At 40.8% G+C, this 141185-nt stretch overlaps 13 protein-coding genes, 2 long non-coding RNA genes and 1 other non-coding gene across 19 annotated transcripts; 11 read left to right on the forward strand and 5 right to left on the reverse strand.

The window, feature by feature from the left end:
• Positions 1-3010: 3010 nt before the first annotated feature.
• Positions 3011-6955, reverse strand: LOC107305284. Its single transcript, XR_001551417.2, has 4 exons — positions 6873-6955; positions 5966-6158; positions 5713-5866; positions 3011-4730 (listed from the first exon to the last, which is right to left on the reverse strand). It is a non-coding gene; the product is annotated as an uncharacterized LOC107305284 (long non-coding RNA).
• A 175-nt stretch (positions 6956-7130) lies between these two features.
• Positions 7131-9607, forward strand: LOC102700473 (myb-related protein 308). Its single transcript, XM_015842023.2, has 3 exons — positions 7131-7444; positions 7566-7695; positions 7840-9607. The coding sequence occupies exons 1-3, from the start codon at positions 7312-7314 to the stop codon at positions 8444-8446; spliced, it is 870 nt and encodes a 289-aa protein (XP_015697509.2). The 5' UTR covers positions 7131-7311; the 3' UTR covers positions 8447-9607.
• A 1860-nt stretch (positions 9608-11467) lies between these two features.
• LOC107305278 lies at positions 11468-18684 on the reverse strand. The gene is made up of 6 exons (XR_001551409.2): positions 18545-18684; positions 16955-17106; positions 15792-15916; positions 14949-15108; positions 14715-14820; positions 11468-12089 (listed from the first exon to the last, which is right to left on the reverse strand). It is a non-coding gene; the product is annotated as an uncharacterized LOC107305278 (long non-coding RNA).
• Positions 18685-22197: 3513 nt separating this feature from the next.
• LOC102709879 (transmembrane 9 superfamily member 1) lies at positions 22198-28770 on the forward strand. Its single transcript, XM_006662718.2, has 12 exons — positions 22198-22426; positions 24445-24637; positions 24760-24864; positions 24992-25009; positions 25102-25190; positions 25262-25414; positions 25594-25728; positions 25980-26146; positions 27053-27147; positions 27290-27663; positions 27822-28095; positions 28168-28770. The coding sequence occupies exons 1-12, from the start codon at positions 22325-22327 to the stop codon at positions 28233-28235; spliced, it is 1773 nt and encodes a 590-aa protein (XP_006662781.2). The 5' UTR covers positions 22198-22324; the 3' UTR covers positions 28236-28770.
• A 3170-nt stretch (positions 28771-31940) lies between these two features.
• Positions 31941-37106, forward strand: LOC102710158 (MLO-like protein 4). Its single transcript, XM_040528876.1, has 16 exons — positions 31941-32103; positions 32247-32462; positions 32583-32640; positions 33021-33244; positions 33317-33433; positions 33527-33587; positions 33670-33761; positions 33971-34045; positions 34181-34266; positions 34554-34603; positions 34712-34752; positions 34857-35027; positions 35119-35154; positions 35543-35610; positions 36149-36209; positions 36481-37106. Exons 2-16 carry the CDS (start codon positions 32343-32345, stop codon positions 36775-36777), a joined length of 1557 nt encoding a protein of 518 aa, XP_040384810.1. The 5' UTR covers positions 31941-32103; positions 32247-32342; the 3' UTR covers positions 36778-37106.
• A 587-nt stretch (positions 37107-37693) lies between these two features.
• Positions 37694-39961, forward strand: LOC102710444 (nifU-like protein 1, chloroplastic). Its single transcript, XM_006662720.3, has 4 exons — positions 37694-37929; positions 38028-38142; positions 38723-39033; positions 39492-39961. Exons 1-4 carry the CDS (start codon positions 37843-37845, stop codon positions 39681-39683), a joined length of 705 nt encoding a protein of 234 aa, XP_006662783.1. The 5' UTR covers positions 37694-37842; the 3' UTR covers positions 39684-39961.
• Positions 39962-40575: 614 nt separating this feature from the next.
• TRNAR-UCU lies at positions 40576-40648 on the forward strand. Its single transcript has one exon. It is a non-coding gene; the product is annotated as a tRNA-Arg (tRNA).
• Positions 40649-40826: 178 nt separating this feature from the next.
• Positions 40827-42872, forward strand: LOC102710737 (short-chain dehydrogenase TIC 32, chloroplastic-like). Its single transcript, XM_006662721.2, has 8 exons — positions 40827-40981; positions 41058-41289; positions 41401-41480; positions 41573-41726; positions 41820-41898; positions 42139-42220; positions 42331-42386; positions 42501-42872. The coding sequence occupies exons 1-8, from the start codon at positions 40858-40860 to the stop codon at positions 42690-42692; spliced, it is 999 nt and encodes a 332-aa protein (XP_006662784.1). The 5' UTR covers positions 40827-40857; the 3' UTR covers positions 42693-42872.
• A 374-nt stretch (positions 42873-43246) lies between these two features.
• LOC102700752 (short-chain dehydrogenase TIC 32, chloroplastic-like) lies at positions 43247-45911 on the forward strand. Its single transcript, XM_006663197.3, has 8 exons — positions 43247-43467; positions 43933-44164; positions 44261-44340; positions 44421-44574; positions 44659-44737; positions 44879-44960; positions 45077-45132; positions 45217-45911. The coding sequence occupies exons 1-8, from the start codon at positions 43344-43346 to the stop codon at positions 45406-45408; spliced, it is 999 nt and encodes a 332-aa protein (XP_006663260.1). The 5' UTR covers positions 43247-43343; the 3' UTR covers positions 45409-45911.
• A 3200-nt stretch (positions 45912-49111) lies between these two features.
• On the reverse strand, positions 49112-50433 carry LOC102701035 (atherin-like). The gene is made up of 2 exons (XM_015842092.2): positions 50428-50433; positions 49112-50211 (listed from the first exon to the last, which is right to left on the reverse strand). Exons 1-2 carry the CDS (start codon positions 50431-50433, stop codon positions 49477-49479), a joined length of 741 nt encoding a protein of 246 aa, XP_015697578.1. The 3' UTR covers positions 49112-49476.
• Positions 50434-54756: 4323 nt separating this feature from the next.
• LOC102711022 (F-box/WD-40 repeat-containing protein At3g52030) lies at positions 54757-60757 on the reverse strand. Its single transcript, XM_006662722.3, has 9 exons — positions 60467-60757; positions 59406-59591; positions 59147-59201; positions 58569-58667; positions 57725-57828; positions 57421-57510; positions 56765-56907; positions 56070-56154; positions 54757-55425 (listed from the first exon to the last, which is right to left on the reverse strand). Exons 1-9 carry the CDS (start codon positions 60655-60657, stop codon positions 55059-55061), a joined length of 1320 nt encoding a protein of 439 aa, XP_006662785.1. The 5' UTR covers positions 60658-60757; the 3' UTR covers positions 54757-55058.
• A 13492-nt stretch (positions 60758-74249) lies between these two features.
• On the reverse strand, positions 74250-76790 carry LOC102701310 (ankyrin repeat-containing protein ITN1-like). Of its 2 annotated transcripts, none has more exons than XM_040528890.1 (4): positions 76566-76790; positions 75942-76475; positions 75340-75878; positions 74250-75062 (listed from the first exon to the last, which is right to left on the reverse strand). In XM_040528890.1, the coding sequence occupies exons 1-4, from the start codon at positions 76768-76770 to the stop codon at positions 74379-74381; spliced, it is 1962 nt and encodes a 653-aa protein (XP_040384824.1). In that variant the 5' UTR covers positions 76771-76790; the 3' UTR covers positions 74250-74378. The 2 variants fall into 2 exon arrangements, with proteins under 2 accessions (XP_040384824.1, XP_040384825.1); XM_040528891.1 differs by having other exon boundaries at positions 75942-76443; positions 76566-76636.
• Positions 76791-79442: 2652 nt separating this feature from the next.
• On the forward strand, positions 79443-86962 carry LOC102701590 (SWI/SNF complex subunit SWI3C). 3 transcript variants are annotated; one of them, XM_015842479.2, is made up of 9 exons: positions 79443-79562; positions 79652-80209; positions 80286-80842; positions 82635-82989; positions 83113-83186; positions 84523-84614; positions 85180-85253; positions 85366-85508; positions 85586-86314. In XM_015842479.2, exons 1-9 carry the CDS (start codon positions 79535-79537, stop codon positions 85595-85597), a joined length of 1893 nt encoding a protein of 630 aa, XP_015697965.1. In that variant the 5' UTR covers positions 79443-79534; the 3' UTR covers positions 85598-86314. The 3 variants fall into 3 exon arrangements, with proteins under 3 accessions (XP_015697965.1, XP_015697964.1, XP_006663263.1); XM_015842478.2 differs by lacking the exon at positions 85586-86314 and adding an exon at positions 86323-86962 and having other exon boundaries at positions 79450-79562; positions 85180-85220; XM_006663200.3 differs by lacking the exon at positions 85586-86314 and adding an exon at positions 86323-86962 and having other exon boundaries at positions 79451-79562.
• Positions 86963-87803: 841 nt separating this feature from the next.
• LOC121055710 (steroid 5-alpha-reductase DET2-like) lies at positions 87804-88976 on the forward strand. The gene is made up of 2 exons (XM_040528637.1): positions 87804-87902; positions 88058-88976. Exon 2 carries the CDS (start codon positions 88126-88128, stop codon positions 88879-88881), a length of 756 nt encoding a protein of 251 aa, XP_040384571.1. The 5' UTR covers positions 87804-87902; positions 88058-88125; the 3' UTR covers positions 88882-88976.
• A 4884-nt stretch (positions 88977-93860) lies between these two features.
• LOC102711299 (protein CELLULOSE SYNTHASE INTERACTIVE 3) lies at positions 93861-105334 on the forward strand. The gene is made up of 7 exons (XM_015842480.2): positions 93861-94450; positions 97063-97190; positions 97455-100512; positions 101043-103587; positions 103884-104338; positions 104575-104691; positions 104782-105334. Exons 2-7 carry the CDS (start codon positions 97111-97113, stop codon positions 104938-104940), a joined length of 6414 nt encoding a protein of 2137 aa, XP_015697966.2. The 5' UTR covers positions 93861-94450; positions 97063-97110; the 3' UTR covers positions 104941-105334.
• A 4268-nt stretch (positions 105335-109602) lies between these two features.
• Positions 109603-113833, forward strand: LOC102711570 (aspartic proteinase Asp1-like). The gene is made up of 8 exons (XM_006662724.2): positions 109603-109937; positions 110632-110749; positions 111309-111541; positions 111618-111854; positions 112567-112705; positions 112782-112964; positions 113055-113124; positions 113221-113833. The coding sequence occupies exons 1-8, from the start codon at positions 109762-109764 to the stop codon at positions 113331-113333; spliced, it is 1269 nt and encodes a 422-aa protein (XP_006662787.1). The 5' UTR covers positions 109603-109761; the 3' UTR covers positions 113334-113833.
• Positions 113834-141185: the final 27352 nt, after the last annotated feature.

Here is a 141185-nt window from a genome sequence, read left to right on the forward strand (position 1 = left end):
GAAAAAACGAGGAAAGAGTAATGTTTTTGTCTCTTCGTTGTGTCAGCTACGGAAAACTTTCCGGTAGACTGGGGACAGCGCTTGAAATGTTGTGCACCAACTGCTCTCCTCTCTTTGTTACTGTCGCATCATCTTGTTAATGTAACGCTGCATTGACCAAGTCGTTCTTCCTTCAGGTTACTATTATTACTACTAGTGTATTTTTTTTCTAGGCAGCTATTCAGCTCCATCTTTTCGTCCAAGTTTTTTTCAGCTTGGTATTAATATCGCTAAGAATATATATATAAAAATTTTATTCAGAAATTATTTTTTGTTTATATGTATATTGTTTGTCTTTATAAAAAAAAAAGTCAAACAATTATCCCAGTAGATCAGGGAATTCCAAATTCCCGTCCTGCTCAAGCTCAGGGCTCCTCGGAGTAACAGAGCACGGTGCAAAACATGTCGTTTTTTGGGACAATTTTTCAAAGATCCGGCATGACTATCTTGTTGAGAAGTAATTTTCACAGCATTATAGTTTACCAGGTCTTACTAATAATATATCAAGAGAAATTAATGGTTATAGTTCTGCCTAAAAGACCTTCCTGTTCCTGCTTGTTGACTGCCAATTAGTAATTGTCGCAAAAAGTTTACGGTTACTAATAAACATCCGTAGTTATTTTTCACTAAAGTACGAGACCAGTTGCTATTGGTGCCAACTTTTGAAATTGTCATATTCCATTCCTAAACCTAAACTCATGTGGTTTTTTGGTCAAGTCGCATCACATATGACACTCTAGTTTGTAATTAAAGTAGATCATATATATGATAGCGGATAGAAAGAGGAAAAATGAAATGAGGTTGACACGTAGTAACACTTCTTTGTTTTCCCTTTGTCTTGCTTTTCTTTATAGTTTGTTAGTATGTTGTCATTACCAGGCAAACAAGTGGACTCCTCATAACTAATAAGCTCCACATTTTCAATAACCATCTTGATTTAGACACTCCTATATAGTGTGTATGATCTTAAGAGTTTAGAGATCAATAGTGAATGATTTCATAGTTGTCAAAACAAAACCATAGTCAAGAACACAAATATATAATTTTCTATTGCAACTATAGTTTAGTTTTTTCTTTGTTTCCAATACTCGGTCCATTTTTTGGAATGCAAGAATATAATTACTACTACATGTCTTTGGTTTTGACCACAGGTAAAAGATATTCTCTCGGTTGCAAAATATAAGGGTCTCTTTGAAAGGCATGATTACAAAATCATATAAATAAGAAAAACGTAGGAATAAAACGTCATACATTGAATTTCTAAAGGATTTCAATACACTAGAAAATTTCAAAACTGTTCTTCGATTGGCACACAAAAAAACATAGGATTGAAGGCACAAGAAAACCAAAACATAAGGTGAGACTACGTGCTTATTTTCCTACAAAATCCCTAAAAAATACCTCATTTCATGGTAATTTTAAAGGAATGTGTAGGAATCAATACTTTGATTCATAGGGCTCTATCGGATTATTTTGTATAGGAAACAAATCCTCCATAATTTCTTTTTAAAGAGTGAGTAAGTATTTCTAGGTTGTTTAACTGTGATTAAAGTTGAGACGAAAAGACTGATGTTCCTCAATAAATTAAAAAAGAGTGAGTGTGGGAGTGAAGGCTAGGATAAATTGTGAAGAATTTTGAATTAAAAGTGATTGATAATACAACAGTGCTACGAATGACACTAGAAATACTTACATACGATACACCATTCAAATACTAGAAATATACATTTTGGGATGGTGGCAGTAACTTCCGACCAGCCTTCCATCATCGTCCAAAAGATATTTTCATGAAACAGTAGAGAAATACTTTGTGGCATGTCTGCCTTACACCATTGCTGATTGGTGAAGCTCTTGTGACTTGACAAACCAAGGAAACCAATCCCCAAAATTGAGTTAACAGTCTTGCTCTTGCACCTTCCCATTGCCTCCTACTGCACTACCACTGGAGTACTGTATTTGTAGTAGAATCATTTAGAGAAATGGAATTGGTATAACAGCAGCAGAGGCAGTAGAGGGTGCAGGTAAGCCAATTTATTGAAGCAGGCTACCTACCTCTTGTTGGATTTGGCCAAAGGAGTTGGGAGGGAGCAGTAGCTCAGCAGCATCTCATCTCATTCATTAATACACTTATTACACTACCAGCTGCAACTTGTTGCTGCTGCCTGCCTGCCTGCTACATCTCTCCTTACCTTTTCCTTCTCTTTCTCTTGGCTTCCCTTCCCTTCCCTTCCTAGGATGCCCCTAGGTAGACCTGGTCTACATCCACAGCTCCATACACATGTGATACTATTTTTCATTTGGCTAAATGGAGCTATTTTTCATTTTTCTAGGTCTAATAATATTTTGGACCTTAATCTTTACTAGAAATTCACATATTTCTTTCACTAAAAAATTCTATAAATCAATTCATATAAAGTGGTTTTTTTAAAAAAACATTTTCTAAATTTGACGAAATTTAGCAACTCAAATCATGCCTTTAGCTACCGTCCTCAAGCAGAGTATGTGGTAACCACGATTATCACGTTGGTTACCGCTGTTTCGCGAGACCTGTTAGCAAGTCTGTCACTTGAGGATTTGAGTTAAAATGTTTCAAACTATATAATCCAAGCAATATGAGATCTTGCAAATAGCAATTTGTTTAGAAAGAATTTACCTTTTGCACTAAATTAGATCCATGGTTGCATAGTCTGTATCTGTTGAACAATTGCATTAAATTGATACGAGGGACCCGGCCACCTGCAATCCAGAGGCATTAACCAAGGAGACAAGAACACATCCTAGAGCAAGTCCTGGCACCAAACATGTCGCAGTATTTTTTTTCTCTATTCTTATGCTTATAAGCCAAGATTTAAATTTAAACCTTAAATTTGATGTCGAGTTTGGGGTTTTTCACCAAAGTTTATTTTTGATAGCTAAGAATATGCATATAAAATTTGTATTCATAATTATTTTTTGTTTGCAAATATGCCGTTTGACCTTTTTTTTCCAAAAAAAACCAACAATCACCCCACATATATGCCCCCATGAAACCCATAATATAATCAGTTTCATGGCATTAAGAATAAAGGGTGAGAATTTTGCAACCACTATGTGCTCCCTCTGTTTCAAAATAACTTCATTTATCACCCATCCATACATACCAATACAAAACCAATAAAACTATAATACCCCCCATTTTATCAAATCTCAATGCAATTGTTATCCAATATATATAATTACAAATCATGTGTTCCTTACTTTCACAAATTCTAATGCAATGATTTGATAAAAAAATAAATATATTTTAGGACAAATAAAAGGAGGCGATGATGAAATTATTTTGTTCTAAGACGGAGAGAGTATTGGTTTTCTCAATAGACAAATATTGAAGCGTTGATAGTTCAATACCTACAAATAAATAATACTACTAGTATTGTGAAACTGGAGAGGATGGAATTGTTGTGCATGAGGGCCGGGTCCATGACGCAGTTCCAGGGAGGAAAAGAGGGTGACATTACTGATGAGGAGGTCCTGCCTCCTACTCCTACTCATCACTGCTCAGCTGTGTGGCCTGGTGTTTTGTAGGGGGCTGGCTGGTCTGGTCACTCATGCACTGGACTGGATTGGATGGTGTAGGTGCAAGCAAGCAGAGAAAGAGAGAGAGGCTAGCATGAGTGGTGGTTGATGGATGCATTTAAGGCTTCCTGGCCTTGACAAAGATACCAGATCTCTGTACTATGGGACTGGCCACTCAGCTGCACCCAACAAGGAGGAGAAAACTAACCTAACCTCTAGGAGTTATTTCCACCAATCAATTCCTAGCTACTCACTTTTCCATGCTCCACATGCAAGGCCAAGGCCAGGAGCCTCTCCATCTGTTCCTACTACTACTCTGTTTCCAGCATTTGTTATCTGCACCACAAATGAAGAAACATGGCTAAAATGTGACATATAGGGTGAAGTGTGTACATCAACACACATGTAGCTTTCATGTAAAATAGTTATACGCTGTTAGGAAAAATGTTTTCATGCTCCATATATATGTTGCTAGAGAGAAAATGTCAGAAATTCTGCAAACACATGTAATGTAATCAGGGTAGACGAAACCGATGGCATTTCTGTCACCGTTACCGTGACTACCGCAGAGAGAAACCATGCAAAACCGTGAAAAATCATGATGATCTTGCTTCGCCGGACGGCGGTTTTGAAGCTGTTTGCGGTAACATAAACCCTGCATATAATCTACTAGCTAGCAAAATTGCCTTTCAGGATTGTTAGTGATCACTTTGGATACCATGCTTGCAGTACTAGTTCCCTTTTTAATGGAGCACATAAGCACTTTTAACTGTAGTAGATCTGGTGGTATTATCTTTGGCCTCATGCAACAGAAAGAATGCAAGAGTGAGGTTTCATGGCACCAAAAGGGAGCAGCTGCATGGACCGGAGTACCAAAAAATATATTCTTTAGCACTGTAATCAATGTCACTACCAAACCCCGAATGAGTTTACAATTCTTAAGGATAAATCATTGGAGATTTAACCATTAAAATAATTCTTTTGTTTGAACATGAACAACCGAGCTTACTCTACTAGGATAATAGGATTACCTGTATTTTGTCCGGTCAGGACTCCAAGATGTTCTCATGGAATGGAAGTAGTCCAACCTTCCTCTTAGAAATTCAAATATTGCAGCAAGACTAGTTCGAATTGTCCTGCCATCATCATGACCATATCACTGATCAAAGTTAACCAAACAAAAAAATTAGCCATGAATTGACAAAACGAGTAACACTCCATTAGCTATTGATCTACTACTTATGTATTCAGACCCTCCATTTTATTTGAAAAATGTATGATTTTTTTAAAAAATAGTCACACATAAAGTAATATTTATATTTCTAATCTAATAACAATAAAATACTAATCATATTTTTAAAATAAATAAATGGTAAAACATGGAACATAAACCTGTAAAAAAATGCATACTTTGTGTGACGGAGGCAGTAGCTACACTGTGTTCAGCTATACCTTTTCTAACCCTAGATTCACTCTGGTTCGCGTGTATGTTTTTTGAATCGTTAAATGATATAAAAGTTTTCTATACGAAAATTGCTTTAAAATCATATTAGCATATTTTATAATTTTTATAATTAATAATTAATTAATAATATACTAATCTATTACTACGTTTTCCGCGTCCGATAACTAACTCGGCCTTAGAGCATCCCAGCAGCTCATCTAAATTTAGTCATCCATACCTTCATTTAGATGATCATCTAAAACACTTTCATCCTTCATATACCTCTGTACTCCAGCAGATCATCTATATATGACATCCTCTATATCTATTTGAAGAATTGGAGAGAGAACATCTAAATATAAAGATTCTCTCGTAATATGGATGACATCTAAAAATAGATGATGAGGTAGATGTTCTGTTAGAGCTCAACTTTTACTCTTTATCATTTATCCTCTGTTTCTTGATGAAAGATGGGAGGGATGAGACTACCAAGCTACTCTGTGGTGCAATAGCTGGGTGTGCTACTTCCGATGCAAGCGTGAGTACATGGAATACTCGGCCTACCCTTAACTTGCAGCATGTCCACCAACCAAGAATAAAGTAGGGGTTTAAACAAGTGCACAACTTGCTCCATATGAAGAGGGAGGGGAACGGGGAGGGAGGGGGTAGCTCACCAAATTGATCAGATTCTCCCCTTTCTTGCTTCACCCTTTCCCTTTCTTTGCTTTCTTTCTTGCACAATCACACACAAAGACATGCTGGGTTTTCTAGAATCTCAGAAAGGAGGTGAGCTAGCGTGGGGTGCTAGTAAAATGTCGGTGGGTGAGCCTGAAAAATAAAAAGATTACGGGATTGTAAGTAGAAATTAAAATAATATGGGAAGCAACGTAGTCTGAGTCAGAGCGAGAGAATAGACACTTTCTATACCCATTAAGCATCCGCATGTGCTGCTGATGTGTGCCCCAAAAAAATCTCTACTAACGTGGAAGTGGGTGTGGAGCCATTGAAGCTTGTTTCCAACTCAGCCTTTTTCTTTCATCAAGCAACAGCAAAGCTATTGGACCAATTGAAAACCTTGGGCTAGCTCTTGTCCCCTCCTGTCCAATAGAAGGCTTGCATCCTAGAATCAAGTTAATATCATCATCTTAAATGAAAGATTACATAAATAAAAATACAACAATTATTATAGAGCACAAGAACACAGATATATAAAAAGAGCAATTTTCCCATCGTTGAGTAGGTACCATGATGTACCACTGTTTTCTATGTAAAATTTGGTATCTTCTGGTATCTAAGGTACCAAGATATACTAAATTTTACATAGAAAACAGTGGTACATCATGGTACCTACTCAAGGATGAAAAATTGCTCTATAAAAAACAGAATCACCTAACAATCTAACCAAAACTAACATGTACACCTCATGTTTACACGTACAATTATACATCATGTCTATACATACAAATATACAATTATACATCATTGTATACATCACACCAGAAACAATTTCTAGATACTAGCACACATGTATTTCGGAAAGACTTAGGCCCCATTGGTTTGCAAAAAGTTTTTGCAAAAACATCAAGTGATGTTTTTTGAAAAGTTTTTGCGGGCCTTACAACCACGTACACTCACCAAACCTGAAGCAAAGAGAAAAAAAAAGCCCTACCTATACGCGCCAACTCACGCTTCTGGTACACTCACGGGGTACACCCAGCAATCCCCCTTCAAAAACAAATCTGATTGAAAAAAACAAAAACAAAACCAAAACCACAGAAACAGAAAAAGGAGGAGGGAATAGGACAAGGTGCACTTGGGAGTGAAGTATACCTACCTACCAAATCCAGCCCCCGGGAGAACCACTCACCCCACCTCCTCCTCCTCCTCCTCCTCCTCCTCCCCTCCCTCCTCTCCTCTCTTCTCTTCTCTTCCCCTCGCCTCATCGCACCACACACCCACACCCACCTACTCGGTCAAATGCCCCAGAGGGATCCGGGTCAATGGGGCCCTCCCCTCCCCTCCCCTCCTCTCCTCCTCCCTCGTATAAAACCAACCACCATCCCTCCCTCCTCTCTCTCCTTGCTCACAAAAAGCTCCCACAAAGCATCACCCACCTGCACAAGCCGCTCGCTCGCTCATCTTCTTCGGTTCTTCATCCTGTGTTTCTTCTTGTGCATCTGCTCTCTCTGCAACCAAATATCAAGAAGAGAGCTTTTCTTTCAATCGGTGTGTATATATAGTGATCTAGGTGAGGCTGAGCTAGATAGCCTGGCATGGGGAGGTCCCCATGCTGCGAGAAGGCGCACACCAACAAGGGAGCCTGGACGAAGGAGGAAGACCAGCGGCTCATCGCCTACATCAAGGCCAACGGTGAGGGATGCTGGAGGTCGCTCCCGAAGGCAGCAGGTACATACACACTTGTATACAAATTGACCATATGTACTCCGGCCATGGTGGCACCGGCGACGTGGAAGGCCGGCGGTGACTGACTGGACAGAGTGCGTGTTTGCATGCGTATTACCTGTAGGGTTGCTGCGGTGCGGGAAGAGCTGCCGGCTGCGGTGGATCAACTACCTGAGACCGGACCTGAAGAGAGGCAACTTCACCGAGGAGGAGGACGAGCTCATCATCAAGCTTCACGAACTGCTCGGCAACAAGTAAGCCTTCCTGCCTGCAGAATCAGCTAAGAGATCAGAAGCATGATCCGATCATGGCGGCAGTGCGTCGCCATGCATGGATGAATCAAAAAGCATGTTACTGGTTGTGACATATCTAATATCTATATATGTATATATATGCAGGTGGTCGCTGATCGCCGGGAGGCTGCCGGGGAGGACGGACAATGAGATCAAGAACTACTGGAACACGCACATCAAGCGCAAGCTCCTCGCCCGCGGCGTCGACCCGCAGACGCACCGCCCGCTCAATGCCGCCGCCGCCGACCACCACAGCCAGCTCCAGGCGCCGCGCCGGTTCGCCGCCGCGGCTGCGTCAGCAGGGCACCCGCACCACCACCCTGACCACTTCGCCGTCCTCTCCAACTCGCCCGAGGCATGCAGCCACAGCAGCGACGACGAGCCCAGCTCCGCCACTCCGCCGCCGCCGCCGCGGCACCTCGGCATCGACCTCAACCTTTCCATCAGCCTAGCTCCATACCAGCCGCAGAGCGAGCAGCTCAAACAGGAGGAGGAAGACGACGCGGCAGCGACGACGACGACGACGGCGAGCGGCGCCGGCAGCAATGCGACGGCGGTGTGCCTGTGCCTGAACCGCCTCGGGCTCCACGGCGGCGAGGTTTGCAGCTGCGGCCGCGGCGGCGCTCCCTCCATGCAGGCCAGCACGCACATGTTTAGATTCATCACACCGCTAGGAGGCGGCCACAACAGTACTAGCACAACAATGACATAATTAAGATGAGGGAAGAGATAATCATATATACACTACTTAACTAGCAATTAAAACCCAGCCACACATGCTTAGCTCTTTGTAATATTCATCAGGAAATGTGATCTCTTTTTTATTTTTTTTCCCCTTATTTGCAGCCTCGGACAGAGTGATCACCATCATGCTTCATCCATAATCTTGGTGACATGGTTCATGACTATGCTCTAGCTACTGTTTCCTTTGCCTCCCTCTAGTTTTCTTTTAACTCCATATACAGGCAAGACATAGATAGCTCATGATCTGCCATTAGATCTAAGCATGCTCTTTTGGATACCTCATAGAATGCATCACTCAACACATAGCTTTCCAAACACTTTATTTCTCCCCCATGCAGCTTGGACCTTTTGCAGCTTGTTTTTATGGCTCTTTTTATGTGGGAGATGCTCTTGATTGGCCAAAGATGAGGGATGGTAAGGACACATACTGATGAAAGGGAAGGATGAGGTGCTGTGGTTGTGGTGCTGCTGGTGGTTATGGGAAGTTAGGTTTCTTGATGAGTGTTTGCAATCACATGAGCAGCCAGTGAGAAAAGGAGGCACAAGTTTTAAAAGAGAAAAACAATAAAGAAAAAGGTGTCTTGTAGATAGAGAGGGAGGAGGAGGAGATCAGAGAAGAGATCAGGGGAGACAGTGGAGGGCATGTGAGATGCTCTCTCATTTGTTTGGGTTTGGTAGGTAGGTTGGTACAAGGGATGGGGAAGATGTTAATGAAGGGGATAAAGTGCCATCCAGGAGGGGGCATGGTTTGAGGAGCTTTTGGTTAGTTAATGACTTAACAGTCGGAGCTTGGCTTGTGGTTTGTCCTTTGGTGGATGCTGGTAGCTGGTAGGGGTAATTAGTATTTTAGTCATGTATCAGCAACTGTGGGCCAGGGAGGGTTAAGAGGTGTAAGCACAAGTAGAATGTCAGTCAGTGGCCTCCCTGACTGATCTCTCTAGTCCCATCCTGCCTATATGTTCCTTCTCGTTCCATATAGCAGACAGTAGAGGTTTGCATGTTCCTCAATGGGCATAATTTTCCTTTGGCATCTAAGTATAACTCAGGATTAGGATGTGTTTTTTTTTTCAAAAGATAAAACTCATATAAATGGGATCCTCTGTAGACTGTCTCTGCAGTACAGGCTATGAGACTCACATGTCAGTGAGCAATACCATAGGAACAGTACTATAGAGAATCTCATTTGTGTGGCTTTTATCTTTTAAAAAAACATGTCTTTTATCTTTTAAAAAAACAGTACTATAGAGGATCTAAGCTCAGTACCACGATGAGAAGCTCATAGCTTACAAAAGTAGTGTTTCCCAAGTATAAGCATTTTGACGTTTAAATCTTATCTTAAATATAAGCATTTTTAGTATTATTTATACCACTATTTATTTAATCAATCACTTCGTATTCAAGATTTTTTTTATTTTATCACTCACCTACACTCGTACTTGTATCCATTCCTCATTATTAAAGGGAATATAATATTTTTTCTCAACCTTAATTCCCGCTAAATAAATTAGAAATGCTTAGAACCTCTTTGGAATGCGGGATTCAAAAAACACATGAGTAAGATGTCGTGCCAATTTGATCCTATGAAATGTCAAAACACAAGATAGTTCAATCATGTTGTTTGGCTGCTTTACATAAAAATCATACGGAATTTGGAGAGAGTGTGACACAAAGGAGAATTTTTCAATAGGTTTAAACTCATGGTAATTTTTCTCCAAAATTCCTATGTTTTAGCTCATTTTAGGAATTCTAAGGACTCATTCCTTTGATCCAAAGAAACATATGGTGATGTTTTTTCAAAGAGTGAAGTATATGAACGGTCCTTTAACTTGTCTAGGTGTGTCATATAGGTCTCCAAACTCTTAAAACGCATTTTTAGGCCCTTCAACATGTTTCGGGTGCCATCACTAGTCCAAACAGGTCTTAACCCGCCCCCACGCGCCAACATGGCATGCCATGGTGGATTATCGGTGGTCCTACACGAGGGTAGGGACCAACTGACAAGTGAGCCCACGTGGGACCCACATGACCCCACCAACACGTATGCGCCACCGTGGCATGCCACTTCAGCGGATGGAGCGGGTCGGAGCCCGTTTGGACCTATATGACACCTCAGACAAGTTCGGGGACCCAAAGATGTATTTTGAGAGTTCAATGACCTAGATGACACATGCACATAAGTTTAGAGACCGCTGGTGTAGTTCTCTCATTTTCAAATGATTCATACCCTAGAAAATTTCTCTAAAATTCATTTGATCCGAAAGAGCCCTAATATTTTGGAATGAAGTTAGCGGTTGATACATGTGTCCACTACAGACTAGGGTGTTCGTTTGATTTTTTTTATTAAAAAAGCCACATGGCATGTTTGCAAATAAAAAATAATTTATGAATAAACTTTTATATATGTATTGTTAGATAATAAACTTTAGTGGAAAAACCTCAATCAACTTTAAATCTAAGGTTGAAAATTTAAATTTTAACTTATGCTAAGCATAAGGTTTAGTACATAGAAGTTTTAATCGCCAGAGGAAGTTCCTCGGGTGGAATGTTATACGAAAAGTTTTTCCAGAAAAAAATGCTCTGAATCAAGCTACAAGCCTACAGCAATATGATCTACAGGTGTTTCTTAATACCATAACCAAAATGAAATCCCACCACAGCATAGTAACTTCCACAAAAGCAGAAGATTGTCGATTAATTACTCTTTACGAAAAGGGTTTGCTGCATAAGGATGATGTAAAAGAGTTCCTCTTTTTGTGGGAGAGCAAGGCATAATATTGGTATTCCTTTTACAAAAGGAGTTGAAATGTGATAGTGCATCGTTCTAATCAATCATGATAAAATCATAATAGTGAAGATTTTATTCTTAAGCCCCATATTTTTGGGCAAAAGGTAGACTACCGTTATTCCTAAATTACATACGCTAGTTAAAAGTTAAAATGCCAAAGTCATTTGGTGGAATTGCCAAGCTCTCTAATATTTTTCCTCTAAGGGATGGTTCGGTTTCGATGAATTTTAAATGAATTTTAACTCATAAAAATAAAAATAGAAAAAGTAAAGGAATATAAATATATGCACATACCAAGCCATATGAACTTTTTTTCTAACAAGTTGGAGCGGAGGTAAAATTTCCTTTGTTTTCTCTCGACCATTCATAGGAAAAGAGCATTTTCTTGGTTCATATACTTCATTCCTACAAACTGAATGACACTCATATGAATTATTCCTTATAAATTCAATTCTTTTGTTTTTCCATCAAAACAAATGAGCCCTAACACTATATTCCATAATGCTTCGCTTATGTTAAAACAAAATAAAAACACCTAGTAAAGAATGTTAATAGTTCTTCGTTTGTTTTCATGTCATGTCCTACCCATGTTTTATAGGATTCACCGATCTTTTTTTCTTTTTGGTTTGCATTCAAAGTGTGTGATGGAAATACGAGCAGCTACAAACTTAATAGTATAACATAATAGTATCTACCTGCTGTAAAGACAACTCAGAAATCAGGCGACTATATGTGCTCTAGATCTTCAATATACTAACCTGAGTTTGTCAGATGCCTACCTCATTTGTCTCCATGTGTCGTGTAATCCTCTCTATACAAACGTGAGCTGAAAAAAAGTAGATATAGAAACAATAAGTCGTCATCTCGAACTAAGCTGAAAAAAAAAGAGTAAATACATTGGAGATATATAAAGTAAAGAGTAATTGCATTAAGATTTGGTACATTGAAGAATATTTTAGTTTTTTTATTGGCATGCATGCGATGAATAAAAAATAATAAAAAAAACAGGACGGGGAGAGAGTAGAAGTCAGTATCAAGTATAAAAGGCAAACACATCTGATCAGATCAGTGCAAAGTATGCATGTGACACCTGCACTCGTCGGAAAGGACCAGCACCTCACCCTACGCTGTAGCTACTTTTAAGAAAAGTGCATTTCTGCTGATTTCAACGATTTTCACCAAGGAAATTTAATCAGAAGAGGTAGCAAATATTCCCACGATCTCATGGGTTGGGTCTGTCTAATAAGTCTATAGGGGGGAAAAATAAAACATGGATGCTTGGTCGACTAGTTGTTGATGCAAGAAAGTTTTGCTCATTTTTCTTGTAGAAAAAAAATAAAAAACAGCTGATTTGAATGATCTGCCAAAGCTAAACGTTTGCTTAACCAAAGAACGTCAGTGGAAAGAGTAGTTTGTCTTTTTTTAGTCTAAGCGCGTGCGTTTATGGCCCGCAGAGAGCTGGCCCAACAGCAACCTGCGGCAATAATTAAAAAATTGTCAAAATCTTGGAGAGATTTGTCGATATAAAGCCCGTGAAAACTTTGCACCTTCCAAGTTCCAAATAGATAGGGACACCAAAATTTTGACAATGTGAGGCAGTGAGCGATTGTGAACTCAGCCAATAATACCCAGAAACTGATAGCTACTTTTCTTCTTGCTGAAAGACAAAAAAAGAACAACTAAAAAGCATGAACTTCTCCCACCCAATGCTCCTCTTTTATCCACAGGTATCTAAAATATACTGGCTATATGTTGAGTTATTTCAGAGGGCAGGGTATCTAAAATATACACAGGGAAGGAGGGTAAATGAAAATGAAAAAAAAAAGAATTAAACAGAAAGTACAACAGTGACTGCTAGAGAGTTAATTCTCATTTGACCACCTGAACATATGTTGGCACAAATCTCTTCTTCCCCCTTCAACAATCAGCAAAAGGTACCAGCAGATGACAAAACAATTCCACCCAAGTATTCCCCGCGTTTTTACCCTCCACCAGTGGTTCAAAACAATCGTGAGGCTCACATCCATATTCTTAGCAGATGATGATTCATTAGGTTCCCTCGTGGATAGAGCCGAATTTAACAGCGAGCATCCTACGGTTCCAATCATACAGAGGTATCCATGGCAATCGAATCATTCAGATTGGACAGGTATATCAAGGGGTCAACGATCATGGGCTCGCTCTCAAGATCTTGGATGATGCCCCAGGGAGCTTGTGGTTAAATTTGAGTATGCATCAGCCCTATGGACCACTCAAATTGATCGTAATCCGCACTCGCAAGAAACCCAAATCTTCCCAGTGTTAATAGTAGAAGACAAGAACCAACATAGGAGGACAGGGAGAGGATAGCAGAGGCCCTGGGGATGGCTGGATGGCTGGATGCAACACTGGGCGGTGGTAGTTGGTGGTTAGTAGCCCACGTGACATCACCCCCCAAAACACAGCAGCAGCAGGTGTCTTCTTCTTCTTTTTATAAATTCCTGCTTTTCGGACTTATCTTTTCTGTTTTGTTTCTGTTTATAAGCTAAAAAATTAAATTTTTAATCTTAAATTTAAAATTAATTTTAAGATTTTTTATCATAATTCATTTTTCAGACGTGTCTTTTAGATCGCTAAAAGCATATATATATATATATATATTACAAATATATCATTTATTTTTTTCCCTGATCACCCAAACTATCACCCCTCGTGCCAATTGCTCTAGTCTCCCACCTCATCTCATCCCTCGCACCACCCTTTCAGACGTCATTCTCAGCTTGGCTCGGGTGAGTTTTAGACGGCTTTTGGGTAAAGTGTTTGGTTTTGTGGGGGCTCACCTTCTAGAAGCCCGAGTGAGTGACCCCTCCCCACCCCTCAATGACTTCCCCACGAATGGTCAGTGGATGCAGCGTCCGTTTGCAACTATCCTTGTCAATGATCTACTAGCTCAGCTGCAATGGATGCGAAAAGGTGGCAATGGCATGCAGTCAGCCGAAATCGCGTAATTATGTTTTCTAAGAAAGAAGTGGCAGCTGCTCCTACACCCTTAAGAAAAGAATCAGAAACTGATAACAGCCAGACCTTTCCTAGTCACAGCCGGCGCAAGAATTCAACGGCTTATCAATTAACTTTAATCCAGCATAGCGGCTCCATTATACAACTTTTTTCCCCATCGAGTGGTTTGGGTTGGATCGCTCTGGCCTACCCAACATCTAACGAACGGTCAAGATCGGAGCAGGCAAACTTTGATGCACTTTGTCTAAAATCCTGTCAACCACAAATTGTCGCGTGCTAGCTAGTGAGTGGTGACTGGTGGTGAGTGTGTGCTGATATTTTTGTTAAGAGAACAAAAGTGATCTTATCCTTCTGCCTAACCATTGTAACATCGCAGTCACATGCCCATGATTATCATCCCCTTAAGATCTTGTCCCCCTAACCATGTATCTAAGTGGGAGCATTATGTGCATACCTGGAGCCTGGTTATGTAGGAGACATGTTCAGAAAATGTGAGATGCATCGTGCATGCCCGGCGTATGGAAAGGAAGTATTACCACACGCACGCAAACAGATATAACCTACAAAGATTATGCAATCCATGTGTAAGGATACTCCAAGGCTGCAAGTTACTGTACCCTTGTCCAGTCTGCATCAGTTCTTTTTCAAGGTACCTTATAGGATAATTATTTGAGAAAACATTACCTACCTTGCAGGTACATCTGAAGGTGCTTATCCAAGTACCATCTACTTTCCGAAGTCATGGTCTTTGACAAAGCTATTGAATGCCATTCCTTTAGCTTTGATGTATCTTCTTGACAAAGGAACTACAGGGACTACAAGACGCACAAAAACCCGATCGTAGTAACCTGCATATTAAGGAACGTGCAACAAAAATGCTAAAAGATGGAGGCGTCATAAACATCTTTTGTTATATTTCTCCCCAAATCAAATGAAGGAAGAAAATATGTCCACTTAATTTGTCTGTCAAGTATTGAAAACATCAATGCTTACATGGTTGTTAGAAAGCCTATTGTAAGGTTAACCAGATCATAATTTGTCAGCATGGATCTAATATCTTTGTTGTTAAAACCTTCTGTTCTAGGAGTACTAAATCATTGATCCATTGCATCCTTAGTGTTAAAACTTGTGGTTTGGGAGCTCGTAAGATCAAGATATGTAACACAAATCTTAAGTTTTAAAATGTGCAAATGGTATTTGGATGTATAATTGTATATGTAATGCATACCAAGTATGGTCATCAATAAGACTTGTCTGGCTTAGTTTCTGTCAACTCAAGCTTGTATTACAATTACAGAAAAAACCGTACATCATGGCAAAAATACAGCAATCACATTTACGCTACTTTACAGTTTCAATGTTCAACATCCCTAACCTAAAACATACAGTTTTTTTTAAAAAAGTACATTGAGACGGTAATCCTATGATGTCATCAAATTGAACAACACATTATATATTTTTTTTCTTAGAGAAGCAAGAAACGAATAGCGCATTAGGCACATGTATACAAGAAAGAAGTATTTGAGCGTACTCTGAAGGCAAGCATGTGTACTCCATTATAGAGCACTAGAACTGATGAGATTCTCTCTACCAAGAAGGCGAAATGCCCAGCTGGTTTGACTGCATGCCAAATTGCACTCACTCTTTTCCAACATGCTGCATACATGACATGAGTGGGCACATAAGTGCTCAGGTAACTTTTTCTCTTGAAAGTCACATAAACTTTTCAATAAATCTGCTTTAGAAAGCAAAAGAGAAGAAAAGAGTTAAAGATGTTTTGACATTCATATACTACATAGGATGAGTTAGGTCCAGTGAAGGTTCTGCCTATGAGAAGGACCGTGCAAAACCCAAAAACTAAAGTAGGTGGGATATTGTGGAGGCATGCGGATATGATGCAAAGCCCAGTATAGCTTTACCTAACACTACAGCTTGAGCAACTGAAAGATGGCATATATGATCTTAAGTAACATCAATGATGTAGTGTGTAATAACCCCTTCTAGAACGAGGTAGGTCAGGTCCAAAAATACTTAAGACCTTTGATATTGCATCACAACCGGCACCTAACAAGAGAAAGAAGTAAAAAAGATATTATAACCTCTAGTGCACCTACCAGGCCACTCTGGTATGATAAAGGACTAAAGATATGGTAGGCTCGATATGGATTGGAAGCTTCTATGGATCTTTGTCATTGCATCACCAACGCTACCTAACATGCAGAGAACAAGAGATAGTTTTTTCATATTTCCAGACTGACATCATGACTGTAACATTTTGTTAGCAATTAATTGCACCACTGTCCCTGTCTAACTCCTATTTCAGCTGACGGTCAAAAAAATAACAATAAAAAAACTTAGTTGTTACATTACTGTTGTTCCACTTTCAAGCAATAGCAACTAATTAATACAATGATTCATGTCCTTCTCATGATAGGAAAGAGTAAGGTAAATATAACAATATGTACGCAATGATATGACCTGCACAGCTAAAAGGTTGTAACTTGTATGACATTATCAAAAGAAGAACCTATCCAAAGGTTCAGGTTAGGCCTTTTAGATAAGTTGTTTAAAGGAATTGCCTTGTTAGAGCAAAAATGACTATGAAATAAATGTTTGTTGCAGCAAAACCCTATTTAGATATAGTTGACTTTAAATACATAGAAGCAAAAGTAAACAGCTGTGGAAAAATGATACCTTGCTAGGACAATATTTCTCAAATATTTGATGAAGATAAAGACTGCACAGCAGAAGCAAGAACCTCCTAAATTCTGGGAAAGGTTGAGAGTTCATGTTATCTGAAGAGATTGTGTACCCAAATCCAAACGATGTTAACTGCTCAAGTCGTCCTGCTAACAGACATGAGATGATGAATCTCAGGAGAGAGAATATCCATTACACAAGCTAAGCCATTTTGTGGCAGATGTTTGAACACTTGGAGCAACTGACAAAATGTATAAAATAAGAACTTCTAGATGGGCTGGCCAATTCACGAGAAGAGCATAGATATGGGGTCAAATTCTGCTCAAGCATTTAGAAGAAAAAAAAATTAAGGCCAGTGATGGGCCTTGGGCCTGAATGCCAGACCATCATTTAAACTGCACTATAAAATTTATGATGTCCCGGTTTTGGAGTAAGACAAACAAGATGGAGAAAAAGATATTGTGATTACAGATTTCCATTTTACACTTCAAATAATTGACTCCACCAAATTTGTAGGATGGCGGGTGCTTGAACATGTGTGATATATGTGATGAATAAATGGCAAACTGCAAGATGTAAATGACACTCCTTTGTTACTTGAGAACAATATGGAGTTGACCGAGGGTGCCACTGTGGAGGTGGCGCTATGGTGCACGTCAGGCGTCCTAATCTGAGGACAGTTGGCTAACTCGCAGGTCGCAGCAGCTGTTGGTAGATATTGGCTAACTCGCAGGTAGCAGGCATCCTAATATTGCGAGGTGGTGTGGCCAAAAATGTTCAGATTTGAAAATAAGTTTTAGGAGAGTATAGTTTTAAAATAAAAAAAAAGGTTCAAAGAATAATAAAAATTGGTCCCTAGGAGGGTCATGTTATTCACAACAATTCAGGTGAATGCAGCTGCTAGTATGCTCTAAGCAGAAATTTACATATTCCTATAAGAATCTGAAAGCCAATCTATCTCAGTCACATGACCACCCAACTGCAACCACTGATTTCAAAAAATAAAATAAAATGAATAACAGTTGTGCTGGCACTGCATGTATTGCTGCAGCTGATGAAAATCCCAAAGGACAACACCGGGACTATGTTTCTGCAGTTGTGGTCGTGCACATGCTCCCACACGCAGACAAGAGACAAATCAGACAACGCACCTGTGGGCGGCTGCGGCTCATGCCGAGACGGTTACTGATCAGCCAATCCACCGAGCAGGTCCCGGGCGTGGGAGGCACCAGAGCTAGCACGACGATAATCGAATCGAAGACCCCAATGGCGAATCGAATCGCCAACTGCGGCGCGATGCTCCTGCTCCGCGGAACGATGCGAAATCACCGATGCAAACTACTCCACTCCTTATCACCTCGCAATCGCCCCCCTTCCTCTCAACCCCACGGATTGCTCCGCCGATCCCACAGCCAAAAATAACCCGCAAAAAGACCTCATCTCACACGCAGAAACAAACAATCAAACCCTAGGTGGAGCGGAAACGATGGAGTAGCACTAAGCACTAGCTTAGCTGCGGCGGGCCGGTGGCTCGCCTTCCCCCACATTGGGCCAGGAGATGAGTTCGGGGAGGAGGCCACTCACCGTCACCGCTGGCGGCGCCGGTAAGTCGGATCGCCCGCCGCCGCCGGCGAGCTCGATCCGTTGCCCCCTGAGATTTTGAAATGGGAGCAAAACCAAAGATATCAAATCAAAATGCCTTCGAATTCTGTGGGTTTTTTTTTTTCCTTTTCCTTTTCGAGTTTGAGAGACGGCGTTGTGCATTACCGCGAATGCCGTGGAGGGAGGACGGCGGTTTTCGGGCTGTGCCACTGCCATGTGGGGCCCACTTGGGGAAGCTTTCGCCTATGCAAAGGAATCATTAAGAGGTCCTTCCAGGACTTTGAACTAAAAGTCGTCTGGATAAACTTGTGATTCCGTTGGGGTGTCTCCAGACCATGTACACGCATCACGTGCATTTTAGTGTTATATTTCTTTTGTTTTATAATATATGACTTTCTGGCATCGTCTAGATTTATATATGCGCTAATAAATCTAGACACATATATAAAACATATACATGGATACATGTATGAATTTAAAAAAACCCAAAAAATCTTATAATAAAACGGATGGAGTAGTAATTAGGGTCGTTATTTAGACTAGTTGTGGAGTTGTTTGGAAGTGTGGGCTGCAATGCAACTGTCATGTTAAAACGATGTAGTGAGCACTTTCGAATATTCTTATATGAATTTCATAGCATGTTTATGGATTTTGAGCTAACTGTGTTATCATTATGTATAGAACAATCATATTATCATCATGTATAGACTAAATCATAAACAAAATGGAACTAGTAATATTACTAGTTCATAAAGCTTGAATGGGACAAAGTTGCATATCATCCTCGGTAGACTGCACATATTGACATGCTAATGTTTTTTTGGATTTTCGCCCTCATACTTCTACTTTGTAGTAATAGATTATTCCTTCCTTTATTTTTAATGCACCATTACTACCAAAAGATTACACACCATGTTTTATAGGAAACTCAATCAACTTACTAAGTGTCATTAGGATCTATGATACGTGTTATGTTTGTTGGGATCAAGGCATGCCCAAAGTAGTTAAATGATATTACATTTTCATGTGTAAAGTAGGATATACATAATTAATGAATTTGTCATGTCAAATTCTATACGAACTATGCATGTTTCTATCTTAGAGCATCTCAAATAGGTTAGCCAACCCAGAACGGGGTATTACTCATACCACATCTGCATCATATCCGCTACTACTATATGTATTCATCGGATATCTAAAAACATTTAACATATCCTCACTTCGGACGGATTTGGAGCAAAGCGGAGCGAGTATTATTTGATATCCTAATACTCTTTCTTGCCCCAAAAGCAACTGCAAAGGATAGAAGAGGTAGAGAGGTTTATATACCCAAGTCTCTCAAAACTAGTCGTTATACACATAATAGAAAATCTTGTTATCTCAAACGGAACTTTCATTTTATTCAAAGCAACGCTCCAATGGCCACAACTAAAAGATCTCGATCTACGATTTTGCGCATAACGGAAATTCCGTTAAAACCTAACAATTTTTTTCTTATTTTTCACAACAGAGTCAACGTAACCAAAATAGCTTAAAAGGAACTTTCGTCAGGAATTAACTATATTTCTGTTCTCAACAGAACTTCCGATGTTACTTTACTTAGGTAAATGGGCATAACTCTTTGCTCGGAAATTCCTTTATGATGATCTTTGGCTCTATGGAATGTTCACTCAAAGGGCTACCCAACCAAACCTAAACCAAGTTCTAAAACCACTAAAAAGATATATCAAAATTTATATTTATCTCAAGGTAGCACTTGCATAGGTCAATTTGAGCACCAAGACATAAGCGAACACATCGACGTTGCATTTCTCTTAATAGTTCGATAGTACTATACTAAAAAATACATAGAAAGATATTCGTACCAATAGTGTCATCTTCCTTATTGATCTTCAGGGATGTTGATGCCAAAATTATTTCACTTTTTTATTCTTTAAATGACGGATATGTGTTACTTGTAACTTTTAATAGCCTTGCACGGGCCATCGCGACAAAACCTTCACTCACCATTCACCATTAGATTTCTGTTGGTATTTTACACGATCACAGATAAATCCACAAGTACACGGAATATTGTTGTAACACTTCACCTCATAGTATTCCAAGGGTATTGAATCCAAGAAACGAGAGCGTATAATCTAATGAACAATCACGTCCAATGACAACAACTTATGGTAGGCTTAGGTTAGAGAGGATTCATATGGTTCAATTGTATTAGATAAGGTAAAAATGTATCAAATGTTTATGGCATTGGCTCATCGTTGCTCTCCAAAGAGAGTCTAGCCAACAACTCTATGATGTACTTGAACATGGAGGGTTGCTAGGGACGAATTTTAGACTATCAACTCATCTCGCCTATCTCTTCGACACTCTATTGAGTGGCTACTCGGTGGGCGGAGTAGTAGAAGAGATTTTTTTCTTTGCATGTGGAAATGGAAAAAACAGAACCTTCCGTAGAGCACACCACTTCTATGCTATTGATTACTGCTCTAGTGTCAGCCAAGAACTTCCTTATTTATCCAAAGTCTTTGTACTACAGCACTCGATACAAATAGCAAGCGCGAACATGCAATGATGAGAATATATCTTACTTAGATAAGATAATTTAATAAACATAAGAAAATCTCGAATTCTTACTTTATTATAAGAAGCATCCGTCGAGGTATAAGTTGGAGTAAGTGTCAATAGTTCCAACATTCCTCCAGAATTTCCCCTCACTCACTACCTATTTCTAACTCTAATAAGATAGAATTGCCTTGATACGAATAAGAGAAACTACAAGAGTTGTGTTGTGAATGAACTCCTCCTTTTATAGGGCATTATGATAGAAGTAGTTGATAACTCCCACAACCGTCATTGGAAGCAATCTGGAGCATCCACATGGAAACAAATGACGAGAGGTGGCCAAGCCAGTTCAACAAAACTCGGTGTTTAGTCAACTGACAAGCCCCTCCTATTGCCATCGACTTTGTTTGGGAGACTGACGTGGGGGTCTGTAATTAGTAACGACAAAATTTGGCATTGATGGGTGTTAGGAGAATTAATGTTAGATCGGATGAAGATTAATTTTGGACAAAGCCGATTGGCGAGACAATCAGATAAGGTGAGAAAGGGGATCGACCGATTGAATCTGAATTGAATCTTTAGAATCGAACAGTAGGTAGAATCCACGCCAGAATCAACTGAGAAGAGTTCGTTTGCTAGAATGGATATCGTAAAATAGGATAGATTAGATCTATATATGTATTAGGAAAATTGAGTCCAACTATTCAAAAAATAAGGTAGGATAGAATCTTTATCCGTGTTTAATAAGTTATTTAGATGTTGGGGGTATAAATATGTACACCCTCGATCAATGTAAACATTAGATTCATAACAATACACAATTTTGGCACATCGCCATCAATTTCAACAATTGGAGCAAAATATGCTAATCTATACCATGCTGCAATATTTGGTATCTTAGGTTCCTATATATTTTGGAATGGATATAGTATAGAGAATGTTCATTTAAATATAAATCTAAAATTTGAAAAATATTAGTGCAAACTTGTGCCGTGTACGGCAAATAGACTTGGGGGAGATCACCCCCGCATACATGAAATACCGCGTTTCCCAGGCGCCTCCGCGCAAAAAGAAGAAAAAAAAAAAGCTCCCCGTATCGTATGAGGAGGCAGCTCCTGCTCGGCCGCGCCCGCGACTGAGACGAGACCAATCTCCCGCGACCGACCCGGCGCCGCCCCAGATCTCGCCGCCGACGAGATGCACCTCCTCCTCCACGCCGCGGCCGCCTTCGCCCTCGCCGTCTTCCTCGTCGTCGCCGCCGGGCTGCCCCTCGCGTCCGCCTCCGAGTCCGACCACAAGGTGCGCGCCTCCCGTCCCCCTCCCTCTCGCTCTCCTGCTCTGTTATCTCGTCCTCGTTAACCCTAGATCCGAGCCCCCGACGTGCTCCTCCGGCTGGATCCGCCGTGTCGCCGCGCCGGATCTAGGAGCGGCGCGTGGTTTGGGTACCTTTGGGGTTCCCGGGCGGCGTTTGTTTTGGGCAAGTGCTCGGAGTTGCATGCCTGGCTGGTTGGAGGTGAAAAGCTGGGCTTAGCACTGTGAGGATGGTTCGAAGGTTGTTCTACAATTTAGGCCGCTACTTGATCTTTGTTTGCTGTGAAAGTGCAGAAAAATCATTAGTGGAAGCACATTACACCCAAATAACGTTTTTCGTGCCATAAATCTTCCAATAGCGCTCATTCAAATGGAGACACCACTGCAATTATATCTCTGTTCAAATAATTTTTATTATGCTAGGCCTGGAATAATACAGCACCAGACTTTTCCTACCTTAGCTTCAAACCATCAAAATTTTAACCTTTTGGTGGTGCATCGAAATGCTGAGATGCAAAGCTTTTTCATGCTTGGGATACAACTACACTGTGGTGGGTTTGTTACAGTTGATATATTTTCCTTTGGCGCCTTGTGGGGCACCTTGGTGTGTTGAACTTTTCTATAGTTTTATCTTCCTATTTTGACAAAGCCTGACAATGTTGGGGAGCTTAATAGTTGAACATGCTATAGTGGCATGCACTGATGCAGAGGTGGACCCCGACCTGAAGCAGCCACTTTAGGTTAATGCCAATGAGTACATTGTGCTGACATAATGCCTCGAAAGCTCACTCTTGCCTGCAGCCATTGAAATAACAAAGAGAAATAATTACTAATCAGTACTGCTTTTATGGCGGTTGTTTAGCTTCACTGTTCTAGTTCCCTTGTGTTTTCTTGAGTTGAAAGTAAGTCAATAGTTGTGGAATATTTGGTCCTGCACCTTCTGAACAGGCTCTTACATGCAAACTTTATTTTTGTCTTATCTTTACTTGGAATCAAGCTTAACGTGAGATGATCCTGGAATACCTATGATAATATTTTTGTGAAGTCTTTTCCTGCGTTTTACTGCTAGAGATTAGAGAATTTTTCATGCCATTGAATATAAGGGTCTGTAGCATTGTGGTATCTGTAGAAGAACTTTTGGCACGCTAGACTTAGATAAAATATAGCATTTTTGGAATCATAATGGTAGAATTCTGTTAGATAAGGTAATTATACTCCATTTTGTAATTGCATGGTTCTGTGTTTTAACACGGAACTGTGATATAGAGGAGGAGATGATGGCTCTCTTTGATTGTGTTTGTACTTTGTTATCCTGCAGACCTGCAGTGTGTTATGAGACTAATTGTTTAGGGAATTTTTCTTCTTCTTGTAGTAAAGTATTGCGGTCGGTTACTATTTCAAAAAGTAAGCAATAACATACGAAGTCTGCATCTTGGAATCCACCCTACAGGCAAAGATAGACCCAGAATGCAGTATGACTGTATGGGAATGGTGTGGGTATAAGGCTTTATTTTCTAGGTGAAAGGCAAAATGCTGCTTTCTGTCTAGTCTATATTACATCTACATTAAGCATGTGATAATTTCTGGTATCTAATTGTTGAAATCAATTTAAAGGATGGTTTAATCGTCCCTAAAAATGAAATCATTGAGTATTTGAGTGAGAACCTAGGCTGTAGGTTGTTTTCTTTTTTAATTTCATTATGGTTGATTTTGAATGGGGTGAACAACAGCCCAAATTCTTGGGGAGCCAGGGAACAGTCTGCACAATAAACAAGTTAGCCATGAGCATTAAGTCATGTTTTACTGATTTGTTCATTCTTATTAACACTATCACAAACTGGCCTTGATATTTGTTATTTTCTATAACATAGACAATTACACTTCGTAACAGTATACATATTTAAAAGTTTTGAATGTTTCTTACTGGTTAACTTTCTTGTTGCTGCCATCTCTAAAACCTAAAACTTACTGACTTGTATTTGTCTACTTATTTTAATTATATGCAGTACAAAGCTGAAGAGGCAGTTAAACTCTGGGTAAACAAGGTTGGCCCATACAATAACCCTCAAGAAACTTACAACTATTACAGCCTTCCATTTTGTCAGCCATCTGAAAACCCTGTGCACAAATGGGGTGGTCTAGGAGAGGTCCTAGGTGGCAATGAGCTGATTGACAGTCAAATTGATATAAAGTTTTTAAGTATGTTAATCTTTTCACATCCTCCCTGATTTGTATAATTTTGGAATGTGCATCAATGCATATTCATTGCAACTAACCAATTTTCCTGACCATTATATCTTTAAACTCTCTCTCTCTCTTAGAAAACGTGGAGAAGGGTCCCATTTGCACAATTGAACTTGATGACAAAAAGGTTCAGCAATTTACTGATGCCATTGAAAGCTCATATTGGTTTGAACTTTTCATAGGTATGAAGATATATATTTAATTCTATGTTGCTGAGCATTATTTTCTTATGTTGGATGCTATTTCTCATTTCTGACATTCTTTTTCTTCAACTTCTTTTGCATTGCTTCTTATTGTCAAACCACCTAGATGATCTTCCATTATGGGGTAACAAACTCTAATCTAAATGGCATTTATTTTGCTTTAATGCTTTCTGTTCTATACTCTTTTTGAATAATATGCAAGTTGCCTCTGAGCAGGTTTTGTTGGCGAAACCGATAAAAACAATGAAAATAAGCACTATCTCTACACACACAAGAACATTGTTGTTAAATACAATGGTAACAGGGTATGTGTTCTGAGTTAGGTCCTTGAAAGATTACCTGAAAACTATTATATGTGCAAATTATTTTTTTACAGATAATTCATGTCAATCTTACACAAGAGTCACCTAAGCTTCTTGAAGCTGGCAAAAAATTGGACATGACATATTCTGTGAAGTGGGTGCAAACAAATGTTGCATTTGCACGGCGTTTTGAAGTTTACTTGGACTACCCATTCTTCGAACACCAGGTATTCCTTGCACCAGCACAACTTTTTATGTCTTTTACATGACAGTTTTTAACTTATTAAATTTACTCCTCTCTGTGTTGGTTCTGATGAAGTGGTAGACTTTGCTTTATGTGTAAACTCTTGAAGAATTGAAATTTACAACTTACAAGCCAAGTTTTTCTGCAATCTCCCATGTTCAGATCCATTGGTTCTCTATCTTCAATTCTTTCATGATGGTTATTTTCTTGACGGGATTGGTGTCAATGATATTGATGAGGACACTGAGAAATGATTATGCAAAATATGCTCGTGAAGATGATGATCTGGAGTCGCTTGTAAGTTCTGAATATGAAGCCTCACACCTACAATTACTTGCATTTTCTGATTACCCATCATTTCCATGCAAACAATCTAATAATCAACAAACATAACTAGTCAAATACGAAGTTTTTACAGTACCCTCCCGACACTGACAAGTTTTTGTGTGTATGACTGGACAAATTATTTGAATATGTGAAGCATCATTTTGCATTGTTTTCATCTAATCTCTTGATGGCTGTGTTAACTTATAATTTTATTTTACCAGGAAAGAGATGTTAGTGAGGAATCTGGGTGGAAGCTTGTCCATGGAGATGTATTCCGCCCCCCTCGTAGCCTTGTGTTTCTTTCTGCTTTTGTTGGTATCGGCTCACAGCTGGCAGCTCTTATTCTGCTTGTGATTGTATTGGCAATTGTTGGCATGTTATATGTTGGGTAAGCTCAAAATCAGCTTTCCTAGCCCCCCTTTTTTCCTGCATTGCATGTGCACATGTAGTTGGTATAGAGTATGCTGTACCCTTTGGGATTGGGAACTCAGCCTATACATTGGTCTATACAAAATATCAGCTCTTACAGGCATTCCACAGGCACAAGGAATAAAGGCTAACAAAAAAGCAAGTAAAATAGCTGTCCTCGTACCAGTAGTTGGGGTTGGGTTTGTATGTGTGCATTATTGCTCCTGGTGCTGGCCTGGTGCCTGTAGGGCAGTAGGAAATGCCCCACGTGACAATATAGTTGAAGGCAGTTTTGAGGCTATTAATATGTTTATCAATAAATGCATGTCCCTGATTTGTACAAGGGGACAAATAGATGGGTGGAATATGCACCACCTAGATAGTGTAAGCATGGTATATTTTATATTTTGAGATGCCTTTGACTTCATTATTTAGTTTGGTTTTTGGGATGGATGAGAGGTTGGACATACGTTGCTTGATAATAATATATATGGCTTATTTTGTATAGTCCAATGTCTACCTTTATTAAAGGCTAGCTCATATGTGTTGCCTTGGGGAGCAGTGGTCTCTTTTTGTCAGTGACCCAACTCTGTGCCATAAGGCATGTTGTGCAGAACAGCAGAAGTAAAGTTTGGGAAAGTTCCATTCATTAGTGACACTCAAAAGGAGACAGAAAAATGGAAGTGTATTGCTTTCAGTACTAGTCAATCAATGTTGTGTCAGCTTGTATGAGTCTTCAATAACCTTTTCTGTAACTAAAGCATTATACTCATTACTCAACTTGTGCACTACACTGCTATAATTTTTCCTTTCTGGATCGACAAACAATAATATTTATTCAGCTAGTGTGACTTTGCGACTAAGTGTGCGGTACTTTAATTGTCAGACGAGGAGCTATCATCACAACTTTCATTGTGTGCTATGCCCTTACATCTTTCATTTCTGGATATGTTAGCGGCGGCCTCTACTCAAGGAATGGTGGTATGTTGTTCTACAGTATTTTTTTTGTTCTATGGATTATTTTCACTGTTGAACCTGCACATCTTATTCCACTATCCTGAAATAGATTCTTGAATTTGAAAAGTTTCAATTTATTCTGAATGCATTTCTGATTCCATGGCAGGCAAAAACTGGATAAAATCTATGATCCTTACTGCATCCCTCTTTCCATTCTTGTGCTTTTCAATTGGATTGGTGTTAAACACCATTGCTATCTTCTACCGTTCACTAGCGGCTATACCATTTGGCACAATGGTTGTCATATTTGTCCTTTGGGCTTTCATCTCTTTTCCATTGGTCCTATTGGGAACTGTAGTCGGTAGAAACTGGAGTGGTGCTCCCAACAATCCGTGTCGTGTTAAGACGATTCCACGTCCTATTCCTGAGAAAAAGTGGTATCTTACACCCTCTGTTATCTCATTGATGGGTGGACTACTCCCCTTCGGCAGCATCTTCATCGAGATGTACTTTGTGTTCACTTCATTCTGGAACTACAAGGTAAAGAAATATATCACTAAACATTTCTATGCTTCTCAGTTCTCACTTCTCAACGTTGTTATTTTGCTAGAACAGCTCGCATTTAGAAAAGATGTGTACCGACTTAAATCTCTTTTTAGTTTGATGGAGATAGTAAAACTTTCTATGGTACTTGGCAGGTTTATTACGTATATGGTTTCATGTTGCTGGTCTTTGTTATCCTCATAATAGTCACCATATGTGTCACTATTGTGGGTACTTATTTCTTGTTGAATGCTGAGAACTATCATTGGCAATGGACATCATTCTTCTCTGCTGCGTCTACCGCCTTATATGTCTATCTATACTCGATATATTATTATCACATGAAGACAAAGATGTCGGGCTTCTTCCAGACAAGCTTCTACTTTGGCTACACCTTGATGTTCTGCCTTGGACTAGGGATACTTTGTGGTAAGCATTTAAACTCAGTTGTACTCATCCTTCAATTTTCCACAAAGTCTGTTTGACACCTCTTTTGTTTAGGTGCTGTGGGCTATCTAGGGTCAACTCTCTTTGTGAGGAGAATCTACAGAAACATCAAATGCGACTAAATTGCTACTCTGGACATGAAATGCGCCCAAAATGCTACTCCATTGCTGATAGCATCTATCAGCAAAGCATGTGTTGTGGGCGCAGGTCCATTGTGGAGTAATGCTCGTAAGATTCTGATTAACTTTTGAAAGCTATACAGGAGATCGTTCTCCCTTTGTTTACCCTTTTCTCTTTTATGTTTCTTTTTCTTTTTTACTTCATTTTCTTCATGGGATTGGCCTCATAAATGTATACCTCATTAGTTCAGGAGTTAGTCTCAGTACCGGAAGTATATTTAGATGCTCATTTTGTGGCAGCCTCCTTTGGCCAGCAGTAGTAGGATATCATTCATGAATATTGATGCAGTGTGGATCCATCCGGTGGCTAGAATTGCCCCTCTTATGAATTGCAACATCCAATTTTGGCATAGCCTTGTAGTATATCGAAACTAATACATTCAAGTTAGATATATGGCCTGAATGGGCGAAGCTCTGTGTTGCCCCTGCATCTGCAAGTACTGTTGAGACATGAATGTGATGCGATTATTGTTTGGCCTTTCCTCCTCACTTGGTTTACGACCTTGCTGGATCCACAGGTGACTGATGTCCTTTTGCTTTGGTAAGATAATTAGTGTCAAACATATCAATCTCTTGTTAGTGTGAACTACAATTAATCAGCATCGTTGAAATGCTGCACTGTGGTATGCCGTTGATACATGATACATATTGTGGCAATGTTTCTCTCCTGTAGTTACTGCATTTTTTCTCACTTGCTACAAATCATTCAAGCGTGCACTGAAAACAAATAAATGTATCGATGATACGGGGCATCGGTAATGTTCGGGTTTTAGATATTACTTCTTCCTTCGTTATAATTAAAATACATGACACCTCTTATCGTTAGGATAAGAGTGGAACTAACAAATACTCAATTGGAATAAAAATGAAATATAACTTTTATAAATTAGATTCAGACTATTGTGAAATTAAAATATTATCTCGGGTCAAATGCCTGTCCCACGAAATATAACATGCTTTATATTAGCTTTATATTTTGAAACGAAGGGATTTTGAAACGAAGGGAGTGCAAGATAAGATAAGAGATGCGTTCGTGGTACAAAATTTTAATAAAAAGTAGGTTACATCTTACCCGAGATATCTGACCATATAGCCTCACGTTTATGTTAGACACAGTGAAATGAAATGATTTATTGATAATTAAAACATAATTTGTGAGTAACTTATATATGTATGTTTTTAGTGATGCTAAAATAAATCTTAAAATTAACTTTAAATTTAAATTTTAAAATTTAAATTTAAATTTTCAGGCATAAACGAAAGAAAGAGACGATGCTATTTATCTCCGTGCCCTTGAGAATACATACCAACGTGTCATATGACATATAGCAAGATGACCGTCCGTTGTAGTAGTAGCACTTTCTAGCGATCAAGCTTAGTTTTACGTACGTGTACGAAGCACACGCACGACGACGACGCTCCAAGCCACTGAGACACCCCCACGCGCATGCACACGTGTCGCCGTCGCGCACGTGCTCGGCCCCATCCACAAGCACACGCGGCGCCGCATCACCGGCCGGCTCGCCGGCCGGTGACCTTTAAAATCCCACGGCCATGGCGTGGCAGATCGACCAGCAGTACGTGGCAACACAGCAACCCATTCCATAGCCGATTAGCTAGCTTCTTCTCACATCTAGCTAAGTGCAGGAGCGAGCGGGCGAGATGCCGTCGCTGACGACGGGCGGGTCGCCGTGGCGGAGGAGGAAGAGGGGCACGACGGCGGCGGGGACGACGAGGAGGAGGAGGACGCCGACGTCGCTCCGGGCGCTGTGGCGCCGGATCGTCCCGAGGACGTCGACGACGGCGGCGGCGGCGCCGCGCGTGCGCACGAGGAAGCCCGGGCTTCTGTCGCGCGCGTTCCGGGTGCTCTCCTGCGGCGGCGGCGGGAGGACGTCGCGCCGCGCCCGGCGGTGGTGATGAATCAATTGTAGACCATCTTTGCCGGCCGGCCGGCCGTCGACCTTCGCCGGCAAGTTATGATCGAACTGTTGTATAGTGTGTGTGTGTATACTGTGCGTTGTAACTGTAGTAACGAGTTTTAAGTTGTGTTTGCTTTTTTTTTTTGTGTAAGCACTGTGTTATCGTACCTACGTGTTATTTGATTTGTGTACATTCCATCCAGTATTTTTCATGAGTGAACAATATAACTATAGCAGTTTACTTCCAAATATGAACAGGGCCGGCTGTCCTAGGCAAAAAACATAATACAAGCCCTTTAAGTAAACTAAATATTTTTAAACTAACGTGGGGACTTCTTCAGCATGAAAAAAAAATATTATCAGATAGTAGTTGGTTCTTTTCCATTATGAACGTGCACTATCGTTTTGTGTAATCATTTTAAAACCCAATGGATTCGACTGTTTAACCTTAAGTTTTGGGGATATTTTCTTTTCACCCCATAATAATACAAGATCCACGAATTCTTTCACAACTAACTCACGTCTTATATATTTTTACCTAAAAGTATATAAAATTTCAGTCCATCCCATTGCAACAATACCGTTTAATAAAATTTCAGTCCATCCCATTGCAGCTATACCGTTTAATTTTTTAAGACAAAATCGAGAGCTTGATTTCGATCCATCCCATTACAACTAACCCCCTTTAAATTTTGTAAGGCAAAATGGAGAGCTTACTACCACCCTAGGTATACTATACAGTTTATTAGGCTGTTGAGCTGTTCAATATGTAAACGATTAATTAAGGTTAAGTTTTAAGGTAAGTAAACGATCACACACAATTAGGTATCTCATTAGTGAATATGATAAACTTAGTATTAATTATTACGAACATGAAAAATTAATAGAATTTTTAAAGCAATTTAATGATGGAATATTATTTTTTTTAAAAAAACACCATCTAAGTCTTGTTTGATTAGGAGGAATTTCAAAGGAGCAGGAATGTATTATGTATTTACATATCAGTTTATATAAATTTTTTTGAGAGATTTGATTGGACGAATAATTTCCTATATTTTCTCAGGTAGGAAATAAAAATTGCCTTTGATTTCGTATACTTCATTCCTACGGCCATTCATAAAAATTAATATTTTATTTTCCCCAAATCAAATAAACCCTTATCAGTCTAGGAAGCACGTTCAAAAAAGAGGATGGTTTTCATCCTGTCTTCCTCCTGACTAACTTCTTTTCTATTTTTTTCGTTCTAAAATAATTCATTTTTTACTTCTTCCGGCTTTTAATATTCATGGACCAGCTTATTTTCAATTTTCTCGTCCAAAAATAATTCATATTTACTTCTTCCGTTTTTTAATATAATATAAAGATACCGTTGCCTTTTAGAAATATATTTACCTCGTCTCTTATTAAAAATTATTAAATCAATAAAACTATGCATGTTTGAAATATATTTAATTATAAAATATTATATAAAAAATAAATTTTATAAATATTGCAAGTAAAAAGAATGGCTGTCTATAAATTAACGGCGTGATATATTAAAACCAGAGGAAGTATTTCGGTTTCTCGCACCTGCAGATGGGCTTTAGATGGTCCGGCAATCGTCGAAGGGGCCCATCCAGCCCACCACGACTCCAAAGCCCACGACATATCAACCTCCCACGATTCCCGAGGCCGCCGGCCTCCACGGCTTCTTCTTCCCCACCAACGGCTTCGCCTCGCCGTCGCCGCCGTCCGACGGCGGAGTCGCCGGGCTCCGCCGCGCGCGCGGGCGGGAGGGCGCAATTCGGACGGCTGGCTCGTTCCAGCGCGTGGGGGTAGTTTCATCGGCGGAGCAAATTAATTAGTACCACCACCAAGTTGGCGGCAGCAGCACACCACGAGCACCCCACGTGGTCTCCTCCTCCCTCGCATTGATTCCAATCACTCTGCTCTGCTCTGCTACTACTAACCTACTTCTACTTGGCTTCTGCTGCTTCTTCTCCGATGCTTCGATCCCACCGCGCCGACCTCTCCTCGATCCGCACCACTACTACAGTAATCGCTCTTGGTCGGTCGGTCGATCCATGCCCGCCGTCGTAGCGGGCGGCGGGTTGAGGAGGAGCTAGCTATAGTGGTGGCGGTGGTGGTGGGGATGGCGGCGGAGGCGGGGAGGTCGCTGGCGGAGACGCCGACGTGGTCGGTGGCTACCGTTACCACGCTCATGGTCGCCGCCTGCTTCCTCGTCGAGCGCGGTCTCTCGCACTTCGCCAAGGTAATCCGAAACGCTCGCTTGATTTGATCTGATCGGTTGGTTCCCAAATATATTGGGAGGAATCGCACTTGCTAGCTGCTTCGATTAATCGGCCACTTGCTTGCTCCATGTGTGATCCAGTGGCTGCGCAAGACGAAGCGGAAGGCCATGCTCGCGGCGCTCGAGAAGATCCGCGAAGGTCAGTAAGCAAACAACCACCACCTTTACTTCTTCTTCATATTAGTAAACAATCCATGTAAATTAATTTTTCAGAGTCCGAAATTATCCTCTTGGTTTCGTTATTAATCATTCGTATGTAGGTGTACGTCTGTGCTTGGCTATGTTGCGTGTAGACGCCAGATTTTATATCGATTATCTTAAGTAAAATGCACGAGTGTGCTTCGCCTAGATTTGTGCCTGTTCATCATATTTGCTGTTACCCTTGGTTTAATCCTCCTTTTGGATTTCTATTAGTGGAGCAATGATGCATTTGGAACGGTACAAGCCTTAATGATGTTGCCGCCGCTTGCGAGGTGTTTGACTGTATTCCTCACCAAGTGAAGCCATGGCTGATTGCAGAGCTGATGCTGCTCGGCGTCATCTCGCTGCTGCTGAGCCAAACGGCCCGGTGGATATCGGAAATCTGCCTACCGTCGTCTCTCTTCACGAGCCGATTCTACATTTGCTCGGAGACGGATTATGAGGATCTGGTGGTAGGAGGGAAGCGCTCTACCATGGAGACGAACCAGACTGTTGTGCCTAATGGCCTATTTGGTATTCAGTCACAGAATGTTTGCCCTGAGGTAATTGGCCTGCTTCTGTCCAGGGATTTAGTCATGCTTTGGTGATTCAGCTGGTGTATTCTCTTCGTGCAGGGTCATGAACCTTTTGTTTCATATGAGGGCCTTGAACAGCTGCATCGGTTCTTGTTTATCCTTGGTATCACCCATGTTCTGTACACTTTTGTAACTGTGGTCCTGTCCATGATTAAGGTAGGTGGCTACTGTTTGCTACTTTGTTGATTATCAATCCAACATTTTGGGATGCCTTTGTGTGTTAACTGTATTTCTTTTCTTCCTTTGAAGATATACAGCTGGAGGAAGTTTGAAACTCAAGCGTGCCAACTCCCTACTGAGCAGTTGCAAGGTTACACTGTCAATTAATGAGATACTTACATTAGCTCAGTACAGTTAGTTCGCTCTACCTGAATAGCTTTCGTATCTCTCAGCTAGGAGAACTAAGGTGATGCAGAGGCAGTCTACCTTTGTGTTCCATCATACATCTCATCCATGGAGCAAAAATAAAATACTTATTTGGATGGTAAGTGTACTATTTCTTTACAAGCAGGCTGCTGTTTACTGCATTGGTTGACGTTGCGTTATTTTTTACTTTATCAGGATACTCAAAAGTAGAGGCTTGAAAATTACTGTTTTTGTTTACTGGCTACTTGCCATTTCTACTTTAACCTTAACTGAGTCTACACTGTTTCCTCTCTAATTCATGTTTTCCAATCTGTGAAACTGGTGCAGCTATGCTTTCTGCGTCAATTTAGGCGTTCCATAAAAAAATCAGACTATATGGCTTTGAGACTGGGTTTTATCACAGTTAGAACTCTGACTTCTCTCAATTGTTTCAATTTTCTTACCCGTTCAGATGCTTATTTATTTTGAGAAACTGTTTGAATGCTTATGATTTCCTACATTCTCTGCATTGTGCTTACTTGTCAAACTTCTCATCAGTATCATAAGTTGCCACACTCATATGACTTCCACAAATACATGGTACGGAGCATGGAAGATGATTATAATGGAAGTGTTGGCATCAGGTAAACACTGCTTCCATGTGATGAATCAGCCATTGAGATGATCTTATTAATTCCAAACAGTGTGTTCCTGATCTTTCTAGTGAATGCAGTATTTGTTCTTTCTTTGATAAAAAAATTAAGTCCATCTACTATATAAATGTCAAACTGCATACCGTAGCCAAAATTAATATTTTGCTTGTCGTCAAGAGATGTGATATGTTTTTTGAGTCACACAGCTTCTTTTACATCTTGTTCTAGATTTGGATGGCATATTTTCTCCATGATCTTAACATTTTGTTTTTGAGCAGTTGGCCACTGTGGGCATATGCAATAATATGCATATTTATCAATATTCATGGTACTCTCTCTCTCTCTCTCTCTCACACACACACACACACACACACGGAGTTTCGGTAGCTGCTTTGATCATTGTATGATGTACATAACCCCTTATTGTTATTTGAAGGTCTTAACATATATTTCTGGATATCCTTTGTCCCGGCTATTGTAAGTATTTCCTGTCCTGCTTAACCTGACAACTAGATTAAATTAAATTTTCTCTGGTTTCTTGCTATGTCTTGCCATAATTTTGTGTGTTAAACATTTTGAAGCTGGTCCTGCTAGTGGGCACTGAGCTGCAGCATGTCATAGCTCAGTTGGCTTTAGAAGTTGTTGAGGCCACAGCCCCATATGTTGGTACACAACTGAAGTTGCGTGATGATCTCTTTTGGTTTGGGAAACCTCGGGTCTTGTGGTGGCTTATACAATTCATTTCATTTCAGGTGATATTATTTTGTTTGACTCCATATTTTATATTATGATGCTTATATGAACGCCTTCCACATCCTAACCTAACCTAACTGTTGCTTTCAGAATGCTTTTGAGATGGCAACGTTTGTGTGGTCTCTGGTGAGAATTATTTCCTTGATTTATGATTAATCATGGATTTACTTTGGTTGATAGTAACAAATGTTCCATTACTTTACGTCTATGAGGAGAATTGAATGGCTTCTGCTACTTAAATAACTCCATCTTTCAAGTTCAAATTTTAACTAGAAAGATAGAGTTATTTTGGGACGGATGGATTATTTTCTTGATTGGTATGTTTTTAACATGTGACCACTAAAACACAAGTAATTGTAAACTTAAAGTTATCAACTAGATGACTTGGTAGTTCACACTGAAATGTCATCAGTCCTCACTTCCTAACGAAAAATTCTTATGGATTTAGTAGATGTTTTTTTTCATGATTACCATTTAATATGGTTATTTACATAGTTACCTTCAACCTTTTCAGTTGGAATTGAGTAAGCAATCCTGTTTCATGAAGAACCATTACATGATTGTTCTCCGTTTGACTTCTGGGTGAGTATTAAAGAGCTTGAGGCGGCAGAGGAAGCCTTGCCCTGTTCTTTTCAGCTTTTTGTCCAGTTTTTTTTTCCACTAATTATTTGCTCCACGGTCCTAAGAATATTATTTCTCAAAAAAGTTTCTCCTACTGCATCGTTTAGATAACTTGTCCTAGGCTATTTGTTAAGTTTATTTCTCAAAATATTTTTTGTGTTAATCAAGTAAACAATCTACTTCAATAATCTGCTAAAAAATCTTTTTGCAACAGCATTTATGTTTTGAGCAAAAGCTGCCACAAAGTAGATTAGTTTGTAGATTCATTAGGATTTAAAGTAAAACCTCAAATAACGATATGAACTGGCATGAAACATGCATAGGTTACTGCAATTGACCAGAATGTATGTAGTTGGATCTCTCAAGCTAAATCCAACTTTGGTTGCCATCTAAAGAGTATTTCTATTTTATAGAGAAAATGAATCTGACTAGCATTTCAGTATGAAACCTATATTAGGTTGGACTTGGGACTCAATGAACTTCTTTCTGGATTTTGCAGGCTTCTAGTTCAGTTTTGGTGCAGCTACAACACATTGCCACTTAATGTAATCATTACTCAGGTATTCTGACTATTGAACCAGCACTCCTCCTCAGAGAAATCATTGCCTAATTTGCCAGAAATCTTTACTACTAATTTCTTAAACGGAGGAAGTATCATCTTGGCTTACGGACTAACAGTTTCTTAGTTTGAACAGTTCTAATCTTGTCTGACTACGAAGATTCACTTTATGCCATCCACACAAGCAAATTTTTTGTCAGCATGCTGTGGCTATCATGCAATTTCTTCACATTTTCTCCTCTCTTTCTTTTTTTTCTTCTTCTGAATTTCAGATGGGATCCAAGTTCAAGAAGTCACTGGTCTCAGAGAGCGTGAGGGAGTCGCTCCATAGCTGGTGCAAGAGGGTGAAGGACAGGAGGCACAACCCGCTCTTCGCGCGGAACGGGACGCTCACGTCAAGATCCGTCTGCTCCCTCGACACCACCTTCGAGGAGACTGACCACGAGACGAACACGGTCGGCACCCTGTCGAGAACCGTGTCGGCCACATCCCTGGACGAGGAGCTCACGGTGGCCACCGTCGAGGACAACGACGAGGAGATGGTGTCTCGCATGGAGCAAGACATCTGATCGGGCATTACGCTGGTGAAATTATTTGTCGTATCATCGTCATGGTCATCGAGCTACACCTGTGCAGAGTGACTGAGGAGATCCAGGTACACGCTAACAAATGACACGTGAGTGAGCGTTTGGATGGGTCAGGGATGGTGAAGATCGAAGCCCATCTTGTGGTTTGGTAAAATAGCAACCATAGAATTTGTAAGATGGTAGTTGCTGTAACACGGACATTTGACATAAATTTGCCATCCAGACAACATAGGGAACGTATCCTATGCATATAGACTTCCTGTACACATAATGTGCGCACCAACTATACAATGGCACTAAAAATTCTAAAAGTTTGTACACGTACTTTCAATAGTATTATACCTATATACAGAGTCTCATAGTCAAAATCTATTATGCATACCTATATATGAAGTAAGTCTCACTGTCAAATCTATTATACATATAGAACGACAGAAAAAACAAAATCCTTGTACTCTAAAAACTATAATTTCTTTTTATTTTTCTTATAGATAAAATACTATGAATATAGATATACGATTATATATATTGGTGGAGTAATATTATAATTATGTGTACAAATTTCTTTAGAATTTTCGATGATAGTATTTGTAAGCTAGGGTGCATTCCCTTGTATGCACACGACACGTTCCCTGCGACAAATCATTTCAATGCACGACGCAGTTACTACTGTCTACTGGGCCTAGAACCAAGCGACCCAAAGGAACAACACGTCAAAGACGCGTGCAGTGCACGCGGTCGTGTCCAGCTTGCGGCTCAAACTCGTCCGAGAGAAGAGCCACGAAATTACTCACACGCATCTTCTCTTCTCCGCTCCCCTAAAATTACAAACAGTAATATTTTTTTTCTGAATTAGCAGAAGCAACACTGAGTGAGAAACAAACAGAAATAAATAAATAAAAATAAAAATAATGTAAGAAAAAAGCGAGCGCGGAGGAGGCAAACCACGAATCGAAGAAGAGCTCCTCCTCCGTTCCAACCTCAACAACCTCCCACAAGCCACAGTCTTCTTCCCCCAACCCCCAGGAACCCGCGTGCGAGGAGCCGATGCAGACGGCGGCGGCGGCGGCGGCGTGGCTGGCGCCGGGCCCATCGCCGTCCACGTCCTCCTCGTCCTCGCCGTCCTCTTTCAAGGTTAGGGTTACGTTTTTGCTGTCTGTTATTTTATTTTATTTTAGGAGGCCAATTTACTTGGGTATGCCGAGCTGACGAGATGTTGATTGGATTTTCAGGTGGGGATTGCGTCGCCGTGTGGGACGGCTGCCCATGCCTCCTCCGCGCCGAGGCTGGTTGCTGCGTCCAGTCACCGGGGGCAGCGGCGGCGGCGGCAGCGGCAGCAGCAGCAAGGTGAGAGTTCTTTTTTGCCCCCTGCGTTTCTTCATTTTTCTTACCTTGTTGAGGTTCTTGGAACGAGATTCTTAGATTGGTAGAGGGCAGGCCCTCACATGTACTGTACTGTAGTAAACCAAGTTTGATGGGTTATCCATGGTTCATCTAAGGACAGCCTTTTCTGGTTGCCTATTGTGCCTACATGGTTGAATTGTTCATATGTATGTGATGTATTGTGCAATGGATTGTAGATGCAAACCCTCACTTTGTGGTGTGTTCAATATTTCGGTTGTAACTAATTTAGTCCCTATCCAAAATTGTTTCTTAGGTGTGTTTGCCAATCATTAGGACTTGTATTATACTGATATAGTGTGAGCTTAGTTTCATATGGTCTTGAAGTGGTGGTACTCTAGCGTATAGACATCTCAAATCAATTCTAAACAATTAGAATGATCATCACATAGTATTGCTATTGGTTAGATGTGGGCACAGGCCACACCTTTTGCTTGTTTTTACTTTCTTTTTTCAAGGGAAATAAAGATCTTGATTCACTGGAATTTGGAATAATGCAAATTTTGTTTGCATGATGCTCTTGCAGTGGTTAAAGCTATTGCCAACACAGACCCAGCGGTGGAGCTGCCATTGACAGCTGAAAATGTTGAGATGGTGTTGGATGAAGTTCGACCATACCTTATGGCAGACGGAGGCAATGTTGCATTGCATGAAATTGATGGGAATGTGGTGAGGCTGAAGCTGCAAGGAGCCTGTGGATCATGCCCGGCTTCAGTAACAACAATGAAGATGGGTATTGAACGACGCTTGATGGAGAAAATTCCTGAGATTGTTGCAGTTGAGCCCATTGCTGATGAGGAGACTGGACTTGAATTGAACAAGGAGAATATAGAAAAGGTAGTTGCTTGTATCTCTGGCCAAATAAAATTATACATAAATGTTGCTTGATGAATATGTTATGTTGAAGTAACTCGAGCTTTAGTGTGGCTAATTGATTAATTTACATAATGAAAGATCAAAGTTCTATGACAAATCTTTTAGCACCATGCTAATTACTTTAAGAGAGCAATTGAAAAGGATATTGGGAATAATAACTGCAATGTATTAATGATATCTTGCTTTATAATTCATTTTAAACACTTTGCTGTTGATATCTTGCTATCTGATTCTGCTTTAACTTTTAACCAATTTCAGTATTGTGATGATGTTCGAATTTAAATTTGAAGATGCCAACTTCGTTTTGTTCATGTAGTCAGCATATATGTTCCATTTTTTTAGTATTTTATCTAGGAAAAAGTTATATGTGACAGAAACTGAACTGCGGGAGCATGCTAACTTCTTTTCACCTATATTAGGTACTTGACGAGATTAGGCCATACCTTTCTGGCACAGGAGGTGGTGAGCTTGAATTTGTTGCGATCGAGGAACCTATTGTCAAGGTTAGGCTTACAGGCCCAGCTGCTGGTGTGATGACTGTTCGTGTAGCCCTAACTCAGAAGCTCAGAGAAAAGATACCGAAAATTGCAGCTGTCCAGCTATTGTCGTAAGCCTCAATACCTTTAGAAAAACAACCCCTGCAATGTAAATGTGCTGCTACAATAATTACCAGGAAAGAAGTTGTAATGGCTTTGTATGTGCCACTCCATTCTACTTAAACTACCAATAGTGATCATTAATATGAAATGTTGTAAGGGTGTTCCTACTGGTCTACTGGATCGATTTACCAAAAGTTTTGGCTGCATCTGTGATTCTGTCTATACAATGTGTGAACACCATCATTTATTTATAAGTTGAAACAGAAGACACTACCACCTGTTCAGTTTCACTTGATTTCTTATTGGCGCAAAAATCACTCGTGGGATTAGTGGTAACGGGTGAGGATAGTAATATGCAATCAGGTGCAGGATTGTATTTACTGTCATTCATATGTCATGTTTAGCATAGCTAGTGAATATGTATATGCATGGCCACAAGGAATGATACCAAACATGGGTTTAGCAGTAATGAGGCATATTATTAACTGGATATTTTTTTATTTATTGTCACAAAAGCACCAACATCAGAAGGCTCATAGCTGATATAGGCCGTGTTCGGCCAAAGAGTTAGATATCTAACTCCTCTCTTTTTTTATGCGCACGCTTTTCTAAACCCTAAACGGTGTATTTTTTGTGAAATTTTTTATAGGAAAGTTGTTTTAAAAAATCATACTAATCTATTTTATATTTTTTTAATAATTAATAATTAATTAATCATGTACTAATCTATTACTACGTTTTCCGCGCCGGATAACTAACCCATCTTCCACCCCAAACGAACACAGCCATAGTCTCGCAGCAGAAACAAATCGACTAATGAATGCTTCTGAAAAGAGGATAATTATCATGGCTTAGAAGTTCATTTAATAATGCTTTTAAAATAGTAAAATAAAATTACCAGGAGGCGCCTGTGGCCTAATGGATAAGGCGTCTGACTTCTAATCAGACGATTGTGGGTTCGAGTCCCACCAGGCGTGCGCTGTTTTTTTTTTTTGAAGTTTTTTTATTATTTCTTTTCTCTAGAAAAGCGGAGATAGATGGACGGTCAATGGCGATGAGCCTAGACAATATCAGCCGTCCACGTGGCTGATCAGCGGTCACTACACTAGCTAGCCACTAGCCACTGGTCTCTTCCTCTATCCTTGCGTACACGTGTGCAACTTCCAACGGCGCGGCGGTGGCGCGGATGGGGCTTTTGGGCTGGCCGTGGGCTCGCCGCCGGCAAGGCCCGTCCACCTTCGACCGCGCCTCCACCGCCGAGGAGGTCACCGCCGGCGTCGACGCCACCCACCTCACCGCCATCGTCACAGGTAGTTCATCTCGTTAGCTTATTATCGCCACACCGATTTGGTGGTGATCGATGGACGGAGGAACGAACGCGTGCAGGAGCGACGAATGGGATCGGGAGGGAGACGGCCCGAGTCCTCGCGCTGAGGGGAGCGGAGGTCATCATACCGGCGAGGACGATGGCGAGCGGCGCCAAGGTGAAGGATAGCATCGCGGGGGAGGTCCCGGGAGCCAAGCTCCACGTCATGGAGATGGACCTCGCCTCCCTCGCCTCCGTCCGCCGCTTCGCCAAGTCGTTCAGCTCATCACACGCCCATCTCAACATCCTCGTGTATGCCACTGCACTCCGCCAGCTCCAGCTTCACGGAGTCACTGACATGATTCCAAAAATCCATATGTGTTCAGATTCTTTTTGTTTGTGTGTGCGTATGTTTCTGTGAAGAAACAATGCAGGGATAATGGCATGCCCTTTCCAGCTATCAAAGGATGGGATTGAGCTGCAGTTCGCAACGAATCATGTCGGTAAGAAGGATGCGCGGACACTAGTTCGTTTCAAGTGGTTACTAATTTGTGAGTACCTGCTGAATTTTTTGGCCTTAATTGCAAGTACGCAGGTCATTTCTTGCTGACAAATCTCCTGCTCGACAAGATGAAATTGACTGCTAGAAAGACTGGTGTGCAGGGAAGGATCATAAACGTATCTTCTGTTGCGCATAAGAGAAGTGATGGTTCTTGTTTTGATCTGAACAAGCTAAACGATAAGTCTAGGTCAGCAATATGTTCATTTTTTTAGTTGCCGCGTACATGAGCACAATGTAAGTATTTAAAAGTGTTCTTCTTATCCTGCTCCAAAATTTATAGGTACAAGCCATTCATTGCATATGCACACTCCAAATTAGCCAATATTCTTCATGCAAATGAGTTAGCCAGGCGGTTGCAGGTACTCAATTTTTTGGCCTCAAGAAAGAATGAGATTTCTTTTTGCTAAAATTCGTGTCTAACTCAATAGTATTAGCAACGTACTTCACACGAAATATTGAAACTGCAGTTGATCAGTGTTTGTCAGGTGGCTAACCCATTTGATCAGCTTATTATAATTTTTTATGACTCTGATAAGAAACTAGTAACAGTATAAATATATCATCAATAAGGAATTAACATTGTCTCGTTGCCCTTTCAGGAAGAAGGATGTAATTTGACTGCAAATTCCCTGCATCCTGGAGTGATCCTCACCAACATCACTCGCTATGTCTTGCCAAGCAGTAATGCCATCGCAAACCTCATAGAGTTAACTGAAGACGAAATTGCTACTTTCTTCAGTTATTACTTATTACCTGTTCCAACCTCCAAATCATGTCTGAATATTTTGCAGGCATGGTGACTTCAATCCTGTCTGTGGCAAACCTCTTTCTGAAGAACACACAACAGGTAATTTATTCCAATCTTGCTACCATTCAACAATCTCACTGTAAAAGCTTCATCAACTGGTGTCATAAAGAAGACATTTTTCCTGAGATGATGAACATCAAATTGGTTTTGCAGGGAGCTGCAACCACATGCTACCTGGCACTCCATCCTGACGTGAAGGATGTGTCCGGCAAGTACTTCGCGGACTGCGAGGAAGCCACACCAAGGCCTGCTGGAAGAGATGCAGAGCTAGCGAAGAGGCTCTGGGATTTCAGCGAACAGCTTGTGGATTCTAATCAGCATGGAGAAATCAACAGACGAAAATGACACTGTTAGACTATCTGAAATTCTGTTAACTTTGACCATGTCTCAACTTGAGATCCTTCAGATACAGCTTATGATTTGAGGGCTGTCAGTGCACGGTTGTTTGCATGTGTAAACAAATTCCAATGCGTTGATAATCAGACTAATTTTCAACTTCATTTCAAAAGAAAACAATCACCTTTTTTTCTCTGACTTTTCTTGAGCTTCATCCATGAGTCGTGGGCGTGGCCAACCAAAGAAAAGGAAAGAAAAGAAATCATTGATGACACCGCCAGGCTGGACCTCAACACGAACTCTGAAATAAAAACTGTCTGCTCATGTCATTGTTATCTTTGTCCAATCGGTCAATCTACCAATCTTTGAACACCAGTTTTCCACAGAGATCTCTGAAATTTCCAAGTGCAAGATCCTTCTGGATTAAGAATTTTCCCTCCAAAATGAGCATATTTAGACGTAAGGAATCAGAGTACTGCAAACAGTCAGAGGTAGCAGCAGGTGTTGTCTTGTGCTGCTGCATTGTGTGCCACACAAATCCCTATCTCCTCCCAGATGGCGAATGGCAGCAAATGCTTTTGCTTCTGCACAACTCTGAATTCTCTGAAACTTGTGCTTCTGACCAATTAGTTCAGTAGAGGAGGAGGAGGAGGAGGAGGAATGGGGTTTAGCTGGGGATGGCTGTGTGGACGGCGGAAAGGGCCCTCAGGCTTTGGTGCGGCGTCCACCGCCGAGGAGGTCACCGTCGGCGTCGACGCCAGCCGCCTTACGGTCGTCGTCACAGGTTTGCACACCACTCTTTCATGTCTTGGCAATGTTCTTGCACATTCGTGCTTAATACTCTTAACAGTTTATTGGATAAACGAGAAAGGAAAAAAAATGAATTTAGAGTTGAACATTGTTATTGATCATCTGGTAAGTATGCAGCAGTACAGAATTAGCACAGTATTTTAAATTTCTGAACTGAAGCATGGTGTCAAACTGCGAAGACAAAATTCAAAACTATCTGCAGTCCAAACCTGACTGATTTTGAATCCTTTGGCTAAAACCCTAAACGCCACTCTAAATCAACTTTCTGCACCAATAGATTTCTAGCTTGTAAGAGAAATTCAAATCTCAAAGGGAACAGCAAATAGAAATTTACAGGATTAAAAAATATCTATCTTTTCTCTTGGCCCTGATCCCACAAATGTTCATATCTATATCATTCTTTTTTTTTTCCTTCATGTGACCATCTGGTAAATCCCAGGTGCAACAAATGGCATAGGAAAGGAGACAGCCAGAGTTCTTGCACTAAGGGGAGCAGAGGTGATCTTACCAACAAGGACACTGGAGAGTGGCATGAAGGTCAAAGAAAGCCTTGCAGAGCAAGTTCCTAGCTCAAAGCTCCATGTCATGGAAATGGATCTTAGCTCCCTTGACTCCGTCCGCAGCTTCGCAAAGTCGTTTAACTCGTCTTATAGGCATCTGAACGTCCTCATGTATGTGTTAGCAGTTTCTTCACTGACTGAATTGCAAATGTTCAGGAAGGGGTGAACTCACTGACGAGTCATTTTTTTTGCTGTGTTTCTCTGAAGAAACAATGCAGGGGTAATGGCATGCCCTTTTGGGCTATCAAAAGATGGGATTGAGCTTCAGTTCGCAACGAATCATGTTGGTAAGTATGTAGTACAGAATCTCGGCAATGGGAGATCTTTCCATATGAATTAATCACTTCTGAATTTTTTTTGTTAACAGGGCATTTCTTGCTGACAAATCTCCTCCTCGACAAGATGAAAGCCACGGCTAAAGAGACTGGTTTGCAAGGCAGGATAATAAATGTATCTTCCATTACGCATCGAGGAAGCGATGGTTCATGCTTTGATCTAGATAAGCTAAACGACAAGTCGAAGTTAGTATTATCTCTTCATTCTTCAGGCTGACTCGGTATAGAAAGTTGAACCGTTGTTCTTACTATGTCATGACAAATTTTCAGGTACCGTCCATTCAAGGCATATGCGCATTCTAAATTAGCGAACATTCTCCATGCAAATGAGCTATCCAGGCGTTTTCAGGTCTGCAATATATACATTTCATGAAAAAAATATAAGCGTCAAGAAAATTTATATCCAAAAAGAAAACCGTGCACCATTTGCATTCCAACAACATGGCACACTTATGATCCAACAACTCAGTGATTTCTTGTAACAATTCAGGAAGAAGGATGCAATCTGACTGCAAATTCCCTGCATCCTGGGGTAATCCCCACCAACCTTCTTCGCCACATCCTGACGAATGGTAACAGAATCACAAACTCACAAAAATTACAGATATAATTGAAGCATAAAACAGCCATAATGGTACCAATCAATTGTCTGTCTGATGCAATCAACACCATAATGCTCTATCTACAGGTGTGATCATATCAATCTTGTCAGTGATGAAACCTTTTCTCAAGAGCATACCTCAGGTACGACAAAAACATGCTCGACTAAACAAACAACAATTTCTGCCCAAGTGATCAACGTCAAGAAATTATCATTCAATACTGCAGGGAGCTGCGACGAATTGTTATCTAGCATTGCATCCTGGCGTGAAGGACGTGTCCGGCAAATACTTCGACAACTGCAACGAAGCTACACCGACGGCTGTCGCAAGAGATGCAGAGCTAGCAAAGAAGCTGTGGGAGTTCAGTGAAGAGCTAACTAGTGGCGAGCACAAGCTGAAGGGAAATGTAACTACTTGAAGTCGGCAACTACATTTGGAATGAGAGATGAGGAGCCCAGCCGCGGATCCATAATTTAGACATGGGAGAGGCCGAAAAGTCTTTAAAATGGGCATACTTCGCTATTATCTGCTACCACCGTTTCAATCTAGATTCATAATAGTAGGATATGTCATATCCAGAATTAGGATTCAATATTTTGGAACGTATGGAGTGATTAATTAGATGGTCTCTGCCAACCATTATACTATATATAGCACAACTGTTCTAAGTTGTTACCCAATGTCATCCGAGACGACGATTGTACCCTGTATTTGTTTTTCCCCTAATATTAGGCGTGAGGTTTGAAGCTTTAAGCAGCGATATTTGCTTTTCTTTTTTGAAGAGGATAAGCGTCCTAAAAAGATACATAAGTTTTTGGGAAGGTTCATACACTAGTCTAGTCTACTTATCAATATTTTTATACAATGTATGATGTACAGACTTTTCTAGAAAATTGTATGTCCCTTTTGTTTATTGGGATGTCTGGTTACATGAAAATACGCTACTAGTATCTATAGATTTTAATTATTAGCATGGAAGTAGTAATTAATTTGTAAGGAACTGAATAACTATTGTTGCTTTCGTATAGTTTTAAGATATGGAATATCATTTAAACTATTTAAATAATCACTTGTATTACACTGCCTTCATATATTTCCATAAGGCATATTTTTTTAAGACTATACTTCACCATTGATTTATCATAATTTTTTTTAACTGATATAGTGAAGAGCTTTAAAATATAAACCTACATACACAACTTTTTACACTGAATATACTTATGATTAAAATATTTACTAATCAAAATCCTAATTTTTCACAATGAAATATTCTTATTTTCCAAAATTAAAACACATCCTACAAATATCAGCTAAGGAATCTAACTTTACAACCCTTGTGTTCTTTTGTCATATAAAGATGAAAGATTATCTTATTTTTGTTATATCTATTTCATCGTAAGCAATGGAATTAACTACTAAAATTACAATTGCAAGTTTTAAAATTTTGACTAATTCCAGAACAAGACCAAGTTTATACATTAATTTTAGAAATATTACAACAACAAATTGATAAACTAATTTTTCATATCATTGTAGGATCGAGTTCACATATTGTAAGAGTAATTTTAAGTAATAAGTTAACTTTAGTTTCCTCGTGTGGACATCGAGTTTCAAAATCGTTTCTAAACTCTAATATCAAAAATGTTGGAACTTGAACTAGTAAATCTTGTCTGATAGAAGTCCATGGACAATATAGAGGGATTGTTTTTCTTATATGGCATCCTAGTCAATAAAAAAAGAGTTTTTTTACCATCCTTCAAAAAGTATCTCAAAGTACCACATTTTTAGTGTAAAAAATGTGATACCTACCTTGAGGTACTAAAACTTTGTACTAAAAACTTTTAGTATTTTGAGGTATTTTTTAAGGATGGTAAAAAAAACCCGCAAAAGAAACCTTTAGAATTTTATGGGGCTACTTGTTAGTGAAATAGGATAAAAAATTAAAAAAATTTCTCTCTCTACCTTCTCTTCTCTTTCTCTTCACTCTCTCCACCGACGAAGCCTCATAGCTAGTATGGGGCCCTTCTCCTCATCCACCATCACTGGCACCGTCTTCCACACACTGAGAACGGACAGGGCTGAGAAGCTGGGGAGCAGCACCGCACGTTGCCGCCGCCGATTAAATGACCAAAACAATTATGCAACTATCAAATAACATGAAATTTAAATATTTTTTTATGAGTTTATGAATAAATTTATTTGTGTCTTCTTAAAATACATGAAAAGATATTTAAATTAAATATTAGTGACCATATAATTCATAGTAAACATTTATCGCACGAGTTTTTTTGTTTAAAGAACATATTATAGTTTTTAACAAAGTGAAATTACTAATAATATTTTTTTTCTGGTTCATTATTATCAGTAGGTGCACATGTCTTTCTATGATTTAAAAAAATTCTAAAATATTCTACAGTGATGCATTATTTGACAGATCAAGAAATTTATTTATTTTACATAAAAACATAGTGCTAACAAAATATTTATAGAAAACCAGATATTTATCTTATTTTATCAAAGATTTATATATGATATTGTTGTTAGTGATTTGACTATTTAGGTGTCCAATAATAGTGGTACAGTGTCTTGATCAATATTATATTTAGCACAACTGGGGTATGATGTTGATTACGAACTTCATGGTATTGGTACCATTATCGGTATTCTAAGGGTGTGATTAAAATTGTGATTGAACTTTGATTCCAAAGATATGCATTGCATATTTGCGTATATTTATGATAAAATAAATATATTTATCTTTATATCAAATCTAATATATAGAAATTTTTTTAATTGGAAAGATAGTTTCTAACATAGAAAACTCTATAATTGGTAAGATAATTTCTAATTTAGAAAGTCACGGATATATAGAAAGTGTATATAAAGAGAGGTGGAGTCCATCCTATCCATCTGATCTTACAAAGATGATTTTAACCATTGAATTTGATAAAGGATGAATAGAGTATGTAGGATGAGCACAAGTAGTTTCTGCAATATAGGGCAGATAAGTTTTTATATTATGTAGGATGAGTACAACTAGTTTGTGTAATATAGGGCAGATAAGTTTTTATATCTTGAAAATCATCACGGTGCAGTGTCGTTTTAGAAAGAAATTTTCATGTTTCTTTATATAGGGATGAAGTAATTAGCAGGTTTAAAATTAGATATATATTTTCTACTTTTGCTATTGATCAAATATTTGATTTTTTTTTTCTATCAAATACGCATGTAATTTATAGGGAGAGAACGTGTATTGACCTTTTGACTTGCGTGCACGTTTTTAGATTATCATCCAACGGGAGTGATCAGATTTAATTGATATAATTAAAATTTTTAAACATTTGATCACTAGGCACCCCTATGTTTTCTAAACTAGCTCGTAAATTTCTATGGGTCAGTGATTCTAAGAAAAAAAAAGAGTTTTTGAAATAGGGTGGAACCACGTAGGGGTGGCCAGGGGCCTGGCCCCTCTGGAACCCGATAAAATTGCCCAACCTGTTTACTATAGCTTTTACAAAAATTTTAAAATATTGGTATTGTCGGCCCCTCCAACAAATGTTCCTTTTTTTCTGGCTCCACTTCTGTTTTGGTAAAGACTCCATACTAATGTGCTCTGAATGAAAAATACTAGACATATAATTTTTGTAAATAAAAAATACTACCCATATGATTTTTTTGTCTTCGAATCTTAGTATGATCAAACGCATCTGCGCGTAACAGAATGAGAGAAAAGCAATGGTGCTAATTAATGAGCCCTAGAGTCCAAATAGAGGAGAAATATTTCATGGTATAAATATCATAAAAAATCGTCATACATATAGCAACACTCTATTATGAATTCACTACTCAACGACTTGCAACATCAATTACGTTCCTAGTGAAACAACAACCTTCGGCCTCTTAACAAAAATCAAAGAGGAGGCAAGAACCTAGACCATGGCAGGAGCTAGAAAGCTCAGAGGCATGCTGCCAAATACCCTGTAAATCGCATTTAGCTAATTTCTTCCTTTTTAAAAAACCTCTAGGGGTTGTACCCTATTACTCTCACTTTTTTAATGAAATAGCATCATCTCGTACGAGTTTCCTTTCAAAAAGAAATTACGTTCCTAGTTTTCCCCACATCTTGCACAAAATTTCTTCCAATTCCCAGTAGGCAATTAATCGTGCATGGTTACAATCTACCCTACTTCAGCCGCACAAGTGTAATCACGACGCACTAGTTTAACAACATAATGGACTCTCCACTAAAGCAATCCAGATGAAATGCCAATGGAGTATGCAAACTGTTCATGCTCATCAGCTTTACATATGACACAACACAAACAGTCTCCAGCTGATGCGATCAACTGGGCTCGCTCTCTCGAAAACAAACGCAAAAAGCTGCTTCCTTTCTCTCCCTAAAATCCTTTGCAACTTTAACTCGATCAACTTTGGCATGATCAAGATCAACAATGGCGACGTGCTGCATGCAGTGGTGTGGTGATGATCAAAACAACCAGCTGCCGGTGGCCGCCTCGGCCTCCTGGTGCTGCTGCCTCGACGACTCGGCGAGCCTCCGGTTGCCGCGAGGGAAGGAGAAAGACGACGACGACGACGCTGACCGCCGCAGGCGCCCGGCCAGCTCGCCGTCCGACCTGAAGCTGTCAGAGGAGCTGGAGCCGGAGCCGGAGCCGGAGGCATAGCCGCTGCGCTTCTTGCTGCTGCCTTTCCTCCGGAGCAACGGGAGCGGGAAACACCCGTACGCCGGCGGTGGCGCCGTCTCGTCGTCAGCCTCGCGCGCGGGTGGCGCGGCGGTGCCGTGGCCGTAGCCGTAGCCATACAAGTCCGGCGCCGCCGCCCGAGGCGCGAGGTCGAGGAAGGCGGTCGGGCGCGGGCGGTACTGCGCGCCGGCGCCGTACCTGCGGTGGCACGGCGAGACCGACGCCGACCTGCAGGCGGCCGAGGAGGCGACGCGCGGGGAGTGGTAGTACGGCGACGGCGAGGCGCAGGGCGACGTCATGCAGGGAGGCAGCGCCAGCTGCCTCTTGGTCACCACCTTCGCCAACGCCGGCGCCGGGGACACCGCCACCGCCGCGGCGGCGCTCGCGCTCCTCGTGTGCTTGGGCGTCCCCGGACATATCTCCCACTTGAACGGCACCGCCCCTGCCCTCCTGCACGAGTCATCCATTGCCGCCACCCCCACACAACTACAGCTTCTCTCTTCTCTTCCAAATGCAATGAGCTGAGCACAATATCAGATCGTCCTGGATGGCACAAGATCTGCTGCCTTTTATAGAGATCAAGAAAGCTACGAATCAGGAGTGATTGCAGGAGATGGAAAATGGGCCTCTTCTGAAGATAGTGGCAACTAACCTATCTATCTGCACTTTTTTTTAGTGGTTTTGAGCGACTGCACAATGACACCACCGGCCGGCCGTTTGGCACTATCTCTGAATACTTGCATGCGCCCATGTTCATCTTGACTTGGTGGTGTCTCTGAACAGAAGACAAAACGACGACGAAATTCAGATAAGTTTAATCTTTGTGAGGTGTGTTTTCAGTGGGTCGGCGAATTTCTGCGCTTCAGTTCGGCGCATTTTGGGAGACGTCGCTGTCAGGTTTGACCGTACAGGCGAGGCGGAGCGCGCACGTCGATGATGGAAAGGGAGGAGCACAACTCTCTCCGGTGATTGGGTCGGCGGCGAAAGCCCCGTTCTTTTCATCTATTATTTTCGCTTATGCTTATGAACCAAAATTTAAATTTTTAATCTTAAATTTCAGACTGATTATAGAATTTTTTACTAATTTTTTAATAGCCTTGACTTTCAGATATCTAAAGATACGTATATAAAACTTTTATTCATAAATTATTTTACGTTTGTAAATATATCATTTGACATTTCTATGAAAAAACCAAACAATCACCCCTTTTATATTTTACATGCTTTACCAGTGTAAAATAGTATTTTTACACTGGTAAAGCCGAGTCGAGCCGGCTCGTTATCCACCCCTAATTGATGATGATCGAGCAACTTTACAGACCAGCAGCTTACAGTTTTATGTTTTTAGAATTAGGTGGCAAGGAACATATTTGAGCACACAAATTTTAGATGTATACTTGCAAATTTGCATATTTACTGCAATAAATACTAAAATTATGATAAACATACTACAATAAATCATGAAAAAATGGTTATGTTTATTTTTTTCTCACGTAACATCGTGTTCCACATATCGTGATTAAAATTTTCATACACTAAAAGGGAATTTCGAACAATTGGCCATCACCACTATTGTCATCGTTAATGCTTAACCTCTATACCGTGAGGTAATTTCAAATATCTCTAAATAAAAGGCCCCTAGCTACAGTTTAAAGTAGCCTCATTGTTCCGTTGAAATTAACCATAGGCAAAACGGTTTATTAATAATTATAAAATAATTTCTAAGTAAAGATCGATAAAACTAAAAAATAAGCTACACCAAGATAACCCTAAAATCAACTTCAAATTTAAGTTTTAAAATCTAAATTTTATCTTATAATCATAATCATAAACGAAAGCATGATGAACTTAGAGCATCAGTAACATGTAATGACCAAACTTAAAAGAAATTGTATATAGAAGCTATTCTTTTGATTTTTTTTAAAGTTAATTTTGAAGTTTGTATTAGTTAATTTATTACTGGATTCTTAATTAGATATATCATAAGAAATAGATAATAAAAAAATATGAAATTTTGAGAGGTTTTCAGTGGGGCCTAACTTGGATCGATCTTTTGGTCGTGGGATGATGCAGACTGCAGAGTACTGTTATTTTCTCTTGTTCAGATTGTGACGATACATGAAACGATCGAGATAGTGGGATGCTGCCGATTTGGTTGTGGTGTGAGTGGCTTAGTGCTCTGGTCTAAGGTTGGCTTGAGATTGGTAGGCTGTTTTGTGTTGTTTTTCTAGGCACATGTAAAATTGATGGTTGAAGTGTTTTGCCGAATTCTAAATTCGAGACTAGTTAATCGATCTTTTTGTACGATTGAGAGGTTTTGTGCAGGTTACTCCGTATTCGGTTTTGATCTGTTCTTTGCAGGATATTTAATTATATTCAGATGTCAACTTACCGGATAATAAGGAACAAAAAATTTATAAGATATCTTAGGGATATTAAACTCAAGGTTAAACGTCAGTTATAAAAATAAGTGCGCCAACAGAAAAAAAATAATGTTGAAATTCATTTAAATTAACTGAGGCAAGCATGGATATTGAAATAAAAAAATTGCTAAGCACAGCATGTCGTGTGCCGAGAATCCTGCAATCATACGGATATCATTCCAATTAAGATGATTGCTAACCACGTCTACCACGCGGTGCCCTCATGAGTTCTGGTAACGCTTACGAGCGTGTAGACTCCGACTTCGGTAAGCGATGTGGTACTAAAACAAAAGAAAGGTCATCCGATCCACGTTAGCACTTGTTTCTTTTTTCTGGATTTGGTCCAGGCCTAATAAAACATGCACTGATCAAACTGAGAATAAAGGGCAAATGTTTTAATTAATTTGTTGTGCTTAGCAAGCACGTCAATTAAAAATGTATCATCAGGCACAAGTAATTACACAGACTCCTTGTTTGTTAAGTGATCAATTACATCCAATTGACATGTAGCAACGCATAAAAAAAAAGAGTGCAAAGCACACGTGTAGGGTCCGTTTGGCGTAGCTCCAGCTCGCAACTCCAACTTAACTAGAGCTGGAGTTGTGCCAAATGATACAGATTTTAATTTTTTTGGAGTGGAGTTGACGGAGCTGCTCCTGAAAAATGAACTACACAGATGAGCTGGGTTTTTGCTGTTCCACAGCTCCACTCCACACCAAAAGACCTGCTACCTTTTATTATTTTATTGTAATTACTTGAATCTGCCACTCATGCTACTATATATTATTAGTAAATATTTATAGTGTGTTAACTATCATATAGTATTTTATAACCATATAATTGTGTTGTTGAAGTTCAAAAGAAAAATAATCAGTATTTAATTACATGAAAAGAAACATAATCAAATTATGGTTTAATCATGACTACACATAATCCGCAAGGCTATTTTGTCAATCAACTTCGTATTATCTCTTTTAGGAGTTTTGGAAGTTTTGGAGCAGACCAAGCTAGCCAAACAGTTTTGGATTTGCTCTTCGGCTCTCACAGGAGTTGGAGTTTGGAGCTAGGATCTAGAGTTTAGAGCCCTACCAAACGGGCCCATAGTATGCTATTGTCACCTTTGTTTCACTTTTTAGTTTTATATATTTTTACTTTTTACTTTTTTATAATTAATAATGATTGTGAAGCAATGATAATTTTACTTTTTTTTCCACGCGTCCCACGTGGCACCTGAGTGGAGATATGATGTCTTATTATAAGCATGTGAAATAAAACATCCACAATGGATGTGGTATTATTTAAGCGAAACAAAGACCGTTTAATGACCCACAAGCTTAATGGATTGGAATATGCATTAGGCCCAGTAGGCTGGATTATGGGCGATGATTAAGAGTGAAGCCTACTGTGGGCTAGATCCCAACTTTTCTCCTCTGCTCCAAAAACATTTCATATGATACATCAAATCATTAGTTAAACGAGGGGAATTTCATGATTTTTACGGGATTAATTGCACTGATTCGTCGGGGTCATTGCTGCAGGCGCCTTGCCGTATGCTGATGTGGGCGTAGCGACTAGCGAGGCCATCATGGCCGGCCGTCTCCGGCCTCGTGATTCCGTTGCATGGAGTCGTTCGTCGCTGCCGGTGTCTGATGGCTCACTCGCTGGCCAAGCGATGGTGGTCTGAACCCTCTTCTCGCGGCTTGATACCACATATACGGAGCTTGTTTGAAAAAGTTTTAGATACTGCTGTTTCGTAGCCAGCTTTTAAGAATCTAGAAAAGCCAGTAAACCCAGGTTCTCCAGCTTCTGCATTCTTAGTTCATTTTTCAAAATCTACAATTACAGATTCTCAGTAGCCATGGACTATTTAGAATAGCTTCTGGCAGAAACAGCTTTTGGAAAAATCTACAGCTATGAGAAGCTCCTCAAACAGGCCCATAGTATTATACATGATACCCATATGTACTAGATCAGTTGATACCCTAGGTAATAATAAGGTACTTAATAGTGCATAACATTTTTTTAGAGAAAATTTAACTAATGTCATTGACAAATACTTAATTCTAAAAATGTCATTGATGAATGCGAGTTCTAAAAAATACCATCGTACAAACAAATTTGTCTAAAAAATATCATCGTCGTTAGGGTTCCGTCAAATTTTTTCCGTTAAGTGCTATGAACGGTGCTTTTAAAGACGGAAATGGATAGAACCGTAACGGCGATGGTATTTTTTAGACAAATTCGTTTGTACGATGATATTTCTTAGAACTCGCATTCGTCAATGGCATTTTTTAGACTTAGACGTTTGTCAATGACATTTTTAGATTTTTCTCATTTTTTTACTAATAGTGCATAAATTAAGTCATAAATAAAATATTATTAAAATACTATCCAAGTTCTTCATGTAACTAAGATTGTTTTTATTAGATAAAGATGAAAGATCTAATTTTTTGGATAGCTATTTTATGCTATAAACAATTGAAATAACCTCTATAAAGTTAAAAATCTAATAGAAATGTTAGTTGGTCAACTTTTATATAAAAACTTTTTTATAAAAATACAATATTTAACAGTTTAAAAAGTGCGCGCGCACAAATGGAATAATCAACCCTTAAAGAACACAGCCTAACTCAACATCCGAAGGCCACATTGTGGAAATATCTTAAAACTAAATTTAAACAACCAAACTCAACATGAATCCTGAATCCTCACCTTTTTTTTCACCCATTGTGAATCACGATACAACAATGTTTTACACAACAAGTCCTCTGGTCCATATATCATAATTAAGATGATTTAGGTGCCTTGGGGGAACCAGCATGTCATACCACTATCTCACAAGACAGATGTAAATACAACATGTATCTAGCTAGTATCATCTCCTCCTTTACAAGCAGGTGTTGCTAAGCATTCATAACCAGGTGCCTGGCCTATCCTTGATCATTCTAAGAACTCTCCGGGCGAAACTTCCAGACACGAACATAGTTTTCGCCATGTGTGGTCACAATTTTCTTCATGCCTACCGACAGGCAAGTAATCTGAGGGCGCAGGCGTGTGGGGATGTTGTCGAGCCGGGCATCTGGAGCAACCTGGCGCACGAGTTTCTTTTCGACTTGCTGCCGGGAGCTGGATTCTGCTGGGCGGTCCGCATCAACTATGAAACTTCGGATGATTTCACCAGTTCTTTGGCATATCAGGCGGAGCACACCATCAATGCCGCCCACTGCCAGTGTTGCTGTGTCACCTGGCAAGTGATGTGTGGCGTAGATGACATTTGGGCTAACTCGCTTTTCCCAGAGAGGCCTGAGGGTCCTGAGAACGAACAAGGAAAGAATGCAAGGATAATTGTGATGAGATCGCATCTACTATGACTTGATGCAGTACACCATTAGCAGTATAGCACTAAGACGTGTGTGGCCAACACTCTTGCCATGCACGAACTAAAAGCAATGTAAAACAGTTACAGATTCCATAAGCATCACCCCGCAAAAAAAAAAAAAAATTAAATCCATAACCATCACGGAAGTGCACGTGATAAAAAATAATGAAAACACCAGAAACTTCACAACACGAACCTTAACTTCCCTATGTAAGAATATTTAGTTAACAAAATAACTTGCTAAATTAGTAAAATTGCAATTGTTCAAAAACTTGAAATGCAGAAATTATTAATCTACAATGTAAAAGTAATCTGAACTCTAAACTAATTGTAAACAACTACTATTGTAAACTAATTGAAGTTTACCATAAAACATACTCGTAAAAGATTATGAGGCATGGACTATGGAGTAACAAAGGAAAATGATTTATGCAAGCCATGCATCTGTTTATCCAAGTTGACTCTATTCAAAGTCTCAAACTAAATAAAGTGTATAAAAACAATACTTTAATGTTCTTGATTTGTTCTGGAACTCTGTTTCAGTTTAATTAGTAAAACTATTACTATCATTACCAACCTTAAGTCCCAGCAGTGCGCGTAACCAGCAGATGAGCCCGCGAACATTAGCTGCCCACTTGTGCTGAATGACAAGCATCTCATTGCTGAAATCATTAAAAACAGAAGCTAGCTGATTAATGATTAAGATCACAGCACTAAAAGTTTAACATATTGGCATGGGCTATCATTGGTGACTTTTATCTCAAAAAGATTCAGCAAGGACAAATACTGCCAGTAAAATTTTACATATAGCTTTATCATCAAACTAAGATGAGACACCAAACCGATTTTTTATAACCAACACCAAAACTAAAGAAATTGCCAAAAATAAAGATTGTATTAGACTCACTCAGAACCACTGCCTTTTTGCTAGAACAAAAATGCTAAAATTGTTTAACAGAAGGTAACCTTTAAGAAGGAAAACAAGGAACACTACATAACTATATTTTAGCTTGTTATTATTAGGTCTACTGTTTTTTTCTGCTCTGACTTTTGTTGACCAAGCACTGTGATTCAGGTGTATTGTGTTGTTTATGATTGATGAAAATTTGAAAATGGTTTTATCATGGTAATTCAGTAGCTTTGAGCATTTTCAACATGGAAACTTCTAGTTGTAACCTTGGAGATCAAGAGCATCCTCAATCCCCATCACTCATCAATGACAGATATTCCATCATGTTTATTATTCAGGAATCAGGATCAGTTGAAGGTTACCTGTTGGTGCAAAAGTTGATTTCAGAACACCTAACTTCTGTCCAGAGGTTTGATCTGCAATAGCTACATTTCCAAATGTAGAACCAGCAGCAATGAACTGGTCATCTGTTATTGTCAAGCATGTCAAGGGAGAAGAGTGAAGCCTGTATAGCACAGTTAAAAGGAGCATCAGCTGCAAAACATACTAACATAGAATGCAGAACTTTAAATTTAACAAGGTGCACAATCGTCTGAATTTTACCTTATTTATATTTTTTTCCTTAAAAATTGGTCAAATCTCCTATCATTATCGAACAATTTAGAATTATATCTAATCTAAGCAAGTGTTGCTTCTCAATTTTCTGCATTCACCAGAGACCCACATGAATATAAAACTAGACGTAACTTTAGAATAAAGATTCTGAACCTAAGCACAGTCACATTTGACCTTACAATTTCGTAAATCATTCAAGGAAAAAGAAACTTCATGAGGTGCATACATGCATTGATAAACGTCAAATTATACTAGCTGTAATGGCTATTAAGTAAGGTTGTATACGCATATCAAAGTACATAATTTCTCAGAAGTGAAGTGAAGCTTACTTACAGAAGTTTAAATTAAAGAATCAAACAACTCAAAGGAACTGTATTTAGACGCTATACCCCAGCATGCTCACCGGAAGATGCTTGAGCAACTCCTGCTGTACATATCATATACAAAGGCTCTACCGTCGTCGCAACCAATAACAACCTCTGGATCAGCATAACTGCAGAAGCAAATGAACATTTGGAGGTTAAGCTAACAAAATCTTATCAAATAATGTTTATATGGCAAACAAGCCTGTGCATCAATCATGTTCCTCTGTGATTACATGCTTTCAAGAACAATTCAGTAGTTTTGGTAGTGTATGTACCATCTAACTTTTCATTTGTTTGAAACAAAAGCCATGCAATGTACAAAACTTAAACCAGGTTCCTTACCTCATACATAAGCCATGATTGAATGAGGCCCCATGAGATTGAAAAATACTTCTTGGCTCACTACGTCTCCATATGCAAAGCTGCGAGCTAGTCAAACCTACAATCTTCACAGAGGATTGGAATTTTTTATAAGTATATAAGAAGTCTATAGATATGGTGGTTCATAAATAAAATCAAAGTTGTTTGAACCTGGTTTACTGCATCTACATGATGAATAGAACAGTTTACACTTTACACAATATACAACTATTAGAATCACAAATTCAGACAGTGTTATTAAGTTGACAATGCTAATAATGGAACATCCATTAATAGTTACATAAAGTGCAATGTAATGCATATAATGGTAAAAATGCCCAGCCTATGAAGATTTCCAAGACAAAACAGAGTTGGTGTTTCAAATGAGACCAATACCATCTACAATTTTATATACCCACCATTTCCCTAGATGTTGATCATCCTCATGGGTGGGTTGGGGGGGGGGGGGGCATATATATGATTGAATTGCTTCGAATGTCAGATTAGTACTTGTAAGGAATTAATAGCACATATAGTCTATTTGGCAGTTTCCGTTCACATTCTAAATCAAGCCCAAAAAAACATACCACTGAGTCTAAGGCGATCAAATCTTATATCTGAATGAATAAGATGCTTAAATGTGCAGCAGGAATTTCTAACATGCAGGTGAGCTACAAATAGGCATGCATTTACATTGTTACAGAACATTTGGAATTTCGTGTGAAACCATTATTGAAGCAAGAGTCTATTATAGCCCTTCCTGTCAAGTGCATAAGGCCACAGCTAGATAGCAAGGACAGAAGGACTGCAAGGCATGGACATTTACCTTATTTTCATCAAAATCGAAGTCAACCAGTACTTTATTGTTTGGAGCATTGTACTCGTTCATGTATTTGCAACTTTCAGCAGACCAAAGTCGGAGAAACTGGCAAAGACCAAATGCCAAAACGATAAGCACGGTCATAAGAAGATCGGTGAAAGAATTAAGCAAAAAAAAAAAAAAACTAGTAAGCACTGCAAATCTGCAGTCAGGCTTTATATTATCTAAAAGCTTGGCAGTGTATTCAGGTAACCATGGTTTCCAGTTTCCACAATCATGTCATGTCATGTTTCAAATGAAGTTCTGCATTATTATAACATCATCTGAACTGTGAAAGTGCAGTATTATTAACCACACCTGTGTTTGAGAAAATACTTACTGTACACTGCATTACTATGTTTCTTTTCACACATTTGGCATGTGAAGCTCTTAAAAGGGCCTAGCAAAAACGATCTAAAATATATAAACTATAGTAATACAAATTGGGTTTGTTACATTATTTTTTTTTCATTTAAAAAAATCAGTCATTTAACATTGATGAAGCATAAATGCGTAATAAGAACAGCACTTGATGCAAGGGTCACCTTATCTCCAACACCAGTTAAGATTGAGCCACTCTTCATACGGCATATGGTGGCCCTGAAACAAGAAATATGAAACTGAAAGAGAATAATATGGACATTGAGCCACTCTCCCAGCAGCGTAGCTCGAGAAAGAAAATATTTGATCAAAATCGAACAATACCAAAAAATTAAACATAAAATGTTCAAAGAATTGAGAATATGAGGACACTATGCAGAATAAGCAGCCTAAATTCAGACTATCATCATACTAGGGGCGTACCGGTTAGGATGACCAATCCACTGATAAACTTCAGAAGGACCTCTAGAGAAAGACAAGGCATGTTCATCAAGTGCAAGCTCCTTGAAGTAACTCTTTATTGAAATGTTAGACCTTGAACTTCTTGCTTGTGGATTCCTCTTGTAATATAGATCCCTCATCAGATGAGCTGTGTCAATAACTCTATTCCTATCGACCAAGCAGAACAGAAGAAGTGCAAGTTTCAATAAAAAACGGATAAATCGCTTGATAACTTAGTAATCTTCACAAGAAAACATTCATCTGGTGGTATAGACAAAAATGTGTATGAATAAAATTACCGTATGAAACTAAAATTACGATCACATAATTGTTGATACCGAAAATAGTAACTGGAAACAAGAAATAACACATATTTATTTAATAGTCAAATCGTTACCCAATGTACTGAATAGAATATCCAAAGAAGAAACATGGAATAACATGTTAAGAAGAATATAACAAACAAATGAGAGGCTAAATGCATCTTCAACAAATGCTACCAGGCCCACATCTACTGCATTAGCCGAGTGTTTTAAGCAACAGTCAGTTCGAAGGATATACTATTTCAGCATTCCTCTAGGACGAACCGAATCAGCATAAAACACAACAGTCCAGCAAGTTGGTTGCACATGGGAATGGGACAGCAGAGTAGTAATCGAGGCTATTTTCTTCCGGTCTCAGATTAGGGGCATGTTTATGGGAGTTTAAGATTCTGAGATACAGCTGTTGAAAAGCCGGCTTCTCAGAATCTGAAAAAGCTGGATTTTCTAGCTTTTAGCTTCTAGTTTATTTTCTAAATTCTAACTTTAGATTCTCAGAAGCTAAATGTTGTTTGGAAAAGCTTGATATTCTTTGAGAAGCTCCAGCTGCCAAAAGCTCCCAAAACAGGCCATAGGTACCGGATGGTGCTGTTAATTAGAGCAAACAAAGATAAATGAACATCCCCAGCGAAATCAAAACACAAACACAGCGTGCGTGATAGTAGAAGAGGAGGGAGGAGGGCAGGGAGGGAGAGACGATTCGCGCTGTGGACCGAGACTAACCATGAGTTGCAGACGGCGGAGCAGCGGGCGAGGTCGAAGTGGTCGTCGAGGCGGGAGAAGACGGAGCGGAGGGTGTCGTCGTTCAGCGCTTGCGCCGTCGCCCCCACCCCCGCGCCGTTTCCCCTGCGGCGCTTCACGCCCGCGCTCCCGCTCCCGCTCCCGCCCCGGCCCCGGCTGCTGCTCGCCTCCATGGCCGTGCACCCCTCTCTCTCCTCTCCTCCCGCCACCTCTCTGCGGTGGCGGACGCGCCGCCCGTCTGCTTGTTCGCCCTGCAGCCGCTCGTTCTGCCGGTAGCCGCCGCGGCCGCCGGGACTGTCAGGCCCATGAGCCCATCTGATGGTTGTCTGAACGGCCCAGCGAAGTCGTCACGCCTGGCCCATCATAGGGACAACAAGTCCAGTCCAATTTGGGCCCACAACAATACCATGGAAGAAGCCCAACTCGACCCATCTCAATTTCGGCCCACCATAACCTTAATCGCAAAGGAATAAGTTCATCTGACACCCCTCAACATTTCGTCGAGTCTGCGACATATCCCTAAACCTCCATACCAGAAATCTTCACCTCTAAACTATACAAAACCGTGCAGATTAGGTCCTAGGGCAGTATGCATGGATGGTTTCGCTGACGTGAAATCCTAGTCAGCAAGAAGAAAATTAAAAAAAAGGTGGAGCCCACATGTCAACTGCAAGCCACAATTTCCCGTTACCTTCCTCCCTACCTACGCCGGCGACGCGCCCCCACCCAAATCCGATGACGAGATGAGGCAACGACGGCGTCGGCAAATTCTCGCCCACGTTCCACCTGTTGCCGCCCGCCGCCGCACCGGTCGTGTCCCTCGTCTCCTGCCATGAATGGCGAGCTGGGGTGGCCGGCGAGCTGTTGTCTCGGTTCCCCCTTTCTCTCTGCTCTAGCGGCGGCCAACGACCTAGGGCAACGGCAACGGTCGGCGAGCTTCGCACGGATGGCGGACGGCGACGCAGATGGGGTCGGGCGGTGACGACTGACGCGCTAGGGATCCGCCTGCTAGTCGCCCTCGCCGTCACCATCGGCCCGGCCGCCACCATCCCCGTCGCACGCTCGCGTCGACCGCTGCCCGTGCTCTGCCCTCCAGCCGCACCGGCTGTCGCTAGCCACCGCCGCGCGGCTCTGCTACCCACCTACGCCGGCCTCCGCTCGATCCGCACCAGGACGGTGCACGACGCCACCTACCTGGCCGGGGCGCACACATCACCGTATACCCCGTCGACCAGATTGAGGACGATGGGGAGCGTCCGAGCGGTGGAGGGTGCCCCATCGAACAGGGTGTTGCCGGTCACCTCGGCTGCCGCCGCAAGCCTGCGTCCTAGCCACCACCGCGCTCTGGCTAGGCGTTGCTAGTGATGACCCGATAGATGTGGAACTGAATGCAGGCGTACGTCTGCGACTTGCCGAACATCTGCTGCTCCGGCGACGACGTCTCGTTCAGGAACGCCCAGCTGCTCCGTGTTCACCTACGTACGTATCATCAATTCATCATGCATATGTGCATGCACTTACAAATTAGTTATTATTCGATCGATCAGCTAGCTACGTACTAATTATTTTATAATTATTAGATTTGATTAATTAGTACACAGTACGTACCAGCACTCGCTGCTGGTGCTGGCACCGTCGTCGTTGTCGTCATGCTGGTCGGTGAGCCGACCGCTGACGATCATGGTGAGGAGCCACCGGCGACGGCAGCTCGCTGTGGGAATAGGACTAGTACGGACGGTCGACGGCGAGGGCTGGGGCAGACGGCGGTGGGGCAGGCGGGTTGGGGCATGTTGGTCACCGCGAGACGACGGTCGATGGGCTAGGGACGAGCAGCGACGGTCGTCGAGCCGGGACACGCAGGGCGATGGCGTGCGGCGGCGTGGGCAGGGGGTGGGCGGCGTGGCCAGCGGCAGCTAGCGGTCTGGGGAGGAGCGGATGGCGAACGACGGCGCGGGCGAGGGCAGCGATCGGCGGTCACCGAGCCGGCTGAGCCCGAGCTCCTCCTTCTGCCAGAAAAGGAGAGAACAGAGAGATGGAGAGTTTTTTTTCATCATTTTAATCCTATTCACTGACAAGTAGGCCCCACAAACTTTGTATGACTTTTTTTTTGCTGACTAGGATGCCACGTAAGTAAAACCACTCCCTTCATACTGCCTAGGGACTTATATTAGGCGGGATATGTGAATTCAAGGTCCAAAATTTCTGATATTGGGGTTTAGGGATGATTTTGAAACTCGGCGTGGACTTATTCCAATCGCAAATATTGGTAGAAACATCCAACTCTAATATGGAAGTGGCTTTAGTTCCACTGGTTAGGTTTCTTGTGTGAAGGAACATGTTCAACTCTAGTTATTTTTCTTTCAGAGGCTCATGTTGGCTGAAATTTTGACAATATGACTCATACCAAAAACTTATTATAAAAATAAAATGTGCCAAAAACTTATTTAAAAATAAGCCATGACCTCAACACCACCGAGAATTGCACTGAAGTACTATATTTTAGCGGCATACCCTTTGTCTTACTGGCATGACATCTCAAATAGCGGGAGCTTAGGACATTCACAATATAATAACTAGAGTAATATCCATAGAATTAAATAAGTTGTCACATAGGATAGAAGATAATGTCGCAAACAAATGAAGAAAAAGAAGGAAGTCATATCTTGCATGAGACATTACTTCTACATAACACCTAAGACATAATGAAAGATGAGTATCATTAAATTCCATGTGAGTTAGTAGTATTTGCATGACAAGAGTGATGTGTTTCTTGATGACATAGAGAATATAGAAATCCAGACTAGTTCTTGAATTAGGATTGCTCTAATTTAATCAACTTGCCATTACCATGGATGTCATTGGCTATTTATAATATATATATATATATATATATATATATATATATATATATATATATATATAAAGCCTCCATCCTACTAACAGGTGTAGCTACTCCCTTCATGTCTAAAGTGCAGAAACACCTCTATACATATTTCTTTTCTCTTCCAACAGAAAGTATAAACTCTATACATGTAGTTATATCATTCACATAAGATTTAATAGTGTCCATGCTTTCTGTTGGGTGGGAGCAGAAACAGCTATGAAAATATTTTTCATCATGGACGTGCAGGGAATAGCTACACCTGGTAGTAGGATCTAACTTTTCTTCCTAACTGTTTCTGCTCTCACCCAACAGAAAGTATAGACACTATTAAATCTCATTTAAATGATACAACTACATGTATAGAGTTTATTCTTTCTATTGGAAGAGAGAAGAAATATATATAGAGGTGTTTCTGCAGCTTAGATGTGAAGGGAGTAGCTATACCTGGTAATAGGATATATATATATATATATATATATATATATATATATATATATATATATATATATATATATATATATATATATATAAGTCACACGATTGCCCTTAGGTGATGCAGCTACTCGAGACGGTATGATGCACAAGACAACCTTTATGGTTAGAAGCTGATACTCCAACACAAATCCACCTCGAATTACTTGTATCTGCATCCCTTGCTTCAACAATGCCAGCTCCCCACAAGCATCTGCAAATATGGCATAAGAGAAGTCATTTTCGCCAACCCCACAAGAAACCATTGACACAAATAAACCTAGAGCCTCCTTATCCTGCCTATTCCTGAGACACCCTGCCATCATCGAATTCCATGCAACAATATCCCTCATCAGCATCACCCCAAAGAATATCGTTGCATAGTCAATTTTCCATCATCTTGAGTACATGTTAAGAACCTCATTCCCACAACCGCATCAACCAACCCATCGAAACTCATCTTGAAAATTATGGCATGGATTTCCATCCCATAGGCAAGCAACACCAGACAGGGAGAACCCATTGGGCACAACACCAGACGACACCATATCGCGAAGCAGGGCGAGGGAGTCATAGTACAGACCCTGATGTGCATGGCCGGTGATGAGCGACGTCCAGAAGACCACATCCCGGTTGGGCATTTCACCGAACAGCTCCCGCGCGTACTCAGGGAGCCCTCACCGGAGCCCTAGGTGGGCAAGCGAGATGGCCAGGATGATGGACGCCAAGAGCCCGAGCTTCAGTAACACCGCATGGAGCGGCACGACATGCAGCGTGGACCGTCGGGCGTCGGTGGCCTTCAGGGCGCCGGCCAAGGAGGCGGCATCCCACCGCTCCCAGGTCGGGCTCAGCCACGAGGGACACCGACGTGACATGCCGGCAACAACGTCAAGTGAGCTTGCGTGAGAGAAGAAAAGGAGTGCGTAGCTGTGCAGTTATCTCACCAGGGAACCAGTCTACGCGGCGGCGCTCACCGACGCCGACGAGATTCGTCGCGCCTGCTGCGTGACATCAGCTGCCTGGACGGTTGGGCTGTGATGGGCTTGTATTTTCCTTTTCGGTTTGAGATGACCTTACATGGGACATGTTGGGCTGAAACTAAATTATTGAAGACAGCTATTAGCCCAAATTTAATCATGGGCTAAATTAGTTGATCGATATAAAGTGGGCCGAAATCATTGGTCTCTACTAAATGGGCCAGATTAGTACTGGGCTGTAACTAGGCCAAATTCACTCGTGCCCCAATTCGATGGGCCAATTAGTTGGGCCAAATCCAGTAACAAGTCGAATTTATTGTAGGCTAGCCTGTTAGCAAAAATTTTCAGTGGGTCGATTTTGATGTTTGGGAAATTTTGGGCTAAATTCTCTAGTGGATCGATTTACTTGGCTGGACTTGGTCAGGTTGAATTCACCTATGGGCCGAATAGATTGACTTGACCTACTTGGGCCAAATATACCAAGTTTTCTACGCCGGTTAACAACACCGCTAACGCAGCCTAAGCCAATGAGCCGAATTCATCCATGTGGAAATTTTAGTGACGAACATAATTTATGCCCAATTCACTTGTAGGCTGATTTAGTTGACGGGAGTTGGCTAGGCTGAATTTACTTGTGGCCCGAATAGATTGACTTGAGCTACTTGGGCCAAATATACTTGTAGGCTAAATTTGTCAACGTGAATTACCTCGTCCAATTCAGGTCATGGGCCTAGTCAGGTGTTAGAGATTGTTGGGCCAAATTTCTGAGTCAAACTTAAACCTGGGCAGAACTTTATTTTTAGGAATTAGCTAGACGCAAACCAAATTTATTGCTGGGCTGAATTAATTGAAGGATATAAACTGGGCCGAACTCGTGCATGGGTTCTATCTGGACCAAATTCATTCGTGGGCTCCATTCTTGGTTGGTAAATTACTGGACCAAATTCACTGGTGGACCGAATTCGATGATGGGACTTTGTTGGGCCAAATCCATTACGGTTCGCGTTCATTTCATGAGCGGGCCAAATTCATTCACTGAAGGCTATTGCTTTGGCAAAATTTGCACGTGGGCCGATTTCGATGATGGAAACATTTTAGGCTAAATTATCTGGTGGGCAGATTTAGTTGATTGGACTTGGTTAGGCTGCTTTCAGTAATGGCTTAATTGGTTACTAATTCGGCCCAATAAATTTATGGGCTGACTTTATTAACGGATATGAGTTTGGTCTCATGTACGTGAATTGGTTCGACTAATTTAGATTGTGGGCCAGATTAGTTCTGGCAAACTTTTGGGCCAAATTTATTGTTGGTCCTGATTTTTTCACAAAATTGGGCTAACTGATGGGCCATTTCGCCAGTTGGGTCGTACTCAAACGTTGGCCGAATCTTATTGATGGTAATTAGTTGGGCCTAATTCATCCATGACCTAGGCTGAATTGTTGACGGGAGTTGAGTGGGCCCAGATGAGCAATGCGGAGTACATGGCAGAATTCATTGAAGGCCGTTGGTGGGCTGAATTTGTTTCGAGAGTTTTTAAGCCGTTTTCAAACCGTTAAACATCACGTTTGCTGCAGAAATGTAATAGTTGATTTAAAATCAAATAAACTTATTTTTAAATCTTTTAATAATTAATATTTAATTAATTATGTGCTACTTATATTTCTCGTTGGTGTGGCTAATTAGCATGATTGAACCGCTGGATTTAACTGGGCCGTAATTCGTATGGTGATGAGCTCATGACTCGTTACCTCGCTTGACTCGTAACAAACTTGACTCAGCTCGGCTCGGCTCATTTCGTTTTTCTAACGAGAGCTGGCTCGTGAGCCTAACAAGCTAGACCAAAGGCACACGATTCGTCGGCGTTTATTGATTCCACCTCGGAATACATGAGTTCAGTACTTGATAGATTCACTATGTGATTTATTGGATCAAACATTAATATTTAGATACAGTTTCACATGATTTGCATGTTTGAATTGAAAATTTGCTTGTATAGTCTATTGAAAAATTATTTAGGTTAACTTTTCATGCATGGCTCACGAGCCTAACGAGCCAGCTCGAGCTTTATAACGAGCCGAGCCGAGCTGGTTTTTTTTAGCTCGTTACGATAACGAGATGAGGCGAGCCAACTCATTATCTTAACGAGCTAGACCAAGCCGAGTCGAGCCGGCTCATTATCCACCCCTAATTGATGATGATCGAGCAACTTTACAGACCAGCAGCTTACAGTTTTATGTTTTTAGAATTAGGTGGCAAGGAACATATTTGAGCACACAAATTTTAGATGTATACTTGCAAATTTGCATATTTACTGCAATAAATACTAAAATTATGATAAACATACTACAATAAATCATGAAAAAATGGTTATGTTTATTTTTTCTCACGTAACCTCGTGTTCCACAAATCGTGATTAAAATTTTCATACACTAAAAGGGAATTTCGAACAATTGGCCATCACCACTATTGTCATCGTTAATGCTTAACCTCTATACCGTGAGGTAATTTCAAATATCTCTAAATAAAAGGCCCCTAGCTACTGCTTAAAGTAGCCTCATTGTTCCGTTGAAATTAACCATAAGCAAAACGGTTTATTAATAATTATAAAATAATTTCTAAGTAAAGATCGATAAAACTAAAAAATAAGGTACAACAAGATAACCCCAAAATCAACTTTAAATTTAAGTTTTAAAATCTAAATTTTATCTTATAATCATAATCATAAACGAAAAGATGACGAACTTAGAGCATCAGTAACATGTCATGACCAAACTTGAAAGACATGCTAGCAACTTGTTATGCTGGTCTAGGGTCTCTTCGATTCGAAAGATTTTCAGAGAAAAAATAAAGGAATTAAACTGTTTACTCTGAAATTTCTGTAAAATTCCTGTGATCCGAAAAAGCCTATGCTAACGGATGTACCCGTGAGTGTGAATGTAATATACGTATGCATGCAGTTGTACATTTTTTTGCACATACAAAGTAGAAAACCTAATTAAAATTGATCGATGGGGCCACTGCCACAGCTGCTCATCTCAGTATATACATGAATAATCTCGGTCCCAATCGATCAAACGTGAGATCAAATGGGGTGCAGCTATTCATGATCGATGTTGGTTCGTAGGGTTTCTCGCCCGGAGAGCAGTTTGGCTAGTCCCTTCGAGACAGAGGGCTCAGCTGAAGCCACCGCGAGGTGGAGCGCCGTGTTGCCGTCCTTGTCCTGCGCGTTGATGAGGCCGGCGAGCGTCGGGTTCTTGACGGCGAGCGAGATGACCGATCGATGCGCGCCCGTTCTTGGCCGCGCGCGGCGTGAAGGAAGGTCGACCTGCCACGGCCGTCGCGGGTCTCGGCGGCGTCCGGGCACGCCTCTATCAGATCTTGGACGATGTGCGTATGGCCCATCAGCGCCGCGACATGGAGATATGCACCCACACCTCATCAAGCTCATAAAGAGGAGATATATCTCCTGCTTCTTGCCACTTTGATATGGACAAAGAGACACCATGATTTTTAAGACGAAATTCTACATCTTCCATCCTTTTCAATTCTTCCTCTGATGAAAAAGTGACAAGAAAATAATTTTCTTCACGTGGCAAAGCCTCCCATGACCAGTCCGCTCTAACTAGCTTAGCAAGCTCTGTCTGAACTACCTTTGCTGCAATTTTCTCACCAGAAATAGAGATCAAACCTGTCGGAGACGGTACTAGGGTTTCCAACTTAAAATCAAACTCTGGAATCTGGAAAAAAAAAACCCAAATCGTAGCATAGACCCATTTGATTTTGGCATCTTCAGGATTGGACGTTTGATTGATAAATGGGAGTTTTTCTTGTTGCAAATAATGCAATCCAGATTTGCCGAACAAGAGTCAGCTTGATGCCCTGTACACTTATATCTGAAGCAGAAGGGAGGACGTGGTTTCTTTGCCTTCACTGTTACCGTCTCCTTTGCTACATCAGGTTCCTTAACAGATGGTGGTACAGTTTCATGCTGCTCAGCTTGATTCAGTCCATGATCAACAATAGCAACACCTTGGTGAAAAGGTCGATGATCAATAGGACGAAATCGTGACCCGTTAAAATTCTTGCTGACTTTGATGTTGCTGACCAACGATACCCTGTCGAGAGCCTCCCTGGGCGGCAACTCCACCTTGAGCAGCACCATGATTGCCCACATTACCTCCAAAGCCCCCAAACCCATCCTGATTTCTTCCCTGTCCACCTCCTTGTACAGCATCTCCCTGACGTCCGCCGTGTCCTGCTCCTTGTGTTCCTACAAAACGTTGAGCACCATGGCCTCCGGCTCCACCTCTAGATGGGGCGCCTCCATGAACGCCCCCTCGTTGAGCCCCAGGATATGACCAGTACCTCTCTGAAGAAAACTGTGTCCTCCACTTCCTCCCCTGCCACCTCCTGGTCCGCCCTGTCTATCTCTAAAAGGCGGCGCCCGAGCAGCCATCGCTGCGTACGACGGTTGCCGGGGACGGGGAGACGCCGAAGGCAGGAGGGAAGATAGATTGGGTGCAGGAGTCGGCGATATGGTGCTGACTTGTGTTTCAGGAAAACTAGTGCGATCGTGAGACAATAGATTGAGATCGTGAAACAGAGCCAAGTTCGGTTTTGCTGTTTGCTCTGTACGATCATGAGAAGAGAAATTGGGCCTATTTTGGGTCCACTCGTCAGCCCACGATCGACCATAACTCTTTGCGTCTACAATCAGATTAAAATCATCACTAGTTTTCAGATTTTGAAAGCGACGTCCAAAATCATCTCATGATCCTGATTTCTCTCCTGAGCCGTTTCACTCCGGTTTGAATTGGCCGCCGGCGAAACGACTGGAGAAGGAAAGAAGTCAGCCAAGACGGCGATGGATTCCGGCCGAGGACGTGGTAATGGGCCTTTCCATGGCCTAATCACACTTCCTCGACGCCGAACTTCACATTCAGCCACGTTTTGGGATTTTCTGATAACCGAAGGAACTAATTTTGTGTTAACTACTCCGGATCGTAGAGGGGACATGGTAGTAGTAGCTAGGTAGTATTTCGAACTGGTTGCTGATACAACTCACCGATCCAACTGGATCGTCGTCGCCGCCGCCCAACGCCACCAGCCAGTTCCAAGCCAACCCTCTCTCTCGCCGTTCTCTACTTTTATACACACGCCACTCAACAGCACAAGACAGCTCAGCGCCACACACGCGCTGCCAACTGGCAAAGTATTTACATGCTTTAGGCCCAGTCAGGCCCGACATAACGACGATTCGGCCTGCTCTCCCGTTTGGCGTGCTTGTCGTCTTCCTGTAGCATTTCCGATACCTTCGTTTGCTTCAGCTGCTGCGCGTACTCAGGTTCCTTGACAATTCCCTCATCTTGAAATTCGGCTTGACCCCAAGCCGACGCAGCCGGAAAACGCGACGAAGATCGGCCATATCCTAGAGCAAAGCCAATACTGGAGCAGAGACCAAAGCCTGTTTCAGAGTTTGAAATGCAGTATCTAGTTCGGCGGTCCCCTTAAAAGGAGCCCATTTCTTCAACAGTTGGATTAGGGGTTTGTTGATAACCCCAAAATCTTTGACAAATTTACGGTAATAACCAGCAAGGCCCAAAAATCCTCTGAGTTTCTTAACAGTGATAGGAATTGCCCAATTCAGAACATCCTGAATCTTCTTTGGGTCAGTAGAAACACCCTTGTCACTGATGATATGTCCCAAGTACCCAATTTGTTGCTGAGCAAAGGCACACTTGCTCAATTTGACCTTCCACTGATGCTGTTGAAGTAACTGCAATATGTGCTGGATAACACCAGACTGCAGCATTTCAAAAATTTGTTTCTCAATCTCATCTTTGAGTGCTGGACTATATCTAGAAGGCCCAAGATTGACAGGCACATCATTTGCAACTAGTGGTATGGCATGATCACAATTTCTTTCAGGAGGGAGTCCATGAGGTTCATCAGACACCTCCTGAAACTGATCTAAAATAGGCTGAACGTAACTGGGAGTATAAGAGTCAGAGATTGTTTCAATGGTGGACAACTGCACCATACACATGACAGAACCAGATTTAACCATGCCCTGCAATTGATCGATAGATATGTGCTTGCAATGGTCAGTCTGGCTATCTATGCCTTGTAAGTGAATACTTCTGCCCATTAAGTGGAAGGTTAAAGATTTGTTCACCCAGTCAATTTGCATGGGGCTGTGTTGTTCAAGCCAATCCATTCCCAATATAATGTCATAACTTCCCAGAGGCAACAATCTAAAGTCATTTCTGAAACTGTGTCCTTGCATCCACCACAAACAACCTGGAATATATTGGAAACAGTCCAGTCGACCTCCATCTGCCACTTTCACTTGCACTGTGATAGGCAATTGTTGCAATTCCTGCAACTTAGCACCAATATGTTCAGAAATGAATGAATGAGTACTTCCAGAGTCCACAAGCATTAGTATTTTTGCTGGGCTAGCCAGGTCCACAAGTATTAGTAATTCCATGTTATCCAGCCTCTCATTCTTATAGATTGAGATGATTCTGTGCCAGCTATAGCTTGAGGGGAAATAGTCATCAATTCATTTTCTTCAGATTCAGGGACAGTGAGACATAACTGTCCTTCTTCCAAATCTGGAGTCAGGGCACCCAACGATTCTTCCACCACATGAAGTTGTATGGTACTAGCACACTTATGATCTCTACCCCACCTCTCACCACACACAAAACACAGACCCTTTGCTCGGCGATATGCCTTGAGAGCAGCTAACTTTTCTTCCTTGGCTTTAGCAGTTTCAAACAACCTTCTGTCTTCAGAATTTGGTAGTGTCGATCCCTTGGCACCAGAATTCGGGCCAGCTGGTAGTGACAGCCTCGGAGCAGACCTGACATATACATCGGACTCTGGTTTCCTAATTGCCAACTGCATATTACCCTCAAATGCTTCCTCCTGCAACAATGCTAAAGCACAAGCAGAATCCAAATCCTGTGGACGGTGCACCATTACCACTGTCCTGATATCACTTCTCAAACCCTCCACAAAAGTAGTGACAAAATAAATGGGACTAGCTGCATCATCATAAGCTAATAACTGATGCATGATAAGATCAAATTGCTCCACATAAGCTAACACCGATGAAGTTTGTTTAACATGAATCAGTTGACGAATCAGGGCCTGATGCTTATCCTTAGCAAATTTAGCACACACTTTCTCACATAATCCCAGCCAGGAAATATCCTCCACCTCATGTAAAACTGACTGAAGCCAGAATGCAGCCAACCCAGTAAAATTTAATGTAGCCACCTTAACCCAATGTGCTGGATGAACTCCATAGACATCAAAAAATTTCTCACAATTATCTCTTCACATCTGAGGGTTATCTCCAGCAAATTGAGGGCAAGTCATAGGAGGAATAGCAGATACTGGAATACCCGAATCATGCTGTGCAGAAGTGGTTGAGAAATTGAAATTCTGCTCACCATACGAGAAGGGTGAGAAAAACTCGTTGTTCTGGAAGGGATTTTCAGGTTGATCTCGAGTTGGAGAACGGTTGATGTTGATCTCCAGCTGTTCAACCTTGGAGTTCAGAACGATTAGTGCAACTCCCAGTTCATCCACCTTCCTCTCCACCGCTGGAAGCTTGGTCTCTACGGCACGCTTCAGATCAGCGAAATCTGCCCGACTGCGCTCTTCTGCTTCCACTCGTTTCCGTTCGTTAGCTTCGATCACCTACAGAAGTGCATCCAACTTCTCGTCCTGCGCCATGATCTTAGCTGCTTGCTTCGTTACGTAGCGTGGCTTCTCCAGGATTTTCAGACAACACGCACAGCTCCGAGTTCATCTACTGGCGAGAGGCAAGTTTACTTTTCGCGGAGATCGATCGGAGATCGTCTCCAATCCTCCCGCGGAATTACGATTGAACCAAGAGATTTGCTAGCGTGCTAGCTCTATACCAAGTTGTTAACTACTCGGGATCGTAGAGGGGAAATGGTAGTGGTAGCTAGGTAGTATTTCGATCATGAACTGGTTGCTGATACAACTCGCCGATCCAACCGGATCGTCGTCGCCGCCGCCAACGCCACCAGCCAGTTCCAAGCCAACCCTCTCTCTCGCCGTTCTCTACTTTTATACACACAGCACAAGACAGCTCAGCGCCACACACGCGTTGCCAACTGGCAAAGTATTTACATGCTTTAGGCCCAGTCAGGCCCGACATAACGACGATTCGGCCTGCTCTCCCGTTTGGCGCGCTTGCCGTCTTCCTGTAGCATTTCCGATACCTTCGCTTGCTTCAGCTGCTGCGCGTACTCAGGTTCCTTGACATTTTGCTGGGGAAGAAATCAACTCAGCCCAAGGAGCAGGTGTGTAGTCGATGTTTTCCCACCATCGGCAGTCTTTTGGATACCCAAGTTCTAGCCAAAATTGTTCCTTGAGTTCATCGCTTGTCTTGCCATGATCTTCTTTAATTCCTGCAAAAGAAACAGAAGAAAACAACAAATCTACTGGCATACTTTCCTCCGAATGAGTAGTCATCTCCTGTTGAATGTCGCTGAGAGAACGAGGTGCAAGCGTGAGTCCTCGCTTCCTCATGACGCCTCAGCATCGCCTCTTTTTTCACTAGAAGCTCAGTGTATGGGATCCTCAATAGCAGGTACTTAGATGCATTTCATCGTTTAGTCTAGCCAATTCCTTTTATGCTTTCAATGTTGACAACTTAGTTACGTTTGCTGGTTTTATCCTCATGATTTATTTTAGAAGAAATGAACCAACTTGATTTTAAACTGAACCGCTGCATTACTGTATTAGTGATGTGAGTAAACATGGTAAGTACATAAATCTAAGAGGTCTAGCTGAGCTATCAATAATGCTTGTCAAAACAAAGAAGATTCTTCTATATGTGTTTATAGACTTTTCAAATTAGTATTATTTCTTCCCGTAGTAACTGTTGGTGTTGGGGGGTCTTTCTCTTTAACAAACTATATTAAATTAGCAATTTTACCATATAGAAAACAGTGGTATCTCATGGTGCCTTCTCAAGGATAGGAAAAATGCTTATATTAATTAAAAACAAGTTGAGAAGGAAGATGGGACGAGACTATTTGAATGATTGCTTGGTTACATTTATTGAAAGAAAATATTTCTTTTAAGTTAAGGACGAGGACTTCATCACTCACTTTCAAAAAATCAAGAATCTGAATACAATTCTTTAAATCTTAAGATTTCTTATCATTTTGCTATTTTTATCCTCCATATATTTCATATGTTGAACCATTGTCTAGCATGTTACTTCCGTAGGCACATACAATTCTCAGGTCATTTAAATTAAAATATTAACGTTCATAACAAGAAGAAAAGCCTAAACATAGTAACACGCTAACTCTTCGTAAATCGATATACAGATGTAAGCCATTGACCAACTGTAGCCATATATCCACGATGAGAATTTTTTTAATACTTGAAGAGATATTAAGAGATACCAAATTTTATATAAAAATTAGTGGTACCTCCTGATACATTCTAAAATTGCTAATCCACGGTGTATATGCAATGAACGGCATGAACTGATCGATATTCAGATCTAGGTTTTCTGAACTGCGATCTGGGCACCAATATACGCCAAGATGTTAACGACAACGAAGGCGGACAGGTTGCGCAAGAAAGCGCCGGCGAGAGGATAGTGACGAGACACACGCGAGCGGTGTCTTCGAGGCGAGAATAACCTGCTCCACATAAACTTCACCATGCTGGTCGAGGACGTCGCTGGCTGAGTCGAATACACGATGAAGCAGACCAAGAAATAGAACCCCAAGTTTATGACCTGGTACGTCACGGTGTTGATCGTCGTTCTGCCGGTCACAGCAGCCAGAGCCGCCCAGAAGGCCACGACCATGCTGATCAGCGAGAACCACAAGCAGTGCAGGCCAAAGATGAAGCTCTCCCATGAGGCTGACGCCTCCGCGTACACCAGCAGCATGACCGCGGCCACGGAGACGGTCATGGCGACGCCGTCGAAGAGGACGAAGAAGTTGTAGGAGGTCTTCCCGCGGAGGACCGCCTTGCCGTCGTCGCCGTAGCCGCCGGGCACGTTGAAGGTGGCGGAGAAGGCGACGGTGGCGATGAGGATGGCCACCACGGCGAGGCTGTTGGACGTCTTCCTTATCCACTCGGTCGTGTCGCGCCGGCCTTTCCATGGATTGACCTGATCTTGCCTTTGCGGCCGGAATTTCGCCCCGTTGGCAGTCAATGTCACCACGAGGCTTATCTGCATAATGTATATAATTTCAAGACTAGTTATCTAAATGAGGTATACACATGGGGAGATTTTACGATCTTTGATTAAAAGTATATTTTTGGCGTACCAAATATTTTTGTGTAAAATTTTAGTAGTACCTATAACAACAATTTTACGGTTTGAGTATCTACTCAAGAATCATAAAATTGCTCTACCTATAAATATCAAAGTTTTTAAGTAAAAAAAGATACGGTACGTAATACTATTTCAAAGCTGGTCATATAGATATCGGAAGGAATATGCTCACCATGGGGAGGAAACTAGATGATTTAGCGGCGAGATCGAATGGGGTGCACCCATCGTTGTTCATGATGTTGGTTCGTAGGGTTTCTCCCGCGGAGAGCAGTTTGGCTAGTCCCTTCGAGACAGGGGACGCCGCCGAAGCCACCGCGAGGTGGAGTGCCGTGTTGCCGTCCTTGTCCTGCGCGTTGATGAGGCCGGCGAGCATCGGGTTCTTGATGGCGAGCGAGATGACCGATGCGTGCCCGTTCTTGGCCGCGGCGTGAAGGAAGGTCCTGCCATGGCCGTCCCGGAGCTCGGCGGCGTCCGGCCAGGCCTTAACCAGCTCCTTGACGACATGGTGGTGGCCCATCCGCGCCGCGACGTGGATGGCCGAGAGGCCGTCCGAGTCCTTCGAGAACACAGTCGCCGGCGGTGCGGCGCGCACGATCGCGCTCACGATGGAGCGGTCGCCGTCGGACGACGCGAAGTGGAGCGGGCTGCTGCCGTCGACGTCGACCTGGCCGGCGAGACTCGGCTTCCATTTCAATATCAGGTCAACCATTTCTGCAAATCATTAATCACTGCTGATCGTGTGCTTGATGCTGGAGCGAGAGTTAATCAACTGACCTGAGCTCTGGAAGACGGCCGCGTGCAGAGCATTCTGCGAGCTCGGCCCGTCGGATGATGCATCTCCGCAGGTGCTGGTAGTTATCGCTCTGACGGCAGTCACCGACCTGCTCATCACCGCCAAGTACAGCGGCGACACGCCAGCGTTGTTCAGCTCGGACGCCGACGCCCGTGCCGCGACCAGAGCCTCCACGGCGGCGCCATGGCCGTGCCTCGCCGCCAGGTGCAGGGCGGTGTCCCCGGCCTCGTTCTTGCTGTTTAGGATACTCCCCCCACTGTCCCGGGAAAGGTTTAGCAGCACCTCCACGGCGGCGAGGCGCCCCGCCCTCGCCGCGCAGTGCAGCGGCGTGTCCAGCGCCGAGTTCCGGCGAGAGAGGAAGCCACCGTGCTTGATGAACCTGTGGTAGAGCTCCTGGATCAGCTCGCCGTGCCCTTGCTCCGCCGCGACGTGAAGAGCGTTGTTGCTCTCCGCGCTCACCTCGAGCAGGTCGCACTGTCCGCGCTGAAAATTACTCCAGAGAAGCGAGTCGTTTTCTTGAGTAAGAAAAAGGGGAAAACTTTCAGCAAATCTCATGATTTCAGCAAAGCTGCGAACAAAATTAAACGGCACTGGGGCTTAGTTACCATTGACTTGATGATCTCCGTGTGCAGCAGCACGGTGCCGTGGCTGCACAAGGAGCGCCATCACCTCCTCGACTCGCCCGTGGTAGGCAGCGAGGTACAGAGACGGGCACATCTCCAGTCGACGCGAATCGCCGGTCGCATCGCTCGGCGAAGAACAGCGCGCGAGCTGGATATCCTGCGTCTGATGATGATGACGACGATCCATTTGTATCAAAATCCAGTGCAGCGAAGAAGAACCTTCAGAGAGAATGGAGGCAGCTACGCCTACGAATATACCCATATAAGAAGACGAGACCATTTTGGGCTGACTAGTCTCGTACGAATATACTCCGTACTTGAAGATTGAAAGTGACAACTCGTGAGGTGACAGTAGACTAGCTAGTAGTTGACGTGTATAGCATTGAAAATAGGGTGTTCTCCGGTTCATTATAGCAGTTGTATAATTTAACTGACACTGTTTATCTATTTTTATGTGATGAATATGATTAAATTATATTGCCAATAATATTAAGTGCGGTATAAATTTGAAGGAGTAATATTATTCTTTTTATTATGATCTTTATTAAAAAAAATAAAATTTTAAAATATTACTGATCAATTAATTAACAAAGTAAAAAATATTTTTTAATTAATGGCTGAAATTAGTTCTACCAATATTTCAATACTACCATTTTTACAGATTTATTTTATAAATAAATTATGACAGCACAAATATTAATGGGCATAATTATAAGCCACTGCCCTTAACGAACCTCTGGTAGAAGAGCTCCTGGATCAGCTCGCCATGCCCTTGCTCCGCGACGTGAAGAGAGCGGTGTTACTCTCCGCGCTCACCTCGAGTTGGTCGCACTGTCAAAAATACTCCATAGAAGCGAGTCTTTTTCTTGAGAAAGGGGGAAACTTTCAGCAAATCTCACAAATCTCAGCAAAACTACGAGCTTAATTAGATCGTAGAAAAGGCGTAATTGGTGTTAATCACCATTGACTTGATGATCCCCTTGTGCAGCAGCACATTGCCGTGGCTGCACAAGAAGCGCTATCACCTCCTCGCGCTCGACTCCGCCCTTGTACGCAGCGAGATTTTATTTTATTTTAATTTTATATAATTATATTTTTATCTGACCTATACATCCAACCAAAATATGCAGTTTCTTTTTCTAATTTTGAAACTTGGCCTAAGGAATGACTTAGCCCCTTAAATAACATAATCTAAAATTAGGTGATATTCAGGATACTCTGATCACTAGACTACGTACTTTTTCGTAAACACATCGAGACACTTGTAAATTTTAACATACATGTGGATGTCCACCAGTTACTTACATGTTATCTAAATAGTTATTAAAAATATAAAAAATAACAAGATAAAATAATATGAGATATACCATTTCAAAAATATGCAAGTTCAAATTCAATTTTTATAAGTTCAGGTTGCAATAAAAATAACGGTAAATGTGCGCAATTGGTTTCAGTTTAATTTGTTTTTTAACTACAACTTATAAGTTGAATTTAAATTAGCATACCTGTAGAGTGATATAACTCATATTAATCTATCTTATTATTTTTTATGACTATCTAGATAACATGTAAGAAATGGATTGGTATCTAACGTATGCTAAAAAGAGTTTCCTAGACAGCCACGTCTCCAAGCGAAGCGAATCACCAGCTCCCAGGAACCGAGACATGCTGCTGCGAAGAACACCGTGCGAGCTGGATGCCTGCTGACGACGACGACGACAAATGATGATGATGAGCATCCATTTGGATCAAAATCTAGTGTCGAGCGCGAAGAGCCTATGCCTATGGATGATCGGGGCAGCTATGCGTGAATATACGTATTTTCTCAGTTTTACATCAATTACAAGACTTTCTGTTATGTGGATATTATTCATATATATATTATTAATAAATTTAGATACATATAAAAATATATATATATATTAATATATGAATGAATCTAGATCAATTCAGAAAATTTTATAATATGAGATAGTTGAAACAAATAAAAAGTCTATGTACCGTCATCTTTTGTTCCTTGCACTTTAGTAGTCGCATACGGCCAATCATACTTACGAAGACTACAGGTACTGTACAACTTAACGAATCAGGTTATAGCAGGTCCAGATCGAAAGTGACCTAATTGGTAGTGTGGCTGACTAATAGTTGATGTGCATGCATGCCTTGCTTGCAGGTCGTAAATTCGTGTAAGAAAAAACTAGGAGATTCATACTGTAATTTTGGGTGGAGCTAGATAAAAATAAACTTAGTTAAAATTAGTATATTAATTTATTGTTGTAATGTTTCTAAAATTAGTGTATAAACCTGGCTCTAGAATTTCTAAAATTACCGTCAAAACTTAGAAACTTATAATTGCAATATGTGACAATATATAATTAATTATGCAAAACTTCAATAGTCACTATTAACCGGTGATTTGCTGATATTTTTATCAGAATTTGTTTATATAATCAGATTAACGGGTGTCTGATAGACAAACAACTTCAAATATTTGGTTCATATGATTGTGTTCGAAAGATTTTCACGATATCTTATTTGCTAAATTGAGTCATAGTGTTAGCATACTTAATAATAGTTACTCCAGACCATTTCGCATACTCCAGACCATTTCGCATATATTTTAAAGAAAGTGATAGTAGTAATCCTTTATTTTAAAGAATTTATAGGATTATTTTTAATAAAATTTAAATCATCTATAAATCCAACGTTTTTCCTCGTTTCAAATGGCCATAACATCCACTAATAGTAACAGTCATAGAGTAAAACAGTTTATGGAGCTCGAAATAGCGGAGGAAAATAGTTGAACAGCGATACACTTTCCGACCACCTCCCTCGCACGTGCTTCCTTCGCGTCGTCGACCCGGTCCCGTCCTCTCTCTCTCTCTCTCTCTCTCACTTCGGCGCCCGACTCCCAAAACTCGCCGACGCCGACGCCGAGGTCGTCGTCGACGATGCCGCGCAAGGCCTCGTCGGCCTCAGGTAGGTGGCCTCTTGCTCTCGCCGAACCCCAATTCCGCGACCGAAGGTGGCTAACCCTCGGCCCCCGATTTCCGAACCCTAACTCCCAGATTCGCGCCTGAAATGGCGGAAGCGGAAGCGGAATTCCAACGCCTCCCCGTCGCCGTCGAAGCCCTCGTCCGCCGCCGCGGCGGAACACTCCGACGACTCCGACTCCGCCGTGGCGGCGAATGAGGACGACGACTCTGCCGTCCCCTCCGCCGCGGGGGACGACGCCGAGGACGAAACCCTAGCCGGTGGTGCGGGGTCGGAGGACCCCGTGCTCGACCTCCGGCAGGCGGAGGTGCTCCCCTCGGCCGAGCCCCTCTCGGCCTTCCCTGCCGCCACCCGCCGCGTCGTCAACCGGCCGCACCCGTCCGTACTCGCCGTCATCGCGGCGGAGCGATCCGCGTGTACGGGTGACGGTTCCGCCGCGGCGGCGCCGGCACTGGAGAACATTTCGCACGGGCAGCAGCAGGTGCTCTCCGGGGTGCTTCCCGACAACGCTTCCCTCGCCACGGACCCTGACAAGCCGTCTACTTACGTGTGCACGCCTCCGAACCTGATGGAGGGGCATGGCGTGCCCAAGCAGTTCCAGGGTCGCCTGCATGTCGTGCCCAAGCACTCAGGTCTGCTCTTTGCAAGTTGCAACCAAAACTCGGATGACTGAGCTATACATGTGGCACTAACTTTTGCAAATTGTAGATTGGTTCTCCCCAGGGATTGTGCACAGACTGGAAAGGCAGGTAGTGCCACACTTCTTTACAGGGAAATCGGCGGGCAACACTCCGGAGAAGTACATGCTATTGAGGAATAAGGTTATTGCAAAGTATTTAGAGAACCCAGGCAAGAGACTTGCTTTTGCGGAGTGCCAGGGGCTTGTTGCGAACACGAGTGAATTATATGATCTCAGTAGGATTGTTAGATTCTTAGACACTTGGGGAATCATCAATTACCTTGCGTCTGGGTCAGTGCACCGGGGTCTAAGGATGGCAACATCCCTTCTAAGGGAGGAACCAACCGGGGAGTTGCAACTGTTGACTGCGCCACTGAAATCAATTGATGGCCTAATTTTGTTTGATCGCCCAAAGTGTAGCCTCCAAGCGGAGGACATTTCTTCATTGGCATCAAATTCGGAGGTGGTGGATTTTGATTCTGGACTTGCAGAATTGGATGGAAAGATTAGGGAGCGATTGTCAGAGAGTTCTTGCAGTTATTGCTTACAGCCTTTGACCAGTTTGCACTATCAGTCACAAAAGGAGGTGGGCATCTTTGCAATTTCTATTTACATGTTATCTTCCCATTTGTCTTGTGCAGAAAACCCTTCCATATCTTGCTTATATTTTGTTTCACACCCAAAAGATGAATAATAGAAAAATCTAGGAAACTAGTCACATAAACTGAGCAGTACTATAGCGAATTACGGCCCAAGTTTTTGCAAGTATTGAGATAGTAGATGCTGTTGTTGAAATTTAATATATGTCTGCCTTTGTTTTCCCCCAATTAATACTTGCTTACATATGCTATTTTAGTTATTCTTATGCATCATAATGCTAAATCCAGGAAATTCTTTTTTACCTTTTTAATTTGGCAAAGGTGGATCATTTAGAACACCGAATCTCATATACTTACCAGTCTGCTTATGAAATTTATGGCCTTTCAAAACAAGTTATCAGCCCAAACGCTTATAACTGTGCAGAAAGCGTCTGATCAGAAATTGACTATTAAATGATCAGTGTCCTGCTAATAAAATAAATCACTTTTACAAGAAACAGTCAACAACTACATGAACTTAAGAAAAATAAAGAATTAAATAGAATCTTTATGTGGTTATTCATGCCACTTTTCAAGGAGTGATAAGAGCAACATGGCAATTGGTTGGGTGGCAGGTCATATGATATTTGAATTGTCATAAATTTGGTTTGAAATAAGAAGACACATACAATCTATAGTATTATTTGAAGTAAAATACATATAATTTGTAGCAAACTGTATCAAAGTCATGGTTCATATAAAATTGGCAAATACTCAATTGGCTTTGGAAGTAAAATGCACATTGTAACGCGAAGAATGCACAAATGCATGACTGGGAGCCTGGAACATCGGAGAAGGATGATCACCTGTCCATCATGCTCTGATACTCATACTTGTTGGCTCCTTGGCCGCCAGGTGGTGTACTGCTGCAAGGGGACCAGTAATCAAAATCTCGATGCAGATGAAACAATAATATTAGCCACTCAAATGTGTTGGGATTAGGAGGGTCACAAAGCATGCATCCATGCAAGTCGCTGTCCTCCATTGAAGTTTCCCTTGATGCAACCTGCCACCGCAAACTCCATAGATCCAGGCTGGACTGAGTGGGACAATGGTTGAGGTGCTAGATATTCAAGACGAGGCAGATGCTGGGCAGTGGATGAGCTGCTCTCCATGTGCACTTGTCATGTGGCCAGCGTTGTGTGGTTGAAGGACGCATGGGAAATATGCTCATGCAGCAAGAGATTTGTGTGAGGAACTTGTGCAAGAACCGAGAAGGCAGGACTACAGGAGCAACGATTCTGTCGAATTGGTTGGCTGGCTGGTTCTCTTTCACAGAGGAATTTAATTTGCAGCTATTCATCCTTCCCTAAAATCATGGGTGTGTTCCAACTATGAACCTCAGCTGCGTGTGGCTTGAAAAGTTCCATGTGCAATTTTCAGGGTTAAGATAAAGATAGCAAATAAAACATCTGCCCCTTCATATATTAGTGTGGATATTATTAATGGTATCATATATTTGGGTTGTAGCAATAACTAGAAGCCTGCTTTTATCTCAACCATAACATTAAGTATGAGAACTTTAAGTTATGGGACAGGTGTGTTTCACATTTAACTTCAAATTACAATTTTTGCTATGTTGTCAACTATGTATAAATTTATTACAGTAGGATTCATTTTTTTAAGGAAGATAGTTGAAATATCTTTGCTTGTGCAATTTTAATGCATGTTCTGCTTCCCCCTTTTATTTTTCTTTTGGGTCTGAAGCAAACAGTAACAACCTTCTTGTTGGTTGAGCAGGCAGATATCGCTCTATGTTCTGATTGCTTCCATGATGCAAGATATATTATTGGACATTCAAGCTTAGATTTTCAGAGGGTTGATGGGGATAAAGATAGATCAGAAAATGATGGGGATAGTTGGACTGATCAAGAAACGTTATTGCTGTTGGAGGGCATCGAGAAGCATAATGACAATTGGAATGACATTGCAGAACATGTTGGAACAAAGTCAAAAGCACAATGTATTTACCATTTTATTCGTCTTCCTGTCGAAGATGGTCTGCTAGAGAATATTAAGGTGCCAGATGCATCTGTGCCATTTAGAGCAGAAACCAATGGATATCCACATTCAGATTGCAACGGCAGCACTTTAGGTTTTTTTAAATAATTACACTTATACTTGCTTTGTTAACGGAGTTCTCAAACTTTGTTTTCTCATTATTTTTATATCATGATAGCTAACATTTTGACCATTGCTTGTGTTTACTACTCCATAGGAAAACTACCTCAAAGAATTCAACCTGGAAACCATCTTCCATTCATTAATTCTTCTAATCCGGTGATGTCACTGGTAGGCAATTTGTTCATTAAATTTGCTTAGAGAGTGCACAATTTCAGTTTTGAACAGTGAATCATGTCATTTAGATTTAGATGGCAGGAACACATGATACAATTTTTATTTGGTGCATAGAAACACTGGTGTTTTTTGACTTATCTAATTCTCCTTGATAGTGAGATTTTCTTAGTGAAGTTATATTTGTGTAGTCTTCTTGGCACTTAAGATTATAATCTGAAGCTGATTTTTAATTCTGGACTTTGATTTTAGGATTAATTATGTTCACTAAGCTTGGTTTCTGTAACAGCAGAAAGTGATGAAATTTTCTGTCAAAAAAAAACGTAAACTGTTTAAATTAAAAGCCAATGCTGTCGTAAAAAACAATTTATATTTGAATGCCAATTTGGGAGCTAGTAGTAGCTGACCTTATTTCTTTAACTAGGAGGTGGAGGCCTAAGCTGAAATGTCTTGGAACGTGATTTTAAAATAAGCATTTTGTAATTCTTGATTGATTATGCAAACTTAGCAGTTGATGTGGTCTAAGCTGGAAGTTGAATGCCTATGCCCTATGCACATGTCCTTCTGCAGTTGAATACCAGATCAATGCTTCAAACACCATACATGTGCTATAGAGCTGACTAGATAGTAATGGAAGTGCAGTAAAGGCAATCTCAAGGTTATTCAGTGTAATCAGTTAGAGTTTTAGATTTTAGTAATTAGGGTGATAGAGCAATAACATACTAAAAAGCCCCTTATAACCCCTCTTTTTTTCCCTCTCATGTCCCTTCAAATCCTCCCACTGTTCTGAGTGACATTTCAACCTTAGTACCTTCCGATTGTTTGTTCCTGCTCCAGACCAGGCCTATACAAAATGTATGCTGGCTTTTACAGAGTGAGTTACTGAATGTTGAAGTTTTACCAAGATCTATTCCACATTTATAGGGATACTATATATATTTACAACTTGATTGGGCCAGCCTACATATTCTGAATTAAATTCTTATTAGTTGAGATGCTTAATTTGTTTCTGCCTGCCTTGGTGATATTAATTAAGAGGTTTTTTTTCCATCATATTAAGTGTAATGTGTTCTCTTAATTGCTGAATTTGACCTGACTATGACACCAATTCTAGTATAGTGTGCCTAGTAACATGAAAAAAACATGTCAATGTTGTCCTGATTCTTTTCCCTGGTTAAGACTACGAAATTCTTGCAATCATGTAAATTCTGTGTTCTTCACTGCATTCATGTAAACTAGTTGTCGTGAGGCTTGACCTGTACGTATATGTGCTTCGAAACATGCTGTATATTTCTAGTTTTGTTTGGTCTTACTGTCTGGAGATTGTGTGCAGGTTGGATTTTTGGCTTCTGCTATAGGACCAAGAGTTGCAGCATCATGTGCAAGTGCTGCTTTATCTGTTCTGACAAGAGATGATGATTCCAGGTTAGCCATCTTCCCTGAAATAGTGTAATTTAGTAGGATGATGATTAAATCATTAAAAATTACTGTTCACTTCAAACGAGCTGCATTGCTGTTCTACTTGATATCAAGGTTTTTGTACAGAAAATGAATATCGGATCTTGTCTGGTGCTAGTTACCAGCAATGGCTGATCTTTGGTCAGCTCCCACATGGTTTGATCAGTGCCTGGCTGGTTACACATGATATTATTGTGCATCAATTAAAATTCAAAATAATCTCTAAATTTTCATTAAGTTCTGTTGTGTTTCTTTTGTCAAACAGCATATGAATGGGTAATAGCTGAATGAATAAGATTAGGTCAAAATTATCATGCCCTTGTTGTAACAGTGCAACTGGTATGGCTACTTTGATAGTAACCAAGTAGTCAATGCAGATCTTTATCCCTCCTTGAGATTATTGTACTTGTTCACCTGATGTTGACATTTGACATTTACTTTGGTTGACTTGGTCATTTGGTTGGTTTGCAATCTCCTTTGGACTTATCATGGTAGATCTAGGTTCTGACTTACATTTTGCTAAACAATGAAGGTTGAATTCCGAAAGCAATTGCTCTGATCTTAGGGGCCATGGTACGCATCCAAATTTTCGTGGTCATAATGGTGGTAATGACTTCATATTTATTCTCCACTGATAATCAGTTTAGCTGTGCAAGCTCATTTACTCATGCAAGATACTAAATACTAATATCAAGGAAACCACTCTATCTTTAAACAGCTATATCTTCATCCATCTCTCCAGAAAAGGTGAAGCATGCTGCCATGTGTGGTCTGTCGGCAGCAGCGACAAAGTCTAAACTTTTTGCAGATCAAGAGGAGCGTGAAATCCAAAGGCTAACGGCTACTGTAATAAACCATCAGGTTAGTTGGCATGTCGTCATCACATTTGGACCTTGTTTTCTCAGTATTGCTGTCACTAATCACTACTGAATGTGCAGATTCTGACGTAAGAAAAATGCACTGTTGCATGGCCAGCATATTTACTTATTGTGCAATTGGGTCCCTTAAAATATGAATTCTCTTTGGATGAGTACTAATAATAAGGATTTGAAAATGGCAGCATAATGTTTTGTTTCGTGGCCTAATTTGATGGTGAAGGCGTTAGTGCTTTCTGCTTAGGTTTTGGGAACTTAGGTAAACAGGTAGCTCGTATCAGTTCTGGCCATTCTCCAGTGCTATGTTGTGTCAAATGATAAGGATAGCTGGTGAGGGGTCTAGAACTGGTTGAACAATCATATAGACAATCAATACAGTTCAGTTGCAAAGACCACTCTGAGGTAGGAAGTCAACTGCATACTGAAATAATTGTGCTTTCAGGTTTGTGTATTGATGTCAGTACGACAGTGAAAATCTCAGGTAGGGATCATTAAATACGAAACATACTGATAAGTCGAACTTTATCACAAAAGGTCCTAATATGTAATGATCATAAACAGCCTTGTTACCAAATGCAGTTCAGTTGCAAATCCCCCGTACTTTAGTAACTGAATTTAAGTTGACAATCCTCTGGTAAATGTTTTTTTATAAAAAAGGTCTGTTATGGATACTTTTATTTATCTATGGTACCAAGTTAGAAAACTGAACTTTTTCTATGCTTGATCTAGCGATGGTCATAGTCACAAGTTCTCTTTACCAAGTTACATTGATAGTATTTGCAACAACAATTAACTTGCAGTTGAAAAGGTTGGAACTGAAGCTGAAGCAGTTTGCCGAAGTTGAAACCTTGCTTTTGAAAGAATGTGAGCAAGTGGAGAGAATCAGGCAGAGGATCGCATCTGACCGTGTCCGAATCATGTCAACGCGGTTGGGTTCACCTGGAAATAGTCTACCTGGAGGTAGTAGCACCATGTCATCCAATCCAATGAGTATAAGCCCTAGACCGATGGGCGTGCCAGGCTCCATGCCTCAATCCAGCATGCCAGCAGCATTCGCCAATAACATGCAGGGGCATGGTCACCCTCAGGCTCAGATGGCATTCTTGCAGCAGCAGCAGCGACAGCAGATGCTATCATTCGGACCTCGCCTGCCGCTGTCGGCGATCCAAACCCAGCCATCCCCGCAGACGTCAAACATCATGTTCAACTCTGGCATGCCCAATTCAGTAACCCCTAATCATCATCAGCTGTTGAGATCGTCTTCTGGAAACAATTCAAGTGTAGGATAGGAGAAAAACAAAGGAGATTCAAAAGATTTCACTCACTGTAGCTTCCTCAGTTGTAGCTTTATATGATTCATAAACATCTCATTGTTATTCAATTGTACAATATCTTCCCATTGGTCGTATAAGTATTTATGATCACTTAGGTTCTCTTTTTTTCCTCATAATACGTATACCATCCGGCCCGGTTTCTAATGCTTGACGCACTTAATTTCAAACAACCATTTTGATCGCTTGTCTTATTAAAAATTATTTTTATTTTGATTTGTTTTATCATTGCAAGTACTTTAAGTACAACTTATATCAGCGCAAAACTTTTTAAGGTTTCATCCATGTGGAGCAGTATGCAGCACTTGTCTCCTCCAGAGAGCAACAAAGGAAGCATATATCTGATGAGTGGGTCGGCGTGCGTGGTGGGGTTGGGAATGGGTGGTTTTGGTGTGGTGGGCATGGCCGAGCAAGCTTGTCAGAGCATGCACTATGCAGTAACACGGCGAGTAGCCCCATCCTTCAATACCCGAGATTCTTGTCCAGCTCGGACTCAAGCGCGCCCCAGCGAAGCTCCCCGTCCCCTGCAGAGGGAACGCATGGCTCGGCAGACTTTCTGCAAAAGCAATCAATTTTTTGTCAGAGAAACAACTTTTTTATTAGAGAAGGGAGAGGCGAGCAAGCTACCTTGCCTCCGCCGGGACGGGCGCCGAGAGCTCGCCGCCGGGACGGGCCGCCGTCGAGCCGGGCCCCCCGACCGGCGCCGGCCGCCGCGGAGTCGATCCGCGCCGTCGATCCGCGTCGTCGCGAGCGCCGCCGGCCGCTGCGCCGTCGATCCGTCGCCGCCGAGACTCGCCGTCGGGACGCGCCATGTGAGCTTCGCCGGTCGCCGAGCCGTCGATCCGAGCCGTCCCAACCGCCGTCGTTCCAAGCCGCCCCAACCACCGCCGGCCGCCGCGCTGTAGATCTGGGCCGTCCCGACCACCGCCGGCCGCCGCGCCGTCAATCCACGCCGTCGCGGGCGCCGCCGGCCGCCGCACCGTCGACCCGTCGCCGCCGTCGCCCGCCACCCCAATGCCGCCTCCGCTGGAGCCAACCGAGAGAGACATGTATCTTATCCGTGGCTTTGCACTATGTGACATCTCATTTTTTTTAAGGACAGTGGCTTGCATATTGAATGCGCGGAGCAGGCGTGCCGAGAAAAGGTGGAATCTTTTATATTAAATTAGCTGGCTTTTGATGTACAGTATGTATTCTGACACAGGTAGTGGCAACAATCGATGAGAGCCCATCCGCGGATCTGCGTCGACTGACCGGCAAGCCACGGCGGCCATGGGCGGCGACGTGATGTACGACCGGTGCCTGGTCGCGCTCTACCTGCTCAGCCCGCTCACCGTGTTGGCGCTCCAGTTCGTGTCGGCGCCGTACGGGAAGCTCTCCCGGCCGGGGTGGGGCCCCGCGCTGCCGGCGCCGCTTGCCTGGTGCCTCATGGAGAGCCCCACCCTCTGGCTCCCGCCCCTCGTCCTCTCCTCCTCCGCCGCCGCCGGCGCGGCCCTCCCGGCGGCGCTGTACGCGGCCCACTACGTGCACCGCACGCTCGTCCACCCGCTCCGGCTCCTCCGCCTCCGCCGCGCCCCGGCGCCCGTCCCGGTCCTCGTCGCCGCCTGCGGCCTCGGCTTCAACCTCCTCAACGCCTACGTCCAGGCGCGCTCCTGGGCGGCGCCACCGGCACCGCCCAGCGCCGCCGCCGTGGCGCGCTGCGCCGTCGGGCTGGCGCTGTTCGCGTGGGGGATGCGGACGAACGTGGCGGCGGACAGGGAGCTCCTGCGGCTGAAGGAGGCCGGCGAAGGGTACCAGATCCCGAGGGGCGGGCTGTTCGAGGCGGTGGCCTGCCCGAACTACCTCGGCGAGGCGGTGGAGTGGCTCGGGTACGCGGTGGTAGCGTGGTCGCCGGCGGGCTGGGCGTTCTTCCTCTACACCTGCGCCAACCTCGGGCCGAGGGCGCGGGACCACCGCCGGTGGTACGCCGCCAAGTTCGGCGACAAGTACCCGGCGTCGCGCAAGGCGTTCGTCCCGTACATCTACTGACAGATTACTACTCGTCTTCTTGTTGCTTCCCGTTGGATTCGTGATGCACATGTGGTTCTCTTGATTGATTGCAAATAACAATGAGTCTTGTCGTTCATGTTTGTCCAGCATCTATCTATTTATTCATTTTTCTTTCGGTTTTTTATGATGGGGGCAACGAGACAGGGGAGGCAAACGAATATATTTATAAACAAAAAATAATTTGGTAATTAAAAATCTTATAGATATATTTCTAGTGATCTAATGGTCAATGCTACAAAATAAACTTCGATGGAAAATCTCAAAATCATCTCTAAGTTTAAGGTTAAAAGTTTAAGTTTTCAGAAAGACTGAAGAACGGCATTCTGTTCGGACGGGATCGTTAAATGACTTTCCCTGATGTACCGACGCCGGACCATTATATACCCTTTTTAAATTATCCCATCCAACGGGATACCGTGCTCTAGCTTTGCTCTTAAATTAACTAGGAGCGAAAAAATGTGGACAATAGTCTCTTACATAAGTATTTATAGGTTGTGTATGAGGAATTAAGGTTAAGATGAAAATATTATAATATTTTTCAATAAGTAAGAAATGGAACTAAATGAAAAAGGTCAGAATTGAGACAAGTATTATCATTGATACTATCAGAATTACTTATAGTATAAGATTTAAATCTTTCGCTATTTTGAGGATTACTCAAACTTTAGTCTGTTTTGTATATTATGATATATTGCTATAATATTACTGTTGTATTATGTTTTGTATGTGAAGTTCGCTATAGCATTTTTTTTTGGAGAACTATGATACGGCCGACTCAGACAAAGGCCACGTTCGACCAAAGGGGTTTAAGTAAACTTATGTGTGGCAAGGAAAACGTAATAATATATTAGTACATGATTAATTAATTATAAATTATTAAAAATATAAAATAGATTAATATGATTTTTTAAACAACATTCATATAGAAAATTTTTGCAAAAAATATACCGTTTAGCGGTTCGAGAAGCGTGCACGTGGAAAATTGGACGGATAAGTTAACTTACTGGGGCAAGAACACGGCCAAAGTTGTAGCAGAAGTGCAATTCATTCCAGAAAAAGATCTTGTTTGTAAGAAAGAAAGAAAGATAACCAAACATTTGAAACGTTAGTTTGTGACGGATGGAGCGACTGTTTAGATTTTTTTTTGAAAAAAAGTCAAATGTCATATTTGTAAATAAAAAATAGTTTATGAAAAAACATGTATATACGTATTTTTAGCGACCTAAAATTAAGGCTGAAAAATAAAGTTCATTGAAAACCCCAAAATCAACTCTAAATTTAAGGGGCTTATAAATATAATTAGAAGTGAAAAGATAAGGTTAGGAGATTCCATCGATCAAATGTCACAAATTATCTTGTTCCTGACCAAATGCATATAAAACAAAAAGATTCGCGTTTTCCAGAGCACTTTCAAAGTAAGCTTCATAGTTAGTATTCACCATTGATCGTAGTTCCATATAAACCAAATGCATATGTAAAATAAGCTTCATAGTTAGTATTAGTACAACGGAAGCAAGCATTATAATTTTGGCTTTTATAGATTCCTGAGGTTTCAGTGTATATTTATTTATTTATTTATTTAATATAATATATTATAATATAAAACAGAGAGAGTAGCATCTAACTTAATGAACTTTATCTCGATGCATCTCAGGGAACAGAGGTAGCAGTTTGGACATGAACAATGCTCCGACTTGATGTGCAGCTCTTGTCCACCACGTCGGAGCATGCTTGACAGATGGTCATGGACCATGCCCCCGCAGAGACCACCATGCCCCTGCAGAGATCACGGATGGCTTTGTCGGATGTGTCCAGAAAATAAGAGGGAGGAGAAAAAGGCACCAGAGATGGATATGAGCGTCGCTGGGATGTACACGATGTTGCTCGCTGAGGTTGGCCCGTCGCCGCCAAGCTCCGTCGAGCACTGTCCACTGTTGAGATCTGCGTGAGGAGATGAGCGGCGGCAAGCTCAAGGCCAGAGAGAGGGATCTACATGTGGCAATGGAAGCAAAGGAGAGTGGACGTGAGTGACGATGAGGTGAGATGATAGAGAGGGCTTGAAATTAAAAAAAAACGGTCCCACTCCAAACCGCATGCATTATGGGCATAATTCCCATTGAGTGGTTTCATCCTATTTGGATAATGGGGATCCTTATTGAGGATCCTACATTGTTCATGTCCTAATGCCACGTATTCGCTTCACATGCTACATTGTTGGGTGATAGTACTATGGCTGCTGAATTTGCCATTTCCAGACATACACCCTCTATTTTTGCTTCAGTACTTATAAACAAAACTTAAGATTTTTAACAGAGTTGATTTTGGGTTTTTTTAATTAAATTTTATTTTCTAGTCGTGCTTCACAAACACTAAAAATACGTATATAAAACTTTTATTCACAAAATATTTTTTCGTTTGTAAAAATGCACTTGGCTTTTTCATGAGAAAACTAAATAATCACCCCATATTGATCCATCTTTTCTTATCCCTATCATAAGAACATGATTTAACAGTTAAGGGTCTTGTTTAGCTTTCTCAGGGAAAAAACAAAATGACATATTTACAAATAAAAATATATTATAAATTATATATATAAGCAGTTATCAGTATGTTTAGCCGTTGTCTCCTATACTTCCTCTATTTTTTAAATATTTAACTTAATGTTTTTTAATATTAATATGTGTTTGATAATTCGTCTTATTCAAATTTTTATATAAATTTATAAATTATAAGTCATACTTTAAGTTTCTAAACCACAATAATAATAATAATAATTATGTAATTTTCTTAATAATATAAATTATCAAATATAGATCAAAAGGATTCCGTCCCTTAAAAGTTTTTACATTACTAATTAATAAATCATGCACTAATCCAGGATTGCAATGTTGCCCGAAAACAAGCCATAACCCCTCCCTCCTCCCAAACGCTACATCACCTAATGTCCACTCCGCATGGAGCATTTCATCGTCAGCCTGAATTGTTGGTGATAAAAGGGCAGCCCCAATGACATACGGTTGTCATAGTATTAAAAAAAAACATCATTTATAGAAATCATTTTTCACACCGAAAGTGTCTTCGAAATAAATGTTTTCTCTTTCTCTCTCCTAACTCGTATTACATATGTCTACTAGAAACTAGTAGTTTCTCCCTAATGGTGAATTCACGGTTTCTTGCAGCATTAGGTGAAACGAAGACTTAGTTTCTTCACGAGGAAAAAATTCTAAGTTTTTCCTTCTCTTTCTTCGTTAATTACGTTACCATGTCATCATTTTGTTTATATGGTAAACTATTTAATGAGAATAGAAACCATCATTAATATACAATTGGGACTGCTCTAATGTTATTATCTTTGTTAATTTTGTTGCTCTTTGTTAAATTGTCTATATAATATGGAGAATTGCGCCCAACTAACATGGGCCTCACATGCATCGCGAGACCGCTCCGGCCCAACCGAAATTGGGCTGCGCGCACGCCGTGGGCCCAATAAATATGGGCCGTACCCACCACGGACTCCGTCACCTTCACTTGGAAAGTCCGAACAGAGGCGTACATTCACTGACAGCGCGGGACCCACAGCGGGCCAGTTGCTTTTGGCAGCACGTGAGGAAAAAAAAAAGCAACCCCACATGCCTGACACCACCGTACACTCTAAACCGAAGCGGGCTACCGTTATCGCACAAAACCCCGCACACGCTGACACGAGGACCCACGCAGCCGGAAAGGAGACGGCCCCACGTGTCGGTGGGCCATGTCCCGCGAGACGCTGGGGCCGGCCGGGGTCTCCCCCACGTGCCCGTTGGTCGCCAGGTGGGCCGGCCAGCCAGGACGAATCCCCTGCTCGAGGCGCACCGTTTTTTGCAGATTGGTCCCTCCGTTTTGGCTGAATTGCATTTTGATGGTCCCTCTTGGGAGGAAGGGAGGGACAGTGGTGGTTAGGTGGTAATCACGCTGAATCAACCACCTACCGGCTAAATTGGAAAGAATTGGGGAGAAAAACACACGCCACCAGCTAACGATTGTCGTCGCATGTTGGTGCATTTAGTTTATTTTCTTCTGATCGTGCGAACGTTAACCACCCCTATCTTTATCTTTTTTTTGCTTCCGCCTATATTTATAAATTAAAATTTAAAATTTTGTAATTAAATTTAGAGTCTGTTTTAGGATTTTTTTACCAAAGTTTATTTTCAGCCTTAACTTTTAGATCATTAATAATATGTATATAAGAATTTTATTGATAAATTATTTTTTGTTTGTAAATATGTCACAATTACTCCTATTCCATGAATGTATAAGTTGTTTGGTTGGTAGAGATCTTGAATGAAACAATGATTAATTTGGTTTGACATTTTAAGCCAATCTCTTTTGCCTACATTTTATGATTATACATCGTGTACACCGTATTCAACATTAAAATTAAAATTAGGGTTAACAATTGTCACAACCATCGATTATATAAACGCAAGAAAAAACGCCCTAAAACTTACCCATCTCACATCTCATATGTAACATGAATAAACGACAAAAGATGCTATTAGTAAAATGCGGCACCAGTCAGTAATAAAAATTAACATCACACGCGTTGCCACTTACTCCCTCCATCTAAAAAACAGACAATCTTTTGTTTCAGTGTCAAGTGTTTATCATTCGTCTTATTTTAATTTTTTTAAAACTATTTATAAAAGTCACACATAAAGTGCTATCTAAATTTTATCATCTAATAGAAAAATATTAATCATAATTTTTTTAATAAATTAAAAAAATGATTTGTTACAGACACACGGTACCGATACTGTTGCAATTACTTTTTTTTTTTGAAAGCGACGATGATTCATGTTAAATTTCACCCACTGTCCCTTTTCCAGAATAGCGTGACAACGACAGGACTGATCCACAAAAAGAACACCACCAATTCCTTCCTTCCTTTCTTTCTCTCTCCACTCCACTCCACTTCCTCCTCCCTCGCACCGTTCCACCTCCACCTCTCTCTCTCTCTCTCTCGCTTGCTCTGCGCCGCGCGAGAGGAATCGCCGCCGCCGGCCCCCGTAGAGAATGGCCCAACCCAGCAGAAAATATTAGGGTTTGCTATTGGGATTCGGTTCTTCCAAGGCGGCGGGCTGGCGCTGAGCAAAGCAATCGAGCGGAGCAGCGGCGGCGGTGTCGCTCCCTCGCCTCGCGTGGACGCGTGACGCTGACGCCGACGCCGACGCCCGTCCGTCCTTCCCGTCGCCACTCGCTCGCCCAACGCTGCCGCGCTGCGAGCCAGGTAGCCAGCGTCTGGCAACGCCCGTCGGCCCTCGCATCCTTGCCCCGTCCGCGGCCAGATCTCGGCGGCCCCTGGTTGGCCTCGCCCACCGCCGGTCGCCGCGCACCCCCGCCTGCCTAGCCCGTCTTGGTGCAGATGAGCAGCGGCGCCGTTCCCGCGCTAGCGCGCTGACGAGCCTCGCCCGCGGCTGCTCTGGCCCCTGGCCACCTGGCACGTTGGGTCGCTGGGCGTCCGTTCGGCGCCATGGCCTGCCTGCCTGCCTACTTGGCTACCTCTGCCTGAGTAAGTAAAGTCACCATTAAATATTTCAATTACAATTCCTATTTCAAATATAAAATATCCAATCCATTGCAATTATGGCACTGCTCATGGCAAATGAAAATTGAATGACTAAATGTGAAATCTCTTTATTAACTTGTTATTATTGGATTTGTATTGGGCTATGTGATTGATTTGTTGAATCATTGCTTAGTTACATATATTGAACAAGATATCTTCTCCAAAATTAGTGAGGAAGAGATAATAAATTTTTTCAAGGGTAAGGGAGAGCAAGCTTAGATAGTTGCACTGTAGTTTCTTATTTATGTGTAACATCTTTTATATTTGAACTATCTATGTTGTAGTATTTAAATATTTCGAACTTGTTAAATTAGCCAATTATTGATGTTGTAAGATATTATTTCCATATTCTATCATATTTTAACTAAATTTGTTCCAATATATGTGATTGTGGTGTTCAATTTTTTTATATCGTGTCAACTTGCGCCGTTAGAGTTTGGACAGGACTACCCGTCGAAAATTTCCTGGCTACGCCACTGGCCGCCGGCATTGCATCCGGCCACCGGCTGTGTCCGGGTATCTGGTGAGTTCACTCTTCTGTAGTAGCGATTTTTGATGTTTTTTTTTGCGTCCGTTGGTTATGGTGGTGGTTGGCGGCGTGACGCTGCGCTGGGCCTGGGCACACAGTTCGGGCAGTGGAGGGCGGTGGTTGCAGTGAGCGTCGGCGGTGGCGTGGCGGCCGAGATCTAGTGGTCGGTGGCTGGCTGGCGAGATTTTCGTCGTTTTGTGTGATCCTGACGGCTTCGGTGGCGGCTTGGTCATCTTAGGCTCCAGTGTTGCCATTCTCAGTGCCCTGACGACGCCCAGCGCGCGCTGCGCGCCGGCGGCGCCTTGCGCCCCGGAATCCGCGCCTCCGCCCTGCACCCCTTGCGGCTGGCTTTCCGGCTGTGCCAATTTCTAAGAATCAATTTGTAAATGTCCAAAATGGCGCTATGACAATTACTGTCTGATGTATGAACGATGATAGGGGAGTACTTATCTGTCAAATATGTAAGAACTGAGATCGGGGAGAAGATTGCATGCAACGCTGGGAAGGAATATTGCTTTCTCTTTCTATCTGTCAAGAGCTGAGGGGATTTTTCTTGTGTGGACCGGTAGGTGGGTAGTGCCTCCTTTGATTTGGCAATTCATGGAAGTTACCTCGCCCTCTTTTTGTTGCAAAATTTGACAAAATCTAGCGTTTTGTTAAGATCCTTTGTAGCCACTAGCCAGTGCTGAGACATCTCAAGAGGAGTAGCGTGTTATGTGTCAGTCATCATCTCACACAGTCAAGCCTGAAATAATCGGTGTCGCACGATTCATGACAAGAATGATCTCTGCCTCTGCCTCAGTGTAGTGTGTTCGCTGAGTGCGTTGCACTCCATCTCTCTTCTCTCTTGCCAAATGGAGGCATTAGCTTGTCAAGGTGGCGGCAGCGTGCGTTATGGCAGATTGGCAGATGGGAATGGGTGGTGTAGGTGTGATGGGGAGTGGCATCAGGGCATGAGGGAGGTGGAGGGAATCTTGCACCTGTTATGCCTGTGGATTTTGTCGATGCCGAAGGGCAGGGCCCACAAGAGCAGAGTGTCAAAGGCCGCAATCTCCTGAGTGCCTGCTTCTTGTACATAGGTGGCCTCCTCAAGGAGAGGTGGATGTGGAGGCACAGAGAAGTAGGATGAACAAGAGGTCAAGAGAAAATGGGAGGGGGAAATGGAGGTGGCATTGGCTGGGAGGAAGAAGGGGAGCAGAAGGGAGATGCAGAGTGGGATGGGCTGGCGCAGGGGGGTTGGGGTAGGCCACAGATTAACAATTAACTGAATCGTGCATTTTGCTACAGCGACATGAATGAAGTTTGCTTTTTAAAGTAATAAAAATTGATTATTCTTGCATTGCAATTCAACAGACTGTTGGAGTTGGTGGAACTCTTTAAGGCTTGCATTTGAGTTTTTGTTTTTGTTTCCCCATTTACTAGTTTCTATGAAATGTAGGCTTCAGGGAATTACCTGATCACTAGTTTTCATGAAACTGTCCACCTTTGGTGTTTCTGTTCATGGAAATTTGCACCAATTTTTTCTGTTCTCGCGATCCAGTTGTTTGTGCTGACCACCTCCTCTGTTGGTGGCAATCTTTCTATACTGAAGTAACAGAAGTGCAATTCTCTCAGATAATGTGTTTTACAATTTAGCGTTGTTGTTTCTGCAATACCTTGCAAAGCTCATGCTGGTTGATTGATGCCAAACCATTGTTTTATGAATCCTTGTGTGTTCGAAACAAAATTATTTTTAAAAGATAAGATTGGCAACTCTGCAAAAGATTTCAAATGAGATTACAATCAAAGGACAGAGTTTAGGTACCCCAATGTTCTTGTCCACAATATTGCTCATGCTATGTTTAAACTATGGGTATATGCATATATTCTTTTTGCTGGCAGTGGTTACATGTGTCTTTTATATTGCTGTTGAAGTAACAGGAATATCTTATTGTCTTTGTAATCATATGATTTAAGTAGTAATTTCCTTTCTCCCTTTTGGTACCATGGCAAAGATATGTTAAATATCTTCAGTATTATACTGTAGGTGGAAATATTAAAAAATCAAGGTGCTAAGAGCTACAGCTATTTAATCATGCTGAATTCCAACTCATCAGAACGAGACTACCGAGAACCCACTTCACCTTCACCATCCATGTCATCTTCTAAGTCAAGGTATAACATAGACCCCCCCCCCCCCCCCCCACATTAATACATGCAATGCATTGGTGTATAATGGAATTAGATGCAGGCATGCAGCATTTTGATTTGCAAAGTTAGATTATCAGATTGGATTTTCTACATTAGTACATTATCACATTGTAATTTCTTGTTTTTATTTTAAGCATTTTCCATCTCTCTATTTCATGCATTTATTTATTTATTCTTTGATGGACTGGTATTGCAATAATCATTTGTTACTTTTTGTTGGCTATATAGGGATAGAAGTGATCTTGCAGGAGTAGATGATCCTGAAAGTGCAATGTCCACAGTTGCTCAATTGTTGGAGCAGCTCCATGCTAGCATGATATCTCTACCAGAGAAAGAAGTGACTACTAAAAGATTACTTGAACTGGCCAGAGAGAAAAAGGAAGCAAGGGTTTTGATAGGTAGCCATTCTCAGGCGATTCCATTATTCATATCTATCCTTCGAAGTGGGACATCTCCAGCAAAAGTAAATTCTGCAGCACTACTTAGCACACTCTGCAAAGAAGAGGACCTGCGTGTGAAGGTCCTGTTAGGAGGTTGTATACCACCCTTGCTCTCTCTTTTGAAGTCTGAATCCACTGAAGCAAAGAAGGCAGCTGCTGAAGCTATTTATGAAGTGTCTTCTGGTGGACTTTCAGACGATCATATAGGTATGAAAATATTTGTGACAGAAGGTGTTGTGCCAACTCTCTGGGACATGCTAAAAACTAGGCCACGCCAAGATAGAGTAGTTGAGGGTTTTGTGACTGGTGCCTTAAGGAATCTCTGTGGAGACAAAGATGGTTATTGGAGGGCCAATCTTGAAGCTGGTGGAGTAGAAATTATAACTGGCCTTATATCATCGAAGAATACCGCTTCACAGTCAAATGCTGCCTCCCTTTTAGCACGGCTGGTGTCTGCCTTCGGTGATAGCATCCCCAAAATTATAGATGCTGGGGCTGTTAAGGCTCTTCTTCACCTCCTAAATCGAGACAATGACATTTCAGTTCGTGAAAGTGCTGCCGATGCTTTGGAGGCTCTATCTTCCAAGTCTAGTATTGCAAAGAAGGCTGTCGTAGATGCTGGTGGCATTCCTGTTCTGATTAGAGCAGTCGTAGCTCCTTCAACAGAGTGCATGCGTGGGGATACTTGCCATTCTCTACAAAGTCATGCTGTTCATGCTTTATCAAATATCTGTGGTGGGACAACTTCCCTGTTGCTTTATCTTGGAGAACTCTGCCAGGCACCCCGTCCACCTGTTCCCCTCTCTGACATCCTTGGTGCACTTGCATATGCATTGATGGTTTTTCGTGGCACTGATGGCAAATCCTTTGATCCAGTTGAAATAGAGAACATTTTGATTGTGCTCCTAAAGTCCTGTGATAGTAATCTTGTGCTTGATCGTATTCTTGAGGCTTTAGCCAGTCTATATGGGAATGCTTGTCTATCCAATAGGCTTAATCACTCAAATGCAAAGAAGGTTCTTGTTGGACTGATTACTATGGCTTCTGCTGATGTGCAGAAAAATCTTGTTTATGCTTTAACTAGCTTGTGCTCTGATGGTATTGGAATATGGGAGGCTCTAGGAAAAAGAGAAGGAACTCAGTTGCTGATATCGTTTCTTGGGCTTTCTAGTGAGCAGCATCAGGAGAACGCAGTTTCCTTGTTGGCTATCTTGAGTGATGAGGTAGATGACAGTAAGTGGGCAATAACAGCTGCTGGAGGTATCCCTCCACTTGTCCAGCTACTGGAGACAGGATCTCAAAAGGCAAAAGAAGATGCTGCTCATATCTTGTGGAACTTGTGTTGTCACAGTGATGATATTGGTGCATGTGTTGAGAGTGCTGGTGCAGTTCTTGCATTGCTTTGGCTTTTAAAGAGTGGTAGCTCCCGTGGACAAGAGGCATCAGCTAAAGCACTCAAGAAGATTATACGGTCTGCTGATGCTGCCACAATTAATCAGTTAAGGGCACTGTTGCTCAGTGACTCTCTTAGCACAAAGGCCTATGCCATTAAAGTTCTTGGGCATGTCCTTGTGATGGCTTCCCAGAGAGATCTAGTGCACAATGGAGCTCCAGCCAATAAAGGGCTCAGATCTCTGATTGATATTCTTGAGTCATCAAATGAAGAAACTCAGGAACAAGCTGCAACTGTGGTGGCTGATATTTTCAGTACCCGTCAGGATATTTGTGATATTTTAGCGACTGATGAAATTGTTCAGCCATGCATGAAGCTTTTGACAAGTGGGAACCAAGTTATTGCAACACAATCTGCTCGAGCTTTAGGAGCACTCTCCCATTCAGCTAACGCAATGTTGAAGAACAAAATGTCATGCATAGCTGAAGGCTATGTGCAAACCCTTATAGAGATGTCAAAGTCACCATCAATTGATGCTGCTGAAACAACAATTGCTGCATTGGCAAATTTCCTATCAGATGAACATATTGCCAAGGAAGCACTAGACGGCAATATCGTCCTGGCTTTGACTAGAGTACTTAAGGAGGGGAGCTTAGAAGGAAAGATTAGTGCTTCACGGTCACTCTATCAGTTGCTCAACCAGTTCCCCCTCAATGAAGTTATTCCAGATTACTCACAGTGCTATTTTATAATTCATGCACTGATGGTGTGTCTATCTGGCATCAATTTAGAAAATGCTATTAATTTGGATCCATTGGATGTACTTGCACTGATGGCTAGGACCAAGGAGGATGCACAGTTTAGCTCCCCCTTGTGGTCTGCCTTTATTGAAGCCCCAGAAAGCTTAGAGCCTTTAGTGCGCTGTATCAGTGTCGGGCTTCCACCGATTCAAGATAAGGCCATTCAAATTCTTGCAAGGCTATGTCAGGACCAACCTTCTCTACTTGGTGAGCATTTGAACAGAAGTCAAGGATGCATTGCTTCCCTTGCTAGTAGAGTTATTGAATCAACAAACATGGAAATAAGAATTGGCAGTGGGATCACCCTCATATCTGCAATGAGGCACAGCAGGGAACAGTCAGTTGATATTATTGAAGCATCAGGATGTCTGAAGAATCTAATATCTGCATTCATTGATATGATGAAGCAACATTCGGCTTTGACATCCCTAGACATTGAAGTTTGGAAACCTAACCCTGAAAATAGTTTGTATAACTATGATAAGGATGTTCTGGGTGTGTCTGAATCAGGAAAGATCTTGGAAGAAACAGTTGCACTGTGGTTGCTCTCACTTATTTGCTCTTCTCATTTGAGTAGTAAACTTACTGTTATGGACCTCGGTGGTGTTGAGACTATATCTGATAAACTTGCTAGCTACACCGCTAATCAACAGGTGCATGTTTTGCCTTTCCTTTTCTAATTTTTACTGTGCCTATAGCCCTATACTCACTAGGCACTACACTTTCTATATATCATTCAACTTCAATCAGTTGGTTTAAATTCAATATGTTTACTGGATTAGTGCTTGGGACTGCTGTATTGTTGAGTTAAGAGATTAGGGATACAACATGCCATTTCTCCTTGATTTCACCATTTTACCATGGTACTTTGGAGCACCTAAGCCATAGGGAAAAATAGAATATATCCAAGTAAAATCCAATATTAACTTTTTCTAAACGAGGTCAAGATCCTAATTGGCTATCAACATATAAAAATACTGTCTCCTGTGCTTTTGAGAAATAAAAATACTGATTCTTAGCATTTTTTTCCAAAACCTTGATAGTCCTTGTATATTAGCTGTTCTGGATGCCAGAGATCTGATACACTTTACTTATTTTCTTAATTTTATTATGTTAGATTACCAAATTATACTGTTTCTTCTCCTATGGCAAATTCCCAGTCCTCAATAGCTCCTTGTTACAGGACCAATATGAAGACTCAGAGAGTGTATGGACTAGTACTCTTCTTTTGGCTACTTTATTTCAGGATTCAGTGCTTGTTCAATCTCCAGAAACAATGCGAACAATACCTTCGTTAGCTTTGTTGCTAAAATCAGACAAGATCATGGACAAGTATTTTGCTGCTCAGTCACTAGCTAGCCTTGTTTCCACTGGTAGCAGAGGCATACAGCTTGCTATTGCAAATTCTGGTGCAGTTATCGGTGCTATAGCTATGATTGGACAGATCGAATCTACTATGCCAAATCTTGTTGCTATAGCTGAAGAATTCAAGTTGGCAGAGAACCCAAGTCAAATAATATTGAGAAGCCTTTTTGAGCTCGAAGATGTCCGCACAAGTGCTACTGCTCGAAGGTCCATTCCGCTGCTTGTGGATCTACTTAAACCAATGCCAGACAGGCAAGGTGCACCTCTGGTTGCTTTGCACCTTCTGACTCAACTGGCAGAAGGCAGTGAGACAAATAAAGTAGCTATGGCAGAGGCTGGAGTCTTGGATGCTTTAACAAAGTATCTATCTTTAAGTCCTCAAGACTCAACCGAAACTACTATAATCAATCTACTACAGATCTTATACACAAACCCTGATTTGCTTTACCATGAATCCTCAATTAGCACTTCGAATCAATTGGTAGCTGTCTTACGTCTTGGCTCAAGAAATTCTAGGCTTAGTGCAGCAAGGACATTACGGAACCTCTTTGATTCAGATATTATAAGAGACACTGAAGTGGCTTGGCAAGCTATTCAGCCATTACTTGATATGCTTGAGTCAGGAACTGAAAAAGAACAGCAGGCAGCACTTGGTGCACTAATCAAACTTTCTTCTGGGAATATCTCAAAGGCTTCAGCTATGTTTGATGTGGAAGGAACTACACTTGAAAGCCTCTACAAAATTTTATCCTTCAGTTCATCATTGGAGCTTAAGAATGATGCTGCTCAGCTCTGCTATATTCTTTTTGAGAACTCTACTATAAGAGCATCACCAATTGCCTCTGAATGCCTTCAACCCCTGATATCATTAATGACGTCAGGCTCTACTTTTGTTGTTGAACCAGCCGTTCGTGCTGTAAATAGACTACTGGACGAGGAGCACAATGCAGAGATTGCTGCCACTAGTGATGTTGTTGATCTTCTTGTTAGTTTTGTTCCTGGGACAAATCACCAATTGTCTGAGGCATGTATTGGTGCTCTCATAAAATTGGGCAAGGACCGTCCCAACTGCAAGCTCGAGATGGTTAAGGCTGGCATTATTGAGCATGTGCTTGATATGATTCTTGATGTTCCTGTTCCTGTTAGTTCATCAATTGCTGAGTTGCTTCGGATTCTGACAAATAACAGTGGCATTGCTAAAAGTTCTGCTGCAGCAAAAATGGTAGAGCCACTGTTCTTGCTTTTACGTCGCCCAGATGTCACTATGTGGGACCAGCATAGTGCATTGCAAGCTCTTGTAAATATTCTAGAAAAGCCTCAGAGTCTAGCGGCATTAAAGTTAAGTCCCAGTCAAATAATTGAACCGTTAATATCATTCCTTGAGTCTCCCTCTCAAGCAATCCAGCAACTTGGCACTGAATTACTGACACATCTTCTAGAGCAGGAGCATTTCCAACAGGATATCACTACGAAAAATGCAGTTGTCCCTCTGGTGCAGCTTGCTGGCATTGGAATCTTGAGTTTACAGCAGACTGCAGTTAAAGCACTTGAGAGCATATCTCAGAGTTGGCCCAAGGCTGTAGCAGATGCAGGTGGGATTCTCGAACTCTCAAAGGTAATTGTCCAAGATGATCCTCAACCAAGTCAAGCATTATGGGACTCTGCGGCACTTGTATTATGTAATGTTTTGCGCTATAGTTCTGATAACTATGTCCAAGTGTCAATAGCTGTACTTGTAAGATTGCTGAATTCCACCATGGAGAGTACTATTACAATAGCTCTGAGTGCTCTTCTTGTACAAGAGAAAAGTAATTCACGTTGTGCTTTAGCCATGGCAGAGGCCGGGGCTGTGCGTGCTTTGTTGAAGCTCCTTAAGAGTCATCGTTGTGAGGAATCTGCTGCAAGATTGCTTGAAGCTCTGATAAACAACGCAAGGGTCCGGGAAACAAAAGTTGCTAAATATTCTATTGCTCCTCTCTCACAGTACCTGTTAGATCCTCAGTCTAAGAATCAGTCAGCCAAGTTCTTGGTTACTCTTGCACTGGGTGACATTTTCCAGCATGAAGCACTTGCAAGAGCAAGTGACTCTGTATCTGCTTGCCGTGCTCTTGTAAGTGTGCTTGAGGACCAGCCTACAGATGATATGACGATGGTTGCTATTTGTGCACTCCAAAGCTTAGTTTTGCACAGCAGGACAAATAGGCGGGCTGTCGCAGAGGCTGGGGGCATTTTGGTTGTACAGGAATTGCTTCTGTCTCCAAATGTAGATATTGCAGGACAGGCTGCTCTTCTAATCAAGTATCTATTTTCAAATCATACACTTCAAGAATATGTGTCGAATGAGCTCATCCGATCTCTCACTGGTAAGTTGCTGATCGTTATACTAAATTGAGTCGGCATCTCCTTTTCAATTGCTACTCATGCTTTAAAATTTCCCTATTTTTTAAATAAATATTTTCTCATATAGCTTGTTAAAACTTAGTGAGTAATATCTAATCTGCAAGATTGCCTTGATATCCCTCAATATCCTACCTGTTCATCTTATTGGTCAAATCTTTCAAGTAATAACAACAGAATTTTCAAGCGCTTAATCTGTCTTCATTGCTTGATGATGCACTCAAGTTGTTATGTTTGTAATCTCAACTTCAATTCCTTGCAGCTGCCTTGGAAAGAGAGCTACTCTCTACATCAACCATCAATGAAGTTATTTTGAGGACTATACATGTGATATTCAACAACTTCAAAAAGGTTCGGTTTTCTGAGGCAGCAACCTTGTGCATACCCCATTTGGTTTGTGCCTTGAAGGATGGAAATGAGGCTGCCCAAGAAAGTGTGCTTGACACGATTTGCTTGCTGAAAGAATCTTGGCCACAAATGAATGAAGACATTGCTAAAGCCCAATCACTGATTTCTGCTGAGGCGATACCTATACTACAAATGCTGATGAAGACCTGTCCTCCCAGTTTTCATGAGAGAGCTGATAGCTTGCTGCAATGCTTGCCTGGTTGCTTAACAGTGACTATCATACGTGGGAATAACTTAAAGCAGACAATGGGGAGTACAAATGCATTTTGTTGCCTGCAAATAGGAAATGGTCCTCCAAGGCAAACTAAGGTAAGTTCCTATTAGATGATTGTACTTGTTTTCTGTGATGCTCTTGATTCTTTCGCTATTTTACCAAGTAATTTGGTGATTTCATCAATGAGCACCGGAAGACTGCGGATTATAGTTTCAGAGCTGGATATCAGATTTATCAGTTGATATTACTGTTTATGCAAGTAGTTGTAATTTTCTAATGAAGATGCATACTTAATGTTCTTTTCCTAATGATGTTTCTACCATATGGTCAGGTGGTTAACCACAGCATCTGCCCAGTTTGGAACGAGGGTTTCACTTGGTTATTTGACATCCCCCCAAAGGGGCAGAAGTTGTACATCTTGTGCAAAAGCAAAAACACATTTGGAAAGGTGTTTTATATCTTCCACGCACATTTTATTTTATCGCTCCTTGCCTGTGATTCCTTTCAAACTTTTATAATTTTACCACTTGTTTGGCAGTCAACAATCGGCCGAGTCACCATCCAGATTGACAATGTTGTTACGGAGGGTGTATACAGTGGATTCTTCAGCCTTAGACATGATGGCGGCAAGGATGGCTCAAGAACACTGGAGATTGAGATTGTATGGTCTAACAGGCCTTCGAACGACAGTACGTAGCACGGCTGATTTTCGTGGCGCCAATGTTATAGTTTTGGTCTTCATGTAAATCAGTCCCATAAACAATCCATAATTCATTTTACGTAGAAAGTCTAGCCAATTTCAAACATTTAACATTCAATTATTTCAAGGTCCTATCTGGATTGTAGCCGTGTAGCTCTCCAATCCAACAGATTTTGGACCGGCTATTTTTGTACATGTGAATTTATTTCCTGTAATTATAACTTAGAGTAGCTTAGTGTGGGCTTTTAATACAGTTGCGTCTGTGTGTTACGTGATATAATGCCTGGGTGCGTGTTTTTCGTTTGTATTTAGGGGATTGCAATAGCCGATGCATTTCGATCATACCATTTTCAAAGGTTGGATTGCGCGTTTGCAATTTTTCTTTTTCAAATCGACTGTCTCTTCCCAATTTTGTGCCGTTTTCCAGTCATTCTGGATGACAATTGTACATTTGTACTGGCTAAATTGTCCGGATTATTGTTCAGTCTTCCCGGTCATGACAACAACCAATGGATTATTCTTCATCCAATTTAGTTAAAAAAAAAGGAAGAACTGTACTTGTAACCAGTTTTTAGTACACCATTTAACAGCTTCCTTTACGGGGTACAACAGTTCCTCCACACTGTCGCATTCATACTGTTCCTGGTAATTGGTGCAGTGCTTTGTAATGTACATAATTTAGTTGTCTTGCATATACTCCAGGAATTTTACATGAAACACTTCAATTCCTGGTTCCTGCACAACGTAAGAAAAACTGACAAAGAAATGATGATTAAAAAAACAGCGTAAAAAAATATGGAGCCAATGTCACATTAGCAACCATGATGGTTACTAAGGTGGCAAAAAACTACTCTCTAGATGAAACATGCTCGTTTTAAAAGTGTAGGACAAACAATAACTGGTTTGTAGTTCAAGATTTAAAAAAAAAAAGACTTTGTTAAAAATAGGCTTTGCCCAATGACTAGGGGATGTGTATGGTACCATGCTTTATTTATGATTCCTATGAAACACCAAACATGATACATCACTACTATCAGATCTGATATAAAACTAATACCAATCGATACTCTAGCGTTAACCACTGATGTTTAGTTGGTACTAACTGATACTAGAGTGATACTAGAGTGGTACTAGTTAATTCCAAAATGATACCAGTTAATATTAGAGTGATACCAACTGATACACTGTTCGAAATATTTATACAGAAAAAATAAAAACTAAAAATGCATTGGGTGACTGTACGACATATCACACAACACTACTTGGTACTTTTGATGGAACTAAGATGTTCCTTTCTAAACAGTAAGGACGGAACACCATCCTATAGTTTTAACCAAGGCCTAGATGCTAAGTAAGAATGTAAAATACAATCGAACATGTGAAGCATTCAAGGGCTCAAGGCGAGTGGGGGCCATTAAAATGGTCAAGGATAACATCCGTAAAGTCATCAAGAATAATTTTGGAGGTTTGAACTTTGAAGCAGCCATCCCTTTGTCTGCACATGGAGAATAGTAATCAGATCCACCAAGAGCAAACAACAGAGATGGTCTTCATTTCTCTTCTTGTTTGTTTGTGCACTACTCTCTGGATCAGACGGTTAAAATCTATCGATAACTGTTATACAACAGACACCTTTGACGCCTCAGTTGGAATTGATTAACACTCATTGTTGGTAGATAGAAATAGCAAGACAAGAAAGACATGATAATCCGTAAAAGAAACGGTTTGGTATCAAGTGAGATTTATATCCATTATCTTAAAAAAATGGTTTGATATCGAATGGAGCAAAACAAAGTTTAATCCCGTTAGGCTCCAAAATCTATTTAATAAAATATATGTTTGTTAAAAATAGATATGCAAACAATCATCGCGTGCTTAGGTTAGTGCATTTTTTTTTCAGAATTACAGGCAGATGCAGAAGTACTTTCAGTCCTAAAACATGCTAGGATTGCGATCTTAACGCAATGAACACACTTTTACAGTATACCTTCTGGAAATTTTTCGTACACAATTGTTTTAAGAAAGTGTGATCAAAGTTTAAAACTATATAGTGGTGAAGATAAAGTCTCTGAGAACAGAACCAATGGCATTTTCAGCACGGCACCATACAGTAACCGCTGAATGTGGATATGTTATAAGAGTAGGGCTGCCTTCGTCCCCTTCTTCCATTCTCGTTTTTTACGTGTACGCTTCATAAACGGTTAAACGAGATATTTTTTATGAATTTTTTTAAAAAACTTGCTTTAAAAACTCATGTTAATATATTTTATAATTTTTTATAATTAATAATTAATTTATTTATTAGTATGTTTTTCGTGCCAACTAAACTTACTTTAAGCCGAACACGGCCTAGGATCATACCATCCGAATACATTCGAAAACAACGTCAGTACACAACAAACACTTTGGATTCCATTGGACTAATTTTAACTAATGCAGAGTGTCCAACACACATCAATACTTATCTGCAAGATTGACCAACAATTAGATTCCAACCTTCGATTGCTTAACGCGCTGCACCCCTTCCAACTAACGCGGCCCCATTCCATTTTTTCTTCAGGAAAGAAGAAGATGCATGACGACAGTACAGCATCAACGCGGCTCTCACGTCGTCAATTTGTCAGCTCAAAAAGTCTGCACTTGACAAGTAGGAATTCCACACAAACGGCTGGGCTCACACGATTAAGTTGGATAATCCGTGGAAAAATCATTTAGTTATGAACAAGTAGGCTCTCGTTGTTCGAAAAAGCCAGGCGTATCTGCAAATAAAAAAATAATTAATAAATAAAAATTTTATATACGTGTTTTTTATAATCTAAAAACAAAGACTAAAAATAAGCTTTAATAAAAAAAATAAAGTTAACTCTGAATATAAAATCTAGACTAATAAACATAAGCAAATACGATAACACGAAAATGGTAGTTAGCCGAATGAGGTCGCGTTTGCTGCCCCGTTAGTTAACTTATTCTTCTTCTTTTTCACGCGCACGCTTATCAAACTGCTAAACGATGTATTTTTTTTAAAATTTTTTATAGAAAAATTGTTTTAAAAAATAATATTAATCTATTTATATCTTTTTAATAATTAATAATTAATTAATTATATACTAATCTATTACTATGTTTTTTTTTCAGGGATAAGTTAATAACTTACCCATACCCTGAGTAGCAAATGGGCACTTGTGCTGCTTTGGCAGTTTCACCAACCTCAGTTGTAGGTCACTACTGGCACCGAGGGTTTTGGGGCCGGTCTTTCCTGATCAGCCATATTCAACAGCCACGTCACCGAGGTTGAAGGCTTCAAGCCACATGATTTATGCTGTTGGGTGTATCAAATAGATTGAAGATGACGAGAGGGTTAAGTAAACGGTCTATAAACTTTAAATTAAAAGGTAGAAAAAGAAATATATAAGATGGTACAATATTTTCACCAAACGTTGATATCCCACGGTCTTTATTTTCTGTAACTTTCAACTAATTAAATCAAACCACCAGAGAGATTTGTTTATTAGAGTTTTCGAAGAACTTTTAAAGTATATATCATTGGAAAAAACTATTAATGGTTTATGAAATCAAGGGAGTGATCGTAGCCAAACGACATATTTTTAAATGAAAAATAATTTATAAATAAAAATTTTATATATGTATTCTTAGCGGTCTAAAAGCCAATGCTGAAAAATAAACTTCGATGAAAAATCTTAAAATCAACTTTAAAATTACAGTTAAAAAAAATTTAAATTAGCTAATAATCATAACCTTAAGCTAAGCTAAAGGATGGGGTTTAAGGGGCAATATTGGCAGCCACATTTTACCATGTGCCAAAAAAAAAGCTGATCACACTTGCCTAAGTTAAAATTATTAAATTTTTAACTACATAATGACAAGCTTATTCACTAAGTGAATATTGTCACACTTTTCTAATTCAATGACATATGTGATTTAATTTGTGGAGGTAAATGTCACAACCGTGAATGCAACCAAAAACTACCAAGTTGGCTAAACTGGTCTAACTTTAATTAAACACGATGAACTGTGACTGGTAAATATCACAAATGTGGCTAAATCTCACTAAAGTTCAACAGCCAAACATATTTTATCCTGGTATGTATCGTACGACATTTTATCACGACTACCTAATAGCGTTCGTAGTAGTTCGTTCTTCCTATTCCATCCATTGTGCATGTAGCGGCCCTCCATAAGGAAAAAAGCTATTCCAGAAACATGTCTTTTCACTTATTTTTATAAATCAAAATTTAAATTTTTAACTTTAAATTTTATATATTTTTAGTTTTTCACCGGACTTTATTTTTTACTTTAAATTTTAAATCTCTAAGAATAAATATATAAACATTTTATTTATAAATTATTTTTTTACAAATATAACTTTGATTTTTTTCATGAAACGCTCAAACAATAACCAATCAAATGCACCTTACTAGTTAACACAATATCTTTATTCTAAACTTGACCACTAATCCTTGATTTCTCAAAAATAAAAAACGTAGAAACAACCAGCAACTAGTAACACAAAACAAAACAAAGAAAAAAACAAAGAAAAAAAATCAGCAACAGCTAAGAAGTTTCCAAGCTTGCTCTGCTCGGCTGTTCCACCTATAAATAAACCCGTCGTCTTCGTCTTCCTCGCGTTTCCTCCGTCGCGTCACATTCTCTTTCCTCTCTCTCTCTCTCTCTCTCTCTCTCTATCATCCCAGGGTAGAGAGAGAGACAGAGCACCAGTCGCCCGTTGTTCCACGCTGGTCGGTCCCCCACCCTCCCTTTTCTTCCCGCGCCGCCGCGGTGTCTCGTCTCGTCGGCGCCATGGCTGCTGCAGCCAGGTGGGGCCGGTGGGCCCCGATCGTCGGCGTCCTCCTGCTGGCCCTGCTCATGCTCCCGTTCGCGCCCGCTCCGGCCAGCGCCGCCACGCCGGCGAGGTCGCCGCTGTCGTCGGCCTCCTCCGCCGTGTTCCTGCTCAGCGGCGACGTATATCCCGTCGGGTACGCGATCTTAGCTCCACCCCCTTGATCAAGCTGGGTTCTTCCAACCTTTGTTCGTTGCAGAATCGGCTCTTGGATTGACAGGTTCTGGTTAACTGGATTCTTGTGCTTATTTGTTCCTTAAAAGAAGTTTTTTGTTGTTGTTGTTTAGATGTCAAAATCGGATCTTTTTGGCAGGATAAAATGCCGTGTTGATTTGCAGGTTCGGTTGGTTTCTTGCGAATGCAATTAGTCGTTGCCGTTGCTCTGTGGGCGTTGGTCTTATTTTGACCAAGTCAACTGCTCGAAATTTTTAATTTTTTCTTTCTTGTTCTCATAATCCGATGAACAGTTCTCTGTTTTTAATTTGAAGTCATGGGCAATGTAGCTTCTGTTCGAAGTTCTGCACTTGTTCATTCAGTTTTCTCTGTTTGGATTGAGCAAAACTTATGTTTCTAGGAAATGTTGCAGTTTAATTTTATTTCTTTTAAAAAACAAATTGTAGTTTGATAGTATAAACTGACTGATTTTGGTGCATTGAATATCCTTTTCATCTAATTTCACTTGTTCAGAAAATAGAAACTCTGGTTGCTTTATTCTCTTTTGAAACGATTGTTTGCTTTATTCCCTTGCTATTTTGTAAGTATTTGTACAATTAGACGCTCTTCAATTCGATTAATTTGTTTTTTGTTGTTGTTTTAATTTGGAATTGCAGGCATTACTACGTTACTATGAACATTGGGGACCCAGCGAAACCGTACTTTCTGGACGTGGACACTGGTAGCGACCTCACCTGGCTGCAGTGTGATGCTCCCTGCCAGAGCTGCAACAAGGTCCGTTCAACCGATGCCACACAATAATTTGCACATAACTGTGTTGAAATTCAAGTTTTGATCAATTAACTGGAGGCATTGTGTTTGGCCCAAATAACATTGTTCATTTCTATAGTTCTTTATTTGTTGCACCTAAGTTTATTATGGTTCCAATACTTATGCTTTAAGTGAAGAACTATTCATTTTATCAACTTGATGAACCGATCATATCATTTCTCTACGGATGTATTTTGGTGAACCATTTAGATTTGTCTTATACTTTCTAAAGTATAGTTTATGTTGACTTTTGTAGCCAAAGTTTTTCAGTATGTTTAATCCCAGAGTATATTCCTGCTTTGGCATTAAAACTCCGAGAATCAAATAATTGTTTAAGTTCAACATTGATGCTCGGTCTTGCATGGTTGTTTCAAGGCATTGATCTTAAAATCTAATGTTTGGTGTTGAAAATTTTGATTTTTTTTGTTATCTTACTCGGTTTTGTAGGAAATGCACAATCTCAACCTGATTCGTAGTCCAAAATTTGGCGATTGATGTTCTCTCTTTCTAATGTTTGTTGCAGGTGCCACATCCGTGGTATCGGCCAACAAAGAATAAGCTGGTACCATGCGCAAATTCACTCTGTACTGCATTGCACAGTGGACTGAGCTCTAATAATAAGTGTGCCTCACAACAACAATGTGACTATCAAATCAAATACACCGACAAAGCATCTTCTCTCGGTGTGCTTGTTACGGACAGTTTCTCACTGCTCCTGAGGAACAAATCCAATGTTCGTCCAAGCCTCAGCTTTGGGTACACTACTTGGTGAAAACATTGCATAGTTAGTGGTAATGGATTTATTTGTTGATTGATCCTTTTGTTGGTGCAGGTGTGGATATGACCAACAAGTGGGGAAAAATGGTGCAGCGCAAGCAACGACAGACGGCTTGCTCGGGCTCGGGAGGGGATCAGTTAGCCTGCTCTCGCAGCTCAAGCAGCAAGGGATCACCAAGAATGTCCTTGGTCATTGTCTCAGCACAAGTGGAGGTGGATTCCTCTTCTTTGGGGATGATATGGTTCCCACTTCACGCGTTACTTGGGTACCCATGGTCAAGAGCTCATCTGGGTAATTACTTCTGTCCTTGGTGTTTTAGTTTGTTTGGTGTTGAAATATATTCATCATCGTTCATGTTTGCTTCCTATCTGACCAGGTGAAGTTACAGTATCTGATTCCCATGTCTTTGTTTGCAGTAATAATGTCATAAGCTTGATTGCATAATTTCTTAGCGATGCATAAGAACACTTTATTAAGTGTTTAAGAGAAAAGAAAAAGCCCTCAATGTCAATCTTCGTGTTTTGTGGTACCTTGTGTTATTCTCTGTCAATGTTGCATTGTCAAAGGTAGTTCAGAACTGAAGACCTTGATTGTGTTGAAATTGATATTTTTCGTTGCAACTTACTAGCCCCTTTTGTGTCTCTGTGATCACAGGGATTGGGATACTAGTTTTCACGTGATTTTTGCTTAACATCTTGCGGATGGTGCTTCTGCACAACCACTTTTACACTGTTTGCTGCTTCCAATCTCCATTAGATCATGAATACTTTTGAAACTAATCAACACGTTTCAAATTTGTTAAGGAAAGGTGGCACCTCTGTTTCTTAGGTTGTGTGAACTTTTCTGTAGGTGCACTGCCTAAATTAAAGGCATGCTAAGAACTTAAGATTTACACAGCTGTAATTCAAGATAAATAGTTTGCACATACCATAAGGGTTTCAGTAACACTTTTCTTCTTTTCATCTGGTTTAACACATTATGCACTTTTTGTTTTTCCTTCCAGGAATTACTACTCACCTGGCTCAGCAACACTGTACTTCGATAGACGTTCACTGGGCATCACGCCAATGGAGGTGGTATTTGACAGTGGTAGCACATATACATACTTTTCTGCACAGCCATACCAAGCGATTGTTTCTGCGGTAAATTCAAACCCCAATACGTCCTAGTCATGAATTTGATAAAAGAAACTTGGCTAATGAAATGTGAACCTTGCAGATCAAAGGTGGTCTCAGCAAGTCACTTAAACAGGTTACAGATCCTAGTCTTCCTCTGTGCTGGAAAGGGCAGAAGGCATTCAAATCTGTATTTGATGTGAAGAAAGACTTCAAGTCATTGCAGCTGATCATTGGTAAGAATGCTGCCATGGAGATCCCTCCTGAAAACTACCTTGTTGTCACCGTAAGTATTCGACAACTCAATCGACAACTTGTCACGAACATCTTTTTATGGTAAGTGATGACTAAAGTTTCTTGTATATGCATGTGCCAGAAAAATGGGAATGTGTGCTTAGGCATCCTTGATGGATCAGCTGCTAAACTGAAATTCAACATAATTGGAGGTACAAAGTTCAGATAGCATCCACAGTTTCTGAAATTTGGACATCATGCCTCTTTGTGTAACAACTAACAAATGGTTTTTACCTTCCTTTCTGTAGACATTACAATGCAGGATCAGATGGTGATATATGATAACGAGAGAGCGCAGCTTGGCTGGATCCGTGGATCATGCAGTAGGAGCCCGAAGTCCATTATGTCTTCCTTCCCATGATCTCTCTCACATTTGAACCATTAGCCCAACATCCATTCAATCATTGACTGTATCAATGATGGAGCTGGAGAAAGTTGCTGCTAGCCTCAAGTCCCTGGAAGCACAGTATTGTTATAGCTGAAGAATGCCAGTCTGCTGTTATCCAAATAAAGTCTGTACCCTTAAATACATATGGCTGGAGAAATAAGACAAAGAAGAGAAGGATGAGCATGTAATAGAGGCTGATACCAAGTTACTGACATAATGATATAGAGTCCATATTTTGCATAATGGGATGTAGTTCATCTTGTAATGTTACGCCTGAATTATCATGTCATTTATTTGGAACTAAAATTTTGGATACAAGTAGGAGCTTTTAATGTTTAGCTAGAACAGGCAAGTAGTGTTGTGGATTTTCCACATGAGCGGTTCATGTAGTTTTGATTATAATAGTTTCAAGAGTGAGTGGAATAAACTGCAAGATAAATATGAATGACACTATTTGCATAAACTACATTGGTCTGTCACCCTATCTTTTCGCTTATGCTTATATATATAAGCTAAGATTTGAATTTTCAACCATAAATTTGAAGTTGATTTTGAAATATTTTTTCATCTTTAGCTTTATCGCTAACAACATGAATATAAAAGTTTTATTCACAAATTATTTTTTGTTTGTAAATATATCATTTTGTTTGTTCCTAGAATAATCCAAAAGATGGCACATGTGTTTCTGGCACAAACTTAGTTGACAGAACATAAGTGCTTTTAAGTTAGGCAGTTCTGAATTGGTAAATTTTCTGATGGCCGGCGCAAGAAAATGAAGATATTTTGTTATAGTTTCTTCACGACTATTGGAATTAGACTTCCATACCAGATGCTAAATTGCTAATCCTGTGAATTGTGATCAGTACAAAATCCCTGTCAATTGCACCAATGCAACATCTCTCTCTCAGCCCTGGAAGAATAGTCCGTTTCCGCAGTTGATGGAGCAAATATACTTGGATTTTCCTAAATTAGCAACCATAAATAGTGCCTCAACATACAGTTTAAGATATATAAAAAGAATCAAACGATACTCCTTTTTTTTTTTTACAGAACTCTAATACTTCTAAGTATATAATATCCATCCAAATATACAAAGTGCTACCTGCTTAATTACCTACCAATAAATATAAGCGCTAACTAATAAACCAATAAATGCATTATATGATATATCTTAAAGATATGACAACAAATTTAGCTAACTATAGTTGCCAAATCTTGTCTTGTACGGCAATATAGGCTATTATTATAACTAGTATTATATCCGTGCTAATGTTTCGACTCAATTTATTAATGCAAATAAGATATTATAATTTCTTTTATGTGTGATACTATATAAGCCAAACATTCAAAGTTGTCTGCATATCAAACATTTTCTAATCTGATTATTTAAAGAAACTCCGACAAAATTTATCTTGTTATCTTTATATAAAGTGCTATATGTAGAAAATGTTTGTTTTGTTTCTAATTGAAAAGATAATTTCTAACGTATGAGAACTCTATAATTGGTAAGATAACTTCTCATTTAGAAAATCTTTAAGATATAAAAAGTCAGCATAAAGAGAGGTAGAGTCCATCCTTGCAATCTTACGAAGATGATTTTTGTCATTGGATCTGAAGAATGATGAATGAAGGGTATAAAATAAGTAAATATGTTTGTGCAAGATAGATACTAAATTTTGAAAAGAAATTGATCCTATAGTAATTTTTTTGTCATAGGTATAGTTCTTAGTTATGTTGGTTAAGATTAAAGGGAGAGTATACGATCAACTATACCAAGATAATTATTAATTTTGAATATCTAAAACAAAGAGTTCGTGTTAGTAAAAATTAATATTTGCTACATTTTAGGCGCCTATAATAGTGCATTTCTATGTCTATAATTGCACTGTTATATAATGTTGAATTTTAGTTTATTTTAAGTGCAATTTTATTATTTTATATTGTTTCACCTTATTTTTACCTAAGTTTGAATACGTATGCGTGTGTAATTTATCATATTTAGCAATTTATTTGTTGCATGTTTAAGTTGAAATAATTTATTGTTCATCCTTTCATTGCATAAACAACGGCTTTGTTTAGATAGGGAATTAGGAGAGTGATGAGAGCCCCTAGATTTTCTTTGGGAGATGAGGAAAATGACTATTGTTTTTTACAAAATCAATCACGACAGTCCCAAAAATTAAAAACTAAATGATATCAAAAGCATATTCTCTTAATATATTAGATCGAACAAATAGCCGGTTCTTTCTACGAGCATTTTTCTATTACTTGAGAAGGTACCATAAGTACCACTATTTTCTATGTAAAATTTAATACATTCTAGTATCATAACGGTGGTACCTTCTTAAAAATAATGGTAAAATTACTTTCTTTCAGTTTTCTCGGAGTGCCCAATAAATACTATAGCTACAGTTAAATGGGAACATATCCGGTGAAAACCAATGAAAACTGAACCTAAACGTTTTCTAAATTCAAGAAAACATTACTAGAGGTAGCTATAGGCCTGAACTATATTACCACTAAATCTCATTTCCAAATACTTAACCTACCTCCAAAAAATATTTTCATGATTTAGAAAACTTTTAGGTCCGATTTTTACGGGTTCTCATTTATTTAAAATGGCTTTCATTTAATATTTTCCATAGATAAATAGAGGTAATGATACATAGATTTTATTATAGATAGACCAATATAGTCAATAATAACCAGTACACAAAGTAAGAAACAATTAATTCAGGGCAAACAAAGAAAGGCAGAAATTGATAAAGGGCAAAACTGACCTGATCTTGTCTCTAGCCTATATAAGCAAACAGAATTAGCAAATTAAACTAGACTCACACGAGACCAAAAAAAAAAAAAACAATTGGGAACAAATTAAAGTAGACTCATGGTCACCAGCTTGCTGACGCTGCTCGTCCTGGCGACGGCTCCGGCCATGGCCACATGCTCCATCGAGGTGGGGAAGTGCGGCGACCTGTCGGCGTCTCCGGGCAGCTGCGGCGCCGTCGACGTCTGCCGGTTCAGATGCAGCGTCATGGGCGGCGACGGGTCGAAGGCCCGCTGCGACGCCGCCGGCAGGTGCTGCTGCCCGCCGGGCACGGCGACGCTCTGCCGCCCGCTGGACGGCTGCCGGAACCGCGTCGCGGAGTGCAGGGCCAAGTGCGGGGACGTGTCCCGCGACCCCGGGAGAGCGTTCTGCCAGGACGGCTCGCCCGGCTTCGGTGACTCTTGCTGCTGCCATCCCGTTCTTCCCGACGTCGCCGCCGCCGCCGCCGCCATCGTCGACGACGGACGTGCACCGGCGCCGCCTCCAGTAGCTCCCTCTTATGCTCCCTTTCGAACAAATTAGGAAATGTAGAGAAATTTTAAAGATTTGTATGCTCTACATGGGAGATTTTTGTACTGAGCTCTTTAGAAAAAGGATTCGATCCCGCAAATTCCTTTGAAGTTTGAAATTCCTGTGGAATGTACCGACCCGTCAAAATTTATTATATATGGTATAATTACAAGAGTAATTTTACAGTGCTTAAGAAGGTACCATGAGGTACTAAATTTTCAGCGTAAAATTTGATACCTCACAGTACCTAGTTACCAAGAGGTACCAAAATTTTACATTGAAATTTTAGTACTCATAGTATCTTTTTTAAATACGGTAAAATTACTCTCGTTAGAAATGAAGAGAGAAACATTCGTTAAAGATAAAACTGCCATGAGTACACAATCTCACGTCCTTCTCTCTGCTCTGACATCGTCAAACACTGGACGCGTGTACCATTCCATTCATACAGTATTGCACGGAGTTGAGGTGGTGTTTAGGACAGAGGATTTATTTTTAATCCTTTATTCGTTTGGACGCTTATTATAAATATTAAACGTAAACTATTAATAAAACTTATCCATAATCTTGAACTAATTCGCGAGACGAATCTATTGAGCCTAATTAATCTATGATTAGCCTATGTGATGCTACAGTAAATATGTTCTAATTATGGATTAATTAGTCTTAAAAAATTCGTCTCGCGGATTACCATATGAAATTAGTTTTTTTATTAAACTATTTTAATACTACAAATTAGTGTTTAAACATCTGATGTGACATGGGACAAACAACCCCTGAATATATAAACAACGATAATGCAGAAGAGATGTCCCAGAGGAGACGCAGAACATTCAGATGTAAGCAAAGACCATCACAAAAACAAACCGTATATTTAATCATAAAGATAGTATATACGGTCTTACCGATTCTGAAGTGGGGCTACATTTCTGTTCTTCTTTTTGGTGAAAACTTACATTTATGTTATTTGCTCCAGTTTAATAAAAAGTATCTTAATGTACCAGTACCTCGAGATATCAAATCAATTCTTATCATTGGATCTAGCCAACGATCAGAAACGATTTGGTACCGCGAGTTACCGGTACATCACGGTACTGTTTGTTGCATTGTAAAATTACTCTACATTTATGTTTCATCTTTATCAGGAATTCTATCAAGCTGTATGTAGGGGTGAAACCGGGTCGGGTACGGTCGGATAGCATCCTTCCCGTATCCTAACCCATATTTTCTGTTCAGGATCGGGTCGAATAAGGATATTGTCGAATACGAATACGAAGATGGATAATATCGGACATAAATACGGAACGGGTACATACTAAGACGGATACGAATGATCTCGGTTACGAATACTTATTCGGTTATCAAATCAAAACAATAACTATATATATCACATATATAATAGTTATTCAACTATTCCATAAATCTTAAATACAACTATATCATGTAAGTAACAACTAGCATTAGCAAAACTTGTCAGGAAATATAATTGATTCATTAAATTATATCATTAGTATGTTAGTATATATGAACAAGAAGTATAAATAAAGTTAATGTACATGTATATGGAACACTTAGAATAATGTTTTCTTGTTACTGGGCTTTAATTGTATGTGAATGTAACATGGGCTTTTGATGGGCTATAACAATCCGGGTCATATTTAGATATTTAACCGGGTAGTACCCGTTTTTTTTGCCGGGTAACCCGTATCCCTCGGATACCACATTCCCAAACCCGTATTTATATCCAAGAAAAAAAATACCCAAACCCGACCCGAAATCCGTATTATCTTCCGGATACCCGATTTGGTGACCCGAATTAATTCGGACGGGCGGACGGACGGGTAATATCCGTCCCGTTTTCGCCCCCTGGCTGTACGCAAGTCCGTTCTGTTGTAACTGTGTAATATAAATAACCTTGGGTTTTGCAACACGTTATCACTAATAATAGCTTGGAATATTGTCCTTATAACGGCAATATGCTTATCTATCTCTACTCTAGTTTAGCACTGTGCACACTGGGCGTCTGCAACAGATGTGGATTTCTGTTCTGACAGTTTGTTTTAGAGTTTTTTTTACCGTACTTTAAAAAGTATCTTTAACATATCATACTTTTTTTTATATAAAATGGTGGTATACCAAAAATTTATACTAAAATTTTTAATACCTTAAGATATTTTTTAAGAATGATAAAAAAGCCCTTTGTTTTAACATGCACGCTAACATTTCCTTAAGCTTAAATTTCTCTCGTAATATTAAAATCATATTGTTGATTGTTGATTGTTCTAAGATCACTTGAAATTATTTTATGATTAAACAGATAAAGACGGTAGGATGCATCACCGTTTGCAGATGCTACATTGGCTTGTATATTTCTTGTTTGATATAACAGAACGAAAACGAAAGAGCTGTAAGAATGGCCATTATTTACTAATGTCTTCTAATGACCCCTAAAAAAAATTGCAGATCTTTTGACCCACATTTCTGCAGGGCTATATATCCTTACCCTCCCCACCCAAACAACAACAACAACAACAACAACAACAACAACAACAACAACAACAACAACAACAACAACAACAACAACAACAACAACAACAACAACAACAACAACAACAACAACAACAACAACAACAAAATGATAGTGCTGTAGCAAGGCACCGAGAGACCTTCCAAAAAACTATAGGTGGATAAATTGAATCTGACATTGATTCTCATCAGGTTTTAACGCAGGGAGTAATTCCTATATACTCCGCATATTTTATTCGACTTGATTGACTTTTGTATCTATGTTTGATTGTTTATCTTATTTAAAATATATAATTATTAATTATTTTGTTATAATTTGATTTATTACTTAAAAAAAGTTTAAGCATGACTTATAATTATGCATATTTATGCAAAAAGTTAAATAAGGGAAGATCTAAAAATCAACGTCATCAAATAAAAGGAACTAGAAAGGGGTATTTGGCAACTGATTGCTATACATGCTTTATTGCAATTATTTGAAAACAAATGATTGGAAAAAACTATTTAGCTGTAGTGCGAACCATTTGAGATGACAATAGTAAATATGCTTAAGCAGTTATTCTCTGTGATGCAGTTATGTTACTAGGAATGGACACTTTCTCCCTATATGCACCACACTGTTTATGTACACATGAAAATTGTTCTACACACAAATTAGAATATTCTCGAGAAAATAATGTGAATAGATGTGGTAATATTTGACAGATCAAACAAAATATATGTGGATAGAGTTCAATGAAAAGCGTAAATAATTGCAAAACTGATAGGAGAATATTGAGGACAATACTAGGAAAATAATCAAAGAAACATTCAACTGAAGGGCATGAAGAAAATCCAATAATTGAAACATCAAAAAGATAATAAAAACCTCATGTATGAGAAAGAACAATTGCAACATGAAAAATATATATACTACTCCATCACTAAATGGTCAAATATGTGTTGAAAAGTTAACGGCTTCAAACATTTAGGAACGGAGGTAGTATAACAGTTGGTATTATATGCAACATAAAATATTAATAAAAAAGGTGAAACAACAGTAAATCGCAGTTGCAACAATAGGAAAATAATGAATACAACATTAGAATTACTGCAACATTGAAAAACAGTAAACATGAAATGGAACAAAAACACTATTTTGAACCGAGTAAGGGAGTTCTCAGTAACATTATCCAAGAATTAGGAGTTGTTTGGATCCAGAAAATTTTTTTAGTCTCTTGTCACATCGGATGTTTGGATGTTAATTAGGAGTATTAAATATAGACTGATAACAAAACTAATTGTATAAATAAAGGCTATTTCATTAGACAAATTTTTTAAGTCTAATTAATCCACAATTAGCAAATGTTTACTGTAACATCACATTTCGCTAATCATGGACTAATTAGGCTTAATAGAATCGTCTCGCGAAATAGTCCAGAGTATGGGGATGAGTTTTATTAGGGCACGTATAAAGATGTCTATTAGCTGACTCTCTCAATCGTCACGTAAGCAAATTTGGTGATGTGGAGGAAAGAAAGAGAAAGAGAGAGAAAAGCTGTTGCTATGTATGTCAACGGCTTAGAGTCAACTTTTAGCATTTATTAAATGAAACTTTCTTGCATGGAAATATATAAAAGGAAACTAACTTAATAAAAAAATATTTTATTGCATTAATGAAGAAACACACCTGACTTTACCACTCTTGTTGCTGACGTGGATTGAGATAGAGCCCACAACGGGCCCTATCTTTGAACATGCCCTTAATAATTTATATTTAATATTTGTAATTAGTATCAAGCATTCGACGTGACAGGGAAAAAAAGAGAGTAAACAAACACCCTCTTAGTATCCTACTTTTTTAGAAAAAGAGGCGGAGTTGCAGGGCGTCGAACTCATTGTTGTTAGACACTTAGGCTATTAGATCAGCTAGCAGACTATCAAGTGACTTTATTAACCATATGGTGTCACGATATATATAAAGATATTTTGCGAGGGATTAATATCCTCTAACATCACTTTTATCTAACACGTGAATCTGTCACGATGAGCACTACGTGAGAGAAGCTGTCCCATCGCGAGGGGCAGAGGCTTCACGGCTATCTGCCCACATCGACTGTGCAAAAGACGCATATGAACAGTGCGGACGTGGCCATGTATGATTCATTATTTCGGCCTTTTCATAGCAAATCAAGCTTCATGCCTTCACCACTCTCTCACACACATTTTTATTATCCAATTAATTAAATACTCGCGACTCAAAGCAAGCAAAGCATGTGTGTGTCTATATATATATATATATATATATATATATATATATATATATATATATATATATATATATATATATATATATATATATATATATATATATATATATATATATATATATATATATATATATGTTTTCAAGAATCCGACGGAGGAGGAGCGGTCCGGCCGAGGCCGCAGCAGCAGCGGAGGGTGGCGTCCTTGCCGGACCAGCAGGCGGACCCGGCGGCGCCGTGGCCCAGCTCGCTGCACCTAGCCCCGCACCACGCCTCGTCGCAGTACTCAACCGGGAAGCACGTCGAGTACGTGTCGCCGTAGCTCGGCTCGTACTGATCACCGGAGGTGCTCGCCGCCGCCGCCGCCGCTGCCGACGACGACGACGCGGTGGCGATGAGGAGGCACATCAGCAGCAGCGGCGCCACGGCGGCGGCGGCGGCGAGAGGCTTCCTTGAGCGTGTCGCGAGCCGTGGCAGCGCCATGGTCGAGTGAGAAGATGGATTGCTAGCTTCTAATTTGCTGTCCTTTGGATGATCTGTGAGGAGGAGGCAGGGAGCTCGCTTATATGGTTTCCCAGTGACAAACAGATTGATCTTGAGCAATCAATTCCCGCCATTTTACTCACAGCGAGCTATAGATAGAAACATTTTAGGGTACTCCTTTTTTACCGCTCTGAAGATAAGAGAGAATATAATGTGAGCCTCAATTGATCGCTTAAAAACGGTTCAGTTTAATTTTGCCATGCAATTCTCATATGAAAATGAGAAATGCTAGAAAATGGAATGATACATGAATATCAAACCAGTAGCGGACGTAATATCTAGGTATCAGTTCTATCCCGTTCTATTCTAGGAAAGCATATCGTTTCGTAGTCTCCCTCTATAATAGTACCACCAAACACATTGCCCACTAAATAAGACTGATGAAATAGTTATACCCGCTGTTTTATATTAGACATGAATTTCACGTCCTATTTATATAAAACATTTGCTTGTTTTCTTTTTAGAATTATGAAAACAAAATCATAGTGCTATTGTGATTTTATTTTTGTTGTTAACTATATTTCTACTTGGATTCTTTTCAAAATAATTAAAGGTTAATTATGTCCCCTTTACTGATTATATATTTATATTGGATATAAAAGACAAAAAAATTAAATCAGTATATAAACGACAAAAAAAATTCAAAACTGCACCAGTAGGTAAAAGAATTCTTCTTACAGAAGACAAAAAGAAATAAATCAAAATATAAAAAAATCAAATGACGGACATGTTAAAGGCATGAAAAATTGGAAACTTTTGAAGACTTGCATTATAATTTTACTAAAATAGAGATATATCATCCTGACCCACATGTCATTGACTCGTATGTGTCCTACCTGTCAGTAAAATAGCAATAATATATCTCTAACTTTGCAAAACCATAATAGCACAGTTTAAATTTACCCAGAAAGGCTAAATTTGGCTCTACCAGGATCCGAACCTGACATCTAAGCAAGAATTTAGAATATTTACCATTAAATCCGTTTACTTAACCATTTTTACCACCCAATCTGTATGTACTCTATAATATATCATCAAGACAGTTAAGATATGTTTGGTTCTAGGGATAAAATGTGTTGGGATAGAGCCAACTCATCCCTGAGCCTGTTTGCTTGGTGGATGATGGGGATGAGTTGGACCTAGGAGAGAAATATTCCTCTCAGATCCGGATCCAACCCATCCCACCAAAACGGTGGACGGATCTGTCCCAGGATGGTCACGACGCATAGAGAGGGTGTTCGTTTTATTTATTAAATTTATTTAAAATATATTATTTATATAAATATACATCTAATTACTTTAGTTTTTTATATATTAATTCTAGTATTTAATATTTTATTTTGGATATGAGAGGTAACGTTTATCCCATCTCATCTCTCACACCAAACAAAAAACAGGATCTAACCAATCCATTTAATCAAACAGAAAAATATAACCAACCCAACCTACAATCCAAGGATGGATCCAACCTAACCCACCTCGTCCACGAACCAAACGTATTCTTAATTAGTCTATTTGGTACCACTTTCTAAATCACCAATAAATGGCATTAGAGGGATACAAAGGCAATAAATGGCAATGCAAGATATCCTACAAATACTACCAAAATATAGTTTGACCAAAGTAATTAATATACGAAAGAAATATAAGAAAAGCTGCAGAAACGGTAGCCAGCCAGCCAGCCCCGTCGTCGTCCCTCATGGCGCTACGACCTTTCGCGCAGAAGAAGGCCGTCCTTGCGCTCGTCTCATCGTCGCTAATGGCGGCGGCGGTGATCCTCACCACCACCGTGACGCCGACGGCGACCGCCAAAGGAATCCACCTCGGGAACTGCGAGCCCACCGTGGGGCTCCCGTGCGACCGCGACAGCTGCGGGAGCCAGTGCGGCGCGCTGGGCGGCGACTTCAACCGGTCCTACTGCAACGCCGACGGCAACTGCTGCTGCCCGGCGAAGAACATCCTGCAGTGCGAGGATTTCGAGGGCTGCGGCAGGCGGATCGGCGGCTGCAGGGACCTGTGCCAGAAAGACTGGGACCTCAGCCCCTCCGGCGCCTACTGCAAGGATGGGTTGGGCAGCGCCAAGGAGAAGTGCTGCTGCCGCCCCAACGCCACCGCCGCCGCCGCCGTCGCCGACGACGTCCGCCATGATGTCCACCTTTCCCAGCGCTATCTCGCTCATTGAACACTGCTGTTGCTTACTTGCTTGAGCATTTTCGTTGATGAAATAATTAAGATGCTCTATGTACGTAGTATGTGCGTAATTTTGCGGTGGTCGACTCCGGTGCATATTACTTGTAATATAATTTAATTCGGATGGCTGATCTATTTTTATCGGACAACTGGGATTAAATTATACTATCATCAATTTTAGGTGTAGTAGAATTCTAAGAGGACAATATCGTCCTTTTAACTGAGATAGTAAGTGGGTCTTGCTAGGCTTTTTTATCCGTGCATACGAGGAGAGGAGGAGGAGGCAGGTGAGGAGGACGACGAGGAGGTGATGCAGATTCGAGGGAAAAAATTGAACGACACAGATCTATATTAGGATAATATTCTAAGTGATAAAAAAATAATAAATACAAATCAAATATTAATCAAAAGTATAAAAAATACCCTTTTAAATCAATGGATGAAATTAGTTCTACTGGCAGTATTATACTATAAGTAATACAAGTAATATACACCGAAGCGTTGCCTAATTTTAGGTTTTGGATCTAGGGGTAAAGATGCAGTAGATTGTTGTGATTAATATTCGATTAATGCTTGTCTACTGCCAGGGTCGTGCCCTGTCTATCGTTTCCTGATTCAATCCCTATGAATTGCGGATTCAATCCTTGTTATCTTTTCAAATTTTTGTATCCAGCCTCCGTCGGCCGTCGTGCCTCCGGCGCGGCAAGGGAGTAGCCTGGGCCGGGCGATGGCGTACGCGATCGCCGATCTCGAGCAGACGAACCGATGGAAACGAAAACAAATAGACCGATTATACGGTGGAAGGGCAATATGGGTACTTTTCTAAGCAAATACATGTATTTAGATTGGATTATCCTCTGATGTCATTATAATCAAGTGTCTAATGTTTTGAGGGTCATTTTTTCAAAGACTTGTGTCCTATAATTACGAAACGCTGTTTCGATTGTCAAAATTGCAATTTTCTCTTTTATTGCATTTATCAACCAGTTGCATGCTCAAATAGATCCAATAAACCTGTCCGCCATTTCTTCACCGGCCGATCCACCAAGAAACAACCAGTTGCTCAAGTAAGCAAGAATCAAGAGCAGACAACGTTCAATGAGGGAGATCGAGCCGGTGATGTTGGAGGCGGCGGCCGGCATCGACGGCGGCGGCGGAGGTCGCATTGGGGCGGCAGCAGCAGCTGTCCCTAATGCCGCCGGAGCCGTCGACGCAGTAGGCTCCGGCGGGGTCGAGAGCCCAGTCGTCGCTGCACTTCGCCATGCACCCGGCGACGCGTTCCCGGCAGTGGTCGTAGTGCTCGCAGACGAGGACGTTCCTCGCCGGTCAGCAGCACTCGCCGGCGAGGTTGCAGTAGGCCCCGCCGGGGTCGCCGCCCATGCCGCCGCACTCGTGCTGGCACTCGTCGGCGCTGCAGGGCTGCGGCAGCCCCAGGTCGCCGCACCTCCCCGGAAGGGGCTGCCCGGTGGCGGCCGGAGGGGACGCCATGGCGGCGAGGAGCGCCGCCGTCAGCGACGCGACGGCGACGACCTTGTGAGTGGAAGGCAGCGTCATTAGCTCTTGTAATATTGGCATCACAAGACGATGTTTATACATAGAGTATACACGAGAGATATGGAAGGAGCTGATACACATCAATTCTCTGCCACATACTCTAACATAGAGAATGTGAGCTGTCTAGGTATATTTCCTTTTTTTTTTCTTTTGGTGGATTATTCTTAACCTTTTACTTGATTGCTTATCGAATGGTTAAATGACATATTTTTTCAAAATCATTTTCTATAGAAGTTTATTTTTTTACCTTTCCAAAGTAGATTTTTAACTTTATAATAATTAATTCTATTATTAAATATAAAAAATCAAATAATCTTTTATCTTTTACTCTTTTTAGTAAAACACACACAAGCTTTTCTATATTGTGTGCCTAGTTTGTTGTGTTTTAGTGTGCACCGTTCAATTTTCTTATATAGAGTAGAGACACGTAGTCGTGCTAATCTTGGACACATGAACATTTTTTCACTAAACTGGTTGGAGAACTATTAATTATATTTTAATTAAGAAGAGGAAAAACCTTTAGCGGGTTTTAGGGAAAAAAGGAAAAAAGAACGTGGCTGGAACATGTCACAGCACGAAACTCTCAACTCCAACCAAAGACAAATGCGAAGCCCGCCACAAGACATTTTTAAGCAGGAGATGCCACGGTTTGAGCAACGAGACTTATAAGTACCCGCCTAAACTTTCGAGATGTATTAAATCACTACTATAAAATCACTTATGGGACATACTCCCTCTGTCCAAAAAAACCAATTTTTCGATTTGTGTGCCCAGTGTTTGACGATCCGTCTTATTTGAAAATTTTTCAGAAAATTAGAAAAAAAATAGTCACACGTAAAGTACTATTTATGATTTATCATCTAATAAAAACAAAAATATCAATCGCAAAAGAAAATTAAATAAAACGAAGAGTCAAAGATTACAAGTAAAAAGTAAAAAATTAGTTTATTCTGAGACAAAGGGAGTATGAGCCAACATTGCAATACCACCAGCTTCAAATAAGCTGGTGTTATAAATTATCTGGCTGAATTAATCTAGATTATAATAATTTTAATTGAAAACAAACGGAGCAGATGGCTCGGAGAATAAATCAGACGGGCAAGAGCTTGAGAGAGCAAATCAAATATCGATAAACACAACATCTCGAGTACAAATCAAAGCCATCAAATCATCCAATCGGCGATCCAATAATATTAGTTAATGGATATAGTATATATGCTGCAGGAGCATCACTTAATTAATTTGGAGCAGCTGTGTTGCAGCAGCAATAGGTTGCGCCGTCGTTGGGGTAGCACTCGGCCAGCGCCGGATCGTAGCCGACGGACTTGCACCGGTCGCCGCACCACCGCTTCGTGCAGGCGGCGCCGTCGCCGGGGGCTTTGGAGCAGCTGGACGGCGGACCGCCGGACGAAGAAGCTAGCAGGAGAGGCGCCATTAGCAGCAGCGACATGGCGGCGACGGCGAGGAGAGCCGCCGCCTTTGAGCGTCTTGTTGAAAGCTGCAACGCCATCATCAATGGAGGCTATAGCTAAGCTAGCTATGTAATCTGTATATGTATATATCTATCAAGATTTTGGGATGGATGTGTATATCTATCAAGCTTTCTGTGTGTATATATATATAGGCATAGCACCACATGCAGGTTGGTGTTGAGCAATTATTTCCTGCTATTTAATTTCTTTTCTCATGCATTACTATTGATCACTAGATATGTAGATATGTGAAGGAGTACTTAATGGACCATTAAATTACTTCCAAGTACATATTTATTTTTTCTATAATGGAAGATATTAATGCCAGCTGGACAGCAATTAATTTTTCGTATGGTGTGCCTATTTTTCGTTTTTTACCATAAATTTCTAACACTACAAGTCTACTGCAAATTTGATCCCTGCTTCATGGGCCAGTATGGGCTAACTGGGCTTTTTTTTTTCTACAAGCCAAAATCAATATTCCTAGCAAAGTAAGAAGTTCCTAGCATATCTATATGTACCAAGTAATTGTTCAAAACTAATAATTAGATTGCTTTTCATAGCTTAAAACGTTGCTGACAGATACTCCATCCATTCATAATTGTTTGATGTTTAGAATAATAATCGGTCAAAAAGTTCAAACAATATATGCTAATTTTCTAAGGATGCGTACGGCAGTTCTTTTATCACACTTGCGTTTTCCATGCACAAAAAAGTTGCTTTAGAAAATTAAATTAATTTATTTTGAAAATATTTTTACCTAATAATTAATTAATAATACGTTATTCTAATGCACCATTTTCTATCCCATGGGTCCCTACTAACGAATAGAGCCTAAAATTAATTCGACGCCACCCGAACGTACACATTTGATGACTCATCAACCTCAACACGACACGCAGAGTTGTGTGTTTTTACACATTATTTTCTCAATTCTGTAGATCGCAAACACTCCTGGAATTTCTGAAAAATATAGCAAGAGACAAATTAAGTGATCCCCTCTTTTTTTAAAAAAAAAGAAAAAAGAAAAGAAGGGTAAATAAAAAAGCTAAACAAGCATCAATCGATCAGTCCATGGGTCACTGAACAAGCTGCTGCTGCTGCTGCTGCTGCTGGCGGTGGTGGTCGACGCCGGCGGCGGGCGACGACGGGGACGCGGCGGCGCCGATGGAGCCGCAGCAGCATTGGGTGAGCGTGCCGCCGTAGGTGCAGTAGGCCCCGACGGGGTCGGTGAAGCCCCACTCCCTGCACTTGCCGTCGCACCAGCTCGGCTCGCAGCTCCCCACGGCCTTGCACAGCGGCTGCTTCTTCTCCGGCTGCTCCACTGGCGGCGCCGGCGCCGGCGCCGCGGCGGCGGAGAGGAGGAGCGCCATCATCAGCAGCGACGCCGCCACGGCGGCGACGACGGCATTCTTGGAGCACGACGACGCTGCAGGTCGCGCCATGATCGATGCTTTTTGCGGCTTGATTAATATGGCTACTGCTTGACAATACCTAGCTCGTTGGATTTGTCAGTGCTCGCTTAGCTAGCTTTTATAGACTAATTTTGTCCGAAACGAACATAAATTACTTCTGTTTTCAAGCGCCATTTAATTATAGGCTAATTGGTCTTAAACGATAATAAATTACTGTCATTTTACGCGTAAATACAGAGTAATTAAATTACTGCCAATTTTACGCGTAATTATATACTACTAATTGGTTTTAAACGACCATAAATTAATTGTTGTCATTTTTAAACGCAAATATTCTTATCTAAACCGGTCATTTTCCAATTTGGTGGGAAACCGGCCGTTCTGGTCGTATGCATTTTATTTTAGGACCTAATTTACTGCAGATAAGGTGTGCATGGATGGTATGTTCTTAAAAGCCCACTGTTTTGCCCATCAGGCCGGCTGCCGGCTCGGCCTGCTTTGAAGGGGAAGGAGAGGGCGACAGCCCATGGGCTCGGCCCACCAGACGCGTTCCCCGGACCCCGGTACGACGGGTTCTGGTGCGGGATAGGATATGGCAAAGGCGGTCGTGGCTGGGCCGCTTCTGGGCTGGGCCGTGCGGCCGGGAGCGCTGCTGGCCTAGGAAGGAAAGTTGGAGGGAATGGGGAAGCTGGGCTGGGCCGGCCGGAGGGAGTGGATTTGAATTTGAAGTTTGAACTTGAATTTGAACTGGAGACTGATTCCGGGAACTTGAGAGAGACCGAGACTTTGCACACGCACAGGGTCCACACTCGGAGAGCCACTTGAACTCTGCTCAAACTCCATTTTCGTCACCTATAAAAAGCGTAAAGTCCATTTTCTTCACTTGAACTTCAAAGCCTATTGTCACCTGATCGAACTGCAATACCTGTTATTTTCTATTATTAACTTTGAAGAGCGGATCAAGTAGGGCAAATTTTAGTGCATCGGTAGTACCACTCCGATATATATATATATATATATATATATATATAAAATTAATTAATTAATTACAAATTCAGCAAGACTTTGCACAATGTACATTAATTTTGCACGTTAATTCCTGACTAATTAACCAAGCACAAAATTTATTAACCACTCAAACATGTATATGGATCGAGATAAATATAATGCATCAGCCATTGATGGACGGATTAACATATGTAGATTGAGAAGGATTTGGGGCGCCGCAGCAGCAGTAGACGTGGCCGTCGTCCTTGACCTGGCAGCCGGCCCCAACGGGGTTGAAACCCAGGTAGCTGCACCTCGCCGTGCACCACTCCGGCGTCAGCTGGCAGCTCCCGGCCCTGAAGCACTGGCCGGAGCCGTCATCAGCCGTTGCCGGAGCCACGGCGAGGAGATGCATCAGCAGCGGCACCGCGACGGCGAGGACGATCGCCGGAGAGCGTGCTGAAAGCTGTAGCCGCGCCATGATCGTCCACCTCTATAGCTTCTTTAGTTAGCTAGATACAAATACATATATAGATGGAATCGGATATATATGGAGAGAGATAAAAGACAAATTGAGATAGATAGTGGATATAAGCATATATATTTTCGCGTCCCAGACTATATATAGATATATGTCTATATCTTCATCAATATCTGTAAAGATATAGATATATATTTACAAAATATTTGGGCATTAAGGCTGATCAGGAAGGTTTGCAAAAGTTGAACATGTCATCAGACTGGCGTCGAGCGAATTCAATTCGTGAATCGAGACTGATCAAATATTGGCTCTGTGGTTTAGCAACATAAAGAAGATCGCATTTGCTTAATTTTCCTAACTATTCCTTTATTATTCGTGTTGGTCATTTGTCGAATGTTGCGGCACCCGACACATACTTTATCTTGCTATTCTGAGCTTCCCCATTTTAATGTCTTTCGCTATATATGTAACCCTGGAGTAGATTTGGAAAATACTATGTGTTGATGCTATTTAGTCAATGAAGTGCCACAATTATCTCAAGAAAAGACTCAAAACTTGTTTGAAATGGTTTGTAAACAAAGGCTCCCATTGTTTCGCTTTTCCAAAGAAAAATCAATTTGCAAACGAAAAATAATATGTATTTTTTAAAACGAAAAATAATCTATGTTTTTTCAAATGAAAAATAATGTATGTTGCCTAGCTTCCAGCTCTATACTACCTTCATTTCAATCCGTGTTTTTCTTTGCAAACGAAAAATAATTTGGAGGTAAACTTTTATAGAAATGTCTATAACGATTTAAAAACAAAAGCTAAAAAATAAATCATAATAAACAAACCACAAAATAGAGTTAAAATTAAGTTTTAAAAATTGAATTTGGCTTATAAAAAATAGTTGTAACTTTAAAACGATAGCTAGGACCAAGCTAATTGGGACCTTCAAGAACGAGCTATACTTTATGCCAATACGCACATTAATTTCGTACCTTATAACTATTAATTCATTCACCAAGCACGCAAACAATGAACATGCACATATTTTTTTTAAGGAACCAGTTAAAACTGGTTATATATTAAGAAGGAGAGCAGTAATTACAGCTTTGTCATCCGTAGATGACCAGCAAGGAAGAACTGAAGAAGAAAAGAAAAAAGAGGCCCGGCCGGGCCTAACAGGTCTTTAGGTTGCTAATCTCGCTAAATCTTTGGTACCACAGAACATACAGGTTTTCATTTCATCCCAAATTTTTTCTAATAGCTGGGCCATCTGCATTTCTTCGTTCTGAAAGACTCTCCTATTCCGTTCGCACCATAATTCCCAGAACATGCACATATTTGAATCACATATCAATCCGTTGCTAATAACTCATATATGCATGGATCAAGCAATCGATGGATCAGTATGTGTCGGTGGAAGATTTGAGCCACATAATCAGTAGAGGAGACTCGAGTCTCTCGAAGGTCCTGCAGCGGGCACCGAAAACCCAGTAAATAGTTGCATCTTAGCGGGTACTAATGTATGATCGATCCATGCAAACCAAACCATGAAAGCGTCGGCGGCGACGGAAGACGAAGACGACGGCCGGAATTTATATATCAAAATTACAATTTTCAACTTTAAATATGGAGTTGATTTTTCACCGAAGTTTATTTCTTTTAAATCGCTAGGAATATGAATGTAAAAGTTTTAATCATAAATTATTTTTTATTTATAAATATGTCATTTGGCTTTTTTTTCGTGAAAAACCTAACCAATGGCCCCCTTGGTGAAAAAGAAAACATCTCTGTGCGTAAAAGTGGATTACCCAATTAATACACACCAATTTAAATAGGCCACCGTGTTGCTGCTCTTTGTGTAAATTTTATCGGCCTTATTTAGATCCGATAAGGGCACCTCTAATACGGTGCTAAATAGCGGTGCAGTATAGTGCTGAGCTAAACCTGTTTTTAAGCATATTTCTAAGCACTTAAGTATTAGAGGTGCCCTAATAGACCCAAACCCTTAGCCTATAATTTTTTTAAGAGATGTCGTTGGGTCCATGGCTGGGCTAAATTTTACGTAGGAGTATGTTTTAGAGCTGAAAAAAAAAATATGTGGGCTATTGAATTCTGTAAAGGCTAGTAGGCTGTGGCCATTACCACCCGTTACTACTATCAGTTGTCGAAAACAAAGCAAACGGAATTAACACCACCAGCAAAATTATTCAGTACAAATAGCATACACGACGCAAGTAATCAAGACTTTGTGCAAGCACGCAAAAGGCACAAATTTGAATCATTATTAATCATCAGCTGTTCAAGCTCGCAAGCATGCGTTGAGAAATCGGTGGAGCAATGGGTGCAGAAGATGAGAAAATTACATATCTACCGCTCTTAACGAGTGGTTTTACTGAAATACCATTGATAAGTTGGGGCTTCAATAATAAAATATCACTGTTAACTTGTACAGACAGCGGTTATATCGCTTTATTTCTTTTTTATCCTTGTCAGTACTTTTTGGGACGCGAATACCCCTGGCTCTATCGCTTTATTTCTTTTTTATCCTTGTCAGTACTTTTGGGACGCGAATACCTCTGGCTCTATTTTTTTGCCATCCTCTCTTCAGCTAAAGTTGCTTTCTATGTGCACGAATAAAACCAGAAACTTTTCCAATATATAATGAATAAAATAGCCACAGAGCTACATTAGTGGATGCCTAGGAACTTGCCCTAGAATTTTTTTTAGCTGCAACTTATCTATTTTCACCATATACGTGCCTCTCAATACAAACTCAAACACCCGTAATAGTCTAATCTATTCAAAACACTGTAAAGCAAGCGAGTAACACTATCTTCATTCTGTTCAAGCTTCACCTCTAAATGAAAGTACTAGATCAGACTTCTTATCTCTGAACTTCTTCATTCTGAGACGGTATAAATAAAATAAGATAACGAGTGCACAAAGGGCTCTCACTGTCGTCTTTATCGTTGTATGCCCGCTGACGTAGAAGAGATAGGATAGGAGAGAGAAAAGTAGTTGTTTTGTATGAAGTCAATAAAACATCGACTCTTGACGTATAAAACGAGGAGATAACCAGAAAATATGCTTTGTACGTATGCTGACTCTAGTCAGAGACGATGATCAGATAAAATGTGAACGAGGAATTAATTAGCATGTAATTATAAAGAGTCAGCTTGAATATTGTTCTTTGTATGAAGAGTTTTTTCTGCTGACGTGGTTTCAGACAAAGCCTTACAGTGTGTTGTTGCATGCATGCAGAATCCTTTTGGTTGTGTGGCAGAAAATTTCCAGTTCGCGCTGCTGTTTTGCATGATTGGGCCCCTAGCCGCAGGAGTGACGGATGTGGGCCCATCTTGGTGTTACTGCTGCCGTTTTTGATGGGCCGGAGAAATATGCAGTTCATATGCAGGGCCAACTGATAGTACAAGTTGGGTACCGGCTGGACAACTCGGCCCATCACAGCTTGAGGGCATGGGCCTGATCAGGTCCTCAGCCCATCAGCCCTGCCTCCCTGACACCCCAGTTAAAAAGCCGATTTGGAAGCCCAATTAACACTGGGCTTTCCATCTTGAAGCGTTGGCATTTGGAACTTGATTGCTCATCATCTGATCGGATTTTGCTAACCTCAAGTCACGCAGGTGATTTAGAGAAACAAAATGACATGAATTTCTAACATTCGTATCTTCTTTAAAATCTGTATTCCTCCTTCACCTATGATCTTACAGGCGATCTTGGAGGAGCCCCTAATTCCAGCCGATAAGCAATGAGAGAGGTTTTACTCCCTACATTTTAATTTTATATTATAAAATTTTCTGGATTTACTTACATAAATTCATATATCAATATATATGTATTTAGATTCATTACACATATATAAATCTAAATAAACAAAAAAACCTTATAATATGAAACAAAGGGAAAGAGATACAATGATGAGGAACTTATGCCCTGTTTAGTTCCAAAAACATCACATCAAATCTTTGAACACTTAAATAGAGCATTAAACATAGATGAAAATAAAAACTAATTGCATAGTTATGGAGAAATCGTTACACGCAATCTAATTAGTCCATGATTAGCTATAAGTGCTAAAGTAATCCACATGTGCTAATGACGGATTAATTAGGTTCAAAAGATCCGTCTCGCGGTTTCCAGATAAGTTGTGAAATTCATTTTTTTCATTCGTGTCCAAAAAACTCTTCCGACATTTGATCAAACATTCAACGTAACCCTTTTGCCAAAAAAATGAAAATTAAACAAGACCTTAAGGAGGGTTAGAGGAGAGAAAGTGGAAGGTGTTTACGCCAACTGAGGTGAACCAGTTGCCCTCGCAGGGCTACGAAGTGTGGATCCTTTACCAAAAGTTCATATAATATGATTTTATATTTACGTTAGATTTATATAGTGATTATAGTACTTATATTATAATTAAATGTTATTGTACTAAGATCTATAGGATCGAACAAGATTAAACAAACCTACCAGAGGAGGATGAATGGTAGAGAAAAAGAAAACTCAAAAAATCTTTCGCGGAATAAAGGATTACCTCTGTTAAAGAAATTGACGAAGACTTGCTACCTTGATCACGTCGCTCATGTGCCGCCGATCAGATCATTGGATCGCGCCACTACTATGACGTCGATCAGATCGTCGGAGTCCAGAAAATCACCAGTAGAAGAAAGCTGAAAACGTAGATTAAATGATCTTGATTTTATTGCATCAACTGGTATTTACAAAGTGCACCAACAGCACTCCTATCAAAATCGTCGATCTAGAATCAACAACTAAATCTCACAAAAAGCACACCGGGGGTATACCCCTCGGTCTCTATTTATATCGAAAAGTCTATCACCAAATAGGAGTAAGACTCTTATACTAATACGACTTATTCCCGAAAACTATTTCCAATTAGAATCAGTTTTCCAAACCGTAAACGTGCCACAGCACCTGCGATGCTACAGTAACCCGATTCCGCCACAGTAACCCGATTGCGCTACAGTACCCCACGGCCTGCTACAGTGAGTACTGTAGCAAACTCCTTTCCTTTTCTCATCCAGTTTTGATCCGATTTACTTTCCGATTTTTCCGGCGCTTACACATACAACATGTGAAGTCCGTTACGATTCCATCCCACACGGTGTTCTCCACCATGTGTCAACTTGCATTCAATATCATCACCCGACATTCTCGATCATCCGGACCTCAGCTCCTCCCTAAGCTTAGTCACGATCCCGCCACCGTTGACTGATATTGACCTCAAGTCACCTGCACAACTAGAGACAAACCAACCGTTTTCGAGCACAGATATCGCAACCTGACTCACATTAGTTACATACACTCGCATCAACAACTTAATTGTTTCCAAACCAAATTCAATTTATAAACCAAATCGCAAGCCAATTGTTCATCAGAAAATATTAATCATGCATATGATGTTACAAGATCATATCCATATGATTCTAGTGAAAGAAATATGTCAGGGCTCCAGGAGTACCCCGCTTGAGACAAAATGGGAAGAACACATCTGACATTTTTCACCCAATCAATCTGCTGGGGCAGGTAAACGTGCCTTGAACGCCCAAACCAAACACAATTTTCATAAAATGATCTAATACCTGATTTTCTGTATTTGTCTAGACTCGTATGTGTACTGATGAATCTAGACACATACACATAACATATGTATTAAGATATGGATAAAGCTAGAAAACCGTATAACCTGAAACAGAGAGAATACTAATTACTACTCCTATCTCACGCTTTTATCTTTGATTGACTTCAAGACAGCGCGAGACGCCCACCTGATCCATCCATCGCAACCCCGGCCTTCGTGGAAGCTGCGAGGCATGCATTTGCCGTACGACGCGACTACGAGCTTATCCGTCCCGACCAATGCACCTGTCCGTCATCCCGTCCACGTACGAAGATACCGCCGCCGCCCGTACGGACATCGACGCCGCGCACGCGAGTCCCCACCGGAGCTACCTACCCCCATCTCCACCGCGGCCGGCGTCTCGATCGGCGTCTGCAAGATTCGCAAGATCGCGCTATGCGTAGCGGCCACGGCCGGCCGGCCAGCCAGGCAGCCGGCCGTGGTGCCGCCCGGGCCCCACACCGGCAAAAGCCAGCGGACGCGGCGACCCTCCGCTGCACGTCGCCGTCGTCGTAGTGTAGTCTCCGATTCGATCGGCCCCCACCACGACACGACGCAACACACCGGCTCGTCCACTCGTCACTGCCGTGTCGCCGCGTAATTAAACAACATAACCCCGGGGGTGGACAGGGCCTCGTTTGATCCCATTCGATTCTGTTTACGTTTATTGGATAAATTTTAGAATTTTGACTTCAAATTTAGATGATTTTTTTAATAAAATATTTTAATTTATTTTTAGCCCCTTGGTTTAAATTGCTTAGAACACACATATATAAAAAAATTATTCGTAAACTATTTTTATTTATATATTTTGTTTCGTTTTGCCCATCAATCATCCCAACAGTGACCACCTTTTGGCCGGTGCCGGCGTCCGCCATTTTCCACGCAGAAATCCATACTATATACGCTGCCACCGTGGCAGTGTAATTACTTTAATCAAAGCCTCTAAACAATTAGGCTGAGATTCCAATCTCTCAACTCACGATACGAATTAGCACGGATTCCACCCATGGCTAGTGCACTCCGATTCATAGTCGAGTCTCGAGTCACACAGCCATTTATAATCATCCAGCCCCAGTTGGTGATCGATGGATCAAGATCCATTCTTATATATACAAAAAAAAAATTTAAAGATTCATGGTTAAACTAAACCCTAATCAGTGAGCCATCTTTATGCCAACTTGGAATGAGGCCTACCTGCTGGCTGCTTGTCCACGTCCATCCACGCACGCACGCTGTTTTATTAATCCAAAGGGTGGAGAAACCGGAGCGGTTCCCCGCGTATGAACTTCACTGCCCACATGAGGTGTAACTTACCGCAAGTTCAATAGAATAGCCACTAATAGCTTGAATTTATCTATAGTTAATCTAATAGTCGATTTAACAATAGTTACCTACAATGCATTAATGCATGATTTCACATGTCATACACACTATTATCTTGGAGCTCGTGCTGCAGCTGGCTACAAATTAGTAGCTCACCTCTCTTCTCTCTCCTCTCTCCTCTCTTATCTCTTTAAAATATGCTTATAGTTGGCTTAGGTCATTCTCAATGTAAGTTTCATAGACACGATTAATTAGAGTGACATGTTATCTAAAAAGTTTGAAACTAGGATAAAACACGTCTCTCTTAGTGCATAGTTTCATCTATGGTTGTTTTCTAGATTATATGCAAGACACAAGTTGTTTAGGTAGCAGTGCATAGAATGTTTCATCTCCATTAAACTCATTTTATCTTTCTTCATTAATACTTTACCCCATCATCAAAATGCATACATGACACTTTATTTATTGCCCATAAAATTTCCATTGAGATTAGCCTTGTAGCCTACTTACCTGCTCTTCGTTAACCACATGCTTCTGTAAGCGCCGCCAATTGGTCGCGCCCTCGGCTACAATGAAGAAAAAGTGTTGGTTTAATTTTGTTGAGATTTCTAGGGTTAGGGTCGTTTTCTCGAAGAGACGTATGTGGTAGGTCTTTGATTTTATTCGTCAACGTGATCAGTGGAGATTGCTGACGCTAATGGTTAATTACCGATTGCTTAGATGCGTGGTACTTGTAACTAGGTGACTATTGTCTGCGAGAGCTTGTTGCTGCATATTTAAATTATGGCATTCTGTGTATACTTGGTGTTAGAGCTAAGATCTAAATTCTAATATGCCATGCATTTCGATTATGGTATTAGTTTACTAATGTGACTTCTAATCTTTTTCTATTATAATTTTTGGACTTTTCTAATAAGACGTATAGTCTTTTTCTATTATGATCGTTAAAAATTTTCTTTTATATATCTCTCATATGCTACATGGGAAAAGTGCAACGGCATCTTCTTATATTAATGGTTATTGCCGGTTGATGTTTATAGTTTTTTTCACTAAAGTCTTCCATGTTAAATTTGTGTCTCCTTTTACATCTATTTTCCTAACACATAAGTACAACATAAGGGTTACTTTATACATGAGCCCATCTATAATTGATTGACCTGCTGATGAAAAAAAAACTTTGATCGAAAACAGAGAGTGAATACTCGTGTGGGTTGTTCATACAATTATTAGGTTTCAACAAGCTGGGGGGTTTATGGTTTATCACACAAATAATTAATTAACAGAGAGGGAAAAGCATTGCGATGAGTACGTCAGATTGAAATTAACCCCCAAAGTGTCGTCACATGCTATGGCGGAAGAATTTACCCGACACGAAGGAGACAGTTTTTGCAAGTTGCAACATTTTAAATCAAAATCCCCTCACAAAAAAAAGCTACCTTAATTATTTTTAACAAAAGATATATTAACTGAAAACGCCAGCTAACCAGGCGAGGACAACGGATTCCACCATAGCAATTAAGTGGAATATGAATCATGATCAAATTACAAAGTCCACCAGGATTTATTTACATCCAACTTGCTTGCAAACGGCTGCAGCAGCCTGGGGACCAATCAGCATGATGATCACATCAAGTCTGAGATTCTGATCAACTTTAATTAGTTAGTTAATTTAACTAATAGCCCTTGGGTTAATTAGCCTCTCTCCTGCTGTGCCAGCTCCATGTATCTGCTCATTAATCAAAATCAGTAGGCTGTTAACATATCATTTGTTTCAGTTTCATCTAGCAAAATAAGCAATTAATATTCGTACAAGCTGACCGAATTAGTATCTCTAGAGCATTCGCGTATGGCCGCGTATTTCAGACAAACGCTCATTTTCAGAAAGTCAAATGTGCTGGGGAGTAGCTGACCTTTGATTAGCTAGCTTAGATCTTAGTTGACACAACTAAATTATATTGGTGCGTCTGTGTTTCAAACTCTTTCGTGCTAATATATTGATGTGTAATTCTTTTACGCGTTCGAGAAAAATTATATTGGTGCAGATTAGGAATGGTGGTGTTTTGGGAGGTGGCGATTGGATGAGACATACCATCAGTTGATGCCTTATATATATCACTAGGAAAATACCCATAAGTTGTTATAGAATTAAAGAAATCATATCGTCACATTGTAAAGAGAATCTATCTAAATTTTAGTGGATAATTTTAGAATTAATTAAAGGTAATTGCTTGCTAATTTTTTTACTCCCATAAAGAAGCTTTTATCTATTACTAGCATGCAAGGATAATTATGATTATACCTTAACTTTGGTTCGAGGAGGAGGATGGACAGTTGTCCCATCAGTTAAAATTTTGAGATTTGCTTTAGTCCAATAAAAAGTAACAAAAAGTACCTTAAGGTACCGGTACCTCGTGGTACCAACTCATTTCTGATCGTTGGATCTAACAGTGCACATCCTACTCAGCTATATCCAATGATAGAAAATAATTTGGTACCTTGAGGTACCAAATACCTCGAGACAATTTTTATTGGACAGGAGCGAATCTCTAAAATTTTGGAGTTCAAGACATGGCAGTGACTATCACCCAATCAATATCACCTCCATCGTCTTTTAAAGTAGTATACATACCTAACTTCAATATAGCTTTTTAGGAAGGATTGCAATTAGAATATTCACTTCAGACAATCCACAAATAGCATCATCTATATATCGATCCCAACTCAATTTCTATGCACATATCTAAATATGTAAATAGATTGGACCTGATCCCTTTTCCACAGCCATAATTAACAAAAACACAAACTTGTAGCCCTTTAGCCAACTATCTTTTCTTGCCATTCACATACCTTGAGCTAAATGCCAGAAACAGTAGTAGTGATCAAACACATGAGAGTGCATGATGTCATAGCTAGCTCCATACGAAAGCACTGAAGTAACAAGTTCTGGCCGGGCATGCAAGCTGGGACTATTGGCCACAGGATACGTACACACACCAATATAATCGCGTAAATAATTAATTCATGGATCGGTTGTTCCAAGTTCATCTTTTTTCCACGGTGCATTGCACTTGATCACAAATTAACTTTTGGATGCGTTTTCCTTGGGCGCTGTCTGTCTCAAAGATGCAGTCAATGGTCAGGCAGACGGCCTGCCCTAGCTATTAGCTAGCTTTGATTACGCACAGACAAAACGACGACTAAGGCCATGTTTAGTTCACGAAAAGAAAATTTTTAGGTCTCCCGTCGGACGTTTGACCGGATATCGGAATGGGTTTGCGGACTTAATGAAAACACGAATTTCAGCCATGAAACCGTGAGACGAATCTTTTGAGCCTAGTTAATCCATTATTAGCCCATATGGTTTACTATACACTTATGCCTAATCATGAAGTAATTAGGCTTAAAAGTTTTGTCTCACGACTTCTCCTCTAATTATGTAATTATTTTTTTTATCTATGTTTGATGCTTAATTTAGGTGCATGTCCAAAGATTCGGTGTGATGTTTTTAGAAAAAATTGAGAACTAAACGGCTCCTAAATTAACCTAGTGGCCACTAACAAATACTCCTGTCTCATGTATATAATTGCTGATAGTTTATTGTTTGGTAATGACGACGTCACGAACAAGTTGACCTGGAGATGCATATAGCTCTAGCTAATTGATACAATTAATTAATTAATTAATCAAAGTTGGGCTGTATATATAGGTAGCTTATAGTTTAGGGGAATCATGACGCTTGATGCTGCCTGATTCGACCTCAAACAACAGCAATATGCAATGCAAGCGGCGACGCAATGCCACGTCCATTATTTTAAGTTGCGGTTAAATCTATTATTAATCCAGCGCTTTGCTTGTTTTATGTGGTGTAGTGTTCTGCTAGGCCGTGTTCTTTTATAAGCGATTGGTAAAAGATTATCTAATTTTTTATTAGATATTTAGTTGTGTAAACGATGAAAATAACTACTGCAAAGTAAAAAGAAACCTCGCTTATTGACATAAATACATGTCATATATATTCTCTGTCTCTAGCTCAAAATACAAATACTTCTAGAGTATTTTTAGGATTAAAAGAGATAAAATTAAACAGAGATGATGGTTATG

The sequence above is a fragment of the Oryza brachyantha genome, chromosome 11, assembly GCF_000231095.2.
Source record: "Oryza brachyantha chromosome 11, ObraRS2, whole genome shotgun sequence".
Taxonomy (NCBI): domain Eukaryota; kingdom Viridiplantae; phylum Streptophyta; class Magnoliopsida; order Poales; family Poaceae; genus Oryza; species Oryza brachyantha.

Bases quoted from the DNA above. Each gene is read 5' to 3' on its own strand.
- LOC102700473 (XM_015842023.2), top strand. From the start codon at position 7,312: ATGGGGAGGTCCCCATGCTGCGAGAAGGCGCACACCAACAAGGGAGCC. The intron at 7,445-7,565 runs GTACATACACAC...TATTACCTGTAG, and splicing joins GTCGCTCCCGAAGGCAGCAG to GGTTGCTGCGGTGCGGGAAG. The intron at 7,696-7,839 runs GTAAGCCTTCCT...ATATATATGCAG, and splicing joins CACGAACTGCTCGGCAACAA to GTGGTCGCTGATCGCCGGGA.
- LOC102711022 (XM_006662722.3), bottom strand. From the start codon at position 60,657: ATGGAGGCGAGCAGCAGCCGGGGCCGGGGCGGGAGCGGGAGCGGGAGC. The intron at 57,829-58,568 runs GTAAATGTCCAT...TCCTCTGTGAAG, and splicing joins TCGATTTTGATGAAAATAAG to ATTGTAGGTTTGACTAGCTC. The intron at 57,511-57,724 runs GTAAGGAACCTG...TTGCTTCTGCAG, and splicing joins AATCATGGCTTATGTATGAG to TTATGCTGATCCAGAGGTTG.
- LOC102710444 (XM_006662720.3), top strand. From the start codon at position 37,843: ATGCAGACGGCGGCGGCGGCGGCGGCGTGGCTGGCGCCGGGCCCATCG. The intron at 37,930-38,027 runs GTTAGGGTTACG...TTGGATTTTCAG, and splicing joins CCTCGCCGTCCTCTTTCAAG to GTGGGGATTGCGTCGCCGTG. The intron at 38,143-38,722 runs GTGAGAGTTCTT...ATGCTCTTGCAG, and splicing joins GCAGCGGCAGCAGCAGCAAG to TGGTTAAAGCTATTGCCAAC.
- LOC102701590 (XM_006663200.3), top strand. From the start codon at position 79,535: ATGCCGCGCAAGGCCTCGTCGGCCTCAG. The intron at 80,210-80,285 runs GTCTGCTCTTTG...TGCAAATTGTAG, and splicing joins TGTCGTGCCCAAGCACTCAG to ATTGGTTCTCCCCAGGGATT. The intron at 82,990-83,112 runs GTTTTTTTAAAT...ACTACTCCATAG, and splicing joins TTGCAACGGCAGCACTTTAG to GAAAACTACCTCAAAGAATT.
- LOC102701310 (XM_040528890.1), bottom strand. From the start codon at position 76,770: ATGGATCGTCGTCATCATCATCAGACGCAGGATATCCAGCTCGCGCGC. The intron at 76,476-76,565 runs GTAACTAAGCCC...TTCTTACTCAAG, and splicing joins CGGAGATCATCAAGTCAATG to AAAACGACTCGCTTCTCTGG. The intron at 75,063-75,339 runs GTGAGCATATTC...TACATTATGCAG, and splicing joins CATCTAGTTTCCTCCCCATG to ATAAGCCTCGTGGTGACATT.
- LOC102700752 (XM_006663197.3), top strand. From the start codon at position 43,344: ATGGGGTTTAGCTGGGGATGGCTGTGTGGACGGCGGAAAGGGCCCTCA. The intron at 44,341-44,420 runs GTAAGTATGTAG...TTTTGTTAACAG, and splicing joins GTTCGCAACGAATCATGTTG to GGCATTTCTTGCTGACAAAT. The intron at 45,133-45,216 runs GTACGACAAAAA...TCAATACTGCAG, and splicing joins TTCTCAAGAGCATACCTCAG to GGAGCTGCGACGAATTGTTA.
- LOC121055710 (XM_040528637.1), top strand. From the start codon at position 88,126: ATGGGCGGCGACGTGATGTACGACCGGTGCCTGGTCGCGCTCTACCTG.
- LOC102709879 (XM_006662718.2), top strand. From the start codon at position 22,325: ATGCACCTCCTCCTCCACGCCGCGGCCGCCTTCGCCCTCGCCGTCTTC. The intron at 25,191-25,261 runs GTATGTGTTCTG...ATTTTTTTACAG, and splicing joins TTAAATACAATGGTAACAGG to ATAATTCATGTCAATCTTAC. The intron at 27,664-27,821 runs GTAAAGAAATAT...GGTACTTGGCAG, and splicing joins CTTCATTCTGGAACTACAAG to GTTTATTACGTATATGGTTT.
- LOC102710737 (XM_006662721.2), top strand. From the start codon at position 40,858: ATGGGGCTTTTGGGCTGGCCGTGGGCTCGCCGCCGGCAAGGCCCGTCC. The intron at 40,982-41,057 runs GTAGTTCATCTC...GAACGCGTGCAG, and splicing joins CCTCACCGCCATCGTCACAG to GAGCGACGAATGGGATCGGG. The intron at 41,290-41,400 runs GTATGCCACTGC...GTTTCTGTGAAG, and splicing joins GCCCATCTCAACATCCTCGT to AAACAATGCAGGGATAATGG.
- LOC102710158 (XM_040528876.1), top strand. From the start codon at position 32,343: ATGGCGGCGGAGGCGGGGAGGTCGCTGGCGGAGACGCCGACGTGGTCG. The intron at 33,588-33,669 runs GTTACACTGTCA...CGTATCTCTCAG, and splicing joins CCCTACTGAGCAGTTGCAAG to CTAGGAGAACTAAGGTGATG. The intron at 35,028-35,118 runs GTGATATTATTT...TGTTGCTTTCAG, and splicing joins TACAATTCATTTCATTTCAG to AATGCTTTTGAGATGGCAAC.
- LOC102711570 (XM_006662724.2), top strand. From the start codon at position 109,762: ATGGCTGCTGCAGCCAGGTGGGGCCGGTGGGCCCCGATCGTCGGCGTC. The intron at 112,706-112,781 runs GTAAATTCAAAC...TGAACCTTGCAG, and splicing joins ACCAAGCGATTGTTTCTGCG to ATCAAAGGTGGTCTCAGCAA. The intron at 113,125-113,220 runs GTACAAAGTTCA...TCCTTTCTGTAG, and splicing joins GAAATTCAACATAATTGGAG to ACATTACAATGCAGGATCAG.
- LOC102711299 (XM_015842480.2), top strand. From the start codon at position 97,111: ATGCTGAATTCCAACTCATCAGAACGAGACTACCGAGAACCCACTTCA. The intron at 104,339-104,574 runs GTAAGTTCCTAT...CCATATGGTCAG, and splicing joins GTCCTCCAAGGCAAACTAAG to GTGGTTAACCACAGCATCTG. The intron at 104,692-104,781 runs GTGTTTTATATC...CTTGTTTGGCAG, and splicing joins GCAAAAACACATTTGGAAAG to TCAACAATCGGCCGAGTCAC.